Source organism: Rhinolophus sinicus, linkage group LG11 (genome assembly GCF_036562045.2).
Source record: "Rhinolophus sinicus isolate RSC01 linkage group LG11, ASM3656204v1, whole genome shotgun sequence".
NCBI classification, from domain to species: Eukaryota; Metazoa; Chordata; class Mammalia; order Chiroptera; family Rhinolophidae; genus Rhinolophus; species Rhinolophus sinicus.
This window is the reverse complement of record NC_133760.1, coordinates 20,879,492-21,019,949: the sequence shown is the minus strand read 5'-3', so window position 1 is coordinate 21,019,949 and position 140,458 is coordinate 20,879,492. Positions and strand designations below refer to the sequence as shown.

General features: G+C 51.2%; 4 protein-coding genes and 3 long non-coding RNA genes across 11 annotated transcripts; 4 read left to right on the top strand and 3 right to left on the bottom strand.

The window, feature by feature from the left end:
- The first annotated feature begins 21,283 nt into the window (after positions 1-21,283).
- On the top strand, positions 21,284-37,115 carry MLYCD (malonyl-CoA decarboxylase). Its single transcript, XM_019743709.2, has 5 exons — positions 21,284-22,077; positions 29,567-29,679; positions 30,682-30,838; positions 33,673-33,822; positions 35,887-37,115. Exons 1-5 carry the CDS (start codon positions 21,538-21,540, stop codon positions 36,418-36,420), a joined length of 1,494 nt encoding a protein of 497 aa, XP_019599268.1. The 5' UTR covers positions 21,284-21,537; the 3' UTR covers positions 36,421-37,115.
- Positions 37,116-42,361: 5,246 nt separating this feature from the next.
- LOC141567480 (uncharacterized) lies at positions 42,362-63,237 on the top strand. Its single transcript, XR_012490120.1, has 3 exons — positions 42,362-42,468; positions 49,110-49,236; positions 62,234-63,237. It is a non-coding gene; the product is annotated as an uncharacterized LOC141567480 (long non-coding RNA).
- On the bottom strand, positions 42,508-44,566 carry LOC141567479 (uncharacterized). Its single transcript, XR_012490119.1, has 2 exons — positions 44,351-44,566; positions 42,508-42,808 (listed from the first exon to the last, which is right to left on the bottom strand). It is a non-coding gene; the product is annotated as an uncharacterized LOC141567479 (long non-coding RNA).
- LOC141567478 (uncharacterized) lies at positions 58,589-61,654 on the bottom strand. Its single transcript, XR_012490118.1, has 2 exons — positions 59,795-61,654; positions 58,589-59,245 (listed from the first exon to the last, which is right to left on the bottom strand). It is a non-coding gene; the product is annotated as an uncharacterized LOC141567478 (long non-coding RNA).
- Positions 63,238-64,327: 1,090 nt separating the features above from the next.
- Positions 64,328-74,973, top strand: OSGIN1 (oxidative stress induced growth inhibitor 1). Its single transcript, XM_019743710.2, has 6 exons — positions 64,328-64,479; positions 68,444-68,551; positions 69,803-69,939; positions 70,806-70,997; positions 71,170-71,261; positions 73,649-74,973. The coding sequence occupies exons 2-6, from the start codon at positions 68,482-68,484 to the stop codon at positions 74,595-74,597; spliced, it is 1,440 nt and encodes a 479-aa protein (XP_019599269.2). The 5' UTR covers positions 64,328-64,479; positions 68,444-68,481; the 3' UTR covers positions 74,598-74,973.
- A 922-nt stretch (positions 74,974-75,895) lies between these two features.
- NECAB2 (N-terminal EF-hand calcium binding protein 2) lies at positions 75,896-108,005 on the top strand. Of its 5 annotated transcripts, none has more exons than XM_019743715.2 (13): positions 75,896-76,039; positions 79,175-79,199; positions 85,194-85,302; positions 87,521-87,546; positions 87,687-87,784; positions 95,161-95,297; positions 97,789-97,907; positions 98,118-98,197; positions 101,920-101,973; positions 103,016-103,128; positions 105,915-105,992; positions 106,627-106,718; positions 107,423-108,005. In XM_019743715.2, exons 1-13 carry the CDS (start codon positions 75,911-75,913, stop codon positions 107,449-107,451), a joined length of 1,089 nt encoding a protein of 362 aa, XP_019599274.2. In that variant the 5' UTR covers positions 75,896-75,910; the 3' UTR covers positions 107,452-108,005. The 5 variants fall into 5 exon arrangements, with proteins under 5 accessions (XP_019599274.2, XP_074170621.1, XP_074170620.1 ...); XM_074314520.1 differs by lacking the exon at positions 75,896-76,039 and adding an exon at positions 76,390-76,691; XM_074314519.1 differs by lacking the exon at positions 75,896-76,039 and adding an exon at positions 76,397-76,691 and having other exon boundaries at positions 98,127-98,197; positions 101,941-101,973; positions 107,423-107,593.
- Positions 108,006-113,903: 5,898 nt separating this feature from the next.
- SLC38A8 (solute carrier family 38 member 8) lies at positions 113,904-132,665 on the bottom strand. Its single transcript, XM_019743705.2, has 10 exons — positions 132,477-132,665; positions 128,643-128,841; positions 125,345-125,486; positions 124,574-124,675; positions 123,172-123,229; positions 119,024-119,138; positions 117,569-117,716; positions 116,956-117,164; positions 115,664-115,715; positions 113,904-114,175 (listed from the first exon to the last, which is right to left on the bottom strand). The coding sequence occupies exons 1-10, from the start codon at positions 132,657-132,659 to the stop codon at positions 114,082-114,084; spliced, it is 1,302 nt and encodes a 433-aa protein (XP_019599264.2). The 5' UTR covers positions 132,660-132,665; the 3' UTR covers positions 113,904-114,081.
- Between the last annotated feature and the right edge of the window lie 7,793 nt (positions 132,666-140,458).

Genomic DNA, 140,458 nt, shown 5'->3' with positions numbered 1-140,458 from the left:
AGAACAAGACAAACAAATGAGAAACAAAAACTCATAGACAGACAATAGTTTAGTTTAGTGGTTACCAGAAGGTAAGGGGGGTGGGGGATGGGAGATGAGGGTAAAGGAGATCAAATATACGGTGATGGAAGGAGAACTGACTCTGGGTGGTGAACACACAATGGGATTTATAGATGATGTAATACAGAATTGTACACCTGAAATCTATGTAATTTTACTAACAGTTGTCACCCCAATAAATTTAAAAAAAAAACTACTAAACCTTAAAATCAGGTCCTTAAATTGTGGTATCAAAAAGTGATATAGAGTTTTAAATGTCATGAAGCCTATTCAATCCTTCAATCTGATTAAAAATATCAATATTATAATAGAAATAATTTTAATGATAACCAAAAGAGTTTTTGTACTGTTTGTCCATTTAAATTTAAAAACGCATCTTGAAATATTTCTTATGTCCTCTTTATTTTATCCTTTTTAATGTCTGTGTTTTTGTTTGCCTAATATGTGATGTATCTGTGCAATACAATTTTTTTTTTTTACTACTGAGTATGTGTGATAAAAAACATTGGGAGGCTATGTCAGTTTCCCACGGCTGCTGTAACAAATTACGATAACCTTAGTGGCTTAAAACAACATATTGTTATTGTTTTATAATTCTGGAGCTCAGAAGTCCAATGGGTCTCACTGGGCTAAAATCAAAGTGTCAGCAGGGCTGTGTTCCTTCTGGAGGCTCCAGGGGAGAATTACTTCCTTTCCCTTTTCAGCTTCTGGAGGTACCTGCATCCTTGGCTCCTGACCCTGCTTCCATCATCACATCTCCTTTTCTGACTCTGACCCTCCTTCCTCGCTTGTACACGGACTCTGTGATGACATTGGACCCAGCCAGATAATCCAGAATAATCTCCCCCCTTTCAAGGTCCTTAATTCAACCACATCTGCAAAGTCCCCTTTGCCAAGTAAGGAAACAGTCACAGGTTCTGGGGATTAGCATGTGAACATCTTTAGAAGCCATCATACTGCCTTCCACAAAGGCCTTGGATAGAAACACTAACAGTGACCCAAGAAAGACAGAAACTGTGATGGTCAGGGACAGACTGGGTGTGAAAACTCCCCAGCAGGGCAGCCCCTGGAGCTTACTTTCTGGGATAGGCTTTGAAGGGGACTGGACCTCGTCTTCAGCTAATGCACGTACGTAGTATTTCTTTTGTCACATTTCCGTCCTTTTGGCTAAAAGTAATACACCCCCCTCTTGTTTAGGTAACAGGAAGTTGCAATGATGATTTCTTCTGCTTTCTACTGAGTTCGCTAGACCAAGGTTCACATCTTGATTCAGACACTTGCGCACTGCCCGAATGATCTGGACAGTATTCCTAGCCCCTTTGATTCTGGGCTACCCTCTTTAAAACTCAGAAACTAATCCAGGCTTTACAGAGCTTCTGGGAGGACTAAGCCTGTGATGTATAAATTGTAGGCCCAGGGCAGCTACTGCCAATATGTCAGTTTCTCTCCCTCCTCCAGTTAGAATTTCCATCTGTGCAATTGTTCATGCAGGGAGTAAGCCTCTCAGGTAAAGCTGCAGAAACATGAGAGCAATCTGAGTCCAAGAGTGAACACCACTTTGCAACGATCTCTCACTTGATATAGGAATTTAAAAACATACAGCTTCATTCAGAGCTTCCTGAAAACAGTGCCAGGCATGACAATGAAAGTCAACCAACTTAAAATGAAACGCACACGTGACATGGCAATGGTTGTCAAAATAATTGCCTTAAAAACAAAGATCTTACTAATTTAACAGCGGTGTGGTTTGACAATTTCCTGAATTCTCAGAACGTGAACAAAATCAGCAGTGTTTGTCCTACAAAGTGCCTCGGTTATCCTCTGAGATCTCTTAAGAGGGTGGGTGGTGGAGAAACCCATTCACAGGTGGACATCCCTTCAAAGGAAATGTCTTCATTTTCTTGCTCTGCAAAGTGGGACTTGTGAAATCCCATTTTCCTGCCAAAGACCTTTTCTTTCATGTAGTAACATCCCCCTCTGCTGGAACTTGTAGATTGTGCAACAATATTTATTAAAAAATAAAAATTGAATTCAGGATGAATTTTGCATCCAAACGGTGGTTCTTAAACTTTCACATAAGAATATTCCGAGGTGCTGTTTGTTTGTTTTTAATGGAGATTGTTATATCCTGTGCCCATCTCCTAAGATTTAGAATGAGTAAATCTAAAGTGGGACCCAGATCTACCTTTAAAGCCCCCTCAGCCCTCACTGCTTCCCCCTACCCCCACGTGTTCCACAGTCCCTGGGAGTCTGATACCCACGGCCCCAGGAGAATTTCGCTGACTTCTAAACGAAGCAGGGTGGGTGGTGGGAAATGGAGGTGTGCAGGCATGGGAGTTCTCCCGTCTAAGAAGATTCAGCAGAAAAAGGGGGAGATTTTCAGGCTCAAGAAATCTGCATCTTCTTTTTTCCCCCCAGTTTTATTGAGGTATAATTGCTATATTTAAAAAACTACATATTGAATGCATACAAGCTGATGCGTTTGGACTTATGCATACACCAATGAAACCATCACCACAATCACGGCAGTAAATGTATCCATCGCCTCAAATGCTTCCTTGTGTCCGGTGTTTTTTGGGGGGGTTTTTTTTTTTGCTTGCTTGTTTTTGTTTTGTTTCTCATCATTTGCTTTTTGTGATAAGCAGAATTAACCTGAGGTCTACCCTCTTAAGAAATTTCAAAGTGCACGATCCAGCAGATCTCCACAACTTACTCTCTCGCAAGTCAGCTCCCCATTTCTACCTCCGCTCAGCCCCTGGTGACCATCAGGCTGTTATCTGCTTCTATGAGTTGGATGGTTTTAAATACTTCATATAGTGGAATCACGAAGTATTTGTTCTTCTGTGTGTCTGGTTTAACTTAGCATAATGTCATTCAGGCCCTTTCCTGTTGTCACACAGGGCAGGAATGCCTTCTCTTTTAAGGTGGAAAAATACTCCATTGTATGCATATACCACATTTTCTTTATCCATTCATCTGTCCATGGGCATTTGGGTTGGTTCCATCTCTTGGCTATTGTGAATAATGCTGCAATTAACGTAGGAGTGCAAATATCTCTTTGAGATCCTAATTTCAATTCTTTTGGAAATATACCCAGAATTGAAATTGTATGGTAGTTCTATTTTTGATTTTTTGAGGAAATTTCCATCCTGCTTTCCATAGTGGCTGCATTCCCACCAACAGTGCGAAAAGTTTCCAATTTCTCCACGTTCTCCCCAATGCTCATCTCGCGTCTTTTTGATCATAGGCATCCTAATTGATGTGAGGTGATATCTCATTGTGCCTTTGATTTGAATGTCCCTGATGATCAGTGATGTGAAGCACATTTTCATATATGTGTTGGCCTTTTGTATGTCTTTGGAGAAATGTGTATTCAAGTCCTTTAACTATTTTTTAATCAGGTTATTTGGGATTTTTTTGTGCTATTGAGTTGTAGGAGTTTCTTATATATTTTGGATGTTAACCCCTTACCAGATATATGGTTTGCAAATATTTTCTCCCATTCGTATATAGGCTAAGTTTTCACACTATTGATTGTTCCTTTGCTGTGCAGCAGCTTTTTAGTTTGATGTAGTCCCATTTGTCCATTTTTGCTTTTGTTGCCTATGGTTTTGTTATATCCAAGAAATCATTGCCAAGATCAATGTCAAGAAGCTTTTCCCATATGTTTTTTTCTGGGAGATTACAGTTTCAGGTCTTACATTCAAGTGTTTAATCCATTTTTAGTTGATTTTTGTGTGCAGATATCTTCTTGAAGGCAGCCAGAAAAAAAGGGAAGGAAGAGATATGGAAAATAGTAACAGGAATAATCATAATAATCGTATTAGTTTCCTATGGCTGCTATAACAAATTACTACAAGCTTAGTGATTTAAAACAGCCGCAGTTTACTCTCTTATAGTTCCAGAAGTCATAAACCACAGGGAGTGTTTGGGGAGCTGAAAGTGACAGAATTGTGGAAGTAAAGGGGCCAGATCACACGGGGCTTTGTGACGAGCCACTGTTGTTTTCCTAGATTGAGGATTCCAACTGTTTAAAAGAGGGATGGACAGTATTTCCTTCGTTGAGAGCACAGCCTCCATGGACACTCCACTTGTGTGCAATTCCAAACACATTAAGTTCACCCCTCTTATCCCCCCAACAGTTTTTCACAATTCAGCTGAGTGTGATGTGATGGTTACCATGTGGATAACTTCAAACCCACTGTTTTTATGGGGCAACAGTGCACAAATCTTAAGGGTACAATTCTATGATTGTTACATAGACATACTTAGTAATCCACTCAGCTAAAAGTACAGAATTTTCCTGATACCCCAGGAGGGCCCCTTCCCAGTGAATGCACACAGCCCCCACAGATGTAACTCCTGTTCTGACTTTTGTTGCCGCTGATTGGTTTTCCCTGGTCTGTCATTTAATACATATGGAACATACAGTGCACAGTCATCGTGTCTGAGTTCCTTTGCTTTTTATTTATGAGATTCCTCCATGCTATCGTGTATCTCAGTAACTTGTTCATTTTTAAGGCTGAATAGTATTCCATTGTGTGACTATACCACAATTTATGAATCATTCTGTTGGTGTGGACATTTGGGCTGTTTACAGTTTATGCTATTATAAATATATATATGTCTAATTTAAAAAATTATAAGTCATCTGCAAGCAGCCACATTTTAACTTTTAAGAGTACCAAGTTATTTGGGACATAACTCACAATGGCTCCAAACCCAGAATGCTGTAGCTTCAAACCACCTGAAAAATCTGTTCTGGGTGACAGGGGGTGTTGACAAGCTCCCAGGAAGAGAGTGAGTGATATAGTGGTTTAGAATTTCAGAACGGTCTCTCCGGTGGCCGAACACCACCATTTGTGCGACTGACCTGATGCCCTTGTTTAAGGCCGCCCTGTGCTTGGCAGTTGAAAATGCAGAGGGTGTAATCAAGAAAACAGAATGCCCACTATGGTGCGTTTGCTTGTTTAGCTCTTTACTCCTGCCATTTCTCACTCCATTTTGGAAAAGCCTACAGCCTTCAGCTCAAGGAGCCCATCTGTTTCTCCCTGCCCCGTGTCTGTCAGAAATGACATCGATTCAGCTGTCTATTATCTCGTCCTGTGGTGACAGCACTTCCCCTCCATCTTTACAGCCGGGCTCTGGAGAGAGCATGGAGCAGAGAGCTCTTGTGGCCTGCAGCCTGTGCAAAGGACTTGGGGACCGGCCACCTGTCACCGCCTCCTGGGAAGAAAATAACTACAGAACAGTGTTGGTTTCACCAAAGAAATGCAGCGTGAAGAGGTAGGCAAGGAGTTGGGTAGGCTGGCAGGATGAAGAAATGTGTAACAGGAACTTGTGGAGGATGTTACTGGAGTCATTTCTACAGCCCCTCCCACCGCATTCAGGAGGAACTGCCTCCGAGCTCAGCTCCTCTGGCCGTCGCTGGTCAGATCCGGGCTACACAGCTACTTCAGAATCTGAAAACGGTTCAGAGAGGCTTCTCAGCCCCCCGCTGGTCCCTCTGTTGCAGGACATGTGAACTGGGAGATGTAACAGGACAAGCTGTCCACCCAATGAATACCACGGGCGGGGCACTGCTGTAGACCCTGGGATAGGATGGAGAGCAAGGCACGTGGGGTCCCCGCTTTCCTGGAGCTTACACCTTAGTGGGGAAGAAAGAAGCCAATCAAATGTAAAGTAAATCAATAAAATAATTACTTATTTCTGATAGGTGCTATGATGGAAAGAAAGGGCTTGGACAGAGGAAAGAAGGAACCAGCAAGGAAGTGGTTGGTGAGGGTAAGAGAGAGAGTTTGGGGAAGGCTTGACCTCTCTGAGAGGTAGGTAACAACGTGATGGAGCCGGCCAGCTGAAGAATGTGGTGGACACGTGTTCCAAGCAGAGAGAGCAGCATGTGCAAATGCCCGAGGTGGAAAAGAGCCTGGCACACTAGAGGAACTGAAAGATGCCAGGTGTGACGGGGCCTCAGAGCAATAAGGGAGTGGCAGGAGACGAGATGGCGAAACTAGATGGGTTGGAACACAAAGGGTCATGTGGGCCATGGCTTGGAGTGCAAATTTAATTTTGAGTGCAGTGCAAAACTATCAGCTAGCGTTAAGCTGGGGGAAGAATTATGGGTCTCATGATGATTTTGGTAGAACTGAGTCATACACATGTGTGACTTAGTCCAAGGTGCCCTTGGGGGGGGGGGTACCATTAGGGAACAGTCATAGCTCCTTCATTATTTCAATGTCATCCATGGTTGTTCAGGTTTCCCACTTCTTCTTGGTCCATTTTTTTTTCAACTTTTGATGCATAACATACATACATACATACAGAGAAGTGAACTTATCCTGATGAGTTTTTGGTAAATGAACACACCCCTCTAGCCAGCATCCAGATCAAGAAACACAACACGACTACCACCCCTAAACCCCCCTCGACTCTTATCCCCCATCCGAGTAACCACCAACCTGACTTCTAACAGCAGAGGTTGGTTTGGACAATTATTGAACTTGATATAACGGAATCACACGGCATGAACTCATTTGTGTCTGGCTTCGTTCACGTCCTACTGTTTGGAGATGCGACCATATTGTTGCCCAAGGTTGAGATTGCTCGTTCTCATTACTGCAGAGCAGTCCGCTGTGTGATACTCCACACCTCATTTATCCATTCCACTGTCGACGGGTGTGGTGGGCGGACGCTCAGGTGGCCGTGACGATGCCCACCTCCTGGTGATCATGCCTCTGTGTGGTCCCACCCTGTGACAGACAGTGCGCAGGTGTGTGACTTGATTCTAAATAACAGAATACAGCAAGGCGGATGGAATTCACTTCCGTGATTATGTTTTCGGAGGATGAAGACCTCCATCTTGCAAGCAGCTTTCCCCCTTGCTGGCTTTGAGGAGGCCCAGGTGACAAGGAACTGCGGGCAGCCCCTAGGAGCTGACAACACCTCCAGCTGACATCCAGCAAGAAACCAAGGCCCTGAGTGTTACAGCCACAGAGACCTAAATTCTGCCAGCAACCACAGAGCTTGGAGGTGGAGCCTTCCCCAGGTGAGATTTGAAATGAGACCGCTGCCCGGCCGGCCGACACCTGGATTGCAGCTTTTGGAGATTCTGAAGCAAAGTCAATGCCCAAAGTCCCAGCTCACAGAAACTGGGATTAAAAATGTGTTGTTTGAAGCCACTAACTTCGTGGCAATTTGTTGTGCAACAATAGAAAAACTGATGTAATGGACATTTAGGTACTATCCAGATCTGGGTTTTTAAAACCCTGGGCTGCTTTGAACATTCTAGTTCATGCCTTGTGATGAACATGTGTAAGCACTTCTGTTTGGTCTGTACCCAGGAGGGAACTGCTGGGTCTTGGGGAATGCATATATTCTGCTTTAATACATTCTGCCAGTAGTTTTTCCAACCAAGTTACATTTACCTTGGTAGAGATGGGATTCAAACCCAGGTACGCCCAGCTCAAAAAGTTTTGTTTCAAAGATTATATTTACTTCCTAAGCTATACAATAAGTGACCCTTAACAATAAAAAAAATGCTTCTTCTTAATCATTTTAAATTAGCAAAGCTTCCATGGGTAAAGTACCTTAAGGCAATAAAACTCTCTCATATACATAGCTCATTGAATTCCCACAACAATCCACTAAGGGGGGTGCTATCATTAGTATTCCCCATTTATAGATTAGAAAACTGAGCTCAGCAAAGAGACAACCCACAAGTGTCTGAGACTGGCTGCATATCAGGTCTCATTGCTGGGCCCCAAACTTTCTACTGCACCGTGCCTCTTTTTCTCTCTTCCTTTTTTTTCTCTTTCTTTTTGTCCCTTCCTTTTTAAGGACATCATAGCCTGTGTCAAGATTTGGGGTGGGCCAAGGAGATGAAAGGACAACTTTTCTTTCCTTACTACCAATTGCGTGCATCTTTCTAGCTATGTAAGACATTGATTAGGAGCCAATGCCTCATGATAGCCATTTCTACATATTTGACATTGGGAGTTTCATAATTTTGAGGTTCATAGCTCATAATGTTAATCCCATGTCTCAGAAGCACCTTCTGTTTCTCTAATCAACAAATATTTGAAGGGTATCTTAGAATGGCTCCTCATCAGAATGTAATGAAGAAATGTTTTTAATCGTACGCATTTATTTCTAGGCAGTTCCGAACTGGTCCCTATTTATAATCTTACTGAGCATACAAAGCAGTTATTGGACACCTACTATGTGCCAAGCTCTCAGAAAGCAGCAGTGACGCTTTAACATTGTGAAGAATGACAGGCCCCAGGCTCACGTGCTTCTCTGTCCACAGAGGAGCAGTGCTACATATCTATTGCTGAGTAACACAGCAGCCCAAAATTATGTGACTTGAAACAACCAACAATAATTTGTCTCTCACCGTCTCAGTGAGGCAGGAATTGGGGCACTTCTGGCTTAGGGTCCTTCACGTGGTTTCAGTCCAATGATGGCTGGAACTGGAGCAGCAGGGGATTGGAGTAGGTGGTGGCTGACCTAGCGTCTCTCTCTCTCTCTCTCTCTCTCTCTCTCTCTCTCTCTCTTCCTCTTCCTCACTCCCTCCTCCCTCTCCTTTTATGTGGTCTCAGGGCCTTTCCATGTGGGCTAGTTTGGGCTTCCTCACAACATGGCTGCCCCAGGGGTGTTGATCTGTTTACCTGGCAGCTGAAGGCTTCAAGAACAAGTATTCCAGTGAAAAATGTAAATGCTGCTTCGCCTTTTATGCCCCAGCCTCGGAAGTCATGTAGTGACACTTCCACTTCGTTCTGTTGATTACAAGGCAGCAGTAGGCTGTGTCAGCTGAGTCCCTGGGAAGCAGATGCTGAAACAGAGTTAGGAGTACAAGAGGTTTATTAGGGGTAATACCTGAGAGAGGACAGTGGGAGGAAGCCGGATGGTGCAGGAAAAGCCTTCCGACCACAGTGTGGCTCTGACACCTGTGAAGGGAAAGGAGGGGGTGCAGGAAGGGGCAGAAAGAGCCTCAGATGGCAATGCAGGTTGGATAGTTGTGGCCAACCCAACTTCACCTTCTGGAACAAAGATTGTGCACTAGAGGATTCCCATATTGGACAGAAATAGCCCGGCCTTAGACCCCTGCCCTGCTGAGTTATTGGGGGGCTGCCCAGGAAGGGCATAGCCTTGGGCTTGAGAGCTGAGGTGCATGCCGCAGGTACTCACAGTTGCTGGCAGCAGCTAACCGCATTCTTTGCAGCTAACAGTTCTTTCTAGAAGGGAGATCTGAGCAGCAGACTCCCTGGCTGCTACACAAGCCCACTCAGATACAAGAGGAGGAGAATTAGGCTTTACCCCTTGATGGAGAATCAGTGAGATTCCACAAGAACATGGGGGACAGGAGTTATTGTAGCCATCTTTGGAACATACAGTCTGCTGCAGCCCATAAAACATGTCATGCACATAGGAAAGTGGTATGGTCTAGGGATGAGCATCTAATGCCTTGAAATCAGCCCGAAATGGGTTCAAATCTTGGCACTTTACTGACTGTGTGACCTTGGGCAGATTACATAATCTTTCTGAGCCTCAGTTTTCTCATCAGTAAAGTGGGGATATAATAAAGACCCTCCTTTGTGGGGTTATCTGAGAATTAAGTGGTATCAAACACGTGGAAGGCTTAGCACATTTCCTAGCATGTGGTCGGTGCTCAGAAGTTACAAATACCATCATTCTTATTACTGAGTGGCAAGAAAATCCTAAGTCTAAGGCCACTTCGTCCAAAGAGTTGTGTTGCAGAAGCCCCCAACGACATGATGAAAATGCCATAAAAAACCCCGAATCTGTCCTCCAAGTATTTCACAATAACTTGGGTCTTGGTGAGAACACTGAATTATCAAGAAGAGATTGAATTATATTTATTATAGTTATTATGGCAGAAAACGTGAGCTATTTACCCACACCAGAAGTGATGGTTTGGGCACTCTGCATTTTCTGGAAGCAGGAGTTGTGCTTTCTTCGTCTTTGTCACGCCGTGGCCCAGAGCTGGCACAAAGTAGATGCTCTCCAAATGTTCACGGCATCGCATCGTATCAAGTAGGATGCAGCGTCGCTTTCTGGAGGAGGCACAGATTATGAAGCTAGATAAATATAGGTTCTCTTTTGCCATCCAAAATGGAAATGGGGGAAGTACAGCTTTTTCTAATTATTAAAAGTCACGCATACTCATTTTAATTTAAAAAAATCAGACAACTCAAAAATATACCTAAAAGGCAGTTTTTTTAAAAAAATAAATACCATCACTCAGAAATAACTATTAACATTTTGGTGAACTTTTTTCCAGAATGCTTTTTAAAAAAATAAAACCAGAATCATGGCATAATAGTGTTTTGTACCTGGATATATTTCACACGGTAACATATGACCACCAGATGAGTGAGGGCTGCCATATGTACCCACAGGGAGTTGAAGCCGGGGGGACAGGACCAGAGAGGGGGCTCTGAGCAGGCACCCTTCTCTCACCCTTTGCACACCCACCACTGTGTAAGCCGTGCAAGGTCCTTGCAGGCTTGGCCGGAGCTCTGTCCTTAGAAATGCCTGGTTGGTTGGCCCCAAGCCCACCTCTGTCCCACCCAGCGCTTCCCTCTGGGTTCCTGTCAGCGTTGCTTCTCACAGGGTCTCTTTTTGCCCCTCCATACCTGCCAGCATCGCAGGCCTTTGTCCCTTCCTCAGCTGAAGGGTGCCTTCAAATTGGGGCTCCTCCTCCCTCCTCAGGCAAACAGAAGGACTGACACCCCAAGTTCCTTGAGTCCCCAGCACTGTGCCAAGTACTTTGCACACAATATCCCAGTCTGCTCTATGAGGGACCTGTCACCACCACACCCGTTTTACAAATGGTGAAGTTGAGGCTGGAGAGGTTGTCACTTGCCTACCATAACAGTAAGCAAGTCGTGGCTCTAGGATTTGAACACAGGAACTAAGACTGTGTCTCTCTCTCTCTCTCAACCACTTACCTACCATCCTGCATTATAGCACCAGGTAGAGGTAAGAAATGGAAACACATTTATTCAGCGCTTTCTCATACTTTCCCTCATGTCACTGAAATGCCAACCCTTGAAAGTAGAGGTGTGTTGCTTTGTTTCCGGTGAGGAAACTAAAGCTCAGAGAAGTTAAGTCACTTTCCTGGAGTCTCGCAGCTAATAGGCCACAGAACCATCATTTGAACCCTCACTTGCCTGATGCAGAAAGTTGCTTGCTCCACGGTAACACAAGCTTGCTCCTCTCAACACAGCTGCCCCCACGGCTATGCTTCACCTCATAACTAGAAAGAAACTGACCTTTGGAGTAACCAGTCACAAGCGTGCCCGTGTGTTATGTATGTGGGCTCTGGAGCCAGATTGCCTGGGCAACCTTGGACAGTTTTTTTCTTAACCTTTCTGTGCCTCAGTTTACCTTACCAGTAGAAATGCCGATAAAAATAGAACCTGTTTTAAGGGTTAAATTGATGCATTTATGTGACGTATATAGGATAATGTCCAGTGCCTAACAAGCTCAATATCAAGCTTTAGCTGTTGTTACTATTAACGGAGGTCAGAGGTTGATACAAAACATACTTTTCCCATTGCATTTCCTTTTGGAGCAAGCAAAGCAAACCTTGGAAGGTATATAAGTGTCCTGTGGCTGCTGTAACAAATGACCACACATTTAGTGGCTTAAAACAACACAGATTTATTCTCTTATGCTCCAGAGGTAGAAGTCCACCCCAAGTCTCACTGGGCTAAAATCAGTGTCAACACTGAAGCTCCAAAGGAAAATCTGTTTCCTTGTGTTTTCCAGCATCGAGAGGTGCCTGCATTCCTCAGCCTGTGGCCCCTTCCTCCACCTTCCTCAGCAGCACAGCATCTCAGTCTCTCTCTGATTCTCACTCTTCTGCCTCCCTCTTCCACCCAGATAATCCAGGATGATCACCCCATCTAAAGGTCAGCCGACTGGCAACCTTCATTCCACCTGCAAACTTAACTCTACTTTGCCATGTAACCTAACATGTCACAGGTTCTGGGGATCACCCCAAGGACATAGTGGGGGGACCTCATTCTGCCGTCCACAGAATGGTACCTAGGAGTCCTTCACGCTGGTCTCTATTGGACTTCTCTTTGCTCAGGCCTCCCCATCACAGCCCCGACTCCTTTCTCCCAGCACTCCCATGGCCCCTCATTCCTGGCACCCCCTTCTGACAGCAGGGAGGCCCCTGATGGCTGTGTACAGTTCTTAGAGGCATCAGGATGAAGCATCTCCGAGTCCTCACACTTGCTGATATTGACACTTGTTAAAGACCGCATGGGGGTGCTGACCCCCACCTCCGGTCACTGTGATTCTCCGTCTCTTCCTACTGGCTCCAACAACAAGGAGTTTTTCAATTGCAGCAATATTATAACCCACTGCCAATCATTCCACAACAAATATACACTAGGCAGATACTACGTACTAACTACTGGGTTAGGCAACAGGAAACTCAAGATAAATGAAGCCGACCCTGGCTTCCTGGCGCTCAGTGTTGGAAGATGGATGGAAGAGGCAGGCAGACATGAGTAAAAGACAAAGTGATGGGGAACAGTTTGCCATTACTTAGTAAAGTGGAGCCCTGCAGCCCAGCAATTCTGCTCACAGGCCGTGACTACACATTAGACTCACCCAAGGCTTTGCTTTGAAAAATCCCAGTGCCCAGGCCCCACTCCACATAAGTTATATCAGAACCTCTGTGTGGGTGGCCTGGACATCATTATTTTTTTAAAGCTTCCAGGTGATTCCAATATGCAGGCAATGTGAGAACCGGTGCTACCGTGTTTCCCCGAAAATAAGACCTAACCGGAAAATAAGCCCTAGCATGATTTTTCAGGAGGACTTCCCCTGAACATAAGCCCTAATGCGTCTTTTGGAGCAAAAATTAATGTGAGACCCGGTCTTATTTTCTGGGAAACACCGTAGCAGTGTGTGCCAGGGGCTCTGATTTAATTGGACTGGGTGTAGTCTGGGCATGGAATATTTTTAAAGCTCCCCCATGTGATTCTAAAGTGCAGCAAAGCTCAAGAAACACCAGTCTAGAGCAGTGGTTCTGAACAGTGGGAGGGCAGTTTTGTCCCCAGGACTTGGCAATGTCCAGAGACATTTTTGGTTGTTGCAAGTGGGATATGTTACTGGCATCTAGTGGGTCGGGGCCGGGGATGCTGCTAAACATCCCATGATGCACAGAACGGTCCCACCACAAACAGTGATCCACCCCAAAATGTCTAGTGTGTCAAGGTCGAGAAACCAGTCTAGAGAAACCCTTGCCTGTGTGCCCTAGGACTGGGAGGCATGTCTAAGGATGTTCCGAGGCGCGTTGTAACAGCCAAAACAAACCAACCTGAATGGGACCCTGCTGAAGAGAGAGATTCATATTCATATATATTCGTATATATTCATAGCACTTCAGGGAACTATTGGTGGGGAGCGAGGCATAAACACACCAGTGAGAATAGAGGCTTCCCTGAGGGGAGGAGAGTCTCCAGGACTTGGGACTGCATTCCCAGCTGGCTCAGTAAGTTTACAAGCCTCCTTTCTTGCTAGGCTTCTTGGTTAGTTTGACATTTCATGGGCAAATTTATCCTATTTGGTCTTTTTAAGTAGTTGGGGCAACTGCAGTAAAGAAAAAAACTCAGTATGCACGAAAGTATTTCCTGCACTATGAGATAGATAGATATAGATATCTCCAAAAAATTAGAAACCATGTAAATATCCAGATATGGCAAAGTGATTAAGAGATTATGGTACATCAGCTCAATTGAATGTTATGCAGCCATTAAAAAGGATAATTATGAAGGTGATTTAGAAACATGGGAAATGTTTGTGAGATGATGGGAAGTGAGGAAAACAGGAAATAAACAGCACAAACACAGTGATTACAACTTGGAAAAATATGTTGGCCTGTGGACAAATACTGGAAAGATTTGCAGAAATAAAAATTGTCGTAATTAAGATGCTAGAATTATGGGTGATTTTTTTTTCCCCCAAGATTTTCTTTAACGCTATTTTTTTATACTTAAAGTAGACATCTTTCGGAACAACTGCCCAGCCTATACCCCTTTCCTCTGAACATTATGTCCCCACCCAAAAGGGTGACTCCCCCTCAGCCCTGCTGGGTCCACATGACCCTGTACCCCATGCTGGCACCTGACCCAAGCTGAATCAATTGGATTTTCTCTACTGAATGGCTAGAGAGATACTAATCCCTCTAGTGCAGTCTCTTTCTCTCTCTCTTTCTCTCTCTCTCTCTCTCTCTCTCTCTCTCTGAGATAATATTCACATAACATAAAATTCACCATTTAAAAGTGTGCAATTCAGCAGTTTTTAGCACATTCACAGTGGTGTGCAGTCTTCACCACTACCTAATTCCAGAACATTTTTATCACTGAAAAGAAGTGCTATAGCCCGTATCAGTCACTCCCAGTTCTCCTCTCCCGGGTGGTAGGCAACCATTAATCTATTTTCTGTCTCTATAGATTTGCCTTTTATGGATATTGCATACAAATGGAATCGTACAGTATGTGGACTTTTGTATCTGGCTTATTTCACTTAGTATAATGTTTTCAAGGTTCATTCATGTTGTAACATGTATCAGTATTTCACTCTTTTTATGGCTGAGTAATATTCCATTGTATACATATGCAGCATTTGGTTTATCCCTTTCGTCAGTTCATGGATATTTGGGTCCATTCTTGGCTATTGTGAGTAATGCTGCTATGAAAATTCATGTACAAGTTTTTCTGTAAATACATGTTTACAGTTCTCTTGAGTATCTAGGAGTGGAATTGCTGGGCCTTATGGTAACTTTATACTTAACCTTTTGGGGTACAGCTAAACTGATTTCCAGAATGGCTGCACCATTTTACATGCCCGCCAACAGTGTATGAGAGTTACAATTTCTCAACATCTTTGCCCACATTTATTTATCCCTTTTCAGAAATTATTATTTTTTTATTATTATTGCCCTACTAGTAGATGTGAAGTGATAGCTCAGTGTGGCCGTGGTTTGCATTTCCCTAATGACTAATGATGCTGAGAATCTTTTCATGTATTTATTGGTTATTTGCATATCTTCTTTGGAGATGTGTTTATTCAAATTACTTTGCCCATTTTTTAAGTGGGTAGTTTGTCTTTTTATTGTTGAGCTGTCGGAATTCCTTTTTTTTTAAAGATCTGTATTAAAATATAGCTAACATCAGAATTCTTTGTATATACTGGATACTATATCTTTATCAGGTATATGATTTGCAAATATTTCTCCCATTCTGTGAGTGGTCTTTTCACATTCTTAACAGTGTCCTTTGATACATGAAAGTTTTTAATTTTGATTTTTCTTTTGTTGTTTGTGCTTTTGATGTCATATTTGAGAAGCCATTGCCTAATCCAACCTAATCAGGAAGACTTACACCTATTTTCCCTCCTAAGAGTTTTATAATTCCATATTTCCCTGAAAATAAGACCGAACCAGAAAATAAGCCCTAGCATGATTTTTCAGGATGACATCCCCTGAACATAAGCCCTCATTTGTCTTTTGGAGCAAAACTTAATATAAGACCCGGTCTTATTTTGGGGCAAACACGATCTTAGCTTTTACATTTGGGTTTTTTGATCCATTTTGAGTTCATTTTTGCATATGGTGTGAGGTAGATGTCCAAATGCATTATTTTGCATGTGGCTATCCTATTGTTCCAGCACCATTTGTTAAAAAGTCTATTCTTTCCCCTGTTGAATGATTTTAGAGCCCTTATTGACCATGGATGAAGGGGTTTATTACTAGATCTCAATTTTATTCCATTGATCTATATATCTACCTTTTTGCCAGTATCACATTGTTTTGTTTACTGTAGCTTTGTAGTAAGTTTGGGAGTCAGGAAGCGTTAGTCCTCCAAGTTTGTTCTTATTCTTAAAGACTGTTTTGCCTATTCAGGGCCCTGGCATTTCCATGTGAGTTTTAGGTTAAGCTTTCCCATTTCTGCAAATTGGAATTTTGATCGGGATTGTGTTGAATCTGTAGATTAATTTGGAGGAGTGTTGCCATTTTAATAACATTAGATCTTCCAATCTGTGAACAAGGGATGTCTTTCCATTTCCTTAGAGCTTCTTGAATGTCAATGCTGAGTCGTTTTCAGTGTCCTAGTCTTAAACGTCCTTGATTGAATTTATTTCTAAGTATTTTTTTCATTTTGATACTATTGTAAGTGGAATTGTTTTCTTAATTTCATTTTTGGATTAGGGCAGTTGAACCAAGGGTGTGAGCAGGGAGGATCAGAGAATAGCATTTGACACCTAGAGGAAAACGAATATGAACACACAGAAAAGGCAGGAACAGAAATTATGTGAGGGAGTTGGAACAGAGCTTGAGAACTGTCCTTGGAACAAATGCTTAAGCAAAATAGGCAAGGTTCCTGCAGGAACGCAGGAGTACCCTGGGGTAGATAAGAGCAGGTGGGACAAGGAAAATGTGCACGACCACTAAAGGAGCCCATCAGGACCAGACTGACTCCTTCCTCCAGCAGGCGATGAGTTGTCACTCCATCCTTAGTAGAGAGAAACTGGAGCTTGCTCAGAAGCCACTGTCAGGCCTTCAGAATGCTTTGGGTGTCTATGTCTTTGCAGAATGAGCCAGATCTCGTTCCCTCATGCCCTGTGAGATCAGACATGCTCAATAAAGGCTGGCCTTGTCAAGAACTACCTCTCAGTATTTTCCTGCTGCAATACTCGGACCAGAGGGTTCTACCTATAGAAATTCTGGCTGCTAGAGATAGTCATCAGCCAGGTCCACACCCTTGAACTCTCACCCTTGAATACATGAAACCTACCATATTTCCATCTGAGTGGCACAAAATCCCTCTGTGTTCCTAATGCCTCCTTCAGTTTTGCTCTGTGGGAGATCTGCTTGGTGTGTGATATTCTCTTCCACAAATGGAGTGGATTGGGGGAGAGGGGAAGGAGGGGGAAATGGAGGGGAGTTTAGAGCCTATCTTCCTAGAGGATAAAACAAATATTTCTTGATAATTAACTATTTGAAAACCGTTTCAAACAAAAAATCTCTTTTTGTCATCCAGGCAATTGCTCCAGGATATGGCTTTCCATCAGAGTGCGTCTCCAGCACTAGCCCCTCTCTCCACTCTCTTTTCTCATCCGCAGCTGCCTCTTACCTCCCCAGTTTCAGAATTCCAGGAAGACGCTGCACATGAATCACAGTGTCTCAGAGCAATGCGGAAATAATCCTGCCCTGGGTCAACAGGCTGCTTCGTTTTGGATGCTTACAAATATATGCACACCCCAAATATTTCCATTTTATGACACAGTAATTTAGCTAAAATGTCATGAAATCTTTGCTCCTTGCCATGTGCTGTACTCAAACCATTTCATTTCATCCTCACAAGCCCGTGAGATAGATACTACCATCATTGACATCTCCCAGATGTGGAGACAGCCTTTAAAAGGTGGAAACCTACTCAAGGTCATTGAACTGGTAAGTGGCAGGTCCAGGATGCATCCTTGGGGCCCTCTGCTGACTTTGGAGCCGAGGGCGTTTATTAGGATGCTATCTTGCCTCCCTGTGCTTGCCCCTGCAGATGTAGCTTGCCCAAGCAAGTCGCTTTCCCCTCCGTTTTCTGTTTCTTGTTGGCCGAGAGACTCCAAAGGATTTTTGAACCTGAGTCCTGGTCATCACCAGAGGTAGCTGTTCCACCCTCACCTGCATTTCCTTGTAAGGACCCTCCTGTTATCCTGCTCTCTGTGCCTGACTTCCGGTCCTCCTGATGGAGTGCCGTAGGTCTGATTCAACCAGCCATTAACCCACTCAGCAGATTGAGTATGTATCTGTAAAACTTGCTGGGCCAATGTGTAATCTTGACAGATTTTGCAAAGGCGTCCCGCACGGGGATTGTTCCAACTTATACTCCCACCAGCAATGTAAGAAGATGCTTGTTTCCCTACAGACTCACACGCACAGGGTGTCATCCGACTTTTTGATCCTTACAATCCAATAAACGAAAACTGATAATTCCTTGGAGTTTTAATTTGCATTTTCTTACTATGAGTGAAGTGAAGCACTTTTCATATTTTTAAGAGCCATTTCGATTTCCTATTCTATGAACTCTCTGGTCATATCCTTTCTCTATTTTTCTTTGGAGTGACAGTCTTTTCCTATATTGCTTTGTAGTTCTTTATATACAGAGGGTGCCAAAAAAAAAATGTATACACATTTTAAGAAAGGAAAAAACTGTATTAAAATTGTAATACTCAATATATACTGATAACAAGATGAATACAAGTCATGTGTATACATTTTTTTTGCCCTTTCCCCCCGGTATTAGGGAAATTAGCCATTTGGATGTGATATAATTTGCAAATATTTCCCCAAGGTAGTTTTGTCTCTCGATTTTTTATGTGCTTAAATTTACCAATCTTCTCTTTACGGATTCTGAGTTTGTGCTATACTTCAAAAGACCCGTCTTGCCCTGAGATCATTTTCTTTTGATATTTTTGATTCATTTTGTGTAAAAATTTAAATGCTTTAGCCATCTAGAATTTATTTTGTACAGTCTGAGGTTAGGACCCCCCTTTGCTCTTTTTCCTGAGAACCTCTCTAAGTTAGCCATTGTTTCCCCAGGCAACGGGGAATGCTACATGTATCACATAGAAATTCCCAAGCACTTCTGTGGCCCTCTCAGGACTTCCTGTGATGTTTCATAGATGTTTCTTTAGTCATTCAGTTTTAATTATTGGTGCTTCATAAATTTTAGTATCTCTTAGGGCTGGCCTCCCTTTGAGTCCTGCCCTCCCCATAATAAAATAATTATCTGTTTGTTTCCATCATCACTGGGACTGAACTGGGGAGCAAATGGATGATTACTGTATGGCCTCTGAGGAAGGAAAACCTTTCTAGAAACCTAACTCAGAAGAGAACAAAAAGCAAAAAAAAGAAAGATTAATCAAAAAAAAAAAAAAGTAGGAAAAGGAAAAGCTTTGCAGTTGGTTGACAAGGGTCAAACCTGGGCTTTGCCTCTCACTAACAGGATGACCTTGGTAAGTCATGTGACCTCTCAAGCCTGGGACTTATCTGTAGTTGGGGACAACTAACTGACAGAGGGACATGAGGATTAACTATAGTAAACTACCTGCCATGTGGGAGGGATTTGGTATTGATTTCTGTCTCTTCTGTATTTTTCTCAACATTTCAGCACCAAAACAAACTCAACTGTAGATAACATAGGAATCCTCGTTTTAGCAAGGACAGGATGCTAGAGTAGAAAGAGCATAGACTTTGGAGTAAGGCCAGCCTGTGTCCAAATAGTTCTTGCACACTCCAGTCTCGGAGAGAGCTAGGAACCACCACTGCTATTTACTAGTTGCAAGGCTTTGTACAAGTCCCTATATCTTTCTGTGCCTCATGTCCACCTTTATGAAATGGGAATAATAGTTCTTGCCCTACAGGGTTATTATAAGGATTAAATGAGATAATGCATTTAAGGGCTAATAACAGTGGATGGCATTTTGTAAGTGCTAAATCAAGTGTTGGTAATGTTAGAGGTGGGTACAGGACTTAGCTAGTGCCTGCACACGTCTCTCTCCTCACAGTCCTGTCAGGGGGATGTCTGAGGGACTTGCATGAGAATCAGTTACCAGCATAAGATAAAGAAAGGGAGGGGTTCACCCTCCGGTACCCACTGATTGTCAGGTGCCCTGTACATCCCCAAATAAATAAGAAAGCCCCTGCCCCAGAGCCCACTTGGGCACACTGTCCACCATCTGTCCTCAGCAGACTCTTTGATCCTCTCTTTCATCCTTTGTATCTAGATGAGGCTTCTCTTTTTCAAATTGGGCTGCTGGCTGAGTTTTCTTTTGGACATCAAGCCCTGCCAACTCCCTCTGCTCTCTCACTAACCATGATAGAAATCTCACTCCTGTAAGGAGAGACTCTCTGAAACCGGTGTGTGTTTGGAGGCGACAGACTGAGTGCGATTCCAGCCACCGTTAACACCCACACCACCACCAACCACCACCTCTCTCTACTGCCGCCCAGTTCTGTTTCCGTCCTCCCAGTGTTTTAAAAATGGATCCCCAAATCTAAACGTCTGGGAATCACCAGGCCAAAGAGTAAGGGACATGAGGTGGGAAGAGACAGAAGGCGGGGCTAGACATGGGAGCAGAGATCGTTGGTGCAGGGCTCTGCCTGTTATGCGAAAGCATTTGGTTGTTGAGCAAGTGAATGACATGGTTAGATGGATAATTTAGAAAGTTCACTTAGCTGATGCAGAATGGATTGGAAGGATCAAGCCTGGAGGCAAAGAGGTTACTGCAGTGGTGAGAAGTGACATGGGCCATTTGGAGCAGTAGGCCAGAGAGAAGAGATGAATTCAGGAGACCTTTTAAAGTAGAAATCAATAAAATTTAGATCTTAGGACAAAGGGCAGGGCAGAGGTTATAAAGACTGTGCTTTTGAACTTGGAAGAATGGATAGGTCAGTTTCTCCCCCGCTTCCTCCCCCCATTCCCCAACCCCATGACTAGCTTCTGGTCTCAACTTCAGTGTCACTTCCTCAGATAGGCCTTCCCTGATGACCCTGCCCACAGTGAAAAGTCCAACCTGGCCCTGCTGTATTATAGCATTCCATCCTGTTTATTCCTTTTATGGCACTTGTCACAATTTGTAGTTGTGTTATCCTCTGCCTCCTGCATTAGACTGTAAATTCCATGGGGCAGGATCATGTCTGTCTGGTTCATTATCTTATCCCCGGACCTGGCACGTACTAGGCGGTTAGTAAACACTGTTGAATGAATGAATGAATGAATGAATGAATGAATGAATGAATACCAACCAAGGAGGGACAGGTTGGGAACAAGGCGCTCAGGAGAGCCCTGTGTGCCCCATCCATGAAAAGCTCTCCAGCAGGCATCTGGAAGCTGGGTCTGGAGCTCAGGAGAGAGAAGGGCTGCAGCTCTGGGAGTCACGTGTATAATCAGACCCAGACAAGGAATTGAGAGCACTTAGGCTACTCGGCCAGAGAGTAACCACCACAAAACTTAGTAAGCACGCAGATTCCTTTGCTCCTCCCCAAACATACCGAGTCAGAATCTCTGGGAAAGGGGCCCAGGAATCTGCATGCGTAACACGTTCCCCAGGTGACTTTGAATCACCTTGAGCTTGGAGAGTTCGGCTCTAGGGATTAAGAGGCGCGTACGCGGTGGGGAGAGGGGCTGAGACGGTGACTTTGGGTGGCTAGGTGACAGGGCAGGGGCGGGCGTGACGCCACCGGCGGGGACCTTTGGCGCACTTGGCCTCAGGCCACGCTCCGCCCCGTCCCCACCCCGCACCAGTCCCGCGGCCGCGCCCTCCCATTGGCCTCCGCCCCGCCAGTCCCCCTGCCTCGGCCAATGGGGCGGGCGCACGCCGGAAGTCGGAAGCACAGCGGTGGTGGCGTTTTCTAGGCAGCTGTCCCCTGGCGCCATGCGAGGCCTCGGGCCGAGTCTGACGGTGCGGTGCTTCCTCCCGCTGCGGCTACTTCGGCGGCCGCAGCGGCCGCCCGGACCCCGGCTGTCGAGTGGGCCGGCAGCGGCGGGCGCCCTGGAGCGGGCCATGGACGAGCTGCTGCGCCGCTCCGTGCCCGCGATGCCGGCCTACGAGCTGCGCGAGAAGTCTCCGGCTGCGGTCGAGAGCCAGTGCGCGGACTTCGTGAGCTTCTACGGCGGCTTGGCCGAGGTGGCCGAGCGCGCCGAGCTGCTGGGTCGCCTGGCGGGGGGCTTCGGCGTGGACCACAGCCAGGTGGCGGAGCAGAGCGCTGGCGTGCTTCAGCTGCGCCAGGAGCCGCGGGAGACGGCCGTGCTGCTGCAGGCGGAGGACCGGCTGCGCTACGCCCTGGTGCCGCGCTACCGCGGCCTCTTCCACCACATCAGCAAGTTGGACGGCGGCGTGCGCTTCCTCGTGCAGCTGCGGGCCGACCTGCTCGAGGCGCAGGCCCTCAAGCTGGTGGAGGGGCCGCACGTCCGGGTAAGGCCCCGCCCGGGCCTCCCCTACCCCCTGGCAGGGGGGACAGTCCGGGTTGCGCCCCCGCCTTGCGCCCAGGTCCGCGGGCTCTTGGTAGTCTTCCCAGTGGAGTCCTCAGCTGCCGGTCAAGCCCCAAACACTCCGCCTTCCCTTCCTGAAGCGCTGCACACCTCGTCATGAGTTACAGACGCCTGAGCCCCGTCCCCTTCCCATACGTCCTGAGTCCTTAGCTCCCCCTAGGCATGTGTTGCTCCAGGCCTTACTAGGTAGCGCTTACCAGAAGTGACACTCGCCTACTTTTAAGGTGACTGTCAGGTCTCATTCATGGTGAGTGCGCTCCATAAAGTCTGGTTTTTTTTATTACTTTAGCTGACAGGTTTCATCTCTATGTAGGATACTTGAATGAGTCCCAAACTGGGCATTAGGCAGCCTTTCTGAAAACCTGGATGGTGTCAGCAAAAATAAGCCACCGTCCTAAGAAGTCCTGTGAAACAGCACAAAGACGGCTAGAACTTGAGGTCGCCGCTGTCTAGGAGTGTGGGTGCCTTCTGGACTTCTCTTTGCTGCGTAACGTTGGGCAGGCTTTTCACCTCCCTGAGATGAGCCCTAACACACGAGTCAGGTTGACTGCTGGAGATAATCAGATGCTCAGCTCCGTGAGCTCATGGTAGATGCGAATAAATACTTTAAGATTTAAATAAGGATGAGTTGAAAGATGGCTGGTGGTTGAATGTAGTCCTTTTATACTATTGGTGTGAAATGTGGTGAGACCACTAACTTGCTCTTTGAGTAAACGAAGGATGTAAACGTTTCAGGAAGTTCTGACATTCAGAATTTTAGTAGGTCCAATTGGCTCTAAAAACCTGAACAATTGAATGATACGCCCTAATTCCTGTAACAACTCTTAACACTGGTGTGATAGTTGTAGTGTTTATTGCCTCACTCTAGAGAGGTGATAGGCCCGTCCACTTGCACAGTTTAGGGAACATACAGTGAGGTGATGTGACTTGACCAAGAATTGAAAGCACATAGATAATTCACATCTGAGGTTCTTTGTACTACACTTCACACCCTTATCATGAGTTACGGTGTTATCAAAAACTTTCTTGGCTCCTTAACTTTAAATGTGCAAAAATTGGGTGTAGTTAAGGATGGGCTTAATCGCAGTGGTAATAGTGACTATGATTTGATTTCTCAGGAAGCTGGTTGATTTACAGTATTGTTACGTAGGGCCACAAACCTTCACAGACAGAGAACCTACAGTTCATTGCACCAGCACCAAATCAGTCATGGAGTCCTGTCCTGAACTGACCATGTTCCTGGCTCAAGCCCAGTCTGATTCAGTTCCACTCACTGCATTTCCACCCGATTCCTCTTGAGGGAGGCGTGGGTATAGTCTGCCATCCAAGCAGGCTTTTTTTCTTGAAGCAGGGGCCAGTATTTTATGCTGATCCTTCTGGAACTTGATTCTTAACCACACAGGAGGCTAGAGAATTAGGTAGAATGTTATCTGTCTCAAAATGAAATCATCCACCCATCCATCCGACATGCAGCCATCTGGTATTTATCTTGTGTGAGACATGCTCTAGACTCCAGGGTTGCTTGGTCCAGGAGCTTCCATTCTAGAATGGGAAGAGTTAGTAGGAGGCCTGGTGGGTGCTAAGTGCTTTTCATGAACTTGCTCGTTGCATCTTCAGCAAGCCATAGGGAGCTATGTTACCGATCAGGTGATTGATGCTTGTCGAAGGCAAGTGCAGTGCCCAGAGCACAGAGCTGGTGGAAGTGGCAACTCAAGTCGTCAACTTGCTCCTCCACAGTTGGGTACTTTGTCACACTACACGGTGACTCTCGGAGTTGACTATTTAACTAGATCTCAAATAGATGTGTTCCCTGAGAATTTTGTCTTTTTTTTTCCCTATGAAATGGGGGTCAAGATAAACCAACCCAGTTAATTGATGGCTTGGTTTTATTTAGTTTCACTGAATGAGTTCAGCATTCTCTAGTTGTGACTGTATTTACTTCTCCCAAGAATTTGTGCAAGCTTCCATCTTATCAGCAGTCCCAGTGCCCATCTTTCTCTAAAACCACAGGTCAGTCTTGACTCCCTTGTTGAAAAATCATTAAGCCTCACGTGCCAGAAGGATTGCATTTAGTCTTTCCTTTGCCATTTTTGATCTACACCAAACCATCCTGGACGACACGTCCAGCTTTACTCTCCATTCCTTGTTCCTCTCCATAGACTCTCCTCTCTCGCCAACCCGGCTCTTGGATGGAAAGTTCCCGAGCCCCTGTGTGATTCCTGCTTGGGAGGCCTGGTAGAATAAGGGCTTCCTCCACCTCCAGCTCATTCACTCAGCTTTGCCAACTACTCCGGCTCCAAGTGGTCTCACCCAGTTTTGAGCTTCATGGCATATAGCTGCCCCCCTCACTTGCATTTTATACATTAACCACAGAATTTAGTGTTTGAAATGTATTATTCCCCCCACCCCAACTAGATGATCAGCTCCTTAAAAACTGGGCAACTTGTCTTTAATTTCTTGCATAGCCAAGTGATGACTGAAGCGTTAAGGTAGACTCCTGGGTTCCTTGCTATAAGCAGAATCAGCGCAGTAATCATCCCCATCTGTCTTGATGTCAGACTGCTCCACTCACAGAGCTCTGAGCCTGAAAGGAAGCCGGGAGGGCTTGGAGGTTTCTGCACAACCAAGAGAGACACATCAGCCATTTGGACTGCCCCCGGCCCAGTTAATCATGCGTTGGCACTGGGTGATTTCTAGTATCCCATCCAGTGGTAAATTCTCTCATACTCTGACACATTACTGAATGTGCCCCCTTGCGCTTGCCCACACAAGAAAACTTGGTTATTGTGCAGTTGAGAAGGAACGTCGTGGCAGCTGAAAGCTGTGACATTGAACCCTGACTTGATAGGAGAGAGGAGCCGGCCCTGGGGAAATCCAGAGCTGCCAGCAACACCCCGTCCTCGGATGTTCAGGGTTCCCTTGGTTTTTAACCCGGTCCACACCCGTGAGGGAAAAAGATGTTGCGTACCACAAGCAAAAAGCCACACGGAATCAAGGTGTTTCTTAACAAAGGATAAATGTGATATGCTTGACCTGGGCCTCTGCACGGGGTCTGGACACATTGGGTGCAGAAGCCTCTTCCATTTCTTTACCTAGAAATTTCATCTTTCTCTTTAGTGCATCTGATTGTTATGGGCGAATCTGGTGAGCCCCTTCTTTGCTCTACATAGTTACATAAAACTTAAAAAAAAAAATCCCTGCCATTGAAATCAAAGAGTAGTGGGTTTTTTTAGTCCATAGACATGGTCACTGCACTCTGATACTGTAATCTATCACGAGAACCACTTACTATCCATCTTGATTCCCTTCTACCTCATTCTGGATTTTACATCCCATGTTAAAGAGGCAATACAGCTCAAACTGTGTTTTTTTTTTGGAATTCAGTGTTAGAATCCACCAGAAGCTTAGCACGTGAAGCTTTAGGGCAAGAGTCCCAGACCTCCAGGAGCCTGTGATGCCCGTGAGGCTGGGGGAGTGGCAGCTCCCTCCGCAGCTGCCCCAGATGTCAGCACCCCTTACTGTGTGCATACAGCAGGCACCCTGTCACGGGCATGCTGCTCACCTGGCCCTTGCTGATACTAGGACTTGCTAGGTAAGGTCAAGTGAACGCGTACTGGTTTACTTGAGAAGTGCTGTGGGCTTGGCCCCGAGCATTTATTGACCCTGGAATGGATTTGATCTACTGCGTGCCCGGCTTAGGTTGTTTACTCGATCCCATAGGGTGCGAAGGCACTTGAGAATAACCGGTGATGTGAGGCCAGAAAGAATGCTGATTTGGTGTCTCCTGCGGGAAGTGGGTTATAGTAGAAGAAGCATGATGTGTAGAGGGGAGAGGCCGGTTCCCAGTCCTGTCGTTGCCATCCACTGGTTAAGGGCATGATTTTAGGTGATCTTAGACAAGTCACTTAACTCCCTGGGCTAGTTGGCTCTGCACGGAGGTGAGCGCCTCAGCTGGTGGGGGGGTATGGTCAAGGTCAGCCTGCTGCTCCTCTAAGAAATGCCCTGCAGGTATGGTGGAGCTTTGGTAACTATCTGGCTTACAGACGAGGGCACAATTTGTCCAGACAGTGGTCTCTGACCAAGGGTTGTGATAACTGGAAATACAGGAAGAATCGCAAGACGGACACTTCCGTTTGGAGAGTGTGAAGACCAATCTGGTCGTGAGGCCCGGTGGGGGTGTCTCTCCCAGGATATTTTATATCAGCACGGTGTCTTTTCTCTCCCATGGGGAGTCTTAGTCCTTTTAGATTTGAAGTTCAGATTCAGTTTCAAGTCTCTGCCTGGAAAGATATAAGTGCTATTTTGAAGAAAGTTTTTATAACCTGGCAAAGGTCAACTCTCTGTTGTGTTTTTATGAGAGAGCAGATCCGATAATGCGAATGCCGTGTCCTGGTGCCTCCTAAACAAAATCCCTGTGAACCTGTGGGTGCATGTCCAGCTCCGCTTACAGGGTGTATGTACGGGAGGGTGATTGTGTGGGAGTGTGTGTGTGTTCTGTGTGCAGTTTACAGGCGTTTGTCTTTCTCCAAAGACATTCATTTCCAAAGGCCCACTTGGGTTGAAGAGTTAGGGTTCTTACAGACAAAATCCCAATGAAACCAAACCGAACCCCATTATAGCAGAAGGTCTAAGCAGCTGAGCACTGTGCAGTGATTTGTAGGCACTAGAGCGAAGTTGGCCTTTAAAAAATGGGAGGGGTTTTTCACGGGCAGTTTAAACATAGACATGGTGAAATGAGAGGTATGTGGGCCTTAACAGAAGCAGAGGCGGACCCTAAGAGCAGGGATTAAACATCTGTCAGACGTGGCCGCATCCCCACCGCTGCCATGCCCAGCTGTGCTAGACGCTTGTGCACAACCTCTTCTGGTGGCTTGTCTTTTAAGGTAGTAGAGTGGTCTTTATTGGTCCTCCTAAACTCTGCGCTTAGCTAGACTAGAAAAGAACTTAGCAGTAGGTAGGAAAGCGTGCCCTAGCCACGTGGTGGGTAGCAGCTGGCATGAGTTGGAGTTGTACCCAAAATGTTTTAGCTTCAGTTCTGCGACCCTCACCAATTGCTTTCAGCTCCCCTCCCCAGCTCAGGGCCTCTGAGCTATGGGTCTTCTTCACATACCCAAAATGCAAAGATCTTGATAGCCAAAAACTTCAGAAGAGAGTGTAGGAGACAGCTTTTTCTCTGCTGAAAGGGAGAGTTGACTGGCCTTCTACACGATGTCATCCAAGAAAACTGGAATTAGCAGTACAGAAAAAACGGAAACCTAGCACTGACTGTGGCATCGCCACAATATTCCTAGCAGGTGTACTTCTCAGTCTTGGATTGTTGATAAATGATTGCAGAATTAATGCGCAGAAAGTATAAGCGATTTCTTTCCCTCCTGTTCTCTGTGATCCAGTAACCTTGCTGCATGGGGTGATTAATTCCAGCCTGAACAGCTGTCCCCGTGTCAGAACTAAGCAGCAGAGACTTGTAACCTTTAGCATAGATTCCCAGTTCTCGTGTACCAGTGTCACATTTTGTAGTTGTCAGTAGCCCAAAATAGAATGAAGAAACTTTTAGGCAGGGAGCTTTCATCGGCCAAACCATTTCTTTCATAATTAATACTGAATTAATGCTGAAACTAGATATTTCTGGCTTTCTTTCTGTTATAAATGTAGTAGAGATGCCAGTACGTCTTACGTGGGACTCGGCTGATCCATTTCTAACCATACAATACAGAGGTTGTAACCTGGGGTCCATGACCCCTGGGAATGATCCATCGATGGGTTTCGAAGGGTCCATGAACCCCAGGAGGTTGTATGCAAAACTTAATATGTTTGCATTTTTCTGGGGCGAGGGTCCCTGGTTTTTACCCTGTTTCCCCGAAAATAAGACCTACCCAGACAATCAGCTCTAATGTGTCTTTGGAGCAAAAATTAATATAAGACCCGGTCTTCTTTTACTATAATATAAAACCAGGTCTTATATTAATTTTTGCTCCAAAAGGCGCATTAGAGCTGATTGTCCGGCTAGGACTTATTTTCGGGGAAACACGGTAGCACGCACTCAGGGAGATTAAGAAGCAGTGTAGTCCTGCGCAGTAAGTGCAGGTGATGAGGAGCCGTTCTGTGTTGCCCAGCAAATGGCATCGCATATCCTCCTTTCCTGCCACTTCCTACTCACCGTTCTCCAGCTTTTCTTCTCTTTTTGGTTTGATATCATCTAAACGGGGGAATGCTTTGGGAACTAGAGGAATGAATCAGAAATGACCTCTGCCCTTACAGAGCTCAGAGCCCAGTAAAGGAGACTGGGTTATGGAATGAATGGAGAGGTCAAAGGAATTGCAGAGGGCATCTGGTCCAGCTGCCTGTGTGGTTCGTAAATCCTTTTAAAAACAGCCTCATCAAGTTCTCGTCAACCCTGTGCTCTGTCACCTCCCATGGGGAGGTTCCCACTGTCCCAAGATGACATCTGTGGACAGCCCTAGCTTTTCCAAAGCTCGTCTTTACATTACATTCAGTCCTAGTCTGACTGTCTGTCTTCCCCCCAGTTAGCCCTAGATTTGCCCCCCTCTCCTCGTCACTCTAGCTGTTGGACAGCTCACCGCTGGTACTTGTGAAGTGGTGGTCACAGCAGGCTGAGCTGAGATGGTTCTGCCCCTCTCGCTTCTTCACACGCTTCTTGTTCTATTCTTGCTTGAAGGGTTTCCGTGCAAGTGTATCTTTTATGGGAAAGTTGACTCAAATAATTTTTGGAAATAGATCAGATATAAACAAGTGGAATTAGAATAATTTCATCAAACCGAAATGCACTGATTGCTAGATACTATTATTTTGTGTCCCACTAAGGGAGAAAAAAATGCTACCAGTTAAACTGTGGCCCTGCCATCATTTGAAAGATGCATCCTGACTTCAGAGGTGTTAAAATATGAAAATGCGCATCTCAGAGTTGACAAATTCTGGTCCCTGGGCCCAGTACTTGCTTCTCTTAGGAAAGAGGAATGCTGTTTTGGCGCATCACAAACTATTCCTGGGGATGAGGGTTTGAGCTCCGTGCTGCCTGTGCTGGCATTTCCTTTATGATAAAAACACCAGTTATTACATGAACTTTACATTTTCAGTGTGTTTGCGACGGTGAATGAATTGGAATATATTATTTGATTTGGGAAACGCTCAAATTGAAGACTCCCATTCAGGTATCTTCCAGCTTGAAGAAGTAAAGTCTAAATGGAGCGCTGCAGTCCATCTAGCTTGGTTGAGATAAGGAGAGTGCAGCAGAGCTCCCTCAGAACAGGCCGTCTGGAGATGTCATCTTCTTGCACAGCCTCGTTTGGTATCGCGTCTTGGTGTTTTAATTAATTCATTGTGCTGGCGGCGATGCAGAGATGGGCTTGATCTCGTCTCCTTGGAAGGCTGACGCTTTCGCTTCTCCTTTTCAGGAAATGAATGGAGTGCTGAAAGGCATGCTCTCAGAGTGGTTTTCGTCAGGGTTCCTGAACCTAGAACGGGTGACCTGGCATTCACCCTGCGAGGTGCTTCAGAAAGTCAGTGAGTAAGTATTCACGTCTTCGTGTTTCTTACATTTTAGCTGAAAGCCAGTCTCCTTCCATGTGCACATTTTGTTCCAAGCCTAAGCAAACCCAAACCCAGCACTCACGATGTGTGGCTGTCCTAGCAGGTGATGTCGTGGGCGTGGAGGAGGAAAGGGCACGGATGGAACTGGTCCCTCTGCCAGCAAACCTCCCCGCAGGGTCTCACCTAAGTCCTCATATTTAAAGCACATGGGCCCCCTTCTCCCCAAGACCCTATTGTCAGAGCTGTATGAATTCCCTGGACCAGGTGTTTTCAGGTAGTACTCCAAACAGCATCTATTGCATCTAGTTATTAAAATCTCTCCTTGGCTAAAATGTCTGAATTAACTCTATGGGTGCTTAATTCCAGCATGTCCCAGACACAGGGAAATGCAGGCTAGCGTGTCTTGGCTGTTCTTACAGACAGGAAAAGCTCCTCACGTTCCATGTTGTCTTACAGAATCTGAGGTTTGGAAAATGTTGTACTATGTGAAGTGTAACAGACTGGAGGGGCCGGTAGTGAGTGCCTGCTGCCGTTTCATGTGTTGAAAACAAAATAGGGGTTGGACCAGGTTGCTGGCCAAATGGAACCGAGAGCTGTGTGTGTGCAACATTGACTTCAAACTGCAGAGATTCAAAGGAAATAAAACATAAAATGTTCACCGAGAGAGCATCTGGTTAGGTTTCTGCGTTAAAATCTTCTGCATAACTGCTTCCCAATGGCCTCACAAACTAATCTTAAGACCAGGTATTAAAAATTAGAGCATAATTTTGTGTGTAAAAATGGTCGTTAATTATATAGTTCCTCTCAGTCAGTGCTGTTTCGCGTTAAAATTATTTTCTTTGAATATTCCTGAAGCGTCCATTGAAGCTGTATTTAAGGATTTATTTGACTTTAGTGACTAATGTGAATCAGAGTCAGGATTGGTTATTTAACTTGTAAATTGTACATTTGTCTTACGTCTTTACAATCTTCTCATCAGGTCTGAGGCTGTGCACCCTGTGAAAAACTGGATGGATATGAAGCGGCGCGTGGGACCTTACAGGAGGTGTTGCTTCTTCTCTCACTGCACAACCCCAGGGGAGCCCCTGGTGGTTTTGCACGTGGCTCTGACCAGTGAGATCTCCAGCAACATTCAGGTACCTGGGGACAGGCGGTCAGCTGAGGGCAAAGCAGGCATCCCGCAGTCCCTGAAGCTTTGCTAAACTTGCTCTTAACCCCTTTGTAAAAAGAAACCGCTTTAGGCTTTTGTGGATTTTTGAATAGGCTAGATAAACTCTCCAAGTTTGTAGCTCCAGAACGTAGGTGTGTAGTTTATAGACAGGAAATGCAGAGAGCATTCATCTAGCTCTGCTGACTTTGAGTTAGACGTGGTTAAAGAATATTTTATTCTTATTATTTTTAAACCTTATTACAGAATATTTTTGTGAAGCACAAAAGAGTTGTGAAGGGAGAAGAAGGGCGCATGGTTCAACTTTTCAGCATTTGTAAAGTGCCAGTGGGCCGTTTTAAAAGACATGTGATTGAAAAGTAGTCCCCGTGCTCTGGGCCTGATGCAGCCCAGAGCCCTGCCCAGTGAGTAGAGGTGCTGGGGGCCGGGTTTGGTAGGTGCTGTCGGCGGCAGGCTGGGCTTCTCCTTATGGAGTCAGCGAGAATGTTTGAAACATTCCTGCAGGCGCATGGGGGCAGAAGGAGAACAGGTCCCGGGACTGGGAATAGGAGAGCAGATGTCAGTGAACGTAAAGACAGGTCAGGGGGACACCCAGGGCACCGCGGGTTTGCCAGACCAGGAGGCACGGTGGGCGAGGGGTTTGGGATGGGAATAGCCTGTGCAGAAGCTGGAGAGATGATAGCAGGCCACAGGACAGGCACGCAGGGCGGCATTCCTAGTATCGAAGGTAGAGCGATCGAGCGGGCCAAAGAGCAGAGATTCTTGATCGCAGGGAGAAATCCCTCACGGTTTCTGTTTGAAGGAGCCTGCACACTCTCGCACTAGAAGTATTCCAAGCTCTCTGAGGACTGTTTGGTGATAGCTGTTAAAATATAAAACGTGCATTCCTTGGACCTAAAAATTTCACTCAGGAATTTATCCTGGGGAGGTACTCAGACCTAAGCGTGCAGACAGTTGCTGGAAATGATAACCTAACTGTCCTCAGTAGAGGACGCGTTAAAGGAATGGTGGCCTGTACGTCTGGTACATGCTCAGATGCGCTGGATTTCTGGAGTGTATTTAAGTGTTGATTTAGTTTTATGTTTTTGACATGGAAAGCCAACCTTGACGTACTATTGCATAAAAAATCAGGTTACAGAATATCGTGAATAGTGTGACCTTATTTATAGTATCAATAATATCCATGGAGCATTTGTCCTGTGCCCGGCAGCCGCGAAGCACATACCATGTGTTACTGCCCACAGCGCCCGGAGTGTGAGCTGTTAGTGGCAGTGGTATGATTGTCCTCATTTTAGACATAAGGAAACTGAGGCTTAGGGAGCGTCAGTGATTTCCCCACGATGATAGATGAGGTGAGACCTGGATGCCCACCCAGCCCACATCTTAGCCCTGAGGGCATCCGCCTTCCGGGTGTGGAGAACTGAGCATCTGGGCATGTGAGAGAATGTGTGCGCACACAGTGTGTGTGTGTGTGTGTGTGTGTACGTGTGTGTGTGCGCGCGTGCGCATACTTATTGCCACTGAGACACCTGGAAAGGTGTGCATCAGACGGTTGGCAGCAGGACTCGGTGTTGGGGTTTGAAGTAATTTGTGATCCTTTTCTGTGCATTGACTTTCTGCCTCTCGGACGTTATGCACATCTCATTCGTGTAAACAAAGAATGATTTGTTTTTATTTTGAAAACTTTAAAATAAGATTTGCTGGAAATGTTTCAATAAGGAACCCCAAGGTAACCTACCGACTTCTTGAAAAACACAGGAAATAATTCCCCAAGACGGAGACTAGGAATGATGGGAGGTGAGCCCCGTTCTTTGAAGCATAGAGTTCCTCCGTCAGAGGAGAGGAGACAGGGCCTGGCGTTAGCCCAGGAGGCGCCGCTGCCTCGTTTCACCATCTGCCCCACTTTCCTTTTGAGAATCACAGAAAAGTCCCTTTGAGTATCTGAAGGGATGACTTCAAGAACTAAACATAGCTGGTAGAAGATAGACTAGCATAAATGTCCTCAGGAGTAAGACGGTGTGCCTGCATCAAAGCAAACTACAAGTAGCCACCTCTCCTCCACTGTTGTCACGTGATCCGCGGGAAGGATGAAGGTTCAAAAACCCTGCAGTCAAGCCTCAGAGCTAATAAAATCAGACTTGGCTAAGGGCCTTTCTGGTACAAGCCAGATCTTAGGCTGTTTCATGTATGTATCTGTGGATGTGTGTTTTCACTGAGCAAAAACAAGAACGGGGCACAAAATCAAAACAGTACATAGAAAAGTCAGGAAAAGGTAAATTTCCTAAAGGAAAAGTTACACGGAACTCACTGGCCTATTGAGAAATCTAAAACACTAGATAGAGTTCAGAGAGAAGGAATGAAAATAACTATAGGTTGGAGCAAACAGGCCTTGACAGGAAAGCTTCAGAAAGTGGAACCCCGTGACCTAGACAGCAGATCGACGTGTTATGTCTGGGTGTTGAAGGGGAGCAGATTAACCAAGTTTCAGTTTGACAAAGGTCTGAAAAAGACAAAAGGGACATAAATTGCTATTCAACAAAGTTTGCACGAGAATTTCAAACAGAAAGAAATAATACAGTATTGAGTAAACAACCCAGGGAAGTTGTGCAGTTGCCGCCTTCAGAGAGATTTCAGACTAGAACAGACGGTATTTCATCTTCATAGCTGGCCCTTGAATAGCGGGGACACTGAGGTCTCTCTCAGCTCCCACCTTACGAGGATTTCTGATGCCCCAAAGTGAAAGGGTGACAAGCGGGGTCTGAGAGCATCCAAGCCTTCACCACCTTCGTTCATGTTTTCCAGGGGATCGTGAAGGAGTGCCCTCCATCAGAAACAGAGGAGAAGAACAAAATCGCCGCCGCCATCTTTTATTCCATCAGTCTGACCCAGCAAGGACTGCAAGGGGTGGAGCTGGGGACCTTCCTCATAAAGCGAGTGGTGAAGGAGCTGCAGGTGAGTGAGGTGCTGTTTGTAGAACTCTTACCCTGCTGCGGTGCAGTGGCTTCCCAGGTGATGGGCACGGGCTGAATAGGAGCCCGGGGGAGGCCGGAGGGGGGAGAAAAGTGCCGGAGGAACTTCCAGGAGCCCTGAAACCACTGAGGGATGGAGATAGGGCTGAGGAAAAGGAATCTGGAGACGAGCTTCTCAGGACCTTACGTTCTGATTTGCATGTGTTGTAGGATCATAGTTATGAGGAGTGCCACCTTCCGCTGTCATGTGTCCCAGTTTGAATGATACGTTTTCTGGTCGTTCTAGCCACACCTGGCTGTTCCCCACACACCCTCACCCACACTCTCCAGGCTTCTGGTCCCTGACACTTCATCACCTTGGGCTTTCTCATCGTTTGAGGGAGTGTGAAGGTTAGACCAGGCAGCTTAAAAAACACTGGCTTTTTGTTTCCATACGTACATGAAAAACTTCCTTCTGTTTATTGCCCTGGGAAGAACACGCGCACCATCCTACCTGCAATCTTCAGGTTCACTCTGGTTGAGGCTTTTTAAAATTATGTCATAAGGGGCTTGGGTAAACTTGAATGAGTAGAATTTAATTATTAGGTAAAATAATTAGATTGTTAATAATTGGCTCTGAGAGTAGTGTTCTCTGCTTTGAGTGGTTTCAACACAGTAGCAGAAGTTCTTCCTTAGAGAATGACAGAATGGAATGAAAATATTTACGTGCTTCGTATTAAATTCATAATCAATTTCAAACCTGAGAACTCAGGGTTCAGTTGGATTCCAACTTTATTAGAATTACTCTCTGGCATTTTTCCCGAGGGGATAAGAAGCCACATCTAATTAATATCAGTGTCTTATTTCCTTCTTCTTTGCTGAAGGTGTAAATGAATAGGGTGGGAGAAGGGGGACCGTAGGAGGGTAGGAAAGGCAGTCGAAGGAGAGCAGTGTCCGGGGTCCTGGATCGCTGTTTCTGAGTCAGTCAGAGTTGGCCCCTCAGCCCAGTAGCATCCTGACGGTGGGCGGCTCATCCCGCACTCAGCTGCGAGCCAGAAAGTCATCAGAGAATCCCGAAGGAAGCGTCCTCGTCTCCTGCACAAAAGTGTTCACGGGGCTTTGTGAAAACCCATCACAAAGAACCAGTGTAAATGCCCGATGAAGAGAGTGTGGTTAGGAAAATCGTGGTGCAGTCTTGTCTTTTGATAAGACTATCGTTAAAATTAAGTTTTTGAATTTTGATGCCAATGAGAAAATGCTCGTAAGTTCGCAGGATCCAAAATAAATGCCTCACCCATTTGAAAACTGCCTGGAGAAAGACCAGGAGTTGGCCTTTCCCAACTATTGAGGGTAGTTATCTCAGACTAGTAGAGAAGTGTTGTGCTTTTCTTGGCTTCTGTCGGAAATTTTTTTTTTAATTTCTATAGTGAGCATATGTTACATTTATAATCAGAAAATACGGGGTTTTTAAAAATGATCAGTGAGCTCCCTGTGTAATTTGAACAATAATGATTGATCCATACTGTCTGATGTGGGAAGATCCCCACTGCCTCCCCGTTACCCCATGCCCTGCATCCACTGGGGCACAGCTGGGCAATCCTATTCATTCAGCCTCGTTGGGTACTTGTGTGCCAAGCACCAAACCAGAGTCTGTGGTTGCAAAGAAGTCCATGGGAGGGACGTGGTGTGGCAGGAAGGCAAGATCTGTAGTCGGAAGACCGCACACCGAGGCCTACTTCTGGGCAGCCGCCCGGCTCTGATTTCAGGCAAGTCACCCAACTTGCCACCATGATCAGTGGTGCAGACGGAGACGCCACCATAAAGGCGGGAGGACTGAAGCTGCCTCCAGGGCCGGGCACGCGTCCTAAGTCTTAATAAACGTTCCCTGAAAGAGGAAAAGGAATGCACGTGAGACACCACTTTGTAAGCTATACAACAGCACACAGAGGCTAATGAAACCTAAATGTTAACTGCAGAGGGGTTTCTGTACGTGACGCGCCTGCTGAACTTGCTTTATATGTGTGTGTTTTCTCCACCTTCCTTTCCCCACCCCAACCATGCCGTACAGAGAGAGTTTCCTCACCTTGAGACGTTTTCAAGTCTGTCACCTATACCTGGTTTCACCAAATGGCTTCTGGGGCTCCTGAATTCACAAGCCAAGGAGCACGGGAGGAATGAACTATTTACAGATTCTGAATGTAAGGAAATCGCGGAGATCACCGGCGGTCCCATCACTGAGACCCTCAAGGTCTTTCTCAGCAGCAACGAATGGGTGAAGTCTGAAAAGCTGGTCAGGGCGCTCCAGGCCCCCCTGATGAGGCTCTGTGCCTGGTACCTGTACGGAGAGAAGCACCGGGGCTACGCCCTGAACCCCGTGGCCAACTTCCACCTGCAAAACGGGGCTGTGCTGTGGCGTATCAACTGGATGGCCGACGTCAGCCTCAAGGGCATCACCAGCTCGTGCGGCCTGATGGTCAACTACCGGTATTACCTGGAGGACACGGCCACCAACAGCATCGCCTACCTCAGCTCAAAGAACATCAAAGCTTCTGAGCAGGTCCTCAGCCTGGTGACCCAGTTCCAGAAGAACAGCAAACTCTAAACTTTCCTAAAGCAGACGTCCCGGCCCGGAAAAGGATAATGTTCTGGAAGGGTCAGGGGGGTTATGTATCTAAAAGGAGCTCTTGTAGTAAAGCGAAGTTACGCAGTGTTCTGTCACCCGCAGCAGGGTCCCTTGGGAGGCCGGGCCCTAACTTCCATTCGCAATTAAAAGTGCAATACCTGATCACAAGCCGGTGATGGGTACCGGTGGATATGGTCTGGGTGGGGATGCTGTGCTCTCCAGAAGATTCCGTCGTTGCCTTTGGCCTGGCTCCCTGCCCCAGGGTCGGTGCTGTGGTAACTCATCTTCAGAAAGACCAAGAGTCTCTGCCAGCTGTTGTCCCAGGTGGATCAGTCAGCATCCCAAGGACCCGGGCAGACGGCCCAGGTGAGAACAGATTTTCCTTCCAGCTTAGAACATAATTCAGCCATGGTGGCTTTTGCCATGGCTCTCCGCTCATTGCAAAGGGATAGAGGGCTATGCTTTATTTCACTAGTTACATTTGGGAGATCACAAAAGTATGAAAAGGTTCATGACTTTGTACGTTTACTAAGTCAAATCACTGAACACAAAAGCTGTTGCTTAGGGTTTAAATGTGATTATAGACTTTAAATTTTCAGTGATTCAAGTTCATAATGAACTTAATAGTATAGAACAAGTTTCTTCTGTGAAACATTAAAAACATGGTTATTTAAGATTGTGTGGTAGTTGTCTCTGAGATCCGAGACCACATACGCTGGAATCGGCCCTGAAATGTCAGCTGTGCCTCTGGGCCCCAGCCAGCCTGTTGGCATGTTTGGGTGCTCTGTGAAGAGGGCCTGGCGTGTGTGGCACGAGAACAGAGATGAAGGGAGAAGCAATGCCATGTTGTGGGAGGAGCAGGGTAGGTGTGTGTCTGTGCGTCTGCGTGCACAGTGTTTGTGCTGTTCTCAGTCCGGCCGACAGCTTGCCTTGCTTGCCATCTTCCAGCCCCACTCCCCTGGTCCTTCTTTGTCGTCTTCTGCATGTGACTCGTTGCCTGATCACAGCTAGCACGGCGGTGTCACTGCCAGAATTTTGGCTTCTGAATACGAGTGGAAGGGTCTCATGCTGCTTTGCGAGGCTTTGAGCTGCTTCTGAAAGCCCTCGGGCTCCAGAGTTACTTGCAGGCATCCTGGCGTCCTGTTTGTCGCCCCGTTTAGAGACAGAGGTCGTCATGGCGGGTCGTGGGGCCTGCCGATGCCCCAGGCCGTCGGGTGTCTGTTATAACCACTGCTAGGCCAGGGTCTCCACCCGTGCTAGTTACCTCCCAGGCTCCGAGATCAACTGCTTCTCTGTGGCCGGCGTGCCATGGAGAAGGTGTGTGGATGTGCATGGTGCTGTGGTCTGAATGTTTGTGACTCCCCAAAATTCCCATGTTGAAATTCTAACCCCCAAAGGTAGTGGTATTAACAGGTGGTACTTTTAGGAGGTGATGTGGGCATGAGGGTGGAGCCCTCATAACTGGGATTAGTGCCCTTAGAAAAGGGGCCCCACAGAGCTCCCTCACCCTTTCCGTGAGGATACAGTGGGAAACCTGCAAACCCGGGACAGGGCCCTCACCAACCATGCTGGCACCTTGATCTCCAATTTCCAGCCTCCAGAACGATAAGCAATAAATTTCTGCTATTTATAAGCCACCCAGTCTGTGGTATTTGATTATAGCAGCTCAAGCACACCAAAACTGATGGATATGGATGGATGGATAAAGCGGGATGGGTCTCCATTTCTCATGCCTCAGTCCAAATCACTGAAGGTGAAGCGCTTAGGAGGCTTCCTTTATACGGCACCGAGCCGAAATTCCCCTCACGTCATGAATGTTGCAGGAAACCCCTCGTTGCTCCCTTCTCACACTTACCCTACTCCACCTCCTAGGAGGCAGAAGGTGGCTGAAATGGCCTGGCTTCCCACTTCCTCAAGGGATGATCTGACTGCCCAGTCGTATGTATGTTGTCCTTCACACAAGGACTATGGCAGAGCAGGACGCAAAACCAGACAGCAGCTGGGTTTAGAGGCGACAAAAGGTTACAGGATCCTAGCGTTGCGCATTTATATCCTCCAGGAGAGCACTCCCCACTGCCCAGGTGATGTCATCGCGAGGGGAACGCAGTAGCTTCAGGCTTAGGCACTGCCTCGCAGGCCTGGTTTCCATCCCACTTGCTCTTAGGGGGCCCCGGCAGCCACTCTGACCACAGGATCCTCCTCTGGACAGTGCCCAGCAGAGTGGCAGGCTCACAGTAGGTGCTCAGTAAATGGTCAGTAGTAGGCAATTTCCATACACTCCAGGTTCAAGGCTGAAGCCATCCCCACCTCCACCCCCCTTGGACCCTGCTCCTCCTCGGTGCCCCCCAGCCACCTCCACAACAGTCCTCGTCACACTGCGTGGCATAAATGGTTGGGGCTGCCAGCTTTGGCTCCAGCCAGTGTCCAGTTCACATCCCAGCCCTGCCACTTCCCAGCTGGGGAGCCTGGAGCAAGCCACCTCTCTGCCTCAGTTTTCCCTTCTGTACATGAGTGTAATCACAGCCCCTGCCTCCGTCCGCTGAGAGGCTCACAGGAGAAGATGTATGTGAAGCACGTAAAGCGTACCAGTTACTGCCTGGATTACAAGTGTTCACGCATCTGGACTTTGACTAGACACCCCTGTTGAGCTCACCTTAATGTAGGTTCTGGAATCTGTCATCGCCTTGTTTGGCCATTAGAGTGTCTGGCAGTTTTCTGGCTTCTGTTCACAATTTCTACAAGGTAGCTAAGTGGGGTAATTCGTTCCCAGGAATTTCTGCTCTGAGCGCAGTATGAGTGTTTGAGTCATCCTCATCGTCCCTTGAAAACTAAGCAGCACCCCACTTTCAGTTGAGGGGCCCCAGGCTCAGCAGCACGGCCCAATCTCTCCCAGTTGGTCCCTCGTCCCACAAGCCTCTAACCAGCTCTGCCGTGCTGGCTGGAGTCCCTCTGACGCCTGCTTTCTCCTTTCCCTGCTCCCTTTCTTGCTGAGGGCTCAATCTCCAGATCTAGAGCTCCTAAAGATTGCATAGTTCTGCCCTCTTTTGGTCATCTGAGGACATAACACTCCAGCAAGAGGAGGCCACTTTTTCCTTGGTCTGTATATGGCTTAAAAAGTGGGGTGGAGGGTTGTCTTAACATTTTGCAAGGCATTAGCTTATTCTGGGCTTTGTTTGAAATTAAGCATAAGGTTCATTTAAGACTTAAATGGAGCAAACATCTCTCTGATTTTTAATTGGATTCTAAGACATTCATTGGAATATGAAATCCATTTTGATTGATTGTTAGATAGAAACAAAAGCAGCCCAATGGTTTCTATTCACCACAGAAAGTTTCTGCATCGTTTGCAATTTAGCAAAATCAACAGAGGTGAAATCAGGTCTCTTTCTCGACTTTGGTTTTATTTTTCTCTTTTTTCCCCCAAATTATATTTGCATTTCTCGAATAGCTAATAAATACTTAATCATGAAGGAAAGGAGAAAGAAACAGTATCTCTCTCTAGTCTGGGCCAGATGTTCTCCACACTGAAGCCTGATGAGACAGGCTCAGAAGGCTGAACACCTGGTGAGGGTGGAGCCAGAGTCGGCTTTTCCCTGGTACTGACCTGCCTCCCACCAGGCAGCCCAACCAAGCTGCAGAGAAGAGGAGCCCAGAGGGCTTGGCTCAGGAGCTCTTGCTCTTACAGCACTGCTATGCGACCTAAGACCTCTCAGGGGGGAAGCTCCTTTGAAACCCAAAAAAAGGGAATTGGAAAAGCCACATTTCTCCTACCCCCACTTCCACCTCCCCTGAGCTAGACAGTGTCCCCTAGTCCCCCCAGTGGGGCTCTCCCCCTGGCTGTGAATGCAGATCCGTTTGTCACCACCCTACACGAAATGCTGGTGTTAGTGGCTCCCTCGCGGGGCTGTAGGTATTTGAGGAGAAAGGCAGGTTTTCAGTCCAGCACCGTACCCACGGCAAGGTATTAGAGGTGGTGGCTCCTTGGCTGGTGACAGTGCCGTGGCCGGAGAGGCAAGGAGCCCAGGAATCCTCTTGTTGCCTCAGGCAACTGTCACATGGGGTCAGGGACTCATTCTGATGCTAAAAAATAATTCTGAAACTGAAACGGATCTGAATCAGAGGCCATGTTGGGCGCTGTTCACCCCATTTGCCACTAGGTGGCAGTATTGCCTCTTCCTTTCCTGAACTTGGAGCTTATCCTAAATTCTTAACGGGTAATAAACCAAACCCTGTACCCAGCTCCTGCCCATCAGGTTCCCCTCCCATCACTAAATAACAAAGGCTAAATAACAATTCTCGGAGCCGCTGCAGGGATCTGGGGCTGCCCAAGCCTGCTGCTCCCCTAGTTTCCCATAACTTCCCTGCAGGCTCTTGAGAGACCCCCCCCCCCAGCCAGAGCCCACAGACTCAAAAGGTCCTCAAAAGTCTTTCAAAAGAACAAGAATTGGAAAAGGATGAAATGAAATGATCGCTTTGTCCAAGAACCACCAGATTAGTACACATCTCATGTGGGAAACGCTTTGATGACTCCTGTCTCTGGACACACAAAGTGAACTTTTCCCTTGGGTTCCTAAGGCAGGCTCTTCAGAGATGTCCCCGGGAACCCCGCAGTGAGTACAAGGACCCAAACGAAAGCCACGTTCAGGCAGAACTCAGAACCCAGCTTCCTGGAGAGGAACTGCCTGCCCTATGTGGGCAAGAGATAGCGGCTCCTCGGTGACCTGGTGACAGCTGGGCTGTGACATGGGGGGACGGCCAGGCTCTGTGGGCCTTTTGGAGCGCCCCAAATCCTTCATTCAGTTTTCATTTATACATCGTATTTGTAATTATTTTTAATTGCAGTGAAAACAGCCTATTCATAAATGTGATGTGTCAGATATTGGCGCCACCAACCTGTCAGCTTGTGGTACAAACTCATCTCAACTTCCCTGAGCCCTCAGCACACCCCGGTTTCTCCCGCAGTCTGTTGAGTTGGTGCACACCCTGAGAGAACTATCTAACGCTGTGGTAATTGGCAGCTCTGTCTCAAACTTTGATCATTTGCGTGACTCAGAGCGCTCTGTCAGTACTGTGCAACCACAAGACAGATCCGCTTGTTGAAACAAGCACCAGACATGCCAAACCCCTCGTTTCCAATTTCCCCAAAACAGCCTTGTTGCAGAAAGTGAAGATTTTTACCCAATCATGCAGCCACTACCCTCCAAGGAGGTAGCTGAGAGCTGAACTTCTGAAGGGACTGTGGTATATTCAAAACAACAGTGATAATTGCACTGGCCTTAGACCTAGGCAGAAGGGGCCTGCCAGGAGCCCACACTTTAGAGGGCCTCACACACCACACACACACACACACACACACACACACACACACACACGAGACAGAGAGAGAGAGAGAGAGATTAACTGACACATGCCCATGGGGCCTCCCTCCCTCCAAACTAAACTCCACTCCTCTGCACTGACATCAGTGGAGCCCAGAGAAGCACTCTCTCCACATCTTTCACTTTCCATCCTTCAATCAAAGGTCAGTGTGCCTGAACGCAGGGGGAGGAGGTGGGTTATGCTGACGCCATCATACACCATCAGACAGGAACATGGCTGCAGAGCAGCGGGAGGATTAAAACGGAGGAAGAGATTAGGTGAGAAGGAAGACACATCCATTCAGCTGTCAGGTCCTTCCTTTCTGAGAGCAGAAACCCAGACAGGTTCTTGCAGGACAAAGCATAGCTTCCCACGGAGCCCGTGCAGCTTATGAATTACGTATGAACTTTATTACTCGTCCAAACTCACCAGCCCATCCACAGAGCCCCCAGACATGTCTGTAGTCAGTGGTCTTTGTTATATTGATGACCTTCAGATATATAGGACCCATAGCTTTTACACAGTCGTCTTCCTTACACTTCTGTCATTACAGAGGACGACTCCTTGTGACGGACGATAGAGGTGAGGACATGTTTTATTTAAACCCACATACGGGTCTTAACCCTGGCATCATCACTTAGGAGCTGTGTGGCCGTTGCTGAATTTACAGTAAGTAAATGTATCCATTTTAATTGAGAAAACAGATAAACCAGTAAAATAATATTTTTTAATTTAGAATTTTTCATACTGGTATTCCAAATGAGATTTTGTTAGTTGTTGTTTACTACAAGCCTCTGTGGCTGTTGGGGGGAAAGTCTGGAAATGATGGACAAGACGATGTGCGGGTCCTTCTGAATGGCAGTGGCGACTCTGGAGTCTGGGCGGCCTCCACCCTGAGCCCCGTCCATTCTCCCTTCTGCCCTTGGGAACAGCTGCTTGGTGGTGGCGATGCTTCCGGGTTCTGCTGGCTCCCGCCTCTTTCCGGAATGCACTGTGATCTTTTGCAGCTCTGTCCAGAAAGCTCCAGTTAATAGAGAAGGGTACCCACAGGTGTGGAGGGCTACCTGTCTGGGACACCCAGGATGCCACAGTCTTGGCATGCTGGGTGCGCGCCCACAGGACAGATGGGGAGACTGAGTCTTGCAGAGGTTCAAACCTTAGCCCCAGGCCACACCACATGCATGTAGGTAGTGGCTCTGCCTGACATGGTAGCACTTGCCCTAGAACCAGGGTTCTAAAGCATCCAATTACAGGGCTGTTCACCCAGCAACCTCTAGCCTCAGGCTCACCTGGGCAATGTGTGGGGACAGAGTCCCAGAGAGCAGTTTCCAGGCTCTTGGCCTCACGTGGAAAGGTGCTGGCTCGGTTATTAGATGGCCATCAGCTGTAATCAGATGGCCATCCACTGTGGCTGGGTGGCCATCAGCTGTTACCGGTTAGCCATTAGCCACTAATATAACAGCCATGACTGAGCTAGTAAGCGCAGGTTGCAGTTAGCAAGGGCTTGGTTGGTCGGTTGGCAGAGAAGTAGCAGCAGATTGCGGATCGTGTGGCTCCTGCTCCCTGTGTCTCCAGCCCAGCCGCCAGCAAGACTGTAGTGGAATGAATCCCCCATCTGTGGCATCATTGGTGTTCCTTTTTGGCCTCGCCATATCCTGCATTCTTATCTGGGGAGCGGACCCCTCATGACACAAGGTGTGCCCATTTTCAGAGCGCCCCCACTGAGGCTGCGGGTGTTTGTGGTGGAGCCACTGCAGAGGGAGGGGGCTGGGCCTGGCCAGGCTCCTCAGGCAGAGCCTCTCTAACCCTCTCCCCAACTGAACCCCCAGCCAGCCCAGGGTAGGACTTTGTGATGCGACAAACAGGCCAGCCTAGCCTCTTATCACCCCCACTTTTCTGTTGCTACATCCAAGTGGGGAGGCAGGTCCTCCGGGGGAGGGCCAGCTGTACTGTGCCTGCCCCCCTCCACCTAGCACTGGTCACCTGTCAGCCCTGCAGCACCCAGCCTGTTTGTCATCAGGTAAGGAAGGGGGCTGGAGGCTTGGAGGGGCAGGGCCTTCTCCAGGGAAGACATGGGTTCTGCTGTGTTTGCTTGACCACGCCAGAGAGGAGGAAGGTCTCCAAAGAGGAGGCCCTCTGGCTCTGGAGCAAGGAGGGTTCGGCACATGGGCTGTGGTGTCAAGGGCCAGAGAAGTGGATGGCACCCCACTTGCCATCCTGAGATCTTGGGAAAGTGCCATGACCCCTAAGCCTCAGTCTCCCCATCAGTAAAATGGGCTAACTCTGGTCCCTCCCGTGCAGAGCTGCTGGGAAGGCAAAGGGAGCTCCTCTGTGGGCGGCCCAAGCACATACCCCACGTACAGAAGGTGCTCACACCGTGGGCCATTGTCATCAGGCCACGTGAATGGTGCCACTCACTCCCATCTCAGCTAAGAGTGGGGGCTTTCAGAGGACCAGGCCCAACACCACACCCCCTCAAGGAGCAGCCGTGTTACCTGTGTCCCCACCCACCTGCAACACTGAGGCCAGGCAGGGAAGGTGTGGTACTCACCTTGGCTGTGTGTCAGGCTGACCAAGACAGACCTTTGGTTGTCTGACTCGGAGTCTCTGGGAGTCAGGCCAGAGCCTGACATCCCAGTGAACGAGCCCCCATCCAAAACCATGTGCTTCACAGTGGTTTTGGCAAAGGAACCGCAGACCTGGCACAGACGCCCAAGGCCCCCATCCCTCTTCCCCACCCTGCCCCACAAGGGAAAACACTGCAGCCTTGCTGAGCTTCCTCCAGTTCTCGAAGGTTCGAAGGTTTGTGACTGACCTTCGCTCACAGTTTCCCCAGCCTGGGTTTCTCCGTCCAGCTCACCTCATTCCAGGCTTGACCCAGGCAGCGCCTCCCCCTCCTGCAGGGAAGACAGGGCTGTGGTTTGAGGCCGGATGTCTCTGGATTTACCACAAGCCTTGGCTGCCCTGAGAATCCCCTGGGGAGCATTGTCAACCTAGTTCCACCCCAGAGAACACATCAATGGGCTGTGCAGTGTTCAGACCTGGATTAGCCTTGTCCCGGGTGGGGAGTTACGCCAGCCCCACTCCCGCCCCTCCTAACCTTTGACCTCTGCTCTCCCTGAGCCCCTGGCCTCTGATCTCCCTGAACCCTTGACCTCTGGCCCCCCACCCCGGGCCCTTGGCTTGGTCAGGAGCCCCTTTTATACCTTCTCAGCTGCTCTGCCAAGACTAGGCTCCCCTGGTTCTGAGCCCAGCCCTGCCAGTTGCTGGTGGGGTGATTTGGGGAAGGTTGGATTGCCTCAGTTTCCTCCCTGGGAGGGAAGCTGAGACGCCCCGTGATGTAATGTAGGTGACGTGCTAAGCTACGTGGGCAGGGTGAATGGTCCATAAATGGTGCCCCTGATTTCCCATCGCTGGCCTTGCAGTGTCCTCCCACCACCTTCCTAGGGAGCAGCACGCCTCCTGTACGCTTGGATTCACGGGGAGCGGGGTGGGGGGAGACTTGCCATGATTAGTAGACAGTCTGTTTTTGTGCTTTAAATGGCCTCGAGGTTGACAGCAAAGTTCCTGGGTCTTCCAGGCCACAGCTGCAGACAAATAAGGTCAGGCAGGACCAGGCTGTCCTGTGTCCCCAGGACTGCGTGACTCCACCTCGGGCAAACTCAAAGCCCAGACTCTGGGAGGGAAGAGGCGCCAGCTGCCACACCCCACGGAGCCACATTCTCTGCCTCCAACTCCCAGGACAGGGAGCGGGGTGCAGAGCTGGGCGGGAACTGCACCTAAAGCCCAAAACTGAAACTTGGAAGGACAGGTAATCCTAAACAAAATCACCTTTCAGTCAGGTTTTAATCCCGCTGCAGTCCTTCCTGCAGAGTTTCCTGGAGGCTGCTATAACAAAGGACCACAAACTGGGTGGCTTACAACAACCAAATGTATTCTCTCACGGTCTAAAGGCCCTAAATCAAGATGTGGGCAGGGCTGCGCTCCCTCCAGAGGCTCTAGGAGAGGTTCCTTCCTGCCTCTTCCAGCTCCTAATGGGGTTGGAAGAGGCAGGAAGAAAGCTTGGGCCCCAGGCTTCCTTGGCTTGTTAATGCATCACTCCAGGCCCTGCCTCCTTCCACACGTATCTCAAAGCTCCCTCTCTTATAAGGACCCTTAACTTGATTGTATCTGCAAAGACCCTTTGCACCAATAAGGTCGCATTCACAGGTTCCTGGGGTCAGGACTTCCACATAACTTTGGGGGCCACCATTCAGCCCACTACTCCCCCTCCTCTCTCTCTCTCTCTAAGAGCTGAGGGTGCATGGTGCAACTGGCAAGTGCACGGGGTCTACATTGTGACCAGTCACGTGGATAAGCTTACAGTCTTGACCTACAATTCCTATTACATGCCCCCACCACTCCCCCAACCACTTGATATTAGAAATGGGGAAGGGGTAGAAGAGCAGACTTCGGGGTACCTGAGCTAGAAAGTCCTGTGGGGAGGACCCAGGCCGGCTCTGCCATCACTGCCTCTCCCAGGAGCTTCCTGTGGCTAATGCCTTGCAGTCTTTACTCTTGCTTTTGCAGAAAGTCTACCAACTCTGCTCCTCAGGGTCAGAGCCTTCCTCATGGGTTTTACCGCTGTCCCCTCCCCTAATCTATGAGCTCTCCAGGCTTGGCGCCGTGGTCTGACCCCCGGGCCCCTGCCTGCACAGAGCACCAGTACCAGGCTGGGGAATGAATGAAATAGGACCTGCCCCAATCCCGTGACCAGAAAGCAGCCCAGCTGTGGCCTCCTGGCTCCCACTCTCGCATTCTCCTGGGCCCCTGTTGGATGGAAAGCCGGCGGTTTGAAGGTGCCCTCAGACATTGTGTCACCAGGGACAAAAAGGTCAATCCCAGAGGAAGGAGCTCAGGTGATCGGCGTAGTGGTCTTTTGCTTAAGGAATGCTCAGTTGATGCAGGGATATTTAGTGAGCCCCTGCTTTGTGCCAGGCCCTATACGAGGCTTGAGATCGACCAGGTAACAGAACAGAAAACATCAGCCTGCCCTCTGGGAGCTTGCATCCCAGTGTGGGGATGCAGACAAGCAAATGAACAATTGAGCATGCAGTCTATAAAGTGGTGCTGAGGGTCATGTGAAAACACAGCTGGCTAAGGGGGTCAGAGTTACTGTTTTATACACGGTGCTCTAGCCACTGAGAAGACATTTCAGCAAAGACCTAAATGAATTGAGGGAATGAGTCACGTGGCCGTCTGAGGGAAGGCCAACTAGTCTCAGGGAACAGCACATGCAACAGCCCTATGGTGGACATGTGTGGGGGCAGCAAGGCGCCCCGGAGGGCCAAGGCGGAAGGGTCAGGTAGAATGGTTTACTCGCTGGATGAAAGGGAGGTCGCCCCTGGGCCAGGGACACCACCTCGCTTCATGTGGTGTAATTACCCCAGCTGCTGTGTGGCAGGTGGGCCACGGTTAGCAGGCTTTGCAGCAACCTGGGCCCATCATGGGGCAGCGGGCGTGGTGCCGAATGGTCACCTCTAAATACGTTTGCAGGTAAAATAGGTGGGGTCTGCTGACGGGCTGGGGTGTGAACGCTGAGCCGCTGGCAGGAAGGAAGAGCGATTTCAGGGTATGGGGGAGGGGGCAGCTTTTTTGGCGCCCAGGCAGGAGCAGGCTTCCTGGTGCAGGAGTGGAGGCGCCAGGCGGGTCCTGCCTAGAAGTCGGCCCTTCTCCACCTGGCTGCACCTTCCCTCTGCCAGTCGCTGCCTGCCCTGAGCCAGCAGGTCAGGCCAAGGAGTCAGGCACCACCCAGAGCCCGGAGGGTCACGCACACAGGTGCCATGTCCCTGAGCACCTGGGCTCCCTCCCCACCGCCCAGACTCCCAGCCAGGCCTCCGGGGCCATCACCCCATCGCCGCACAGCTAGGGCCGCTCTCCAGCTCATTTCCACTCGGAGCAGGAAGCACAGGCCTGCCAGGGTACCCACCACTGAGCCTTCTTTCCAGGAATGTGGTCACAGTGTGAGACACACAGAAGCTCCTAATTAGAGGCCTGGGGAGGATCCAGACCCTGCCTGGGCCTCTGCCAGCTGCAGACTCTTCCAGGTTGGGGCGTGTGCAGGGAGAGGTGGGAGGGAGCAGGCTGAATGGAAAAGACCCAGAACCCCGAGCCAGTTGACTTGGTTTCTAGGCCTGGCTCTGCCTCCTGGGATCCTCCACTCCTAGTGGTAGCTGGCGGCAGCGCTTACCATGTGCCAGGCACCGTTTTCAGTGCGATGCCTCATTCATAATCCTATGTGGCGGTTCCTATTTTTGTCTCCACTTCACCCATGAGCAAACGGAGGCCTAGACAGGGTAAGGCACTTGCCTCAAGTCACACAGCTGAGAAGTGGCCCCTGAGGGAAGTTCCTCCCCACGCTGCCCCGCAAAGCCCTGTGTCATTGGCCCTCTGCCCACATCTCCTGCATCCCACCTTTCTCACCCCAGAGTTGACAACCTTCGGTCCTGCTGCCATCCTCACTTACACCAGCCCTTCCAGCCCCAGGGCCTTTGCCCACACTGTCTGTCCTCTCTGCCTGGAATGCTCTTCCCATGGCTGACTCCTCACACATGCTTCAGGTCTCAGTGGCAATATCACTTCTCTAGGGAGGCCTTCCCTGACCACCCCAGACCCAAATCCAGGCGTCTTCCCGCTCCTCCTATACCCCGTTCATCCAGGAAAGCCCTTCTGCGGCCAGGAATGCAACAGTGACCGGAACAGGTCTCTCCCACACTGCCTGCCCAGGAAAGCAAATTCTACCCTTGACATCCCGTTTTCACACGTGATCATGGAGCACCTTTCACGTCATCACATAAAGAATGGCTGCAAAATAGTCCATTGTAAGAATGTGCCAGAACCGATTTAACAAGTCACTTAACGATTCTCCCTGGTTGCCTCCATTTCAGCTCTTTTAAACAACGCTGTAATGAATAACTTTACACAGACATCATCTCGCATGGGTGTGAGTCTGCCTCTAAGTCAAATATCTCACAAGGCATTGCCGGGTCCAAGGTCATGTGCATTGTCATGACAGGCAGCCACATTGCTTCCCAAGAGAGCATTCCAGCTGCCACACCCACCAGCCATGACTAAGAGATTTTCAGTCACTTACACTGAGTACCTTTCTGTCCTCGAGATCTCACCACGTCCCCATGGATTTCTGGTTTCTGGTCGTAGAATCATTTCTTCCAGTGACATCTTAACGCAGAAGGTTGATACATAAAAGCAATAGAGGTGGGGTTGGGGTTCAAGCAGGAGTTGGCATCTGCTCTGTTGTCTCCCACCCCCAGGACGCCACCTTTGGGGTACTCAACAAAGGAACAAGGAGAGCCATTGAGGCACCGTGGGATAGCAGAGCAGGAAGCCAGTTCTGCTCCAGGCAGAAGGGACAAGGGGCGAGCGTGTCACTGGAGCCAGGTGAGAGTCAGACCAGGAGTGGGCCACAGAGCTCCGCCCGACAGGCGTGACCGAGGGGGCTGCCTGGCCCTGCGCACAGTGTGCTCACACAGGCTCAGGCCCGCTTGTGGAAGCTGACAAGGTTTCAGGAATTTTGTGAGCCAGTTGTTAAAAATTATGTAATACAATTAATAACATATTCAAAACAAAGATAATACATACTCAAAACTCAGCAGTGCCTAATGACTTTGCTACATTTTCCTACTAGCTATGGTCATGAGGTTCTCTGCATCTATGCATCTGGGCGTTAGAAATATTCCTGTATCTCTGCTTAGACCACAGAATGGGGCAAACACCCCAGACTGGGGGTTTCTACAACACCCTCCTGAAGCTGGTTGTTAACCGTTTGCCAGCACACGACTGCCCCGGTCACTCTGTCCCCCTGCCCTGTGACTTCCCACCACTGTCTACCATTGATCAAACCCAACCAGAAGCCAGCTGGCTAGGGCGCCAGCCTCCCTGGGCTCAGAGAAGGGCAGAGAAGGTAGGAGCAGATCTGGGAGAAGCCAGTGGAAGCTAATCAGCACGCCAGGCTTCTACTCTCGGGGACACAAGAGACAGACCCCTTGTGCTCCCCATCTCCCTCTGGTGGGACATTTGTGCCAGATCTAAACTCGCATCAGCATTGACCAGGCAGCCAGCTGGGAGCCAGCTGGTCCACGGAGGGGGCTCGGGCTGTGCTCTGGCTGGTCTCTGATGATGTATCAGGTCACATCGCCCCATGTAACAGGATGCCTTTGCATTTCTTAGAAGCATACTTCTACTCAAAGAAAGTGACGTTTCTGTTTTGATTGATTCATTGCCAGCACATTCCCCTGCTATGAGTCAATGGTTCTCACACTGGAGCTACTTCAGAACCCCTGGGGGGTTTGTGGGAACACAGATGGCCGGGTCCCTGCCCCCAAGTTTCTGACTCAGTGAGTGTGATATTGTGATATAACAAGACCCATATGTTGTGGTCACCATCCCCTCCTCCTGGTCAGAGCTTGAGGAGCTTGGAACATAAAGCTCCAAAAATTGGTGCCTGGAACATTTCTTATTCTAACCGTTGGTCTTTGACCCCAGTTCCAGCTCCTAAACCCCTTAGACTTTCCTATGTGATAGGAGAGTCCTTTATTCTCATGACGTGACTGTTGGTGAGGTCCAGGACCGCTTCCAGATGGCGGCCGGTCACCAGAAAGACTGTGATCAGAAGCTTAGATGTTTCAGCCCCATCCCCCACCCTCCAGGGCAGGCAGAGGGACTGAGTAATAATCCATCATACCTACATGAAGAACCCTCCACAAAAATCCTTTAAGTATCAGGTTTGCAGAGCTTCCAGATTGAACACATGGAGGGACTGGGCAAGTGACGCAGCCCAACTCCATGGGGACAGAAGCTCCTGCAGTCAGGACGTGCTCAGACCTCATCCTGTGTATCTCTTCCTCTGGCTGTTCATTTCTATCTGTTAAACTATCCTTTGTAATGAATCAGCAATAGTTTGTGAATTCTTTTTCCTGGGTTCTGTGAGCTGCTCTAGCAAATCAGTGAACCTGAAGAGGGGGTTGTGGGAACCTTGGCTTGGAAGCCAAGTTGGACAGAAGAGGGGTAACCTGAGGAGCCACTGCTGTGATTGGCATCCACAGTGGGGGCCGTCTTGTGGGACTGAACCCTTAACCTGAGGGATCTGTGCCAACTCCAGTTAGTGTCAGAATTGAATTGCCTTGTAAGACACCCGGCTAGTGTCTGAGAATTGGTTGGTGTGGAAAAACACTCACAGACCTGCTGTCCGAAGTGCTGAGAGTGTGACAGTAAAGAGAAGAAACAGTGAGTTTTTCCTAGACAGTGAGTCTGGGGTGGAGCCCAAGCACTTGCATTTCTAAGTTCCTGGGTGGTACTGATGCTGCTGGTGGAGGACCCCACTTTGAGAATTCACTGCTGGGAGTGGGCTGGCCGATGAGATTCTCCTCTGACAAACACGAAGTGTCACTGTGTTATCATGCCAATAAGCCCGAGGTGTGGCCACGAGGACCCAGGTGACCTGTGGACCAGACTTTGCAGTGATTGAAAGGTCAGTGTTTGTAAAGAGGGCATGCAGCCAGGCCCAGGAAACGGAAGCCTGAACAACGTGCTGGAGAGTCCTCCGGGAGTGGGACCAGGGCAACGTCGCAGCTCGGGTCCCCTGAATTTCAAGAACAAAAACAGGAAGAAGTGGCCTCCGCTGCTCAGGAACCAGGAACTTGCCTACAAAGCCTATACCCGGGCTGAGGACGGCTGAGGATGGAAACGAGAAGTGGGAAGAGAAATCATGGGAGAGAGGGGATAACGCTCATGTAGGGGTGACAGACATCGGCCATCAAGGCAGAAGGGGTTCGAGCAGGAGTCGGGAACAAGCAAAGGAAGGCAGGCCCACGAGAGACCATCTGTGTGAGGCCTTTTACATCAAGTTTACGAACAGGCAGCACTAATCTATGGGGGCAAAACTCAGAGAGCTGGGCGTGTGCCACGTCTGGACCTGGTCGTGGTCACACAGGTGTGCACACCCCCAAACATTCACCAGGCCGCACATGTCACATGCGTGTGCTTTACTGTATGGAAGTCACACCTCTACATGTGTCCACCCCGCCTCGGCCTCACCGATTCGTTTACTGCACATCTACCAACGTGACCTGTGTACCAGGCGTGCTGCCAGGTTGTGAGGACGTGGCTGGGAGAAAAAGCCCACCATTCCTTCTGTGCGGCTATGACATCTCCACACAGTGCAAACCTGCAAAGGTGGCTTAGAGGAGGGCGGTGGATGTGGGCCGAAGGATGTAGGCCAGGGCCTGAGAGACATCAGCAAGTCACCAAGACGCTCCAGTGATATCGTAGAGGACAAGCAGGCTGTCCCCTGGAGGGCATGGAGGGACCTGTGCACCAGGCAGAATGGACAGTTTGTGCAGAAGGACAGAAATGAGTTGTGTGCGGTCGTGGGCCTTCAACATGGCTGGAATGTGAGGTTCAAGGTGGAAGGAAGCCAGAGATGTTTGGGAGATAATCAGGGCCGGCAGTGGACGGCCGTGCGTTGCTGCTGGCTTTCAACCTCTCCTCTAAACCCTAGAGGGGCCAGCCGGAAGAAGGCAGCTGCAGAAGCCCAGACAAGGGGTGCACCCCTCTGGAAAACCGTGCATAGTTTCTCGTAAACTCACAGACTTGCCTTCCCTGGGACCTGGCAGTCCTAGACATTTACCCCAAATAAATGATAGCAGATGTCCGCACAAAGCAACAAGCTGCAAACAGCCAAATGTGCAGGAAACATAAACAAGCTATGGTGCCAGCAGACAGTGGAACTCTGTTCAGTAAGAAGAGGGAGGGAACCACACCTCAGTGTGGGTGATCCCAGAGCCCACGGTGTCCAGCAAAAGATTCCGACATGAGAGGACATTCTGAGTGATTGCACTGACGTCGAGATCAAGAGCAGGCAACATGAATGTATAGGGACAAAAGTGAGAAAGGGGGGCCCTCCAGGGGCTGGCGCATTCCACATCTCCGTATGGGTCCCACGGCATGCACCTCTGCGAGCTTAAGAAGTGTGCGCTGTACTGGGCATAAGTTACAAGTTCTACCTCATTTATCAAACGCTGATGTTAATACAGGCAAGAGATGAAGGGACCGCAGGGAGGGGACAGATGGAGCAACATGAAGAGTGAGGAAACAGTAGGACTTCACGCCCTGTTGTGTGGGAGCCCCTTCCCAGGAACAACGTGTTCTGCCATCGAGCCCCAGGCCCTCCCGCCCGGCCCGTGCTAGGGAAGGTGCCCACAGAACACTCTGGGCTGGGTGGGTGTGGGGAGGCCAGGTGAGGAGGGGTCAGGGAAACCTGCGGTGTGGGTGCTGGTGCAAGGCCAGCACACGGGCAGGACTGGTGCATCTCTAATCTCCAGGCCTCAGGGGATCTCAGTGCCCAGCAGGAGCTCAGAACCTGATGCTGACATGAATGGATAAGCACATAAGCAAATGAATGAATGACAGAAGGAGGTCGGGGCCAGACTCCTAGAATATTCTTTTGCTGTGAGGCATTTCTCACCCTGAAAACAACTGGCTGGCGGCCCCACTCCTGGGTCTCTGAATGGATTCCAACCAGGGCGGCTTCGTGGTGTGAACCCTCAAAAGGGCACCACGCTGGGTTTAACTCTCGCTGTCTCCGTCTTGACATTCTTAATCATTGTTGGCCCAGGGGTAACATGTTTTCATTTTGCACTGGGCCTGCATATTCTGTAGCCTGTCCTGGTTCTGGTCCAGGGAGAGGGGCCTCTGGGCAGCTTAGGGTAGAAAGCGCCAAGACTGAACCAGAACAGCCGTGGGCAGGGAGGTGGGGGGGATTGGGGGCTCCCCGACACACACGGGCAGTGGGGAGGTGCAGGGTATGCGTATGTTAGTAGCAGGGGGGCAGACCCAAAGGACCAGATTCTGCCAGGACCCAGTCTCCTCTCCTCCCCATGAGGTCTCCAAGGAAGTGACAGCACAGGGGGCAAAGGGACATTTGATATCAGTGGGCACTGTGGCCCACAGCTTCCTGCAGAGTGCGAGGCTGGAGCTCAGCCTGTTTCACCCCAGCCAGAGACCCAGACCTTACGCTCCTGAAGCCACACATACCAGTTCCAGAAGAAGGAAGAGGAAGCTCGTGGGGGTGGCTGCCCCTGCCCAGAACAGGCCACACAGACTCAGGGAAGAGAGAGAGACACTGGGCAGTTCTGGACCCTGGAGAAGGAGGAGAGACCACACCCATGGACCCTTGACTTTTATCCCCACAGCAAGCTCCACCCACTGGCATTGTGACCTCCCCTGCCTGCCCCTCACACACACACACACACACACACACACACACACAGACTCACACACACATGACCACAAACATACAGATATACACATACCCCACACACACACGCACACACACGCAGAGCAGCCTGGAATCTGACCTGTCCCAGATGGAGCATCTTCCTGGGGATAAGAAATGGCCGTGGCCTTGATGCTTTCTTGGGACAACTGCCACAGCCCCTAACCCATGCTTGCCCTTATCCTCTCCACCATCTTCTCAAACTGCAGGTCTGATCCTATCACCTTCCTCTGACGTCTTCCCTTAGCTCTTGGGAGAAAGACCAAAATCCTTCCGCAGCCATCAAAGCCCTACGTGATCTGGCTGCTGTCAGCTTCTCCAGCCGCAACTGATAGCTTCGCTCAGACACATGTCCCTTTCCATTTCTCAGGCTCCTTCCAACCTCAGGGCCTTTGCACCTGCTGTTGGTCTTGCCTGGAAGGCCTTTTCTAGGTGAGTCCATTCTTATCTACCCTCCATTCCCAGTCCAGTTGTCTCTCTCAGGGTGGCTTTTCCCAACATGGCCAGACTGGTGAGTTAGTGACAGTACATTCTTCATACGTTTGTTTGCTCATCTTCCCCCTGGATCATCATCTCCTTGAGGGCAAGACCTGTGTCTTTTCCCACCATCGTATGCCCACCGCTTAGCACAGTGCTCGGTACATAAATTCCTGCTGATTGAGTCACTGGCAGAGGAGCTGTGACCCCTCCCCAGAAGTCAAAGCCACTTCACAGGGAGAGCAGGAGGGGGCTGAATTCCAAGGCTTGTTCCTTTGCGTGACCCTGGATGAACCACTTCCTTTCGCTGGACCTCAGCTTCTCCACCTGAGAAATGGGACACTGGGCTCCTGGGACAGCTCCCTCCTGGCCATTGAGGAAACGTCTAGGCTCCCAGTGGGCCACGGAGATCCCAGGATGAGGAGGGCACAGGAGCAGGGGAAGATCTGATCCTGCCCCCTGACGGGGGAGACAGGGATTGCCCACCCTGATCAAATGGCGGGGGGAGATTGGCGTACCAGAAAGAGGAAGAAAACCACAGTGGCCTGGAGTCCTGGAACCCTTAACGGCCAGAGGTGGACAAGTCCATCCTTGTACCGACTCGTGAGGAGAATGGAGCAAGGCCCAGCCCGAGGATGTTTGGGCCTCACATTCCATCATTCAAACGTCATTGCCTGTAGTGCAGGAGGTGTCCTGAGAAGGGGGTGGCTGGGGACCCCTGCTCGTGCAGCACACATCTCAACCACTCTTCTCTCCGTGCCCAGACAGCCAGGCTGCTCCTGCCCCAAACACGCAGAGCCTCCACGGCCCTGCCCGGGCCTGACCATGCCCGCTGGTGACGCCCCTGCAGAGAGCAGGCCCCAGTGAGGGTCAGATGGCAGGCGGCCCAGCATGCCAGAGAGAAGTCAGCCCCAGGGGCCCAGGGCCTGTCAGGTCCTGCTTGGTGCAGCCCTGGGAGCAAGGCGGCGCTCATGTCTATTCAGACAGGCATCCCCCTGTCCCACTGCCTCCTTTGCCAGTGCTTATCATGGCATCTCAGTGCCACCATCAAACTGCCCCTCTCTACCAGCCAGTGGTGCTGTTGATGAAGATGATGGTAGTAATGATGATGAAGATGATGGTGATGGTGAAGATGACACGGGCGACTAACCAGAAGCCAATGTGGTTCCCTTTGGTCTCAACTCAGGGTGGTATCAAAGGGCACCAAGTAGGCCCTCATTTCCTCAGAAACCAAAAGAAAGAAGGCTCTGGGGAAGGGATTAGGCGAAATCAGGAAGATAGGCGCGTGGTGGGGTGGGGGTGGGGGTTGCCATCGCGCTGCCTGGCTCTGCCCCTTGTCTTGTTGTCTCTTCGTTTGCTTGTCTGTAAATGTGCTAACAATACTACCTGCCTCAGAGGGTGATGTAAAGATTAATTGTATACAAAGCCCTGAGCACCGGCCTGGCATCTGGTTAGGATGCCACGGCTTTTATGGTTATCACTTTATGCCTGTCCCTCCGTTCTGTCTGGCTTGCCCTCTCTCTGCCGGCGGTCCCAGCCCTCCCTCCCTCCCTGGGTTGCTCTGTCACCTTGGCCCCCAGCCAGTGGGGCATCTAAGCTGCTTTGCAAGGTCCTCACGGGATCTGCCTGTGGTCTGGGCAGCTCCGGAGTCACAAGCAAAAGGGGGAAGTCAGCAGCCCTGTAAGACCCACCCAGTCAGCATTGCTGGGCTCCAAGGAGGAAACGCGGACCAGGACGGCTTCCTCACAGGTCTGGGGGGCGGGGGAGGGGGGGTTGCAAGCACCTAAACAGGCTGCTGGGATGACGCCATTTCTCTTGGCTCCATCCTGGCTTCTTCCTGCTTTTCCTCCTCCTTCTCCTCCTCTTCCTCCTCTTATCCCCAGGCTTTCGACATCATCTCTTTACCAACAGCACCCACACGTACACCCCAGCTAACACTCCTTGGTCTTCAGTCTCCAACCTCTGTACCCAGCTGGAGAGCTCTGCAGGCATCTCAGCCTGGAAGGACAATGCTAGATCCCCACACCACACTCCCTCCCCCCCAGTCTACTCCACCCAGTAAATGCGCCCCCATCATCCATTGTACTGCTCAAACCAGAAAAATGGCTGGCGTTCTTGACCCCGCCCTCCCCTCTTGCTCACCCCCGTGGTGGCTGCAGCAGGCTCACACAGTGCCAGCCAGCTGTGCCCATCTCTTCCCAACCCTGCACATCACATCAGTGGCTTGAAATCCCCCCGGGCAGGAAAATATACACCACAGGAATTGGCAGATGCTACAAACCAGGGCTCTTCTTTTTGGGGGAGTCGGCTGTTTCACATTTAGCAGGCCACCACTGCTCACTCTCCAATTTCAGTCACAGAGTCCCATTGACGCCTGCTCCAAAATGGGTCAAGAAGCCACCATTCTCCACCTAAACTGCCAGCTCTCGCTGAACAGCCACGGTGCCTGCCACCTGCTTTCTGCTTCACTCTGCCCAGTCCCAACCCTCCCCGGCTCATGTGCAGGGCTCCCCCTACAGCCTCTATAATGCCCACGGTTGTCTCTCGTCCTCCAGGCTCTGCATGGCCTGGCCTTGGCCAGCTCCTCAGGATCCTCCGCACCCCTTCCCACCTTCCTCCAGTTCGTGAAGGAAGCAACCCCATTATCCTGGGGCTTCTGCACGTGAGGTCTCTGCCCTGTCTTCCCTCACCTCCCCAGCCCAAGTCTCCAGGGACCAAGCCCACCTCAGCTAAAGTGCCACCCTCCAGAGGGGTTTCCGTGACACCCACTGACCCTACTCCTCTCTTACGTTCTTCAGTCTAACTCGGGACCCTTGGGTGTCAAGCATTTGTTGGCTTGTCTTGTCTGGTTCATAGGGGCAGGCGTCCCATTGGTTCACTGAGCACTTCATTATAAAGCCCTTAGTATAAACCCTGCGCACAGTAGGACTCGGGAAATGCAAGCTCCAGGTACCCCCGCTTCATCTGAATAGCAGAGAATCAGAGATGGATCTAAAGAGGTCTGGCCAGAACCAGAGGAAAGCAAGGCAGGGCATCACGGGCAGAGCAGGGAGGCAGCAGGTGAGGATGGTGTTGTGTGCTCGGGTACCTGGAGGAGGCCGACGGCAAGCTGCAGGCTGACGGCCAGCCGCCGGTCCATGAGGCCTGGGGGGTGGGTGGGGGGGAGCCTGAGAGAAGCAGGGAGCCCCTGGAGGTGGTCTAGCAGGGCACGCAGGATCTACTTTGCAATTTGTAAGATACTCTGGAGGTGTGTGGAGCCTCAGGAGAAAGGAACAGAGTTCTGGAATCCTGCTGCCCACATTGAAGGGCCAGAAGCCCTTCCCAAGCCCTCGGGGGTCTTCCAGGACTTCACTGCTGCACACAAGTGCTCTTCCTGTCACTGGGGAAAGGGCTAGTTCACATGACACCAAATTAACTCACTGAGGCCTTGACCCCACCTGCCCGGAAAAGCGAGGCCTGGGGGTTTGTGAAACCTGATAATAATGGTAAACAGGGCTTTTTATAGCAGCATGTGGGGCAAAAGAAACAAAGAAATGCCTTTGCTCCCAGGGCAAAGGGGCAACAGCCATGATGCCAGAGAGAAAACAGGCCAGCAGCCCCAGAGCTGCTTCTGGCGGCTCTGTTGAGGGTAATGACCTTGGGACTAGAATGACCCCCATGCCTCTTAGGAGGTTCCTGGAAACAGGGGTTGATCAGACAGCCCCTGTCAGCCCAGAGTCTGCAGACCTTCTCATGCTATGAAACCACCTTTCAAAATGCTGGGGGGTCTGGCACAAGCCTTTACAGGTATCAGAAGTCCAGGAAAGGTCTCCAGGGCTATGCCACAGGGCTCTGTCTTCAACCTTGCTTAATTCAAAATGATCATGAAAGATGTAACATACGGAAGGCATGCTAATCAGTATGCGTGTGATTAAAACAAAGAGGGGGCCGTTCATGCTCAAAAGTGTGTTACGAGTCTGTGAGGAAATCTGAAAGCAAAGAGTCATTCACTCACTCAGTGAATATTTATTGAACTACTACTATGTCCCCGGCCCTGGGGTAGGCATTTGCAATACATCAGTGAACACAACACAACACAGAAAATCCTTGTCTCAAATTGCTTTTACTTATGATTATTACTGTTTTCTATACAAGGATTTGAATTAGAATTTTAGAATTTTAGAAATTAGAATTTTAAAAAGCCATCTAAGGTTCCTTGACCCCAGCAATCATTCCAGCTTCCTTCCCCCACCCCCACCCCACCCCGATTGCTTTCTGGTCCCTGCCCACGGGCACAGCATCCCTATGATTTCGTAGCCTACTTCCCTCATTTCTGCCATAAAGAGTTTCCACACTGCCTCCCGGCTCTGTAACTGCCATTTCCAAAGGCTGCAGGAGCGTCCTCTCTGAGCATTCGCCACCACTCACTGCACAGTTCTCAGTAGTGGGCACGGAAGTGGCAGAGGTCATAGGACCAAGTCGCAGTGGATGAGCAAGGTGACCTCGAGGTTCGGCCAGTTGGTCCAGTCGATGGTTCTTTGGGCTTCTCAGAAGGCCCCTGCCATCCCGGTGCTCTGGCTCTTCTGCAGACGTATGTCTCTTGTAGCCCTCATGCCTGTTCCCGCAACAGCATCAAGATGTGGTTGACAAAAAGATGGGCTGGTAGGATAGAAGGGATTCTAATGTCCTGGCCGCCTCCACAGGCCACGTGGTTTCCACGCTGCGTCTCAGCTCATCCTCCAACAGCAGCAGGGACAGGGACGTCCAGCCCCACCGCACAACAGAATCTCCCGTGAAAATCCCTCCGTGTCCCCCAAACCCCAGCCCAGTGACGTCAGAACCTCTGAGACTGTATCCTCAAATTCTCTCCCAAGTGATTCTGATGTGCAGCGGGGATGAGAAGCACTGCTCTGCCATTATTTATACCTTGTGTACAAGAAAATGGAAGCTCAGAGAGGTTAAGTAGTTGCCCAGAGTCACACAGCTGAAGGGGATGATAGAGTTAAAATCCCAGTTTGTCTGATTTTAAAATAGAAGCCTTTTACACCCCCGGGCTGGACTCCCTGTCCACCCTGACTGTGGGACAGGCACATTCACTGTCAGCCAAAACTTCCCCCCTGGTTTTTAAGGAAAAGATGGGGAAATCCAAACAGAAAATGAACCCCACCCTCAGCTTCACCCCGTGCAGCTGCTCCTCCCAGGGCCTACCCCACACTTCCGGTCTAACTTCCGAACTCCCTGGTTCTCTCCCTGAGGAGCAGCATTGACACTGATCCCAGAGGTCTCTGGTGACTCCCTGAGGCATGGACCCAGGCCGTGCCCTGCTGGCAGCTCCCATCATTATCCTGGAGCATGCCTGGGCTCTGAAGTCTGAGTCCCCTCTCCCACTTCACTGCCGTGTGACCTTGGACAAGTCCCTCAGGGTTTCTTCATCTGTAAACTAAACATGTTATTGAAAATATTTGCTCACCTCCCTGGTTGTCTGGAAGATCAATGAGATCAGGCGAATGGCCAGGCTCTGTAAACGGCGAGGCACCGAGCAAATATTGGTTTTCCTGTCATGCACTGGAAGGGCCTGATCTTACTTGTCATGCCAGGGCGCTGGGCAGAACCTGGTAACAGTCCCAGCTCAGGCACCTACCCTAACTTGGGGGCCTCTTGCATTCTCAGGGCCTCAGTTTGCTCATCTGTAGCATGGGACGATAGTAACACCGTGCCGTCCTCACCAGACTGGTGTACGGATGCTGTGTACAGGTCCCTGAAACACTTTACAGTGAGTGCAGGCACCTCGTAAAGAGGGTGGACACGGGGACAGGCGGGCCGTTCAGAAGAGTCCCGGACCATGCCTTTGCACCTGAGACAGGAAGGAGCTTTGTTCCTTCATTAGTTCCTTGTCTGCCTTTTTCTTGGAGGTTCCCAGACTCTGCAATAGCGGCCCTGGGTTTGAGCTCTAGCTCATGCTGAGTGACCTCAGGCTCAAGATGGGTCTCTCTGAGCCTTCGTTGTGTGTAAAGAACGTTCTGTCCATGGTGCCCAGCTCCCGGAGGTGACCAGCAAATGGCCGAGCTCTGAGAGCCGCCACAAAGGGGAAGGGATGAGGAGGAACAGAAGGGAGGGGGAGGAAGAGAAGCCAGGAGCGGGTCCTATGAATGCTTCCGGGATTTCTTGGGGAGAGAGGAGTGGTGGTTTTGATATGAGGGCAGAGGGGATCCATTCCAGTACCAGAACCCCCAAAGAAGCACCATGAGGCTACCCTACCCTCTCTTCCATGGGTTCCCCAGCTCTGGGGCACCTGTGGGAGGCCTGTGGGAGGCCTAGTGGGTGGGGATGGGGGGGGCCCATACGAAACAGAACAGAGTGCTGCATTTGAGCTCCCCCATCACATGCCAGGCCCCTTCCCTCAGATGCACTGATCAGCTGTCATCACCCTGCAGGCCCCACATTGGCAACACCAGTGCACAGATGGGGAAACTGAGGTTCAGCAGGAGAGCGTCTCTCCCCAGTCACACTGTCCAGCCCCTTGCAATGCTTCTGGGTGACCAACTGTCATGGCTTACTCAGGACTGAGGGGGTTCCTGAAACGCTGGGAGCCTTTCAGTGCTAGGCCTTGGAATGTGCCAGTTTGCAGGAGCAGCACGCAATGGGTGCCAAACTCCAGTAGAAACCGAATGAGAGTGGAATGTGTAAATAAATGTTCCAGTAGTCACGTTAAACAAATAAAAAGAAACAGGTGACATTAATTTTAGTAATAGATCTTATTTAACCCAAGATGTCCAAAATATTTTCATTTCAATATGTAATCCATGTAAAAATCGTTAGACATTTCACTTTTCTTTTGGTACTAACTTATAGAATCTAGTGTATATTTAATACTTAGAGCGACGTAGCTATGCTGAATAAAATACAGGCTGCCGAGGTAACCTGGAATTTCAGATAAACAATGAAAAAGAAATTTAGTGTAAGTGTATCCCAAATGTTGCGTGGGACATACACTAAAAGTTTATTTCTTGTTTACCTGAAATTCCAAGTTACCTGGGCAGCCTGCACCTTTATTGGCTTCATCCGTTGCCCTACTTTCAGCTCATTTAAGCGCTGAGGCTCACGTGTCAGGTACTTAATAGCCGCTTGAACTTGCAGAGGAGAGGGGAACAGGGCAGGTCTAGAGGAATCGGGGCTCCCAGTGGAGTCCAAAAGCACAGGTCCCCCAAAATCAACCTGCAAAGGATTCATCTTGCTCCTCCCCTCCCTGTGGCCCCCTCTAACCACTGCCCTCTGTCTGCCTGTGACATTGTCTGTCTGCATCTTAGTAGAGCTTTCTGGAAGCAACTCAACACATTCTATTTCCAATAATCTCCTGGCAGATAAACAGATGACAGGGAAGAAAGTCCACATCTCTCCCATAATTCTCTGCATCAGCATACTTTCAAAATCCGGAAAAGGGGTCAGGGCCAGTGGAGGCGGGGGTGGGGTGTGGGGTGGGGGAACAGGTTAGAGAGGAAGAACAGGCCAGACCCAGGAGATGGGGATCCCAGGAGCCCCCTCCTCCCTGGTTCTCCCCTCTGGGCCCCCATCCTCAGGCCTCCCTGAACCTCAGCCTTGCCCTCCAGATGGGCGTCTCTGACCTTGGGGTATTTCTCTCTTTCTCAGTTTACACATCAAAAGCACTGGGAAGTTGCAGACTAGAGCCCTGGGATGGGGAAGTGGAGCCAGCGAGGCAGCTGCTGAGGAAATATGCAGCCTGCACAAGAGGTATGTCCCTGGAAGCTGCACTCCCCGGCTCTCACAGGGCTCCCTGTGTGGTCAAAACCCCTGCTAGGTTCTGGTCTGTGAGTGGGGTGCAGGTTTACAGTGTCAAAGAATGTTGGTAAGAAGGCCACGTCTGAAGTAGACAGAGGCCCAGAGAAGTAGACCATCAACCCAAGGTCACATAGCACACCTGTAGCAGAGCTAAGACCTGGAGCATTGGGTGTCCCTCTAACCCCACCTCCCACATGCTATATGACCCCAGGGGTCACTGCTGCTGAAGACCCCAGGAGGAAAGGACTATGAGTGCCATTTTCCCTGGGTAACAAGAGGCTCCAAGGGGGCAGTGCCTTGCCTGAGCTCACCCAGCCCGTAGTACTGAGCCCAGGGATCAGCTCTCACCCACCACACCCCAACACACGCCTGGTGCTGCCCATCCCAGACCCGTCATATGATTTGTGGGGCCCAGGACCAAATGAAAATGTGGGATCCCTTGTCCAAAAATGATTAAGAATTTTAAGGTGGTGACAACAGAGCAGTAAACCAAGTGCCAGGGCCCTTTTGATGGTGGTGTCCTGGGCACAAGGTACACACCCAGGAGCCCCCAGGGAACAGCGCAGGCCTGGCTCTGTCCCCAGCTCATCTCCCCAGCCCCCAAGGCCGTTATCTGTGGACCCACCTGTGCCTGAAGAGCCCTGTGATCAGACCGGGTCCCCTGTGACCATCAGGGCCAGGACTAGGAGAGAAACCACCTCTGGCACAAAATACAAGATGGTGGTGGGGTGGGGCGCCAAAGCACTCCAATAATCAGGGCACACAGTGGGTTTGTGCAATGTTTTTAAAAATTGAAAGTAATGCCAAAATCCAGGCTGCATAAAATAACATCAGTATTCTTATTTTTTGCATCACGCTTCATTCAGTATGGCTCAGCACGGCGCTGTTACCAATTCTGTCTTTATTTGAAATTTTAATATTTTGTTTATCCTGGATTTTTTTTCCATTCATTTAGATTTTCTTAAATTGCATTACGATATTGTCTTGATCTCTTAGTGTTTTGGGCACCCCCTTAAGTTTTCCGTGCACAGGGTGGGGCTGGCAAGGAAGTATCCAGGCAAGAGAGGACACACAACAGGGGACAACTGCATCAAAAACGAAAATAACAGCTAATACACACACTGAGGTCTATAGGCCAAATACGGTCCCAGCTCCATCCCTTCTTCCCTTCCTTCTGGAGCACCAACTATGCTCGGAGCACTATTCGAGACGGGATAAAGTAGACACAGTTAACACTGCCCTACCCACACAGCACCCACATCCTGGTTTGGGTAGAGTGACAATAAAATAATAAAATAAATAAGAACCAGCAAAATGTGAGGTGTGCAGCGCTCCATGCTAAGGAGAAATACTAACGAAGGAAAAAAGATAGGAATCAGGAGGAAGGCTTCATGTTTTTGGTATGGTAACCAAGAATGAGGTCATTTAAATGCCACCCCCACCCCAAGAGGGAGAGTCTGTTACTTGGCCCCATTTTTCAGATGAGGAAACTGAGGCAGCTTATCCAGGAGGTGGCAGAGCTGGGTTCTCAGCCTGGACTTCTTATGGGGGAGTGGCAGAGGGGAGAGGGGCTATAGAGTGGAGACACCAAGTGGAACCAGGTGGAATGTGGGAATGGAACGGGATTCTTTCTCCACTTAAAGGGGCCACCTCTTACGCTGGGCAGAGCTGTCGTCTCCTCCCTAAGGGAAAAGGCCAGGGTGGCTCAGACAGGGGTCCCAGTTCCTCTATTCACTGACTGAACCCCAGGGGTGGCCGCCAGCCTGGTTACCCCCAGTTCGTCTACCACAGTGACTGCCTTGCAGTGGGGCCCCTTTAAGGCAGGCCCTGGGGCAAGCAGCATGACTGCCAAGTTCATTCATCCAGAGGTCCCTGCTGACTCACGCTTATGAAAGTGATTTTCCTGGCTCCGCCTGCCGCCCGCCCTTCTCTTCCCAACCCTTGAAATACCCTCGCTTGCCCTGGCCTCTCACAGCCTCTTGGATCCCCACGGGGTAATGGGTGTGCTGCTCCCTTGGCTGGCACCGTGATCTACTGGCCCTCATAGTGTGGGACGAGTCCAGACTCACGGTCTCCCTTGACCCCCTGCTGGTCAGGTGAGTGGCCTGGGCAAGGCATGGGGGTTGGGGGGGACATCCTGGGCACATCCTGGGCACATCCTGGGCAGGGGTGGCCAACAGGGCCTGGAGCCAGGCAGGGGGACCCCCACATGGTCCTGAGAGGAAGCCCACCATGGCTTCCCTGGGGCCAGCATGACTCTCCCCATACTTCCAGCTTCCCCCTCCACCCCTCCAGGCCATGCCCATCTCCAGGTGCCTGGCACCCTTAGCCCGACAGCTGCCCTGCTGCCTGCAGCCGGAGCTCACCCTGGTCATGTGACGCCATTCTTGGCAGGAAAGAAAGAGAGGTGTGGCCAGCCCTGACACACTCCCTGGAATCCCAAGGCCACTGGGTCCCACAGCCAGGCTGGTGCTTCCCTTAGGGTCCCTGCCGCTACTGTTCGAGTGGGGCAGAGCCCCCAGGGTCCCAGGGACTTATTTGGCTTCTCACAGAAGGCTGGGGGGCTGAGAATCAGGGATTCTGGGGAACCTCAGAGCTCTCAGGGGCTCTAGGTGGGGGAGATTCAGATGACAGAACACCTCTTCATCCTTGCCCTGCCACAGCCTCATGTCACTTTCTTGGTGGCACTGTTATCACGCTATTTTACTCAGAGGCGACTCACCCATCCTCAGACAGGGATCAAGGGGCAGGATTTGCGCTCATGGGCATCGTCTCAGACATTCCTGGGCTACCCCATCAAACCACCTCCTCCCTCCTCACCTCCGCCCTCCCTCCGTGCAAAGGGGATAACCCACCTCCAGGGTTTGCTGCTGTCAGTCTAAGCCACTGAGCAAAGGCCCCCCCCCCCAGAGGTGCTCAATAAATGCAGGTGTCCCAGAGACTTAGAGCTGTTTGAAGCTTAAAGCACCAATGCTGCAAATGGAAAAGGAACAGCATTTGAAGGTGTAATGATTTCTATTTTTATGCTTTAGTGAATTTGAATCTGTTTTTAGTGTTAACTTTTTTCAGCTGACATTTGCCTCTTCAACCACAGGGACACAAACAAAAAGTGAATGTGTTTCACCTCTAGGAAATTAAAAATAGCATAAAAGAAATGGAAATCTTGAACTTTCAAATGATCTGTTGTTAAGTTGGCACTGTGCGTTCTTCCCGAGAGCTTTAGGCTGCTCAGGACTTTGGGATGTCCGTATCGCTGCACAGGAAGTGACCTCTCTGGTCGGCCCTGGGTGGTGACCTCATGTGTGAGGCATTCAAAAGCTTCTGGGAGCAAGCACCGGACTTGGAGTCCAAAAGCCCTGGTGGTAAATGGGACCCCTGCACCTCCTGTGAAGCATTATAAGGGGCCATCAGTTCTGATTCCTCATCTTTCTTTCAGGGAGGGCTCTTGAAAGTACCTTCCTACCAGGAAGTAGGAGGATTCAAAGGTGGTCACGCTGTGGGTGCTCGGAGCAAGTTTGCATTCTCATTTGGGGAAGGTTATGGGGTGTCTAGGTGGTCTCAACCCATGGGAATCACACTGTAGCTCCATCACCAACTAGTTCTGTGACCTTGGGGGCACGGCCACACCTCTCCAAGCCTCAGTTTTCCTGTCTGTAAGATGGGTTACCATGAGGATTAAAGGAGTTAATACATAGGGAGCATTTAGCAAGGACATCACATGTATCCCCTTGGCTGTTGTTCCTGGGGACAGTGAAGACAAGGAGTGGGCACCCCTATTGGAAGGAACCAGCACAAAGTGGGAGAAACAGCTCTAGGAACTACAGGCCTATTCTCCAGGGCTGCCAAGCACACCCAGTGCCCGGTGTAATGAGAAAGCAGCCCCTCCCAGCTGGGAACATCGGCCCCCTGGCCTCCCTCCCTCACCAGCACTGGGACGAGCAGGAACGGATGTGTGGGCTACACTTTCAGCCAGGAAGGACCTCTGGCAGGAGCTAATACACTCTGCCCCACAGAGTTCTGGAGTAAGGTGGCCTGGGCTCAATCCAGCTCGGCCCGTGCAAGCTGGGGCAAACTCCTTGCACACTGTACGGGACTGTGAGAAGCTCGCTGGGCCTCATTTTCCCCACCTGTGATATGGGAGTGATTGTAAGAATACGTGTAACAACCCAATTAAATAAGGACTAAGTGACTTAATGTACACAAAGTATTTAGAATATGCTTGGCACCTAGCCAACTCCACAGAAGTGCAAAAATATTAGCCAGCTGTTGTTATGAGGGGGTAGTGGGGTCACCCCAAAATCCTCCCCGCAGGCAGACAGCACAGGCCCCGCTCCATGCAGGGAACCATGCATGGAGCACACAATGCACCCCGATGTCATCTGGATGTCAGTGTTTGTCTCCCCAGGGAGATGCCGGGGGACACGGGGCTCACCCAGACAGGAGCGGGAGGCTGTCCTGGGCCCCAGGCCCCAGCTGAGGCAAGGAGCCTCGGGTCTTACCTGGGAATAGGCCGTGTGGCACAGTCGTAGGCAAAGCTTTGGCACCAGGGAGCCCTGGGTTTCAGAGTCTGTTGCATGACAATGAGCAACTTGTGTGGCCTCTCTGAGCCCCAGTTTACACATCTGTAAAATGGGAGACTCTCACTGATAGTACTTTGTGCGTAGGGTCAGTGTGAGAAGGACGTGAGAAAAAGTATGTAAAATGCCCAGTAGAAAGCAAGGGCTAAATGCCCACCCACTCTGCAGGCACTCACATGGACGTGTCCCTCAGGGCGGCCGGGCTGCTGGACAGCGGGTGAGGCGGGGGTCCTGTTAGCAGGCTTGGGGGATATGGGAAGGTGGACTCTTTTATTAGACCGAAGATCTACTCAGGGCTGATGTTAATAAAATTAATATGTTTTACTGCTTCATCAAGAACACGCTAGTGAAACACTCTGGCGTTATCTTAACCTCAAGTCCTTGTCAATATACCAATATAATGACTGCTAGTGAAGTTTGGGGCAACTGCCTTGCTTGGTGCGAAGGTACCAGTACTTTTACCCACCACTGCTTTTACATGTTTAGTGCAAATGTCAACACAGTGAAAAAAGCAAATCATATCTTGGTGTCATATGAAAATAGTTTTGATCTCATGGATTTCTTGCATTTGTGAACCATACTTGGAGAATTTCTAGGAGGAGTGGACACTCACACTGTTAAATTTCTGTGGCAGCTCTTCTTCCCCCTTCCCGGACTCCAGGAGAGAGAGAGAGAGAGAATCAAACCCTAAGAACTGGGGGTTTGGGTCACTTCGAGTGATTTAGGCCTGTAGCCAGAAGGGGGTGCTGGTGCTCCAGAAATTAGCAGGTTTACAGGCATTTTCCCCAAATCAAATTACTTCAGGCTTCCCAAGTTTCCCCAAGTCCATGTGTTCCAGCCCAGCCCCTGGAGCAGGTAATGAGTTCTGGTTTTTTCCCAGTGACAGATTTGCTGCAGGCAGGTGCTTCACAGATATGACTGTGCTGTTCCCCATAGCCCTACCGGTTAGGGATATTATTCCCATTTTATAGATGAGGAAACTGAGACCCAGAGAGGTCCGGGACCATGCCATGGTCACCAGCTAGGAAGTACTTCCCTAGAGCCAGGTGATGGCTCCAAAGTCCACCAGACTCCACCCAATTCGTGAGGGTTGGATTTCAGGCTGGGGGCTGTGGCCGGCACAGAAGTGCTGGGCAGGGCTTTGCCTTTCAGGATGGACAGAAGAGCCTTATGAAGGATGGATAGCAGGTGCTGGGTCTTGTTACAGCCTCATTGGTGCAATGGGGACAGGGGAGGGAAGCTCAGAGAGATGGAGGTAACCAGGCTGGGGAAGGGACCCTGCATAACTAGGAGGAGAGAGAACCCAACTGGGATGGAAGTGCGAGGAGGGGAGAATGAAGAGCAGGGTGGCATTCTGATATGCCTCAGGGAAGACCTTGGCTTTGACCCTGAGTGCCGCAGGAGGACACCCTACAAGTGGGAAGGGACCGACCACATGATACCCACGGCTCACACAGTGGCCCTTCCTCCTCTGTGCCCCCAGGTCAGCTGCCAGTCCCAAGCCCCCCACCAGCTGCAGCCATGAACAGCTGCAGGAAGGACCAGCAGCTCGGTGCCAGCAGCTCGGAGCCCCTCAAGGTCATCATCATCGGTGAGTGCCTCCCTGGGCCGGGGAGGGGCTGCACTGAGCCCTCCAGGGTGCCCCCAGCATCAGAGGTCAGGAACCAGGCGGGGCCAGGCCCGGCCTTTCTTTACAATTAATTGTGTTTAACGTTGGCCACGGAGCATTCACTGTGTGCCCAGTGCTACGCTTGGCAATTTATGTGCCATCACTCCACGTAGTCCTTCTAAGAGCCTGCAAGGCGGGAACAGCAAAGGCGTGGGGGCCCGGTCCTGTGCTCGCCCTGTCCCTGGCACCACGCTGGGTACCCACATGAGGGGGGACACAGCCCAACACGTGGGCCTGTCCCCAGGTCTGCAAAAATGGGGGACAGATGGCCTTTCCCCCGTGCAAGCATGAAGTTGAACCATGTGAAATGGCCAATTGTGTTAAGTCGAAAATAGTTGAACATCCGCAGTTTCCTGTGGCTCCCCCTAATAATAGTTTAGATCTGGGTAATAGTCTGAACAACAAAAGATAAAGAGTGGAAAGACAGATAAGGATAGAAGCGATGGCACCGAGTTAATTGCCCAAGAAATGCCACAGATATGTGGTGCGATTTGTTCAGACTTGGAGACAAGGGGGCCCCAAGTGGCCTAGCACCCCTCCTGAGTACCCAAGACCCCAAGCTCACCCCTCAGAGCACATAGCAATCTGTACTATAATATTTTACGTGTCCATCTGACCCACCAGACCTTAGCTCTGGGAGGACAGGACTAGTTCTTAGGGAACTCAGAATCTCGGTCGTGTTGCTGTGTGACTACAGGCTAGTTATTTAACCTCTCTGTGCCCCAGCTTCCTTGAATATAAAAGGAGGAAAGAGTAGCATGTACCTCGTTAAAGTCATTGGGAGAGCTCAGTGGGATAATGCAGGCACTTCAGGGCTTCGTATGGGGTCTGGTACAGCAGCAGCGTCTGTCAGTTTATTATTACTTTGTTATTATCAAAATCCCTTGACACATAGTAAGCATTCAACAAACGTCAGCAATTATTACCACAACTCTATTGTTGTCCAAGTAGTACAGTACCTAGCACCTAGTAGGTCCTCAACAATTGTTCATTACTTTGTTAGTGATTGTTATTTTGCACAGTGCCTGGCACCTACTAAGGACTTAATAAATGTTTTGTTTTTACGAATGAAGAGAAAATCAATGAATGAGTCAGATCAAGACCAAAGCCCTCAGTGGGGGTGGTCTCTTGAACACAACAGTGCCGCCCTCTGACCCCACCCTCTCTCCCCAGGCAATGGTCCCTCGGGCATCTGCTTGTCCTACCTGCTCTCTGGCTACACCCCCTACGTGAAGCCAGATGCCATCCACCCACACCCCCTGCTGCAGAGGAAGCTCGCAGAGGCACCAGGGGTCTCCATCCTAGACCAGGTGGGCAAGAGTTGTGGTTGGGAGTGGGGGGCTGGGACACACACCCCTCTGGGGAAAACTCTCCCAGCTTTCCCAGGGCAAAAACCAAAGTATGTGTTTTTCAGACACAAGACCAAACCCAGAAAAAGAAAGGCCACGAATTCAGCCACAGAAACTGTGAGAGAGAAACCAGGGCTGTCTTTTGAGACCTGCAAATGCCCCAGCAGCTTGTCTCACCTCTCCGAGACCACTGGCTCTAAACGGGGAGATGACTTTGCTCTCCAGGGCAATCCCTGGCGACAATGTCGGGTGTCACAATCAGAGGGGTAGTACTCCTGGCTTAGAGGGTTGAGGTTGGGGTTACTGATAAACATCCTGCAATGCACAGAATAGCGCCCGCCACAAAGACGTCCAGCCCAAATGTCAGGAGAGCAAAGTCGCAAACCCTGCCCTAGGTATCGCAGTGCCACTGCTTCCTGCCCGTGAAGGCTTACAGATCTCTCCTCTATGCCTCTTCAGGCAATATCCATCCTCCTAATCACCAGTCCCCACTCCCCCCACCCTCGAGTTGGTGGATGAGGAACTAAGTGGTGTTTGGTCTAGATCAGCGTTTTTCAAAATCCCTTCTACAGGACACTAGTTCCTCAGAACGATATGCAGAGAATATGTGCTTACTCCAGTAAGTCTGAGAGACACTGGGTTTGGCAAAATGAAACCTGTAAATAACAGCTGCAGGACTTGTCAGAGCCTTTAATATACCATTGGCCATTATCTCCTTCGGAGGGGCAGCATTTCCCAGCTTATCTGAGCACCCTGATATTAGGGTGGGAAGGCAAGAGCAGGCGGCCTTCCTCCGGTGGCCCCTCTGACCTGTGCTCCCCCTCCAGGACCTGGATTACCTCTCTGAAGGCCTCGAAGGCCGGTGCCAAAGCCCTGTGGCCTTGCTCTTCGATGCCCTCCTGCGCCCAGACACAGACTTCGGGGGAAGCATGGAGTCTGTCCTCACCTGGAAGCACCAGAAGGAACGAGCCATCTCCCACGTGGTCCTGGGTCGGAACCTGCCTGGGGGAGCCTGGCATGTAAGTAGGGCCAGGAGGGGTGCATGAGGTCTTCAGGATTAGTACTGTTCCATTTCCTACCCTTCCCTATATGCCAGCCTCCCCTCGTCTCACTCCCCCTCCCCCTCCCAGACCCTCTAGCCCAAATGAGTTAGAGCACAGGCCTGAACCAAAGGACCCTTTTTCCATGCAGTCAATTGAAGGCTCCATGGTGACCCTGAGCCAAGGCCAGTGGATGGGGCTCCCAGACCTGGAGGTCAAGGATTGGATGCGCAGGAAGAGAAGGTACGAGAGCCCTGGAAAGCCCAGGTGGGCGGGGAAGGCCCAGGCCCACCCCTGACACTGAGCCCAGGAGCCAGAGCTAAAGGGATCATCTGGTCTGCCTTCCTCTTCCTCAGGGTGGGGGTGGGGGTACAGGACTGAGCCTTAGATGGGGAAGGGACTCGCAGGACCACATAGGGCGTGAACGGCAAAGCTGGGCTCACCCCCGGCCTCCTTGCCCAGTGTCCCTCGCCCTGTCACGTGACAGACCCTCTGACTTGGCTTCCATAGCAACCCTGCCTCCAAGGAGGGGGTAACAGCTACCCCCTATACCCCACACCCTACCCCCGGCTCTGAAGTCCTCTGGCCTCCCTGCTGCCCCTCCCACAATTCTGAGCCTGGCCTGGAACAATCTCTGTCCTTCTAAGTCAGCTAAACAGGATGCACTTCCGTTATTTTTCCTTTTTAATGTTCTTGCATTAGAAAGACAACCACACTATAGAAAACTGAAAATTGAGAAAAGAAAGACAACTCACCCCAACCCCATACGTCTACCTATCGCTGTCACATCTTGGGGTATTTTCTCTCCACCTTGGTTTCTAGCACCTTCCTAAATGACCACACTGCACACCTCTGACCACCCTGGAAAAATAGGTAAATCACTGAATAAACAAATGCCAGTCCCTGTTCATCTTGGAGCTTGAGGCTAAAGTGGCCCAGTGCTCTAGGCAGGGAATAGGCCCTGTTTCCTCTGCCCTCAGGAGCTGTGACAGGGGCACATCACTCCCACCCAGCAGGCAGTCAGCCTCTCAGGGCAACTCAGTTTCCACCTCTCAAGGAATCACTGTCTATCTCTTTGACACAAAGACTTCTGTCCCTGCACATTTGGTAGGAAAACATCCAACACGTAGTGATGCATTACCAGACAGACAGGAAATTAAATTTCACTTGTAGACATGCCCTTTCATATCCTACTTTTAATACGCAACATTATGTCATAGCATTTCACTTGGTGATTACGCAGGGTTTGCAACCATCCTTTTACACGGCCACGTAATATTCCCCAGGGAGGGTGAGCATCTGCGTTGCAGGTCTTTGTGCTTAGATGTTGGAACCAAAAACTAGACAGATGTGCGCCCTGCCCCTGAGGGGCTGCCACAGTCCCTAAGCCTCTGCCCAGGCCTGGAGCTTTCATTCTTTCCAATGCACCGTTTCTAGGAGTAACCCCATGTGTAACATCTTAGGACAATCCTTTAAAACAATTTGTACTAAAACAGAGAAGGTGACATGAGAAACCCACAGAAATAAATTCCAGAGTTCCAGTTTCAGTAGCAGACTAATGAGTTGGGCAGGCTGGGGGATGTGATCTGAGCTCACCCTACCGTTGGCCGATGGGTCGTGCTGGCGTGTCACTTAGGATTCCCTTTCAGTGAGTTCAGCTCTAACAATATGTTCACCGTTAGGAAAAGTGACTCACCTAAGTTCACACAGGTAGATACAGGGAGGAGCTTGAAGGGGGCCACAGCTTGCACCTCCGTCATCAGCTGCACTCGCCCACAGTCACTGCCTCAGAAAGGGTGGTGAAAATATTAATATTAATAATAGTAATCATCATCAAATAGTTCCTGCTATTACTGTGTGTGCTGGGACTGTGCTAAGTGCTTTACATGGGTTCTTTCTTATCAACTTGTTTACTGAAATATATCATACGTATGGATAAGTCATATGTGTACGGGTGGATGAAATTTCTCAAAGTGAACCCATCTGCCTCCAGCCACCCAGACTCAAGAAATCCATCACCTCTCCTCAGGAGCCCCTCAGACCCCTCCTAATCCCCACCCCCTTCTCCTCCCAAGAGGTAACCACTTTCTTGACCTCTAATTCCACAGATTAGTTTTGCCTGTTTCTGAACGTTATAAAAATACGATCCCACCATAGTGATGTATGTTATTATTGAATCCTTTGGGGTAATAGTGGCCGGGCCCATACGGCCTATCAGGTCCTATTCTAAGCGTCATTTATATCATCACCTAGGTCTCTCAGCAACCACACAGCATAGGTACATCACCATCGTCATCCTCATTTTGCAAGTGAGGAAACTGAGGCAGAGAGTTTCAGGAAACAGCTCACCAGTGGCAGAGTCAGGATTTGAACCCAGGCCATCGGCCTCTGGAGGCCCCACTCTCAACACCCCCTCCCCCCTAAGATACCATGATCAGCTCCATTTTACAGCAGAGAAGACTTAACCTTCTGAGAAGGTTAAACCACTTGGCCAACTCTTACGGCTGCTGGGTGGCACAGTCATCGTGGGCTCTAGGGCCTGACTCTGGCCTGGTCATCCCCTGTCCCCCCTGATTGACCCGCCACCCCAGCCGCTATCTGACACCTGCCCTTTCGCATCCTTCCCCCAGAGGTCTCCGAAACAGCCGGGCCACAGCTGGAGACATCGCTCATTACTACAGGGATTATGTGACCAAGAAGGGCCTGGGCCACAACTTCGTGTCCGGCGCAGTGGTCACGGCCGTGGAATGGGGGACGCCCGAGCCCAGCAGCTCTGGGGCCCAGGACCCCAGGCCGCTCTTCCAGGTGAGCGGTTTCCTGACCACCGAGGACCAGTGCCAGCAGCCCTTTTCCCTGTATGCCCACAATGTGGTCCTGGCCACCGGCACATCCGACAGCCCGGCCCGGCTGGGCATCCCTGGGGAGACCCTGCCCTTCATCCACCATGAGCTGTCAGCCCTGGAGGTGGCCACAAGAGCAGGCACAGTGAGCCCGGCCTCGGACCCCGTCCTCATTATCGGCGCGGGGCTGTCAGCGGCAGATGCCGTCCTCTACGCCCGCCATTACAACATCCCCGTGATCCACGCCTTCCGCCGGACCGTGGATGACCCCGGCCTGGTCTTCAACCAGCTGCCCAAGATGCTGTACCCCGAGTACCACAAGGTCCACCAGATGATGCGGGAGCAGTCCATCCTGTCGCCCAGCCCCTACGAGGGCTACCGCAGCCTCCCGGAGCACCAGCCTGTCCTCTTCAAGGAGGACCGCCAGGTCATGTTCCGGGACCCCACGGGCCTCCAGAAGGTCTTTGGCGTCTCCCTGGTGCTAGTCCTCATCGGCTCCCACCCGGACCTCTCCTTCCTCCCGGGGGCAGGCGCTGACCTCGCCATGGACCCCAGCCAGCCACTGAGCGCCAAGAGGAACCCCATTGACGTAGAACCCTTCACCTACCAGAGCACACAGCAGGAGGACCTGTACGCAGTGGGGCCACTGGCTGGCGACAACTTTGTGCGGTTCGTGCAGGGCGGGGCCCTCGCTGTGGCCAGCTCCCTGCTGAGGAAGGAGGCTCGGAAGCCGCCCTAGCCCTTGGCCTGGCATCCTCGTACCCAGACCCTAAAGAGAGGGGGAGATCACCACAGCCCTGCTGGACACAAGATGCCCCAGTGAGGGAAGAGAGCCTCTCCTGGCAGGAGACAGGAGTGGCCGTGAGCCCATGCAACAGGCTTCTCGGATAAAGAGGAGTGGGGAACCAAGGCTACCCAGACTCAGACCAGTGCCCAGGGTGGGAACAGTGGCTGCAGGTCAGCAAAGGCCCAGACCTGCGATTTGGGGTGAAAGCTGCCAGTGTGAGCAGGGATGACCAGGGCCAGCTCAGCAGGACTGGAGGACTGAGCCAGGAGGACTCCAGGCCCCATTCCTTCTAGAATCAGGTCCCAAATAAAATCAGTGCCTGCCTCCACTCATGTGTCTGAGGATTCTGTGCTTGGGGAGGGGCCGACTGCCCAGGAGCCTATTCTGGGAGCCAGGCAGAAGCACAGGGCCAGGTGGGAAGAGGTCCTTGGGGTGGGGTTTGGGGGACAACCAATGATGCTCCACGTGTGGCTAATGAGAGGGCAGCTACCCTGTTTCCCTGAAAATAAGACCTAGCCAGACAATCAGCTCTAATGTGTCTTTTGGAGTAAAAATTAATATAAGATCCAGTATTATATTATTTATATTATATAAGAGCCGGTCTTATAGTAAAATAAGACCGGCTCTTATATTAATTTTTGCTCCACAAGACGCATTAGAGCTGATTGTCCAGCTAGGTCTTATTTTCCAGGAAACACGGTATGCTAGAGAGGTGAGGGAAGGGTATGTATGAGGCATGAAGTGCTGAGGGGGCTTCCCAAGCCCCCTCCCATTCTCCCTAGCAGCACATTGTCTTGGCCCCTCATGCTCATGCTTCACCTGCCACAGGGCCTTTGCACAATCAGGTCTCTGGCCCACTTTTCCCTCCTCTCTTTAACTCTTCCCCTTCCTTCCACTCTCTCAGCATAAGAGTTACATCCACCAGAAAGCATCTTCTGACACAAACCCCTCCTTAGGCACCACAGCAAGTTACCAGCTCATGGCCCAAGGTGTCACCTCTTCATAGCAGTTCGGTTTTAATGATTCATTTATTTGTGGAATCTGTGCAGTATCTAGCTCTACCCATTGGGCTGTAAGCTCCAGGAGGCCAAGGACCCTGTCTGTTCTGCCCATTATCGGGACCCAGAGCCCAGCACCTAACTGCGCTCCTTAACGAATCTGTTGGAGTGTGCGGAGAAGGGGGAGTTCTGGGGCGAAGACTGGTTCTGGGCGTTGTGTAATGGGAGGGAAGGTCTGAGGGGGCGTAACGCCCGCAGGAGGGAAGGATGGGTGCCCATGGGAATTGTGGTGGAAGCCCATCGCATGGGCACGGATCACCCGAGCTGGGCCTGCAGAGGGCGCTCCGAGCTCGCTGGACACTGCGCTCCGGCCCCTGCGGCGGTGCCGCGGGTCAGGTGGGGTGATTTTAGGTGGGGGCAGCGGGAGACTTTCGTGGGGGAAGCCCCCAGGGACGCCCCCTGGCAGCCAGACCCCCCCACCAACCCTGTGCCTACCGAGCAGCCCCTCCCTGGCCGGGGTCTAGACCCCAAATCTGCGCCCCCGCGGGCAGCCTCCTGCAGCCGCTCTCAGCCGCGGTAGGGGGCGGGGGAGGGGTGCGGTGGACACGGGGCACGTGGCTCGGGGTCCGGGCGGAGCGCACCCCCCCTCCCCCGCGACCGGTCCCCCGGCGCCGGCCCGTCTCCTCCGTGGCCGCGGCCGCGGGGGCAGAGGGAGGGAGGGCGGGGCGGCGCGGGCAGCGGCGCCGGGGAGGGGTCGCGCGGGGGCGGACGGGCGGGGGTCGGCGGGCTTCCGGGCGGCGGTGGCGGTGGCGGGTGCGGCGCGATGTGCGAGCGGGCGGCGCGCCTGTGCAGGGCCGGCGCGCACAGGCTGCTCCGGGAGCCGCCGCCGCAGGGCCGGGCGCTGGGCGGGCTGCTGCGCTGGGTAGGCGCCAGAATGGGGGAGCCCCGGGCGCCGCTGGCCCCCGACGTCCCCGCCGCCCCCGCCGTGGACCCCGGCCCCTGTCCCGGCCCCGCCTCGCTGCGCGGGGGCACTGCTGTTATCCTGGACGTGAGTACGCGCCCGCCGGGACCCCAAGCCCCCTCCTCCCACGGGGAACCCCGACGCCGCCCTACCTCGTTCCTGCCGGATCCAGTGAGGACCCCACCCACCCCGAGTAGGGGACCCCTGGCCCATCCCCCTTGGCAGCTCGGAGCTGGACCCGCACCCGGCTTCTCTTAAGTCTCAGAACGCGAGCCCCAAGCCTTCCCACGTCCCGGCCAGTCTCATTCCCGGACCAAGACGACCCCCACTCCTTCCGACCCCTCCCTCAACTTCCCGGGATCCTCCACCTTCTCGAAGCCGGGATTCTGGAGACCCCTAGGCCGGCCACTGCCCCCTACTTTTGTCCTGGTCAGACCCTCATCTTGCCCCAGCCCTGCACCTCACCCTTTTCCCCTCATCCCTTCCCAGGTCCCTGCCCGAGTTGCTACTTTTCCAAGACCACCGTTCTCTTCCTCGCTAGACTCTGAGCCCTTGTATTCTCATCCCTAATCAAAGACCCATTCTCCCTACCCCCCCTCTTTGAAAGTGAAGTCCCCTCCCCACCTCTGTCTTTCCTTCTCCTTTCCAGAGTGTTGGAACTACCCCCATCCGCCCTGAGCCTGGACCCCTCTAGGCTCCCCCATCACCACCCCCACTCCATTCTGAGCCCCCTCTGTGCTCCATTCCCTTCCCCACCTCCACCCTCTCTACTCACCCCCTCCCTCATCCTCTCTGGAAACCAAACTGCCCACCCCTGGGAAGCCCACCTCACCCTCCCACCCACTCCCCAAATGGGAGGGAGATTTCACTGGTGGATGGCAGGGTGTGGGGGACTCCTGTGGAGTGCTAGGAAGTGGAGGGGCTTTCTCTCCGCTCCCCTCCCCATGACAGCATGGTGGTGGGATGTGCGTGTCCCAGGGTGGTGGGTGGCAAGGAGATGGGGGTGCCTAGAATGTTCATGATGGGTTTCTGGGAGGGGTGTGTGTGTGTGTGTGTGCAGCACATACCTGTGAGTGTGGGGGAGCATGGATTACCTCTCTCTCCTTCCCTTCTCTCCTGGAACCCATAGCTGGCTTTGGGCAGAGAGCAATGGGTAGAGAAGGTGAAGCTGTGCTGGGTGTGTTTCAGGTTCTGGTGCCTCCAAACACAGACTCGTACATACACAGCCCAACACACAATGGACTCTCTCTCTCAAGACCCCAGCAGTTCACTGCTGAAAGCCCTGGGCCCATGGGGTCTGCAGACCTAGGCCTGCCCTTGTAGGGAACCCCTATCCAGACCCCTCCTGATTCTCTCCTCTAACAGTATAGGAGGTGGGTTTCAGGTTCCTAGCGTGCTGTGTGAGGCCTCTGAGCCTCCATTTCCTCATCTGTGAAATGGGGTGATGAGCCGAGATGGTGACTTGCAGTGCTCATGCAGACTCCTAGAGCCATACATGTGGTCATGTCATTCACAGGCCCAGAGTACACACCTGAGGGTGGGGTGCCTAGACGGGGGCTTTGAGGAGGTCCTAGGGTGCTCTGATAACTGCTCCCCTTTCTGCCCCAGCCACAGAGGCTCCTGCCTAGTACCCCAACCCCCGGGTTCAGCTAAGGAAGGGGGTGATGTCTAAGAAGGCCTCCTGAGCTGCTGCTTTGGTTTGTCACAGCCCCAGGTGCCTGATAATGGATGCCCGCACCATTGCTTGAAGGGATGGGGGGGGGGGTATCTGTCCTTTACCCCAGGGAAAGATCAAAGGTGGGATGGTCAGAGGTGGTGGTGTCTCCCCCTCCTCTCCTATCAGCAAGGCTTACAGAGTCCCAGAATACCAGGAGGGGGAGTTATCTGGTCTCTAAGCTCAGGATAGCGTTGGGGAGTAGGGGCAGTGGCTGTCCTTCCCCCATCCCTGCCTGGTTTTCTGAGCTCCTGGAGACCTGCTTCTTCCCATTCCCCCACCCCCTAAAAATCTAATCCTGCCCATGGCTGGTCCAGTTGCCAAACCTCCAGATTCCCTTAGCAGACACGTCCATTCAGACTTAACCCGATCTCCCTACAGAAAACCAGGGCCTTCAAGGGGTTCTGGGAGGGGTGCAGTGGTGTAAGGTATATGGCTGTGTCCATGGGACACAAATTCAGAGTGCGTAACTGAGCCGATGGCTCTGGGAGCGTGTGGAACCAATGATTCTGGGAGCAAGCGTGTGGATGGATGTGAGCGAGTGTCCACGCGTGTGCATGTGTCTGTCAGCGTGGCTGTGGGCAGGCTGGCGGCACAGAAGGGAGAGTGGGCGGCTGTTTCCGTGAGGATGGCTGTTTCCGTGAGGGTGGCTAGGAAGGCCTCTGCCTGAAACATCCCTTCCTCACCCCTGGATCCCAGCCAGATGGGGGTCTCCTCCCTGGGAAGGAAAAAAGAGGGAGCTCTGCTTCCCACGCCCCCCTGGGGAGGAGTGGGATCTCAGTATCAGGTCAGGAGCTGCTGGAGGGTGCCTGCTCCCTGGCCCAGGGCCGCCCTGACCGACTTCTCTTCTCTGCAGATTTTCCGTCGTGCGGACAAAAATGGTGAGTTTCCCTCCCACACTGTCCCCTGAATGAGAAGCTGGTTCTTTCTGTCCTGAGCCTTCAGGGGAACAGATCAGGGGTAGGGACTGGACAGCCTTGAACCTAAAGGTTTAGAGTGCAGATCTCTGAAGTCTGAAGGCCAAATCCTGGCTCTGCTCCATGCCTTAGTGTCCTCTCTGTACAATGGGACTCCCAGAGTTCCTACCTAGTGACAATGCCATGAGGATTCAGTGAGTTGATGTCTGTGATGCCAAGATGTCTTGCCCACGGTAAGTGCTTGGTGTGCTTTAATCCTTATGCAGCTGGGCTGGACCAGCCCCGCCTCACTCTAGGCCCTTCACAGGCCCTGGCACACTTGCTCACCGTAGCCACCTGATGCAGTCAACTCCGAAGTGGCCCAGAGAGGTTAACTGACTTGCCCAGGGTAGCCCAGCTGCGAGAAGGAAATTGAGGCTGTGCCTCAGACCCCAGCCCTTTTCCCCACGTCACGCAGCCTCCCCAACAACGTGAGCGGCACATTATTTTGCCATGAATTCATGACACTCCACTTCTCACTGCTTGGAAAGTCTCCGTCTTGCACAAGGAAGAACGGAGTCCTGCAGATAACCAAATTTACCGAGGCCCACCTGAGCCTTGCAAGTGTAACAGAGCAGTACAACTTCCTGTACATACCGTAGTCATTATCCTCGGGCCCACAATGTCTCTACATGGCCTTTAACCAAGGCCCATTTCCTTTCCAGGCCTTGGTTTCCCTGTCTGTAAAGTGGGGCGATAACACTTAACCTGTCTACTTCCCTGGGTTGTTGGGAAAATACAGAGAGGAGATGTGGGGTTAGATGTTTTCAGAGAGAATTAAGCAGTGCTCAGTATTGATTTTCTCATTCATTGAAAAAATGCTCATTGTCCATCAAGGCCCATGCTGGGGGGAAAGTGGGAAACGATAGTGCCTGCCTTCCAGGCCCCTCACGTTCCCCGAAGCATCAGGTCCCAGCACCCCCTCCCTCCCTGTCCCTGGGAGTTACTGCTGAACTTCACCCCTATGGTGTTGGGGGGTGGAATGTAAGGCCTTGCGGGATGGGAGGGGATACACAGACCTGGGCTGAAAGTCAGTGCCCAGGGTTCTCTACCTCTTGACCCCCATTCTTGGAGATGACGATGGCCTCTCCCAGGCCTTTTGAGACAAAGGCCCATCAGAGCAATTGCATATGGAGCAAGGAGGAAGGAGATTGTGGGGGCGGGGGGGCGGGGACTTCAGTGAGAGGGAAGAAGTGGTGGTGATATCATGGCCTGAACAGTGTTAGAGATTAGAGAAGGGGTTACAGGGTTTGTCCCCTTTCTAGCATCTTCAGCATGCAGCCAGCCTGGGGTTGCATGGCTATCGCTGGGCCCCTCCAGCAGATTGTGAGGTCTTTACAGGTGGAAATCGGGGCTTGTCCCTATCATGGGCCCAATACCCAGCACACAGTAGGTCCTCGATAAATGCCTGTAGACTTCAGGTAATGGATTTATTCATGGATGAGAGTGGACTCTGCGGCACCGGGGTGCAGCCGTGCGCGTCTGGCTGTGGTCTTCATGCTGCAGGGAATGTGTGCACCCACAGAGGTGGTGTGTGAGGGTGTCGTGAGCCCACGCACACGCACATGTGCATGAATTTGTGGGTCTGAGTGATGTGTCTGTAACTGTTGCTGTACGTACCCAAGTCTGTGAGTGCGTATGTGTTTCTGATCGTGCACTCTGTAGGGACTTCTGCAGTGTGTGTGTGTTCGCACACGCCTGTGTGGGTGGTGGGTGGTGCCCTCGTCTCCATTCAGGCACAAATGGGCTTTTGTCTCCCTTCTTGTTCCCTGTCAGAGGCCATGTTTCCACCCCCTGAGCACAGCTGCAGGGCCCTCAACTTCACTCCTGCGGTCCCCACAAAGGCAGAGGCCAGTCCACCTCTTGGGGCCTTAAGTCTTACTGGCCACCGAATGGCTATGGGGGGTTGGTCACCAGGGTTAATGTGTGTGTGGGATGCAGAGCCCTTGGAGGGAGGTGAGGCCCCTCCTCTATTGCAGAGACTGCCTGGGTTCAAGTCCTGGCTCAGCCACTTCCCAGCTTTGTGAGCTCAGGCCAGTCACCAGACTCTCGGACCTCAGTTTCCTCATCTGTAAGTGAGGATAACGAAACCAGTACCCAGCTCAGAGGGCTATCATGAGGATGGAAAGTGGAGCTCCAGGCTGGCATTCTGTGACAGATCAGTGAGTCCTGTAGCAGCTGATGAGTATCGAGCGCCTTGGAAATTGGCCTTGGTTTGTCAACAGATATTTGGTTCCCTCCCCATGCTGCACGGGGAGCCTGCCGGCTGGTGGAGGCTGCCGGTGGCCACTGGGCATCCATTAGGCACCAGGACTTTCATGGACCTTCTCACTTGGTCTTCAGTCTGCTCCTACTGGGATAGGAAACACCGTCCCCTTATTACAGACAACAAAAGCAAGGCTCAGAGACAGCGAGTGACAGACTGCACATGTGCAGTTGAGGAGGGGGCAGGTGGGCTCGGATTCAGCCTATCACAGTTTGGAAACATTGAATAGGAGGAGTATGGGCGAGCGATGAGTGTGGGTGTTACACATAGACACACACAAAGGCACACACATACACAAGCACTTCTTGAGCACCAGCGGATGCTGGCCTTGCCCCAGGCTTCTGTGGGAGTGAGATGAGGGGGAGTGGAAGACGGGAGTGTGGTCTCAAGCAAGAGCCTGGGCTGAGAGTTGGCCCGCAGGAGTACAGGAGCAAGGGCTGGCCTGTCTGCGTGGCTCCTTAGAACCTTCACAGAGGTGGAGACAGGGCATGGCTCCCATGGGGCTGCCAAGGGAGGGGTCTGCCTGGCAGCCTGAGTTAGAAATCCACAGGGTGGTGGCTGGTGGAGGGGTGACAGACTGCATTTCTCTCTGGGGATGCAGACACTAGCAGACTTCTGGCATTTGAAAGGTCACTGCAACAGAGGTGAGCTCATGCTAATTAGAGAAGACACTTGCAAATGGCCCACTCAGGGTCCTTGAGGGAAGTGGAGGTACCATGCCCTCTGGTCTAATTGGGCAGGGGCCTGGGTGGAGCGGTTGCTTCCCTCATTAGCTGCTCTGGGTTCATTAGGTCTGTGGTGGGACAGTCAAGGTAAATGTCAGCCAGGGAGGCTTTGTGCTCAGGAAGCCTGGTGGGCGCCTCCCTGCCTGCTCTCCTGAGTGCAGACTGGACAGAGAAACCCAAGCAGGTAGGAGGAAGTGGGAGCAGGGAGACTTCCTAGCCGTGCCCATGGTAGACATGACTAATCAATCAAGCACGCTTCCACTGGGTCTGGACTTGGCCCCAGCTTTTCCTTGTAGCCCTGTGGCTGGCGGTCTCGACACACGGCCTTGCCCCAGGTTGGGTTGAGAGCATGGACTAGGGAACCCGATGGCCTGGGTTCACGCGCCAGCTGTGGCGCGTGGGCAAATCCTTTAACCACTCTGTGCCTCAGTTTACTGCTGTGTAAAATGTGGGTGAGGGTAATACCTGTACCATAGGGTGTGGTGAACTTGTGTCTGCCCTGATTCTGCACTGTGGTTCCTGGTTTTTATCACCAGTCTTGCCAAAGGGAACTTGGAAAGTCTCTTGCACAGAGTACAGAGCCACAACTTAAGAGTTGACGTATTTCACAGCTGGTATCACATACTTTTCAGGGTTTGTTTCTGGGTCTTTTGTGTGTATGTACTGGGAGGACTTTTGTTCTTGAAATTTATAAATTTATTCCCCATCTGTGACACTGAAATCTGGGCCAGGATGTTGGAGGCATCCTGGGATGTTGCCCCTAGCCCCCAGGTATATACCTGCACTTACAGGTCCGATTCTTCCTCTCTCCCAGCCTCTGGTACTTTATGCCTGAAGGGGCCCTATAGAAGACAGGTGGAGATGTGAGGGTCTCCCTCTCCTGAGCTTGTCCCTTTGCCCTCCTTTGAGTTCCCGCAGAGCTGCTGGGAGCAGAGATAGAAGCTCCAGGGCCTTTAAAATATGAGTGACTTTGACTCGGGGCTCCAGTAGATCCGCCATGAAAGGTTGGGCGAATTGTGCCCTGCACAAGGGCACCTACCTGAGGGAATGGAGAGCCTCAGATCCAGTGTGCACTCTGCTCCGAGCCCATGTGCACTAACACTGGGCGACACCCCCCACCACCACCACCACCAGGAAGGGGCATCTCTTTCTATTCCACGCAGAGGTGCCATGTGGGCTCACAGGGGTTTTGATTACAGACTGGCTGGAAGTAATGGAAGAGGGTCTGCGTAGAGAGGATGGGGGGCCCTGAAGTGTCCTGGGCTGGAGCTTCTCCCAGACCTCCACTGCCTCCCACCCTCTTCCCTGCCTTTAAGGAGGAGCAGGAAACTAAGATCTTTGAGGGGGGCAGTGGCTGCAGGGGGTTGGAGATCAGCTTTCATGAGTTTGCTCCACAGGTGGGAGGAACTGAGTGTGGGAGCTTGAGAACTGAGCCCCTCCCTCAGGGCCCCTGTGCCCCCAGCCAGTGAGAGCTTTCTCCAGCAGTGCTGCTGCCAGGGCGACTGCAAGTAGAGGGAGAAGAGGCAAGACAAAGGGAGGGAAGGTGGGTGGGACAGGTGACATGCATCCGCTGTGGGGGCCCCTCTTCCAGAGCCACACCCCCTCCCCATCCCAGAACCATAGCCCCCAGACCTGAGGAGGGCTGGCCACTTTTGGCCCAGGACAGGCACCTCCTTTTCTCATGGTTTGGCATCTTGATGGCCACATCTGTGGCATGGTGAGAACTCTGTGCTAATGATTGGCAGCTGTCATGTCAGCCATGCAAAGGTTTGGGCCCAAAGTTTCCCAAGTGGATGGGACAGAGTAGAGAGGGGTCACTCCCTGTGGGGACAGAGTCCCAGAGAGCAGTTTCCAGGCTCTCAACCTCACGTGGAAAGGTGCTGGCTCGGGTAGAAGATGGCTGTCAACTGTAACCAGTTAGCCATTAGCCACTGATGTAACTGCCAGGGCTGTGTTGGAGGGTTGGTTGGTTGGCAGAGAAGCAGACAGTGGGTTGTGCATCGTGTGGAACCTGCCTCCTGTGTCTCCAACCCAGCCGCCAGGGGGAATATAGTGGTATGACTCTCCTATCCATGGCTCCGTGGGTGTTCCTTTTTGGCCTCACCATGTGCTGCGTTCTTATGTGGGGAGCGGGAGCTGAGACCCTGCATGACACTCCCTCTTCCAAAGTCGGGACCTGGGTACTGGCTTTGGAGATGATTCAAGAGTGAGGAGATGATCTGGGCATTTGGAAGCAAGAGAGAATGGTCACCAGACTGCCCTGCTTTGGCCCTACCTCTTACAGGGGTGGTACCGTGTTTCCCTGAAAATAAGACCTAGCTGCACCATCAGCTCTAATGCGTCTTTTGGAGCAAAAATTAATATAAGACCTGGTTTTATTTCACTATAATATAAGACCGGGTCTTATTTTACTATAAGACCGGGTATAATATATCATAATTAATATAGTATAATTAATTTACTATAATTAATATAAAATAATACTCAGTCTTATATTAATTTTTGCTCCAAAAGACGCATTAGAGCTGATGGTGCAGCTAGGTCTTATTTTCGGGGAAACACGGTACTACCATAAATAGTGCCTACCCCCAGGTGGTCAGGCAAATCAGATGGGAGAAGATAGCCTGGCGGGGCAGGTGCTCTCCGCTTGTTAACTGTATGCAGAGTGAGCCCCAGCAGACTAGCTACTTCTTGTATTTGTGGATTTGGGGATTATCTCTAAATAGGTATTTATATGTTGGTTTGGGAATTTGCTGGATGAGTTAGTGATTCTCTATGAACTGGAGTTTACTGGTTAATTTGGGAATTAGCGGAGCGGGCAGGGGTTAGATGACCGGACTTTATCTGTGAGTTTGGGCCCTGTCTGGTTTGGGGATGTCCTGTCGCTCAGACACCAGCTGCTCTCCCTCCTGCCTCCCTTCCTCGCAGATGATGGGAAGTTGTCCTTGGAGGAATTCCAGCTCTTCTTTGCAGATGGTGTCCTCAATGAGAAAGAACTGGAGGATCTCTTCCACACAATCGACTCGGACAACACCAAGTGAGCTGAGTCCTGCTTGCTCGAGCACCTGGGGCGCCCAGTGGGTCTGGGAGGAGGCACCTTCCTTCTCCCCCAGGCCAGTGTCTGTTGTCCACTGCCTTGGAGGGCAGGGTCCCTGAAATCCCCCAACTCGCTAATCTCAAAGTCAGAGGCCCACTGTCTGGGGTGATTCGGGAGTGGGTAGGTGGACACTGCATTGGCAAGTTGGTCTTTTCTGCGCACACGTGGCTAAGCAGACCTAGATTTTGCAGGGTATACATAGGAGAGTGAAAGGAGAAGTTGGCGGGGAGGTCACCCTTCTGCTCTTTCAGCCCAGTTCTGACCCAGCACGCTGTGCTTGTTCCTGGTCCCCACATGAACTCTGCCATCTTGGTCTTCACTGGCTCTCATCTAAAACTATAAACTGTAACCAAATACTAATCCCAGCTCTACCTCTTAACCTTAGCCCTTCTTCTAACAATGTACCTAATTAAACCTTTTCTTCAACCCCATCATAACCCTAACCTGCCTCTAAGAATCAACCAGAAACTCTGGACCCAACTCATCCCTAAGTCAAGTGCAAATTCTACTCACACTTGCCCCAACCTTAACTCCACCCTCTCCCTTTCCCCAGGGTTCCCCAAGCAGGATGAGCCCCCTTCTCCAGCCCACTCCTGGTCACCTTCCTCAGGCCCGCTCTGGTGTTGAGGGGCACAGTTCCTGGGGGGCTGCTTGGGGCAGATTTGATAAGCTGGGGTCCCCTGAGACAGGCTAGAGATGGTCTAGATAAGGAGCTGCCACCAGGCCCATTTGCAAGGGACCCAGTGCCATGGCGGCCTGGACCAGAGGTCGGGGCTGAGAGTGTCCTAGGAGGTGTGGTCTGGGGACCAGGGTGGGGCAGGTGGAACAGGTCTCCTGTCCCTGGAAGGCCACTTGAAAGAAACAGCTTCCTGCTGCAGACTCCAGTGAAGGGCTTTGTATCTGGAGTCAGATGGAGGTTTCTGAGAGGTCCCTGCAGCCCCGGGGGTTCTTTGAAAGGGCTGAGGCAGGTGCCCATTGATTATTCATTCTCTTTTGGTGCCTTTTGTGTCAGGCCAGCTGGGTGGAGGGAGAAGGAGGTGCTGGTTTGAGAGTTTAACCATGAGAGTATGTAAGTGGGGAGCAGGGTGGACCCACCATTGCAGAAAGTCAAAATTAAACTCTTTTAGAATTTTTTTTCTCCAACATTCCCCAGAATGGGAGCTATAAACGTTCACTCCTAGGTGTGCTAAAGAGGCTTTCTGCCCAAAACAATTCACACAAGTCAGAAAGACTGGTGAAAGGCTAGTTTAAGCTCAGGGAAACAGCTTCCTTTCCGCAAGACTTTTCAGAACTTTTACTGTGTGATGCAAGTTAGGGGAATCTCCAAGACAGCTTGCAAAGCCTCTGAACCCAGATTTAATCGGCCACGGCCACGGGAGTCTTTCCCCAGAAGCATGTTGTTGAACCTGGGTAGCACAGAGCACACTATGTAGGCTAGTCTCCTCTTCTCTCAGCGAGGGAACTGGGGCCCAGAAAGGGAAGGTTTCAGCACCTCACAAACGCTCAGGTCCCCTGGCACACCTCACCATTGCGTCTCTGTTCTGAGGCTGCTATGTCCACCTTCACCTGCATGGCTGGGATTCTCGGGCTTAGCCTCCTCCAAGGAAGGACGGGGTCCTTCTCCACCCACGCTGTAGGAATGGGGATGCAGACCTTTGGGCTGGGGTGAAAACGAGGAGGGCTGTCCCAGGGCCTGGGTCCCAGGACCCAATGGGCAAGAATGCCCTGGGGCAGCAGCCTGTCACCGTGAGTGTTTTGTTTCAGCCTGCAATAGCCCTGCCCCGGCCCCCAGCCCCCAGCCCCCAGCCCTTTCCCCTCCGTTCTCCCGGGCCCTGCCTCAGCCCCGTATTTGGTCCCATCTGCTCATGCAGTCAGTAGACTTTGGGCAAGGAAATGGAGCAGGTGCCGTGGTGATGGGATCAGACAGATGCAGACATGGATGCCTCCTTGGTTCTTCAGAGGGCACAGTGCCATTTACCTGTTGCAATCTCACCTGTAAAGTGGGGCCATGGTGTCAGCATAGGATGAAGAGAGAAGGCATGGCAGGTGTTTTACCAGCTGCATGGCACGGTGCATGCTGTGGGAGGGAGGGCGGGCGGGAGTGGGGGGATGGCACAGGCTGGCTTCTGAGTCCCCCTCTCCCTCGTTCTCTCTGCAGCCATGTGGACACCAAGGAGCTGTGTGGTAGGTGCCCAGCTATGCAGGGACCAAGAGTGGGGTGTGGGGGGAGGGCGGAGATGGGACTGGGGAAAGGCAATGGGGGACATGGGTGGGAGGGCCCAGAATCCTCCTATGACCCTGACCTTTGCCTCCCTTCCCCCCAGATTACTTTGTGGATCACATGGGAGACTATGAGGACGTGTTGGCCTCCCTGGAAACCTTGAATCACTCTGTCCTGAAGGCGATGGGCTACACCAAGAAGGTCAGTGGGTGTAGGTGGCCCATGGGGGTGCGAGGCCTGAGTGCTGGTTTGGTTCCAGATGTTCTCCGGGGCGTCCTTCACCAAGGGTGCCTGGATTTGTGATGATGAGTGTTGGCTGTGCCTGGCTCTGGGGTGGGCTTTGCTTGGGGCTCTTACAGGGAGCTGAGGTAAACTGTGACATGAGTAAGCAGCTCCATGAATGGCCCTGCCACCCAGTGTCTGGTGCCTGGTTTGGAGGGTGCCCTTTCCCAGAACTGGGCATGGTCCTGGGATGGAGTCTTGGAAAGGGAGCGTCAGGCACCCCAAGGCCTCCGGGGTCCTTGGACCCGTGTGTACCTGATGCTCGCATGCCCTTCGGCAGCAGGATTACGAAACAGGAAGGGATTACGAAACAGGAAGGGGAGAGTTCACACGTCTGACCTTGACCCGGGATCGGGTGGTGTCTGGTATGAGAACACGTGTCCAGGCAGGGAGCCCTGAGCTGGGCATTGGAACCATCAGGAATGCTGGGAGGGGCAGAGTACAGGGACTCACTTCATGTCCTGGAGAGAGGTCTCTGATGTGGCTCCAAAGTCTGCCTGCAGCCCTGTCACCATCTTGTTTGCATTTCTGGCCTGAAGGAGGACAGAAGGCAGGGAGACGGGGCCAGGTCGTGGGCTGGGTATCATTGTGCCTTCTCCACGATGGCTTGGATGGGCATAAGCAGCCCATCCCCGAAGCTTTGTTTCCTGCCTCTGAGTCTGTACTCCCACTGGGCTGGCAGAAAGGGTAGGCAGGGTGTGTTCCTTCTCTGCATCCATGGAGAAGAGACACAAGAAATTTCCTGAGGACCTATGATGGCTAGTTTCTCACAACAGTCCCATGGGTGGCTACTCTCAGTTCCCCCATTTCATAGATATGAAAACAGAGGCTCAAAAGGGTGAACCTGCAGAGTCATAGCCAGACAGCCATACCTGCTGGTTGAAATGAGAGGGGAAATTGAATCAGGGACCTGCCAGGAAGTAAGGAGCCCAGCGTGGGACTCCAAGCCTTCCCAGGGGTGACTGCAGTGTCTGTCAATCAGCGAGGAGTAGGGGCCGTTGCTTGGGCACAGTGACCAAGGCCCTCAGGGAGGGAGCTGGCAGCAGGCCACACTGTGAGGGGCACCTAGACATCCAAGGACTTACAGCCTACCAGCCACCTTGAGCAACCAGTGGGAGCTCAGAAAGGCCAGCCCCATCTGCTGGGTGTGAGGCCAGGAAGCTTAGCCAGTAAAGTCAGTCTGACCTGGCTGAAGGACCCCAAGCCTATCACTTCCCTTTCTTAGCCTCAGTTTCTCCGTCTGTGGAATGGGAGCATTCACCTTGCAGGGTGTTTATGAGGACTGAATGAAGTAAGGTCTCTAAACTGCTTAGCACAGGGCCTGGCACAGAGCAAACGTGACTACTAGTTCTTATCATTAAATTCTGTTGTATGCTCAGGCATAGGTAAGACCAATTCTGTACGTTTTTTCAAATGCTACTCAGTTACTGCAACGTGGTATATTAGAGCATCCCTTTCTTCCTATACCCAGAAATAGCTGGGCCTAACCCTGAGCCCCCACTGCCCACATTCCCATTTCTGTCCCAGCATCATGCTATTTTGAGTCTTGTTAGGTTAAAGTCTATTTTAATAACATATAAAACCAGCTCCCTTTCATGGTGCATCCTTGTAGACAATGTGATATTTGGAAGTATCAAGGCGGGTGGGGGATTAGAAGGGAGCATGGAAAGACCCCAGGCTCTAGAACTCCAGTCACCCAGACAAGGGTGTCAGCCCTGGCTCCGCTCCTGACAGGCTGTGTGAGGCTTACCATACGTCCACATGGGACTCCTCACGATTGAAACTCTCTCCATGAGCCTCAGTTTTCTCATCTGCGAATGGGGCCACTTCTCAGCAGTGTTGTCTTGAGCTGTTGATAACATCCATAGTGGCTCCTTGGTCTTTGGTTCTAACTGTTCAGAGATGTGACCTAATTCTCCATCCAGGAGAGGATTTTAACTTCTACCAGTTCTGGAGATTTTGCTCTCAGAAATCATGCACATGTGACGTTCAGTGAGTGCAGCCATTGGTGCATTTTTAGTGGTGGAGGTGATGGTAGGTTGCTGCAGACGGACATCTCTTTTTCTCGCGTATTTTCTAACCACCTTTGCTTTGTAGAAATGCAGCTCATTGATTATTTCAAATCTATCTCTTACATCCATTGCTACTAGTTGACTCGTTTGCTGTTGTTGACATTTAGTCATAGCATCAGTTGTGACTGACTGTAGTTCTCGTCTTTATTTCTGATATGTGATCCCTCTATTTCTCTGCTGTGTCCTCTTGCATCTCCCCCAAATCCTAAAACATTAAAATGGTGCTAAGTCAGGCATCTTTGCTTTGCTCCTGATTTTCAACTGTTTCTCTCTACTATTTTTCCACTAATTATAACATTAATACCAGCTCTTACTTTAGAATCCTCTTCAGCCTGTTAAAAAAATTATTTTTGCATTCCTGTTGTTCAATTTTGTCTTCGGAGGTGGTAGCGAATTTTTTTCAAATGCCTTTTTGGTCATTTAAAAATGATCATAAGATTCTTCTTAAGCTATTGATGGAGTCTATTATTAGCTTCCTGTGATAAACCCGAATTGGTGCATTTTTCTTGCACCGCATTGCTGAATCCTTGTCACTAGCTGAGCTTTTTACCTCTATCTTTATCAGGAGTTGAGAAGTAATGATAGTTTGGTAATGAATTATAGGTGGTTTTGAATATTTTCTGTGTGTGAACCACTGAGGCTTGGGTCAAGGTACTAAATAGATGGGGATTATCTTAATAGTTACTTTAAGGTCAATCCTAGTTTTACTTAAGTGTTTTACTTTTTGTGTCCATTTTTAATATAGTTTTAAATGTAACTATCATGGACATGGTCAGTTGTATGATCAATTATGCATAGTATGTTCTTACGATTTTTTTTAAAAATCTAAGACATTAACACAAACCAGGCACTTAATGCAGATTAAGTTCAAGAAAACATCTGCTTTATAGCTCGGTTCTTGTTTTAATTTTCATCCTGTTTTGCTACATTTTAAAAACTTATATTTGACTGAGTTGTACCCATTCCAATTAGATGTTTTTAATAACCTGCCCCGACACATTTATTTAAATTTCACAATGTTTTTTTCAGTTTTTCACAATGTATTTATAATTTTTATCATTATTATTTTCTTCCTCCTATTTCCTTAGGTTTGTTGTTGCTATTCTTTTTCATATGTGAAATAGAATGCTCAGATGTTTTTGATCATACATTTTGAAATTTTAAAACATTTACCTTTGAATGATATTTTCACTACAACCATAGATTTTAATATATAGTAGTTTCACTCTCGGTTTTTCTAATAGCCTATGTCCTCACTCATTTCTCATGTTGTGATGTTTGGATGAAACAGAATGACCAGTGAGGTTTCCACTGTATATTTTTGAATGTGTTGCAATTTCTTCATTACATATTATTTGATTTGTTTTTATACCTATCTCATGGATGCTTGAGAAGATGGCGATCTTACTTTCCAAGAGTAAAATTTTAAAATAGCTATCCTTTCTTTGTTATGAAATCTATGCTGTTGAAAGACAACTTTGTAAAACGGTAAAATCATGTCTTGTGTAGAAAAGTATAAAATGCACACATGTCAAAGGCCATACTTAACTCAATTCATTAATGTGAGAACAGGAGGATGTGACAACTGGAAAATTCAAAGAACACACTCCAGGTATAGGCAACCAGGAATTTTGAAATGAATTTGTGAGTAAATGCAAAATTGGTCACTGTCCATTGAATTCTGCCAGACAAAATTCATATGCATTTCTGTAGATGAGAATTATTTGCATTATTGTCAGTTTTTGGGTTTTTTTTACAACTTAGAGTTTTAAAAGTAGCTCCAACACAAGGAAAGACATACCGTAGATGAACCAGAAGGGTATACTAGACAAATCCAGTAATCATTTTTGCCCATTTTAAAGACTTCCACACTTTTTCCTGACAGTGCCTGTGGTATCCCTGTGTGTACGTCCTGGTGCCCACTGCCCTATGGGGCAATGATGAGCTAATTTCTCACATTAAATTGTTTTGTCATTTTATCTTTGTATCTTAATGTTTTTTTCCTTTCTATATTTTTAACCATGTTGTTTGATACCTATAGAGCCTTTCTTATAATATTTTTATTATATAAATGGTACATGTTCACTATGTAAAATTTAGGAAGAGAAAAGTATAAAGAAAAATGTCAAATCGCTTCTAATTCACACTCTCCCTAACTACTATCAACATTTTAGTTTATTACCTTCGAACCTTTTTTATGTGTATTTCTTTACTATATTTAATATTGTGCTGTGTACAAAAATGTATTGTCTGCTTCACCCCCCCCCCTAAGATTTCAACAGATACCTTCCCCATGTTATTAAAACAGTTTGGAAGCATCAGTTTAAGTATTCTTATTTAAATTTACTTACTATCTGTGTTCTGGGGGCATATTAGATTAGATTTCCAGGTTTTTGCTATTCTGAATAATATTGGGACATAAATATCTGTCCGCATTTTGCGTGATTTCTTAAGGATAGATTATCAAAAGTGGAGAATTACTGGGTCAAAGAATAAGAGCAGCGTGACGCTCATGATAGAAGGGGAAATTGCTTTCCGGGGTTGCTTGTATCCATCTGAATCCCTATAGCCGTGTTTCGTAATGTCTTCTCCCACTGCACGGAGATTTAATAATGTTATGTCCTTACGCATTATGCCTTTCGTCATTATGTTCTTCCCCTTCTTGTGTGATACTTTCACATTTATATTCTACCGTGATAGGGATATTGCAGTTTGTCCTTGATCAAATTTGGTTGCGGAATCTTTGCACAGACTTTTCTTTGTCAGTCCTTTGGCGCTGCCTTGGTTTAGATGTGCCTCCAGCTGGGTCTCCTTTAATCAAATCTGGGATTGCATCTTTACGTGGGGGAATATAGGCTGCTCTTCTTTATTGTTATGATCTATTTGGTCTGACTGCTGTCAGCATCTTTTATGCTCCCTGTGTTTTTACGCTTCTTCGTCTCTGACATTTTATCTTCTGATGGGTCTTTGTCTATAGCACTGAGAGTGATTTCAAAGGTGAACATTCTAATTTTCATTTCGCTAGTGACTTCTAAAACATATGCTGTTAACATTTGTAATCCTATTTTTAGACCTAGCTAATAAAAACACTTCCTAGTCCCTTCTGTGGAATTAAAGGAATTTTTAGATGTTGGGCCATTTCCCCCATACTTTCACACTCCTTAGGAACTTAATCCAATGTAATTAAATGTTGAGGATTAGTGGTTAATGTTTTTGTTTCCTGACTTCTGTAGCCTTAATGCTTAATTTTCAGGGTGATCACCAGCTCATTCACTACTTCCCTATTCAAGAAGTCTCTCTCTGATTCAGCCCTAGATGATTTGGGAGACATTCCTAGGCATTCTTTGCAAGAAAGGTGATCATCTGGTAAAATGTCGTAGATTTGCCGATTTCTGAGTGTCTCCCTGTTGTCCTGCAGATGAGTAATTTGTCCACGTGATGCAAAATTCCTAGACCTGAACCTCTTCCTCTGGAATCTGTGTAGCTGGTCTCTCAGCTAAAGCATTGACTCTGGCAGAGGAGAAATCTGTAAAAGCTGCATTCTCACTCCTTTGAAAATAACTTGTCTTTTTGGAATTCAAGTAATAAGTTACACTTATTGACCCGTGACCAGACACACCCTCAAATTACTGATCTGAGTGCTCTTTAACAAACTCACTTCAGCTCATTTTTCTGCTTGATGGCTTCTAGCAGCCTTTCTCTTTGTGTTTACATTTTTTACCAGGTTATGTCTTCTTGTTCATTTTTGGCCATTCATTTGTCCAGAGCCCATTGACCACCAGATTGTGTGTTAGTTTGGTTGTCTGCTAGGGAGGATAATCGATAATTACAGTACATTAGGCTACCAGAAACTCACATCCTCTCTGCCACAAATTCAATCTCTGTCGGGGCCGCTTTCCAGTGTGCCTGGTAGTCGGCACAGGATGGTGACACCTGCCCGTCTGTGTGTGCCTCTCCTTTTGGCCTCTCTTCACCCCTGTCCCTCTTTCCCTGCTCCCCACCCCTGCCTCCATTTCTCCGTCTGTCTCTAGCCATGTTTCCCATTGTGCAATTATTGTTAATTAATTCCCAGTCAGAAGTGATGGATGGTTTAATTTGCTTTCCTTGAGAGAGCCCTGTGTTCCCTTGCCTTGCCAGAAACTAGGCAGAATTCCAAGGTTCTCTGGGGCAGGTGGCTCTGGAAAGTCAGCTCTTGGCAGAAGAGGCCAGGAGACCAGCACAGGGTTTGCAGGACCTGCCTCTCCCAACACAGTGTCGTTTTGCTCTCATCCTCAAGTGACCTGGCCACACCAGAGCCTTCTCCCTTCCAATGTAAAGTTTTTTGCAACCAAAAGGAATTCAGTTGGATCCAGAAACCCTAAGAAATCTCTTTGCTGCGGTATCTTGACAAAAGGGGAAATTCTGTCTCACATCACAGAGCGAAACTCGTAGAAAACCCTCTTCATCCGTCTTTTCTCTGGAGTTTCTCTCTTCATGGTCTGTAAGTCTCCCTCCCTCAGTTTCCCCCCAGATTCCCCTCTCGCCCTTTCCTATGAGGCCTGAGTCTCAAGCACTCTCCTTGGGGAGCCAGTTTAAGCTCTCTGGCTGCTTTTGATTCTCTTTTATCATTTCTCTGAGTAGCAGCGTGAAGGCCCAGGGGCCCAAAGAATCCTCCTTGGAGGAGGAATGGGGCAAAAGAGGTGAACTCTTCTCCCCTAATACTTTATCCCTGTCAACAACAACACCAAGAACACCACCACTAATTACCATCATCACCACCATCGTATCACCACCATCATCGTCACTGTCACCATCACCACTGTCATCACCATCTTTACCACCACCTTTGTTATCGTCATCACCACCACCACCACCATCATCTTTATCACAACAGCTACTGTGTATTGAGTATTTGCTATGTGACAGGCACTGTGGGAGTGTTTTATATACATTTTGTCATTTAATCCTCACTATGACCTTATGCGATAGATACTGCAGTAACTCCTAGTATAGCCACAGAGATCATAGAGCTAGTAAGTGGTAAAGCCAGGCTTCGAACCTTGGGCTCTGAGTCCACAGCCCCTGCCTAGCCTCTAAGATACAGAAGGCAGTGGAGTGGGGTCCCCCTTCCCATAGCAAGGCAAAGACACCGACTCCAGTGTCCCCCCAAACCCTGTGCCAGACGCTACCCCAAGTTCCCTCCCCAACCCCTTCCCTCTTTGTGCCCTTCTCTTCTCTTCACAGGTCTATGAGGGCGGGAGCAACGTGGACCAGTTTGTGACCCGCTTCCTCCTGAAGGAGACAGCCAATCAGATCCAGTCACTGCTGAGCTCTGTCGAGAGTGCCGTGGAGGCCATTGAACAGCAGACCAGCCAGATCCGGTGTGTCTGGAGGACTTTGTAGGGTCACATGGGGGTATGCCACACACGCACATGTGCCAACTTACTGCTTGGTAGGGACGTTTGTGAACTTGAGAGCTGGGCGACCTAGGGCAAGTTGCTGCACCTCTCTGTGCCCCTGTTTCCTCAACTGCACAATGGGGACAATTATATACCTACCTCCTCAGTGATTGTGCAGATTGAATGAGATCATCTATGCCTAGAAGAATGCCCGGTGTGCGTGCACTACACACATACAATACATCCATCCATACAGTTACGATTGATTATCTCCTAGACGTTCATCAGTGTTGCCCCATCCCCATACTGCTCACTCATTTTTGGAAGCTGGAAGTAAATTTTGGAAGCTGCATGTGGTTACCACAATGGGAAAACAAGCCTCCTGTGCCATCATGAAGTAGCTGTAAAACTAAGCACCTGCGGTTGCCTGCAGGCTGCTCCCTCTTTGCTAGAAAGAGACTGGGAGATCATAGAGAGGCATTGAAGACAGAGTAGCACCAAATCCGACTCCCTCGGGATTGAAAGAGAAGTGCAATGGAGTGATTGTCTCACAGGCTTAGTTAGTGTTATTTAACGCCTTGTTTGCGTGTCCTCAAAGCCATGGAAAAGCACCTCGGGTCCCCCACCCTTTGCTGGGGGGTGCTGTGTGGGGGCAGCAAGACTGGTGTCTAGAGGGGAGTACTTCTCTGGCTCAGTAGTGCCAGTTCTGGGGGGCCACGAGCCCTCGCATTTACTGCCCCAAGTTGAGACAAACTTCTCTTGGCCTGTTCTTTCCAGAACAGCCGATGTGCCTGGCATAAGGGGATATAAAGAAATACAGATAGATGGGAGCAAGATTCAGGTGTCTGGGCCCAAGCGTTACTGAGCCTTGAATTTCTGTGTGTGGCTGCGGGTTCCCCAGGCAGAGGTCTGGCATGTCATGATGTCGGTTGCTATGGGGGTGGGGGTTTGAGTGCATGTGATTTGGTTGAGGGGCTGGTCCCAGTTCGATGTGATTGCAAAGCTGCTCAATGATACTGTTCCCGGAATGTGTTTGCTCTGAGCACCTGCAGCCAAATCACCTGGGAAATGAAAAATATAGACCCCTGGACCCCAGGCCATGTCCACTGGGTTAGGGTCCCTGGGAGCTGAGCCTTGCATCCGTGACCAGTCTTGTAATTCTCAGCGTCCGCCAAGTTAACAGCCACAGTTCTAGAAGCGGACCCTGAGATTTCCTTCCTTTTTGTCACTATTTTAAGTAAAAACTTGCCATTCTTAGCCTGCCATAGACTAAGATAAGACAGAGATAAGACTGCTGCATGATTTTCGTAGCTGATTTCCTGCACTTGGCCCGTTCCATTACATGTTAGCTGTTACACCACCCACCCCCACCCCGGGACCTGACTTTGGAACATTGGTGGCAGGGGTGGCACGTCGCAGAGGAGAAACATGTCTGCTCCACACACACTCCCACCTCAAACCGCCTCAGACCTCAACTATGTTGGCTCCTGGCTTCGAGTCCCCTTAGGACATCCTGTTTCCTAGTCACAAGGATGTCGTGTTCCAGGCACCAACAGCTGGTTCAAACCCTGCTGCCCAAGGGACTCCTGTTGCTTCCCGCCAGGATTGACACCTCAGAGACTCTGACAGCCTTTCCAGTACGGTGGGGGCGTCGTGCTTGCCCTTCTGCACAGGGGGAAGGCTTATGAGCTTTCAGATGCACAAAAGCAGTGCTGCCCAAAGGGCTGGGCACAGGGCGTGCTGGCCATGCACACGGGAGCGTGCGTGTGCGGTATGTGGACACACGTGTTAGTTCACAGTGGAGTGCCTGTGGTGAGTTTTCCAGCATCCCTTTGTACTTGTGGTCACACATTCACCAAGCATTGGTAGAGTCCCTACTATGGTGCCAGGCATAGTGCTTGGTGACCTGTGAGTGCGTCTCAGGGCATGTCAGTATGCAGGGCAGGGGGGCAGTACGGGGACAGGAGATGGCACCTGGCCCCTCTCTCTAGGGCCTGGCTGAGGTCAGGATCACAGATTTCACTGTCCTGTTACATGCCTCCTCTCAACCATGTCTCAGGGATCCATTTTTCAGGGAGAGGACAAACCCAGCGCCCCCCACCCCGCAAACAGCAAACTGGCTCCTAGTGCGGCCGGCAGGGAGTGGGGAGGGAAGCTGTGAGCCACTGGGTTGGGGGCAGGGACCTGGACATGAACCTCCAGGGAACTGGCCCTGGGTTGTGGAGTTCTAGAATGCGGTTGAGTTCCCATCCTGACTCAGCCCCACTAGCTCCGTGGTCTTGGCCAAGTGGCCTGCCTGTGGGCCTTGTTTCCTACTCTGGGAAACAAAGGCCGCAAGGCTCCCTTCACAGGGATGGTCTCCACCTCCGTTTCAGCCCACAGTCAGTGCTTAATGTTTGTCAAAGCTGCTGAAAGTGGTCAGGGTTCTACAGCCTCCCTCATAGTGTGTGGGTTCCCCCCACTCATGTTGTAGACAGAACCACAGCACACCCGGCCACGGCATGGTGGAGACCTGGTATGGAAGCCCCACTCCCCCGTACGCCCCCAACCACAAGCTCATGACCACAGAACAAGAGAAGAGCCTACCTTCTGGTGAGAGAGTGGGGTGGCCCAGGGTGAGGGGCAGGGGTGGGCACTGGGTTGGGGTCCTGGGAGGAATCTGCCAGTGGCCCAGATGGGGCCTCTGAGTGGGACTGGAACTAGGAGGGCTGGGGGCAGATCTGGGCCCCTGGGGAGGTTGGGAGCTCCCCTCCCCCAGGCCTGGCCCTGCCCACCACAGGCATCTCTGTCGCTCTTTCCAAGTCATTTCAGACCCCAAGGAGGAGGGCCTGGAAGCCCAGATCAGCCGTTTGGCAGAGCTGATAGGACGGCTGGAAAACAAGGTAAGGTCACTGAGCCCTCACCTCTATCCCTCCACTCTCCCCAGATCCCCAGGGAGGGCAGAGTTAGGACAGGAGTTTGGGACAGAAGTCAGGGAGCCTTGGGAAGTCATCGCCCAGTGGATTGTGGAAATGCAGAACACGATAGGGACAGACCCTGGAAATACGTCCATTGTTCATGCCCAAGGAGAGGTCCCTGGGGTAAGGAGGAGCTGTGGCGGGGTTAACGGGCAGTGAGGAGGGGCGTCTCAAGTAGATAGTAGTCAGCAGAGCCACGGATGGCAAGGGGACAGAGCTTCAAGGAGGCTTTAAGGCAGCTTGGGCAGGTGGAGCCGAGACAGCATGGAGGAGGGATGGTGACATCCCAGGAAAGGTCAGTAACAATCTGAGTGACCAGCGGTGTACAATCTTTTACATACAATATGGTGCCTCCACAGGTGATAGGAAGTGACTCAGCTTTTACAAAATCACATTGTCAGAGAACGTGTCATGACTCAGTAGGTACAGCACAGCTGTATCAGTCTCCCAGGGTTGCCATGACCACATACTACAGGCTGGGGCTTAAACAACAGGTGTTTATTGTCTCACAGCTGAAGGCTACTGTGTTTCCCTGAAAATAAGACCTAGCTGTACCATCAGCTCTAATGCGTCTTTTGGAGCAAACATTAATATAAAGCCAGTCTTATTTTACTATAAGATTGGGTCTTATATAATGTTATATAATATAATATATAATATATAATACCGGGTCTTATATTAGTTTTTGCTCCCAAAGACTCATTAGAGCTGATGGTCCGGCTAGGTCTTATTTTCAGGGAAACAGAAGTCTAAAATCAGGACATGGGTGGGGCTGCTTTCTTCTGCGGCCTGTCTCCTTGGCTTGTAGGCTGTCTTCTCCCTGTGTCCTCATAGGGTGTTCCCTCTATGTCCTGATCGTCTCTTACAAGGACACCAGTCATTGGATCAGGGGGCACCTATGTGACCTTATTTTAACTAAAATATCTCTTCAAAGGCTCTATCCCCAAATATAGTCACATTCTGAGGTACTGGGGATTGGACCTTCCACTAAGGGTTAGTCCTTCAATTTGGGGAAGACACAGTTCAGCCCACAACAATGACCATTTCTTGGAAGAAATGCAGGTTGCCTTAAAGTTTACCAATGGGCTCCGGTATCAGACTACCCTATTGGAATCCTGGCTGATCCACTTCACAGCAGTGTGACCTTGGGCCAGTAACTTACCGTCTCTGAGCCTCAGATTCCTCCTCTAACACAGAGAAAATAATCAGAATCACCCCTCACAGGGTTGTTGTGAGGAGTAAATAAAACGATGTCTTAATGGCTTAGCACAGAGTCTGCTATGTAGTTAGCATTTAATTAGCAATGTTAGCAATTAGTGTTAGACAGTCTGGTGCCCAGACCTACAGATGCGCACATCCTAGCCATCTCCCTAAGTAAACTAAGACAGCAGGTAGCACAGAGCCCTGAGTGGCAGCGATTTTACATTTCCCCAACTTTTCTGAATTTCTTACATCTTTTGCTAAAGGGCAAAAATAAAAAGTACTTTGTGATGGGTTTTGGGTTTAGTTCTTAGGGATTCGTGGGGGCAGGGGAAGACCAAGGCAGCGAATTGGAGGGGAGTTACAGGGAGGCGACAGCAATCTCATCTGCAGGGCTGAGGCCAAGGTGGGTTTCCCCATACCCCCCCCCCCCCACCCCTGTTTAGAGCCGGCTGCTGAGTAGGAGCGGCTCTCTGGACCCTGTGGCCCGGTTGTCATAACAACTCCACAGGCGCCTCCAGAGGGAGGCTCTTTGAAGTTTATTTTTAGTGCCCCAGTCGCCTTAACAACCAGCTGGCTAGAAACTGGAGTACCTGGGCGTCCTGGAAACAGGGCGGATCCCTTCTTGCCAGCCTCTGATTGGCCCAGGGCGCGAGCAGGGGCCAATCCAGGTCTAGCTCCGGGCCCTGCCCTCCGTGGGCCCACCTGAGCCCTTCCTGGGCCTAGAACCTGGAAAGCTGGGTCCGCCAGGCTGGGAGAGGGTAGAGCAGACATAGGTGCCACCGTGCCTCCCTTTCCCACCCGTCCCCTCATCCTCAAGTGTCCCTGCCAGCCAGGAGAAGATGGGAACCAGTTGCAGCCCCTGCCCTCCGGTAGCCTACCTACCCCTTGTAAAACAATGGAAAGAGACTTGCCTCTAGTAGGCACACCTTGGCCACCTACAAAGCACGTTTATACCATGGGCACCTTGTATCCCCAAAATGTCAGTACCTTCCCTAAGATCGGCTGTTTAATGTACAGGGTCCCGCGCAAAATGAGCCTGCAGGGCCCCTTGTTTAAACATTAAGAATTTCAAGGTGGAGACAGCACAGGTCACCGATGCACACACCTGCTGCTGTTTTCCTTAAAAAACAGCTGATGTGCTTGCGTGAGGAAGACCTGGGTGTGCAATTTCGCCAGACACACAGGCTGTCCTCAGGGATGGTGGATGGGGGGGGGGGGGTGCCCAAGTTGAAGGAAGAACACTCATGATTCTGTGTGTCAGGAGGAGAGAGGCCCCAGGTTCAAACCCAGGCTCAACACTTAACCAGCTTTTGTGGCCTTTGGAGCCCAGGATCCTTTGCTATGAGTGTCGTGTGGGAGACCCTGCTCGCTGCGCCATTTGTCATGCAGGGCATCCGGCGGGGTCTCTGCTCCCGCTCCCCACAAGAGAACGCAGGACATGGTGAGGCCAAAAAGGAACACCCACGGAGCCATAAGTAGGGGAGTTATATCACTATATTCTCGTTGGCGGCATCCGCCTCTCTGCAATCCGCTCTTGTTAGCTCAGCCACCATCTTCTTGCTAGCACCCATTTGCTGCTAGCGTAGCCACAGCAGTTATATTAGTGGCCAATGGCTCACTGGTTACAGCTGACGGCCAACTAGCCACAGCTGATGGCCATCCAATCACAGTTGATGGCCATTTACTACCTGAGCCAGCACCTTTCTATGTGAGGCCGAGAGCCTGGAAACTGCTTTCTGGTTCTCTGTCCCCACAATGAGACAGTGCCCACTGAGCATCTGTGAGATTCTGGGCCCTGTTCTAGTTACCAGCATGTGGTCGCAAGCAGCATGCACAGGGGTCCTGCTTTCCTGGAACTTAACAGTGGGGTAGCCTCCACCTCAGGTTTCTGGAAAGTTAATGTATTTGTAAAGCTTTAGCCCAGGGCCTATGGAAGGCCAGTGAGAACAGACCACCCTATTCAAACCATTTGATTTATGGGCACCAGGGGTTGAGATTGGGGGTGATTTGTAAGTTGATGGGGAATCGCAGGGTTGTTAGCAGTTGTGGCAAAAAAATAGCATGCTGGATTCAGGATTCATGAGTCCTCATTGCTGCCTTTCCCCAAACCTCCAACCCCCAGCAACATGGAGCTTCCTTTGTACCCTCTGCAGTAGGTTTGCTTGGTCTCTGTGGCTTCCAGTGCCCCCAGATGTCAGGGCCAGGAGGGATCTCTGCCACTTCCTATGGTTGGTCTCCCAGCCTGGCTTCCTGGGTCCCCTGGGAGCCAGCACTGGGCATGGAGGGTGGACTGAGCCCTGTCCAGGAAGGCCTGGCCCCTGGAAGCCCCCAGAGCCCCTGGGACCTTGGGGTGGAGGGGCCGGAGCTCTGTGGCAGTCCCAGAGGTCTCCCTGGCAGAGGTAGCCTTTGTCCCCAGCATCACGTTGTGTGCCTTGCCGTTTCAGACCCTCTGGTTTGACTTGCAGCAACGCCTCTCAGATGAAGAAGGAACCAACGTGGTGAGGACCCCTCCCCTGAGGCCTCCTTTTCCCTCTTCTGCGGGCCCATCCCTGCCTGAGCCAGGCCTCGGGATGCAGGTGGCTCAGTGGCCCTGCGACCCTGCTCCCAGGGACCACCGGGAGGGGATATGCAGCCCCAGCACTCAGTCACCTGCCTCTCCCAGGGGTGTTCTTTGAGACATCAGGGCTTTGATCACAAAGTTTGGCCTGGAGCAAAGTAATTAACAGGATGGTGACGTTAAAACACTGGTTTGATCAGAAACTAATGTTTGTTTTTTGATTTTTTTATTGGGGAATATTGGGGAACAGTGTGTTTCTCCAGGGCCCATCAGCTCCAAGTTGTTGTCCTTCAATCGAGTTGTAGAGGGCGCAGCTCAGCTCCAAGTCCAGTAGCCGTTTTCAATCTTTAGTTGGAGGGGGTGCAGCCCACCATCCCATGCGGGAATTGAACTGGCAACCTTGTTGTTGAGATTCGTGCTCTAACCAACTGAGCCATCCGGCCGCCCCTCCAGCAGCTCAGCAGCAGCTCGTTGTCTTCAATCTAGTTGTGGAGGGCGCAGCTTACTGGCCCATGTGGGAATCGAACCGGCAACCCTGTTTTTCAGAGCTCACACTCTAACCAACTGAGCCATCCGGCCGCCCCATCAGAAACTAATTTTGCAGATCACTGTTTTGTTGTATCTTGAACCTGGAGGCCTTGCATACAGCTCCGGACGCCTGTAGAGCCTCTTTAAACACCCTTGTCTGTTTTTCAGCATTTGTGGGACTACTTCCTGCATTTGGCTTTTTAACTTTTAGTTCTTTTTTAGCCAGTTTTTATGTGTAAGAACAAAATGTTTTTGTGCATGTGGGCTTTTTGGGATTTTATTTTGACCAAATTATTGTGTCCTCTCTGAAGGGAGGTCTGGGGATGCTGGGTCTTGAGCTGTGCCCCTGGGGCTGAGTGGGGTCCTGCAGGAGGAGAAGGCTGTCAGGGCCCCCGAGGTGTGGCTGGATGCTAGGATTGCCGGCACCCCTGCTCACTCGCCCTGTGGCCCCACAGCATCTGCAGCTGGTCCGGCAGGAGATGGTTGTGTATCCTGAGCAGCTGAGTGAGTTCCTGGATTCCCTGCGACAGTACCTGCGGGGCACTGCCGGAGCCAGGAACTGCTTCCAGTGAGTAAGCTTCTGGGCTGGGTGGGGTGGTGGCAGGGAGCTCTGTCTGGGGGTGGAGGACAGGGTAGGACCAGTCTCACCCCTGAGCACGACCTACACCCCAGGGAAGCACCTAGAAAGACAATTAGGAGAGTGGGGTTCCAGTCCTAGCTCAGGCTCTTCTCCACTGTGCAAATAGGGCGAGTGACTTCCTGTCTCCAACCTCAGCTTACTCATCTGTAGAGTGGGACCACGGACTGGACCCATTCCCTGGGGTTGTTGGAGGCATAGACAGAATAATGAATGTGAATGGCTTACTTAGGCCAGTGCCTGGTGCTTAGTCAGTGCTTGCTCAGTGTCAGCCACCACTCTTACTGTGTGGCTGCCCCTGGGGGCCTCACCCCTGGTCCGTGCTGCACAGGTCCCTTGGCAGAGCTGAGCTAGATGGCCATGGCCACGACTGAGTGAGCCACAAAAAATGACAGCCCTCACCCTTGCTGGGGTGGCACCAGAGGCCTGATGACATAAGCAGCCAGACCCTCTCCCCTCCCCGTTTCAGGCCTGCCCATCCATGCCCAGGACAGTAGCTACAGCCTCTGGCTCACTTTTTCCACCTTGAGAGCACTGTGCCGTCACCCTGTTCCCAGGGCCTGCTGGGGGCCAGGCCCCAGGGATACAGCCATGAATTAGGTGGCTGTTCTTGCTGGACGTTTATTCTAGGTGGCTTAGACAGGTAGCCAAAGAAGGGGGATTCTGAATGGTGATGGGTGCTGTGGAGGCCAGGAAGCAGGGTCCTCCACGGATGGGGCTTTGGGGAGGGGCTCCATGTGCACTGAGGCCTGAGTGCTGAGCCCCTAGACTGCAGAGTCTGAGCAAGAGCAGTCTGGGTGGGGATCAGCTGGTGCCGAGACCTGGGGTGGTAGCCAGGGTGCCATGTTTGAGAAAAAGCACGTTGCTGGTGTGTCTGGACAAAGTGACCAGGGAGGCGAGGGCCAGGGGTGGCAGGCAGGACCCACTCACCTCTGCCCTGCTCATTTGGAGTACGATGGACTGTGTTAGAGATGTATAAGCAGGCGGAGACACGGTGTGGTCTCCTTTGTGTGCAGAAGGGTGACCAGGGAGAAGCCCTGCAGTCACCCAGGGAGGGGGTGTGGCTTTGGTGCAACCTGGGCAGAGCTGGGAGCCGTTCTGGAGTACAGTTGATGGAATTTGCCAGTGTTTGGGAGAAGGGGTGTGGAAAGGGGAGGCAAGGCAGAATCTGAGATTCTCTGGCTTCAGAAACTTGCTAGAAGCTAGAGGAGTCAGGGAGGTCAGGTGTTTTGGTATGGGGGAGTCACGCAGGCCATTTGGGTCACATGAAATTTGAGGTGCCCGTTGAAGTGCCATTGTAGGAGTGAGGAGATGCTGGGAGAGGGCGGGCTGGGAGTGGTGGGCATGCAGATGGCACCTCAAGCCTCAGAAGCAGCGTGCTCACTGCAGGAGGGAAGGTGGCAGGAGAAGGCGGCCCAGGGCTGGGTAGGGCGGAGTGGGGTAGAGCAGTGAGGCCTAACCGCCCCTCCTGTGCACACAGGTGGCACATAGTAGGGCCTGACACTCTGTGTCCTCCCTATACCCCCAGCCTGCCTGCCTGCATCTTCCTGCCCATCCAGAGGCACCCCTCCAAATAAAACCATCAGTGCATCGTCAGCTAAACACATGCAATCACCATGATTGCTCTCATCTTGCTGCAGTAGCCAAACTTAGATGCACCAAATTGCTCTCATGATCTCTGTAACAGAGAGGGAGGCCCAGAGGCAGCACCTCTGAATCTGATGAAGGGCCGTGGTTCTCTCTGATTAGTGGGCCACCCGTGTCCCCAGTCCTCTCTTTGAATTACAGACCTATAGCTCCACGTGTAATTTTAGCTGGAGCATAATGAACTAATGATACTATTAGCAGCCTTGTTTCCCCACTTCTATCCTGGGTGGCAAAACCTGGAATTGCCTGTAATTATACAGCAGATGCCACCCATGACAGAATTCTCCTCCTCGAAGAATGTTCGGGGATTCTGTTCTGCTGAACATCTGAAAAAGAGAAGCAGCCAGGAGATCAGGCAGGAGGCCAGAACGGGCAGTGTTAGAAATAATGTAATCTTGGAGGTCAGCCCGCCGTCCGCCCAGGCCGGCCACATGCTTGGAAGCCTCCCCTTGCATCCTCCCCATCCAGGTAGCACTAGTCCTATTTAAAACGAGGTGAGTGGTCTGCCGCTGTCACACAGGTAATGCAGGAGTGACGTGGTACCTGGCCTGCAGGACCACTGACCCAGGGCAGGGCCCTCCCTCAGCCTCGGTTGGGCTAATTCTGACTCACAGGATTGTTTTAAGGGTTAAATGAGGTGATGGTCATGAAAGAGAGTGTGGCCGGAAGAAATAAATATTAAGCCTTCAAAATGACATTTCATTATAATTCATTCAACAAACACGTTTTGGCCACTCTGTGGGGCCAGGTCTTACTCTGGGTGGTGGGAATCAATCAGACTAGATGGCTGGTCCTGAAGGCTCTGGGTTGTTCCAGTCAGAAAGGCAGCAGCATTATGGAGAGCGGCCTCAGGGTGGTGACAAGCTGGCTGCCTGTCTTGGAACACCCCTCGATGCCCCAGCTTCTGCCAGTCTCGCATTTCCAGAGTCTTAGGGTATCCTGTAGCCTAGCTCTGGGGACACCCAGTCCGGGCTCGTTTGAGGGCAAGGGGAGGACATGGTTCCAGAGGGGCCAGGCCCGTGGAGGCCCAGGCAAGTCCACTGACTCTGGCTTCTCCTCACGCCTTGCAGCATCGCCGCCGTGAGGCTGTCGGATGGCTTCACCTTCGTGGTCTACGAGTTCTGGGAGACGGAGGAGGCATGGAAGAGGTAAGCATGACCATGCCCTCTGGCAGCAGGCCCGCAGCAGTTGGTTAGGTGAGGGGATGCGGAGAGGTAGAGCCGCCCTGGCCCCCCAGCACGTGTCCCAGATATCCTGGGAAGGGGGGCTGAAGGGGAAAGACAGGGGAAGGTAATAATGAGCCCAGTTTCCAGCAGCATCCACCCCCCAGAATGCGGGTCTCATTGGCTGATGCGTGCCCGTAAGCCAGTGGGAGACAGCATTTCTCAGCATGGGGTGTGACCCCCTTATCCCACTCAGCTGGGCTCTGAATCCAGGTTCCTGGCCCTGAGAGCTGAGGCCAAGGCCCCTTCTGTTTGAAAACTGCTGTCCCGAGGGATAAAAATCCAGAAAGTAAGTTACTTCATTAAGGACGCTCCCTGGGAGGCAAGAAACAGGCGGTTCTGCCCCCAAACCTGCCATTCACTCTCCAGAGCCCCCGCTTTCTTACGTTCAAGTGGTGGCTCTGAGCCCCAAGGTTGGCTGGCTGGTGTTTAAGCCTCCCCCCGACTCCCCATTCCCGGGCAGAGCCGGAATTAGAATTGGACCACAGCCCGAGCTCCTGTCCCAAAGGTTCCCGTGACCCCAGCCCCAAGGACTCACCGGTGTCCCCCTGGGTTGCAGGCACCTGCAGAGCCCCGTGTGCAAGGCGTTCCGGCACGTCAAGGTGGACACGTTGAGCCAGCCTGAGGCCCTCTCCAGGATCTCGGTGCCAGGTAGAGGGCAGGGCAGGCAGAGGGCCTGGCACAGCAGTGGGGGATGGCATGGGCCCCTGGTTCCCACGGGAGCAGCACCCGTCTCCAGCAGAGGTGGCTGAGTCGAAGGAAGGGCAAGACCCAGATCTTCCAACGACCTTTTATTCTGCTCCCTTAGCTGCCAGGAATTACAGTTCACAAATGAGTGCCCCATGGTGATGCCAGGTGTGCAAAGAGGGTCCTGGAAGTGGGGAGACCAAAGGCAAGAGTATCAGGCTTGCCCCAAGATAGAAGGACAGGGCCAGAGATAGAAGGTAGCCATACAACCTTAGAACAACCGGAGAGGCCGCAGGTACAGGGCCTCAGATGAACTGGTGGGCCTGTACCAGAGGCCTAGAAAATGCCCCCAGGGCAGGCCTGCCATGGGTGCCCCTACCCACATTCACAGCCTACTGACATCACCTCCACACCCCTCAAAAGGGCCCAAAGCCTTCCTTCATGCCCCTTCACCCCTCTACCACTTGCAGGCTAGCCCCCAGCCTGGCAGCCACAGAGTTGGCACCGGATGAACGAGGGGGTGTGCTTGCAGGTGGTGCTGTCCTGCCCTGAGCAGATGTGTCCAAGGGTGCAGGAGCGGGAAGCCTCCCTTGGCCACAGGGAAGGGGCGGCCCATCCCCAACAATCTCGTCTGCTTAACGTGTCTCTCTCCCCCACCCCCTCACTAGCTGCCTGGTGCACTGTGGGCCGAGACTGACAGCTCCCCGATGCCCTGTGGATGAGCCTGGCACCCTGCCCTCTCCTTATAAAGGACGTCCTCTCTTTTCTAGAAACTTTGGTATATGAGCTGTCTTTTCAATATAGTTCCAGACAAGAATGTATGTTCCCGCTGTTTGAAGTGAAGGTGAACCCCCTTCCCTGGCATTCCCCCCCTCCTACCCACCCCTACCACCCTGTGTTGGTAGAGCAGCATCTGAGCTGCTGGGACCCTGCTGAAACCAGAGGCCTGTGGTGACGGGGAGGCTTCCTGGAGCCAGCACCCCTACCCCTCACCCCAACCAAATGGCCACGCATGCCCAGTGCCCCACCACATGGCCTACTCTGGCCTCAGCAAGACTCACCTCTCCGCCAGCCACCACTTCACCCACCCTCTCTTCCACTCCTGGCCGACATTGCTCTACCTGGTAGGAGCCTGTAGTACCCGACCTAGGCCTGTGCCGAGTCTGCACGCGGCAGTAGAGCCCACGTAGCCAGTGCCATATTAGGCAGCCGCCGCTGGGACAGGCACCAAATAAACTCCAGTTGGAAATAGCTGTGTGTTGTATTCATTTCCCACTTTCTAGTTGGTAACAGCTGGAGGAGTAAAGCCGGCAGGATGCATGGGGCCCTGAACCCCTTATTAGCCATGAAACCTGGACCCCGACCCCCAGAACTTCCATTTTCTCATCTGGAAAATGGAGGTGCTAACCATGAGATACATATTTTGACAAATAAGTTCATGCCCATTGCAGAGTTCGCGGATCCCCAAGACCAGCCTCAGGTTCAGTAAGTCACTAGACGGCTTCACAGAACTCAGCAAAGCCTTTATACGCACGGTCACAGATTATGGCAGCAAAAGGATCCAGACTAAAAGCAAAAGAAAGAGATGTGTGGGGCAGGAGAGACCAAACGCAGCACTTCACTGTCTCCTCCCAGTGGAGGCATGTAGACAGCACCCATTTCTCCTGGCACTAATGGGTGACATTATGCAGAGTATTGCCACCCAGGGACGCTTACCAGAGCCTCGGTGATCAGAGTTTTCACGGGGGATCAGTGGTGTAGACATGGCTACCTTGACCTCCAGCCCCTCTGAAGGTCAGGCTGATGCTATGTGGCCCAAGGCCCCAGGTAAACAGACACTCATATCAGGACATCTAAGGTCCTAGAGGTCACCTTCTGAGAGGTGAGTGCAAAGGCCGGACCTCAGGGCATAGTTCATCCTTTCCTGCACACCTGTCCATGAGGTCTGCCTGTAAGACAGGAGACGGAGACCCTGGACTGGACATAATGTTTAAATCCTGTTCTAGAACCTTTGTGACATCCCTGCTTCCATTTCCCTGTTCTGGTTAACAGGAAAGACACTGTACACAAAAATCTCAAGGGACAAAGAAGGAAAGAGCCATGGGTCCCTCACTTAAGGCAGTAAGGCAGATGGGGGACAGCTTCCAGGAGCAGCCAAGGCCTAGGGAGGAGGGAAGGAGAAAGGGAGGGAGGAGACATGCCCTAAAATGGCAGCAGTGGGTGGGGCCAGTGGGAGCCCTGGGGAGGCAGGACCAAGGATGTACATCTCTTTCCCCTTGCTCTGAGCCTGGAGCAGCCAGCCTGTGGAATGGGGTTTGTTACTAAAGCATCACATTGGCCGAGGTCTCTGCCCACACTGTCCTGCCTCCTGCGGGTGCCTGGAACCTTGACACCCCTGTTCCCCAAGGCAGGTCCCACCCTCCTGCCTTGGGTCCTGCCACCTCCCAGCCACCTCCTCACTGGGTTTGATTCCGGCTGCTCATGCAAAACCAGTGAAACACAACGTGGGCTTGTAGGAGAGTAAAACACAGATTCAAGTTCCAGCTGTGTATCTCTGAGCTGAATCTCCTTGCAACCACCCTCTCAGAGACTATTTCTCATCTGTAAAGTGGGCAGAAGACCCCTACTTTGAAGATCAGGAACTGTTTGGCTCCTGAGAATGCCACTGAACTGGGTCCTGCTGGCGGCAGCAGCAAGCATAAGAGCTGCCCCCGCCTCACCCCACCCCACACCACTGCTGGTACTGTTCCAATCAGTTCAGCAACTTAAAAATAATATTCTCAGGGGGCTGAGGCTCTTTGGGGTGCAACTGAAGAACCCCATCAGCTGGGCATGTTACATTTCTGCCACACCTCACACCCAAGCTCTCCCCACGCTGTAACATCTCTGCTGATGGTGGCCCACGAACACTTAGAGCCTGTTAGATTCTGAGTGGGTGGAAGCAGGCTCTGAAGCAAACGAATTTCAACCCTAAAAGGTATGAGAGCTCCCATTTAATTTACACTTCAGTGCCAGGCACTTGGCAGGCACCATCTCCCTCAATGCAACCTGTGCCATACTGTGATCAGCAGGTGGGGCGATGGAGACACAGAGAGGGCAAGTAACTCACCAGAGGTCACACAGCAAGTGGTACCACTTATATCCAAGCCCAGAGCTACCTGCCCCCAATCCTGTGCCCTAACCACCACACCACACAGCATAGACACATGAGGAAGAGCAGCTCCACATTAATACGTTAAGATCCCAGTGAGGTTCCTCAAACAGTTAAAGACAGAATTAATGTGTGGCCCATCAATTCCACTCCTGGGTCTATCCATGTGTAGTATGCCCCAAAGAACTGAAAAGATGCATTTAAGCAAATACTTATGCACAAATGTTCGTAGCAGCACTATTCACAACAGCCAAACTCTGGAAACCAACCCAAATGTCCATCAGTGGATGAATGGACAAATAAAACGTGTTCTATCTATACAAGGGAATATTTATTCAGCCATAGAAAGGAATGAAGCCCTGACACATGCTATAACATAGGTGACCCTTGAAAACACTATTCTAAGTGAAAAGTTAGTCACAAAGGACCACATGAGTGATTCCATTCATACAAAATGTCTCGAATAGTTTGTAGAAACAGAAAGCAGATTCTTGGTTGCCAGGGGCTGGCGGGGAGCGGGAGTGACAGCTAATGGGCACGTGGCTCCTTTCTGGGGTGATGAAAATGTTTTGGAACTAGACGAAGGTGGTGGCTACATACACTGCGAATGTACTAGATGCCACTGAATGGTACACCTCTAAGTGGATAATTTTAATGTTACATGAATTTCACCTCAATTAACAACAAGAAATAATCTCAACTCACCTGCATTCAACAGTCTGCATCCTTGCCATGTCCAGGTCCAAACCCAAACCATCCCCGGGAGGCATTCAGAGGCAGTCCTGTGTGGGAGGTGGGCAGCTCCTTAGGCACTGGGGGCCGGCAGCACCCTGGGCTGGTGTCCGGGAGCAGTAACTTGGAGGCACCGGAGCCAGCAGGGAGGTGCTTCCCCAGGATACACAAAGCCCCCTGCAGCCCATGTCACTCAGAGCAGAAGAGGTCACTGATAATACAAAGTGACACTTGGCCACATTTGCAGCTGTTACATGAGACGTACAGGTCTCTACCCTCAAGCACAATTGTCGTCACTGACGAGGAACGTGCGACAGGCCAGCTCATCCTTGTGGCTATCTTGGGAAGGAGGGGCCGTCCTTAGCTTTGTGCTAGAGGAGCACGTAGAGGACCTAAACCAGGTTCCAGAAGGAGGAAGGGAAGAGGGTGGCTCAGACCTAGGACTGAGAAAAGATACCAAGATTCAGAAAAGCACTGAGTTTGTCCTGTGTTAGCAACCTGAGGACCGTGAGATGTGCAGATGTCACACAGCTGGTAAGTGGCAGGCAGAGTCAGCTCAGACCCAGGGCCCGCGCTTGAAGTTCAAGGATGCCACTTCAGCCCTCCTTTCATTTAGCTGCTGTCAAAAACTTGAGGGAGCTACTTAGGACTGAAGCAGGACAGTCCAAGGGACAGCTCCAAAGGATACCTTCCTTTACTAGGTCACACACCAGAGGGTGACATCCCAGCCTGCATTTCTTTGACTGCATTATGTCCATGGTTGCTTTGAGGCTCAGTTCTATGCAGATCACATCTGTACCCGTCACAGATCAAGATGGAAACTACTGTCCCCAGGGGTGATATTTGTCACCCCTTAAAGAGCCCCACCCTCATCTCTTCTTAGCATTTAGTGCTATTCTACTTCCTTCCTGATGTGCTTTCCTGCTTTGGGGTGGGCCCTAGCATCTTATTTCTCTTTTTCCCTTGGCTTCCAGGAAGCTCAGTATACCCCTGCTAATGTCAACCTAGGTATTCTGGAAAGAAAACCATTGCATGGGTCCTCCACTGGCTGCTACAGATACATGATCACCTTTAAGCCTCACAGTTAGCCCACATCGCATCATACACAATAAGCCTCCTGCATTTTTCTGGTAGAGAAACCAATTCTTAGAAGAGGTTCATAAACTTCCCAAACCTTGAGATAGCAAATGTCAGAGCCAGTGTTCAAAAGTAATAATCTGACTCCAAAGCCAGTTCATACACTGCCTGTTTCTTCGCACCCCACTTACGCCATCATGCTTTGTTCTTACCCATGACTCTCTGTGAATGGTCCCAGCACAGCCCCAACCTTCCTGGCCAGTGCCCCAACACTTTTAGGAAACACACAGGGTACAGCTAATAAACGACTGACTAGCCATTCTCGCTGCTGGCTCTGGGGTGATAAATGCTCCATTAAAGCAGTTCTGCCCCAGCACATGTCCTTGCCTGGGAGGACACGTGACCACTGCACACAGAGTGTGGCAGGTCGAGATGGGGGCTGGTCAGAACACTTGGATAAGGGTCCTATGTCACCCTCACTGGGCCAGAGTCTACACTTGCAGCCATAACTTCCTGCCTCCACCAGCAGCCAGGAGGAGGGCAGAGGGCCCATCCCTGCCCTCAAGGTTGGGCACCCCAGTTCCCACACCCTGGGCCACGTAAGGACTGGAGTGTAGAGTAGAAAGGAAATAGATGAGAGAATTTAACCCAAAAATCAGTCCCTACCTCAACTCTGAACCTCTCAGGACAGGCATCCTTGACTTTTGCAAGCCTCAGTTGCCTCACCTGTAAAATGCACAAGTTTGAAAACATGCTAAGTTATGTGAACTGTTAAGAAGAGGCAAATCCATAGAGACAGAAAGTAGATTTGGGGCGGGGAGGCAGGGCGACGGGGGAAAGAGGAGTGACTGCCAGTGAGCACAGGGTTTCTTTGGGGGTGATGGACTGGAATTAGATATGGGTGATGTCTACACAAACCTGTACATCGACTAACACCCACTGAATTATACACTTTAAAAGGGTGAATTTTATGGTATGTGAATTATATCTAAAAACAAATGCAGGTGGACAGGCTAGAGAAAACAAGCAAACAAACAAAAACAGTTGTATCACCACCGACCTCACAGTCATGTACACATTACACGACATGACAAATAGAACCTACCCGGAAGGAGTTGTCCTCGAATGTCAGCCCATGGCTCTGGCGCCGTTGGCTTCTATCAGATGTCCCAAGGCGGAGAAGAGTGGCCTGAATCCAGCAACACCCACGACGTCCACTGGCCTGAGCGGGGTCGGTGCCGGCGAGCACAACAACTTGGAGAAGCAACTGGCCCCTGTCTGCCTCCCCCATCTCCTCCCCACCCCCTCCCCACCCCCACCTCCTCTCCTTTCCCTACCCCGGCCCCAATGCAGACCCTCGGTCCCTCACCCTCAGCTGCAGGTATCACTCCTCACCCCAACATTGGAGGGGGTTGGGAGGGAAACACCAGAGCAAACATTCCACTTGGCTCCCAGGCTCTTCGGGTCCAGCCAGTAGAAGGGGAAGGGGGCTCTCTTTGGGGGTCCCTCCCTTGGAAGTGGGCCAAGTACAAGGTTGTGGGTCTGGTTCTGGGCATCTCTTTGGCCATCTGGTCAAGGGCAGGATTTTGGCCCAAGGACCAGCCTGAATCCACCTCCATCCCCAATGGACATCACCTGAAATTCCCTTTTGGGGTCTCATCCACTGCCCTCACCCCATTTCTTTGATCCCAGTGCCCCAAAACAGGGTTCTCTGGGCTTCAGCCCGTACTTTTCTCTTAAGTGGAACTGTGTCCCTAAGAAATAGTAAGTTGAAGGTCTAACCCCTGGAACCTGTGAATGTGACCTTATTTGGAAATGGATCTTTGCCAACCCTAATTAAGTAATTTAAGATGAGGTCATACTGAATGAAGGTGGGCCCTAATCCAGTGACTGACATCCTTTTAAGAGGGAAATGTGGACACAGACACACAGAGAAGATGGCCATGCAGAGAGGAAAGTAGAGATGGGAGTGACGGGTCTACAAGCCAGGGTGCGCCAACGATTGCCAGCAACCGCAGGAGCTGGAAGAGGCAGGAAGGAACCTCCCCGACAGGCTTCCGAGTGAGCGTGGCCCTGCTCACACCGCGACCTCTGACTCCTAGCCTCCAGGACTGTGAGAGAATAAATTTCTGCTGGTTGAAACCACCAGTCTGTGGTTGTTTCTTAGGGCAGCCCCAGGACACGAATGTACTCGCCTCCCCATTGCACCAGAAACCCTTTGAAGCGGCAGAGGCCCCAATGAGCAGCCTGAGAAGGCAGAAGGTATCAGTTTCTCCAGCATCTTTATGATGGAATTACACTGGTCTCACAGCTCGACCCAAGCAGCCGCACCGCACCAGGGTGGCCTATGGAGGCCCCACCTGCGCCTCAGAAGAGCTCGAAGATGGCCGCCACCGTGCTCTGCCCGAAGATGAAGGTGCCGATGAGCACAGACACCACTCCCCAGACCTCCAGGCAGCACCTGCCAAGTCAGCAAATCCACATCAGCACGTACTTCTCTGGGGTTTTGCACAGACAAGCCAAGCACAGGCAGAAAACTTATTATTAGGTTGGTATAAAAGTAATTGCTGTTTAAAAGGTTAAAAATAATTGCAAAAACCACAATTACTTTTGCACCAACCTAATCATTGATGCCCAGTTGTGGCATCAATTTGGAAAAATTCAGAATATTCTCCCCTACCTGTAGGGATGGGTTTCTGAAACAACAGGAAATAAAGTATCCAAGGCAATTTAAAAAAACCTTTCACTCCATCTATTTCACAGCCCCATTCCTCCCCAATATTTTATCAAAGCCCAAAAAAAGGGGGGAGCGAGACCCTAGTTTCAAACCCCCTTCCTCTTCACTCCTCTCCCTTTTTGGGGGTGGGAGGATGAAGCCCCCTGAACATGAGAAAGGAGAAGAAAGCTCTAAGTCACACACAATCGGGATAGCGAGGAGGGGAGGAGCTCGCAGGAGGCAGAGGTGGCAGGAACTGGCGGCCCCCCAGGCCATGTCTGCGAGCTTCATAATGTAACTAGAAAAGAGAGCGTAGACAGTGAGATGAGAGTGACGATAATAAAATTCCCACAAAAAGGCAGGGCCGCCAGAGATATTTCCGGCCCCATTAATAAGGGCAACAAGGATCCGTTGTCATAGAAAGACCATCTCTAGCCAAGCTGCATCTCAGAGCGGCAACTCGGTGCCATAAACATCCGCCCATCTGAAGCGGGAGAGAGCGGTGACTATGACCAGGGGCTGAAGGGCTCCTCAGAGCAGCTCTGATGGATCAGAAGGCCCTAAGGTGGTTTTAGAATTAATATCTTGAAAGCCCATCACTAAAACTGTTGTGAGTGTGGACCAATGCACAAAACAAAAACAGCAGGACTTCAAAGAGTGCTAGAGAGATTGAACCAGGTTGGGGGTCCCCAATCGGGGGCCAGATCTAAGCCCAAGGCAGGTGTAGAGACATCCAGAAAAACCCAGCAGGGAACCAAGCCCAGGCTGCTGCTTTGGGAAAACCCAGCTTGGTCTTGATGTGACCAAGAGGAAAGGGGAGACAGGCACAGGCTTGCAGGTGGGACCCATGGCTGCTATAGCTTAAGAGCATCTGTCCTGGGCTGAATGATGGTGCCCAGAATTCATGTCCACCCCAAACCTGTGAACGTGACCTTATTTGGAAATAGCGTCTTTGCCAGGAAGACCCCAAATCTCCCTAGAGCTCTAACCACAAAACACAACCATCAGAGTGGAAGGGAGGGCCGTGCTTGAAATGAAAGGTCTCAGGCCCTGGTGTCACTGGCCGGAGTTCACGTCCTGCCTCAGACACCCTCTCCTTGTGCGGACACGGCCCTGACCCCACGGCCAGCAGTTTTCTCATCTGTAGGATGACAGGACCTCCACGGGCCACTGCAGCTTTCACATTCTCCTCACTCTGAGCCCAAGTTGCCACACTCATTTGGAGACACTTACTTAACCCGTGGTCCTATGGGCTCAGCATTGATGGCACAGATGAGACACAGACCTGCAAAGGAGACAGGGGGTCGCCCCAGCTCTTCATCATCAAACCCAAAGCAGCCCTGAGCTCGAGAGAGCTTAGTCAACACTCAGTAGTTCCCAGGGACCCAAGAGGCCAGCAAGACCTTTGCCTAAAGTGGTCCCGTGGCTCACCCTGCTTATGGCAAGGGGGCATAGTGTGGTGACAAAGGATCCTGCAGTGGGGTCCCAGCTCAACATCCCCCTAACGCCTTGGCCTCTCCAAGCCTCAGTCTTTCAGATGACAATGACACCACACCTCCCCACCAGGGTCTCTGATGAGATGTGCAGGGCCAGACTCGGGCCTGCATGCAACAACGGGCAAATGCCGTTGTTCTCTTCTCCTTTCTTTCCATCTTTCTTCTTTCTCTATTTTTTAATAGTTCTGCCAGACAGCTTTGCCTAAAACCGCATGGCATTTCCCCCATTCCAAACCTGTCCCAGGACATGGGCACTGAGCCCAACTTACTGTATGTTTGTTTCAGACCCCAAGAAGCATGACTGAACCAGCAGCCCTGGACCGGGAGGCCCAGGGAGGAGGTCATCTGACCTCGGTGCTGTCATCTGAAAGCGCATCAGAGCCAGGGGCAGCATGGAGCTGTGGTGTCTGCCCTAAGCACTAGTGGCCCCTCCAATGCTCCTGGTCCGGAAGCACCCTCTAACCTTGGCCTCTGGGTTTCCCAGTCTGGGACGATCCTCAGAATGCTGGTACTGGAACATCTCATCGCGCATTAACATTGGAAAGGTTTCCTAACAAACCACCCATCAGAGGACCGTGTTTGCCTCCCAGGCCAGGGGGTAAAGCGGGAGGAAGACCCTCATGAGGTGCCTCTGAATGATATGAATTTCATGGAATTGAAAATGTTTTTTAAGAAACAAAACAAAATCTTGCAGCGAACAGCAGCAGAGGAAAGTGGGCAATGCTGTGAGGTTGGTTCTGCACTTGCTGTGCCAGCCGGGAGGCCACTGGGCCTCGGTCTTCCCATCTGCAGGATGGGATGCCAATGGTGCTCCCATCAGGTATGTCCATCAAGGGCCGCTGAGCTGCTTAATCAGGGAAGGTCTAGAAAGGCCCCAGTCCATGCCTGGCTCATTCACAGGGTTGGGAGCCATCCTACCTACACAGGGGCTCCCACCCTCCAGACTCTTGCCCCCCAGTACAGGTACTCCCCAAAAAGAGGGTGGGGGAAAGATGAGCAGGCAGGAGGCCCAGAAAGCGGGAGCCTCACCTGGGAAGGTGAAGATGAAGAAGGAACTGATGCCGCCGATAATGCCGATGATCTCGCTGAGGTCTGGCAGGAACAGGGCCATGGCAAGTGTCACAGTGACCCACAGGATGGTCATTGGCAAGCGGACCCCCAGCCCAGATGGGTCAGCCAGGGCCCTGCGCCCGCACACCTGGCAGCAGGTTCTCCTCCAGAAATCCTGCATCACCGACCTGGAGGCACACACAGGCTCTCAGAGGCTCCAGCCCTGAGCTCACCTGCCTGCCACTGGACTCCCTCGAGTCTCCTCCCTGCACACCTGGCAGGGCTCCCATTCCACACCAGGGGCTTATCCCCAGGGATCGAGCCAGCGCTTGGGGGAGTCAGTCCACATCAGGCAGCTGACAGCGAGGGGCCACTTGGTGAGAAGTCAAGGACAGCTTGGGACTAAGCTCCAGTCCTAACACTACCAGGTGATGCTGGGCCAATTACCTAATTCTCTGCCCCGTTTCCTCTTCTACGAAACAGAGATGATGGCAGTCCCTACAATACACCAGCTGGCAGTGCCTGTATGTGCTAAATCTCAGTACAGGGCAGTGCCCTGTGCTGAATGCTGTCCCCATTGAGCCAGGCTCACCTCCCCAGGAAGAGCACGATGGGATAGACAGTCACGATAGAGACAGCAAAGAGGACTCGGGCGACAATGATGACCCCATCGTTGCCTGGGTAGGACATCAGGATGTCAGCAGAAACTTCTGTCTGGAAAGTCAGGAAGCCATACACACCTGGGAGGTAGGAAGGATGGAAGCCGGGAGAGCTGATTAGAAAATGCTGTGTCCCACCCCCAACTCCCACACACCAACAGTAACCGGCTTCTACCATCTGTACGGTTTCCCTAGGAGTTGGTGGAAGGTTCTAGAAGAGTTCCCCATTCTGCCATTTCCCAAGGCTTTCCTGTCCTCAGTCTACATGATACTGTATTCTTCTGACTCAAAAAAACTCCTGCTGGGCAAAATTATTGTTTATCCTTTCAAATAGCTCACTGTGCTGGCGGAGGGGGCCTGTTCACAGAGTGCACATTCACTGGAAGCACGCAGCACTCTGAAAACTATATCAAATTCTTCCATGCCCTGGCCATCCCACACCTATAGAACCAAAGAAAGCAGCTGGCAGTGCACCCATCTTCCTGATGGGGAAAACAAAGGCCCAGGGCATCAACAATTGCCAGAACCACCCAGACAGCTAGTTACCACAGAACCAGGTCCAGTGCGCCTGGCCGCTTCCCTACCACCCAATGCTCTCTCGGCATCCTGGTCACCTGCTCTGTCCTGAGACACCCACCTCTGGCCAAGAACTGTGGCTCATTTTGGTCCCATGATACTGCTGGCCCTGGACCTCAGCCGTCTGGAGGTAAATCTCAATCACCAGGTCGCTCTCCGATCCAGGGGCCACAAACTGACAGGGACCTCCCCTGTCACCCAACAAGTTTCTTAGGTAACCATGGCACCTGACACATTCACTGTAGCCCAAGGGCTTCCGGACTCAGAGGCTCCAATGGGCAGACAACAGAGTGAGGGGGCCATGAAAGTGGGTGGTCAAGGGCATGCTGTGTGACCTTAGGCATGTCACAGCCCCCCGCTGAGCCACACTTCCACCACCTTTGAGGACCCTTCTGCCTACAGCACAGGGTTGTGAACACCCGAATCCACTGAATCCACAAGAGTTTTTTGTAAATGGCTACTCAAATGTAACGCTACGATGACCATCATTATTGCCGTCCCATCAGAGAGTGGCAGGCAGGGGGCACAATGTGTAAGCGTGGGGGCTTCAGACACAGCCGGGCCAGGGTTGGGGTCTCAGCTTTGCCATGTCTAGTTGGGAGACCTTCAACAAGCAATGGAAGCCCTCTGAGCCTCAGTTTCCTCATCTGTGAAATGGGGGCTTTCCCATGGGGTGTTAAGGATTAAACAAGAGAAGGCACTCTATGCAGCACTGCACCTAGCGTACCCTAAGCTCTCTATAAACACCTGAGTATTCACGTTTCTCCTGCCACTCCCTACCCAGCTCCTGGGCGCCCTAGGCAGGGCCTTACCCGTCAGTGAGTAGACGAGGCAGCAGGCCAGCAAGGACAGCACGGAGACCAGGACCCAATGGGACAGGTTCTGGTTGCGCATGCTGCAGTAGATGGAGACCGCAGCTTCGTGACACTGCAAGACAGAGGTGGCACGCCGTGGGGCTCGGGCCAGCTAGGCTTTAGAAGCACTTGGAGCAACCTAAAAAGTATCACTGTCCCAAAATACAGGCAAAAATCCATAGGTCCTCTCATCGTAGCAGGCATAAGCACATCACCAGATAGTATTCGCATGGTGGAATATTACGTGGCACTGAAAAAAAGATGCGTACACTATATACCCCAACACAGAAGAACCTCGTAGCTCTAATGCTGAACAAAAGAAGCCAGACACAAAAGAATGCTTCCATGCATGTGAAGTTCAAGTTACAGCCAAACAAGCCAGAACGGGGTTCTCAATCACAGCCTTCCTGGTAGTTGGGGGCTGTCCTGTGCATTGTAGGATGCTGAGCAGTGTCTTGGGCTTGACCCACTAGATGTCAGGAATACCTGGCCCCAGTTGTCACAACCGAAAATGTCTCCAGACATTGCCCAGTGTCCCCTGGGGGGCAAAGTCACCACCCAGCTGAGAACCACCATTTATGGTGCCAGAAGGTAAAATAGTGGTGTAGGTGGGGTGCATGCCACTCAGTGGAAAATAGCATGAGGGGGCTGATGATGTTCTATATCTTAACTGGGGTGATGGTTACATGGAGGTACATACACTTATGATTTATATACAATATATGCATTTATTATATTGCCATAAAACTTTTAAATATAAAGTATATCTCGCCACCTGTGATGGGACCTGTACCTATCAGGGGCGGGCCCTGGGTAGTGATGTTTTACAAGTGGCCCAGGAGAGGCTGATGCCCATGTTCAGAGATGCTGCTGCATCTGAAAGGTACCCTGTGGGTTCTGGGATCTTCCCAGGCCCCTGGGCTGGGTTCCCACCATCACGTCCACTTACTCACTTCTGATCAGAAACCGAACGTGCTGATCTACCCCTACCCACTCTCCAGGTTCCCCAAACGTCACAGTCCCTTCACTCACGGAACTCAGTCTCCGTCTGTCCCTCTGTGCTGCCTCGGGGCCTTTGCTCGAGCTGTTTCCTCTACCTGGGATTCTCTCCTGGTCTGGCCAGCTCCTACTCATCCTTTAGGAAAGGCTTCCACAACTGGGCCAAGCTCCTCTCTCATGTGTGCCCATGTCCCCCCCATGTGAGCAAGTTGGGGTTTGCTTGTTCAGCATCTGACCATCAGCTACGTCACGGCAAGGACCACATCTGCCTCACTTATGCCAAGCACAGAGCCTGGCCCACAGCTAAAGAACACTCTGGGGTTTAGTCATTTACCCATCTCTTTAACCCACCCGGCAGCCACAGGCTACCCTCCACCCAACCCCAGCTCTCTGGCACTCAAATGCTTACCGGTCCAACTCAGCGCAAGTCTGGGATCCCACATACGCTAGCCCAGCATGGCTCCTGCCCTCGTGGAGTACACATTCTCCTGATGCCAGCTGCCATGGTGGCAGCAGCCAGCCCAGGGGGAGAGGACAGACCAGCCTCGGGGCACCAGTGCACCTTCGAACTTCCTCCCCGAGACTTCTCTGACCTCACAGGGGCCCGCTGGTCTGCAGGCCGGCTCAGCCAGGCAGTGAGGGCCTAGTGCCCCTAGGGACCCTCAAGCACTGGGCAGTGCAACTTCACAGATCGATGCCCCTGCCTCCCAAATTCAGAAATGGAAAAAATGCTTGGCGGCGGCTGGATGGAGCCCTGCCCTTCGCCCTCAGTTGGTCCTAAGACTCCTGGGTCATGTTTCTCTTGGTTTCATAGGGGAAATAAAGCACATCTCCGGAGGCCAGGGCTCCCCTGCTGGGAGAGCATCTGTGAGGGTGGCTGGCTGTGGGCAGGCTCACTACTCAGGCAGGGACGGAATGCAGGGCAGAGGTGCACATCCTGGCTGAGAAGTGGAAAGAGCCCGATGTCCACCAGCTAAGGAATTGGATCAACTGTGATCCATCCACGCAGTGGACTATGATTCGGCCATGAAAAGGAACAAAGCCCTGACACATGCAACAGTATGGGTGAAGCTCAGAAACCTGATGCTGCGTGAAAGACACCCGACAGAAAGCACCACGTATTGTGGGATTCCATTTATAGGAAATGTCCAGAACAGGCAAATCCTCAGAGACAGAAAGAAGATTCGTGTTTGCCAGGCGCTAGGGAAAGGCTGAGGGGGGCGGGGAGTGACTGGTAATAGGTACAGGTTTCTAAATGTTCTAAATATTCTAAAATGTTCTAAAATTGACTGTGGTGCCGGTTGCATAACTCTGTGAACATACTAAACACCACTGAATTAGACCCTTCCAATGGGTGAAACGTGTGCTATGAGTTATACGTCAATAACGCTGTTTAATGCACCAACCACAGAGAAGTCCCGAGTGTGGCCAGGGCTGGAAGCAGAGCTCACACCCCTCTCTGCTCCCCGCAGACCCCTTTTAGCAACTCTGCAGGCTGGAGGGGGTGCCCAGGTGCTGAATGTGGTGGGAGGGGGAGTTTGAACCCCAGCTCCTGAGGACAGCAGGTAACCTCTTGCCCCCGCACAGCCCCTCCAGCCTGTCCCACTGCCCACTCAACTTATCATCTTCATCTGTATCTGCTCTGCCCCGACTCCCAGACCCTGAGATCCCTGACGCTCCAAGCCGGATCCTGGCAGCCCCTGCTCTGACCTCAGTGCCTCCTGCACCCCACCATTCACATCTTTTTCCAACTCCCCATCGCTGCATCCCATGTCTCTGGAAACGGCAGCCCAGGCCTCGGTTGCTAGGAGAATCAAATGAGGCAGCTGAGGCAAAGGTGAGGGAGGTACCTCCTTGTAAGCATCTGGAAAGCAGCCCCCCCTTCCCGCGTGAGCCTGTCACACCATCTGGTGCTCAGGCACAGAAGAGAGGGATGGTTAAATGACATCCGAACAGTAGACAGCAAAATCATTGCTTTACATCTTCCAAAATATTGGGTGTGCAAGAAGAAATGTGAGACATGTCCTGTAAGCGACGTGGCAAGCCCCAGAAGTGATATCATCGACTCATTTATAAGGAAGAAAAATGGAAGCATTTCAGAGTTTTTTTCAAAGGTGTTTCTCCAAGAAAACGCAAGATGAAGAACAGAATCTGGAGCTACTTGATGAACACGGGAAGACACAACTCAGGCTAGGAAGCTGAGCGATTGTCAATCCTGAACCACTTTCCCCTGCAAACTTGATTTTGCTTTGGGGTGGTTTTGTGGTTTTTGTGGTGGGTGGGTTTTTTAGGAGAGAGGCAAATCTTTCCTAAAATAAACAATGAAAGAATGAAGTCAGCTGCCATCTGCTAGGAACCTGGAAAAGCCCAAGAAAGATGGAGGTACCACTCCATGGAGCGCCCACTTAGCCGAGACCTTTATGGTTCTCCAGCCCACCTGGGACACCCCCCCGCTTTGTGGCTCACCGGTGCTGTCCTCTCTGGCTGGAATGCCCTCCCCTTCACCTGCCCGCCTCCCACCGTCTTCAAGATGAAAGGCATCAGTGCCTGAAAAAGGGTGTCTCTGCATCTGCCCCACCCAGGGCTATGTCAGAAGCCCCTCTGCTAGATTACACGTACAAAACCCACTCTCATTCCATGACACTTTGTCAGAAATTCTGTATATTCTGCCCTGTACCCCCGTCCTGCAGCCACCTGCACACCCTCCAGCCCTCCTAGTCTGTCAGCTTCCCAAGGCAGGCTCTTTCCTCTCCAAGGGCCCTGGGGCAGAACCCACCTGGCATTCTGTATGAGGAAGTGGGTGGCGCTAGGTCGCCAGGTGTGGTGACAGTCTGTGAGGATTTTGCAGAGTAAGGGACAGGTGCCACATCCCCACCCTCCACCCTGGACCCAACAATGTGCTGTGGCTTTTGGCTCTCAGTGGGGGCTGGGCTCCCAAGTTCAGTGGCAATACCAGCTTCCCTGAGCCCACGGGTCAAGCCCCATAGACAGTCCTAGAACAAGTTTTCAAACTTCTCTCCTGGTGGGGAGGCCACACTCTCCCAAGGGAGCTGGGAGTCACCACAGCCTGCAAATGCCACACTCGTCAACACAGATATTAAGCTTACCTGAAATCCAAAGCAGATGGTTGGGAAGACGCTAAATACAGAGGTCCAGGAGGAAGGACTGCAAAGAGATGTATTGATTACAAAAAGTTAAACTCAAAACCACTTTCAACTTGAAGATGAGTTTTAAACAATACCAGGAAGGTGTAAGTAAGCATGACTGCAAAATATATTTTTAATGACCGCATCTACTACTCGGTTTGGGGAAATGGAAAAGGATTCATGTTCAATGCCACACTTTCGAAATACATCTGTGCTCCCATTTGGTAAATTCACGTGCTCTGTGCAGGCAGAGCTCGGGTAGGGCATGGCCAGCACGGACTCCCAACCTCCCTCTGAGGCTGCCTGTGCCCAGTGAGCACAGGCGGCACCCATCAAACAGACCCCCAACAGTGCAAGGATAGTTTGACCTCTGTGCAAGCTTCCTGAAAGGACTGAGGTGAGCACAGGGCAGAATTTTCAGAATGGTGGCGCTCCAGCTTCCTTTGACAAGCAGTTCTAGGCGCCACCCTCTGGCCCCTTTGGGGATATAGAATGGAGTGGGGAATAAACCACACTCTCTATAGAATCAGGGTTTCCTGGTTATACCAGAATAATGCCCCCCAAAGACGTCCACATCCTAATCCCAGGAACCTGTGAACATGTGGCCTGACATGACAAAAGGGACTCTGCAGATGTGATTAAGGGTCAGGATTTTCAGATGAGGAGATCACCCTGGATTATCTAGGCCCAACATATCACATGCATCCTTGAAATCAGAGAACCTTTCCTGGCTGTGGTCAGAGGGAGCTGTGGCTACGGAGGTAGCGTCAGAGAGGGGGAATGTTGCCGACTTGGAAGATGGAGGAAGGGGCCATGAGTCAATGAATGTGGGTGTCCTCTAGCAACTGGAATAGGCAAGGAAACGGATTCTCCCCTCAAGCTTCCAAAAGGAATCATCCCTGCCGATGCCTGGATTTTGTCCCAGGGAGACTTATTTTGGACTTCCGACCCCCAGAAGTGTCGGACAATCAGTGTGTGTTGTGTTAGGCCGCCAAGTTGGTGGTCATTTGTTACAGCAGCCATCGGACACTAACCCAGAGCTGTCTCCTGCGCTGTGCTATGTATTTGCTGATTCTTAACTCTTAATTCTTAACTTCTGCAACAGCCTAGGAGCCCTCGGCTGGTGTGGCGTTGACTGCTTTTGTGTCCTTGGCCGATCCCTGGTCCTCACTAGCAACAACGGTGCCCATTGTGAAGAAGGAAAGGGGCCCTCACTGGGCCCTGTGGCATCAAAAACACGAAGGTTTTCACAGAGAGAAGCCAGGGCTCTGTGCAAACCATGGGGGGAGGAGACGTGCCCTTCCTTCCAGGGTCCCCTTGCAGTATCCCAGGAAGCCAGGAAAGGTCCTCCCCTCGGACTCACCTCAATGCAGGGCGGGGCTCACGTATGAGGCCCTGGGGCCCGAGGTAATACTGCACCATGACAACCAGGGCCAGGTAGCAGGCGGCCAGCGTGCCTAGGATGCTAACACAGACGGTGAGTGACCACAAATGCACGGGGCTACCAGCCCTGCCAGGTAGGGCCTGGAAGCCACACAGAGTTGGGTCTGAACGTCAGCTCTGCGCACACTAGCAAGGTGTCAAGCAAAGGTCTCCTGCTCAGAGCCTCAGTTTCCTTATCTGCACAGTGGGGACAATAGGAAGACCACTTCTCCTGCTCCCTATGTCTCTATTTCCAAAGTGAAAAGTCCATTGTTGCTCTCAACACAACAGGGAAAGGCGGGTTGCAAACGTGTAGGAATACTTTGGTCAGGCTTTCTTTTTTTCAAAAGGATACGTAAAGCCACAGACCACAAAATGAAAAACAGTATGTGTAGGTCTGTGTGTGTGTCTCTGTCTGTCGGTCTCTGTGCCTGTGTGGGCATGTGAGTGTGTGCATCTAAAATCTGTAATAATTCAATAACAACATGTCATCAGCAGGCTATGTCATTATGGTATTTCCTTGCTTATCTCTATTTCCTATCATACACGTATATTGCTTGTGTAATTTTTCATCTTTTTCCGCTTCTCCACATGGGAAGGCCTTGCTGGCAGCTCCTCTATTCCAGGCAAACAGAAACCGTGCTACAAACGCCGGCCCGTGGGGACCCAGTCTGAGCCGCTTCCCTCCCAGGAAATGTCCACAGCCCTGTACCTTGTGTATTTCTGGAACCCGATCTCCCTCGGGGCGGACAGAGGAAGGATGACCAACACGGAGAGCAGGGTCAGGGAGAAGCGCTGGTCGGTGTACCAGGGCTGCAGGGCGGGCGGAGCACTGGGCAGGAGGAAGTCACACACTGGCGGGAAGGAGGGAAGCCGGGAAGAGCTACAGTGAGCCCTTCACCACCCTCACCCACCGCCAGTGCCCAGCCACGGTTCCCGGCTCTCCATCCCTGGGTGGGGTTCACCACCGGCACTAAGTCAGTCTAAAGTGAGTCAGACTAAGTGAGTCTAAAGGGACGAGATGAAAGAGTGATGGGGACCCCGTCAAGGGCCACCAGGAAGCAAGGAATCCGAATCCCACTGCAGGAATTCATTCAATAGGCGTTCAAATTCCTCCAGGCACTGCTTCAAGTGCTGGAATCCAGCAACAAGAGAAAAAACAGAAATGAAAACCAAAAAACCCGACCTACCCTTGAGGTATCTGGGCCTTTCTGTTCTTACAAAAGATCCGTTTTGTTTCTGCTCAGGAGTTCTGTGGGTGTTGGAGGTTGAGCTGGGGCCTGGAGCAGCTGTTTAGCGCTGGTGCTAGGGAGAGCCAAGCTGCCACCATTTGCTGCACAACAAACTACCCAAAACAGTGGCCTAGAGCAACGATTTTATTTTCTGCCTCCAATGGGAAGGTGACAAATTGGGGCAGGGCTGTGCTGGTCACTTCTGCTCCCCACATGGCCGGCTCAGGTCATTTTGAGGATATTTGGCTGGGGGGGAGGCTGGTCTGGAGGGTCCTCGATGTCTTCACCCACAGCAGGTGCCGGTGAGGACACCTGGGCTCAGGGGGGCCTTCCCTGCCGTCTCAGAGCCTCCCCACATGGACTGCCCCTCCCCCGCCCGCCCCCCAGGCTAGTCCATGGCAGTTGGGGGCTCCCAGAGATGAAGGCCAGGCCTGGAACTGGCACAGTGTCTCATCTGCCATATTCTGCTGGGCCAAGTCATCACAGAGTCCACCCTGATTCAGGGGAGGGGAAACAGACCCCACCAACCTCTCAGTGAAAGGAACACCAAGGAACTGGGACCGTTTTTATTCCTCCACAGTAAGATGGAGAATTTAGAGTTCATGTCAGAGGTAAGACAGAAGGGGGAGATGGCAAGATGGTTTGAGGCTGGAACCCGTGGGGTGAGATGGCCCCTACAACCTCACTGTGGGGTGGCTGAGAGCTGGGTCGTGGCCCATTTGAGGGGATCTGTACTGCCCTTCCTTGTTCTCACCAAATGCTCCATAAAGCCAGCCATGCAAAGAAATAAATGCCTTATGAGAATAGCGTGCTTCTACTGAAATGATGCAGGGGGCAGTTCCACATCACGGTCATTGTATGGAGGCACCCAGGCAGGAAGGTGAAGCAAGCATTCTGGACCAGAGATGCCAAGAGAGCGTACGCACCAAAGGTGTACAGAGATCTCAGTGAGTGTCAGACCCCATGTGGCATGGGATGGGGTACAAGCCCTTCTTATCCTTCTGGATCTTCTGTAGCCAGGAAAGCCCAGCTCTGACGTCAGGGCTACACCTGCTCCTTCCTGAACCAGTACATTCTCGGACATTCCTTGCTGTCCTCAGTACAAGTCACCTGTACCCCAATACATGTAGTGACTTCCCCAGCCTCTGTTTAGCCCTCCTCCCAAGAAGCCTGGACTTGCCAACAGAAAGACACATCCCCAAATACTTAACCAGAAACACACAAGCAATGCTTTCTCCACCCCAGTCAATCCACCCAGAGGTGACCTGTATCCTAGTCAGTGTTCTAACCCCTCCAGGTGCTCTACTGCGGAGTCTGAAAGCAGCCTCGGAATCTTTCTCAACACAGCAACACCACCACATGACCAGAGTTGAAAATTACGTGACCCTTACTTGCCACTGGAAAGCAGGACCTTTTTGTACCCATTTACACACTGCAAGGTTCAGATCTACCAATGCTTTTTGGGATAAGAGTGCTGCCCAAAATATGGAAGCCTTTAATTTCAATATCCCAGACCCAGGGGACTTTTCATTCATGGTTCAAGTGACAGAGAGAACAAACAAAAGAAATAGCAAAACGGTAGACCGCAATCTAACCATGTCAATAATTACATTCCAATTACACGTCTGAGATCATCAAAATGATAAAAAAGCAAGACCATATGCTGTCTACAAGAAACGCATTTTAAAATCCCAAGCCACAGCTAGATTCACGCTGAAAGACTGGGAAGAGAAATACTGCACAAACACTAATCTTAAGGCAGCTAGAGTGGTTTATATTCATAGCAAAGAAGGTTAATTTAATGACAAAGTATTACCAGAAACAAAAAGGAATATTTCACAATAACAAAAGGGTAATTCATGGGTGTGTACCTAACAATAGAGCTTCAAAAACCACGAGGCAAAAATGAACAGCATTAAAGAGAGAAATAGATAACTCTGCAATCACAGTTGGAGATTTTAACATCCTCTCTCTCACACTGCTAGAATAACTAGACCAGAAAACATCAGCAAGACTATGGAAGATATAATCTCCCAAAGCTGTGGACCACCTGGAGCTGATGGAGAATTCTAGAACACTGTATCCAACAACTGCAGCAGACACATCCTTTACGAGCATGTGGAATGCTCACCAAGACAGAACATGTCGGGGGGGGCCATAGAACAAATCTCAAACGCCAAAAAATTGAAATCACACAGCCTGTGTTCTCTGACCATGATGTAATTAAGGTAGAAACCAAAAAGGGATCTAGAAAATGCCCATGTAATTAGAAATCAAACCACACAATGCTAAACATCCTGGGAGTCAAAGAACAAATCACAGAAAAAATTTGGCAAATGTTTGAATGCAACAAAAATGAAATTAGCACATATCAAAACTGGCGGGATGCAGCCAAAGCAGTGCTTAGAGGGAAATTGTTAGTGGGAGACTAGAGGTCAACGTGCTTGAGGTTAGTGGGGTTGAGTCTTCAACAGCCCAAAATTCAAGATGTTACCTCTCATAGGTGCTTTTTTGCAGTTGGCTCCACTTCCTCATTTGTAAAAAGGTTAACCCCACTAGACATCCCAGCCATAGCCTCCCTCTCCCTCCATGATTCTCACTGTGCTGGTAATTACTAATTCCAAATCTCCCTCCCCCATGATGTTGGAAGCTCAGGGATGGTCTTGGTCTCTGCTGTCCCAAGGTCCAGCCCAGTGTCCATGTCCTGCTCACCAACCAGGAGCCCCAGGTGGCATAATGGGCTCCTGGGGCTACCCCCACTCCAGTGCAGGTACTTACACTTCTCCAGCTGGTCCCCGATCACCCTGAGGAAGGCCACAGATATCATGAGCAGGTTGACGATGAAGCAAGCCTCGCACAGCTTTCCGATGGTGGGGCCACACAGCCCTCCGACCACACCCTGGTAGGTGTCCTGGCCGCTGACGGAGGCGGCATAGCCCAGGATGACCAGCCCACTGACCAGGAAGACCAAGGAGACCTGCAGAGCAGGACCGTGGGCCAGGGCGTGCCCAGGACCCAAGCCAGCCGCCCCCTGAACTCCGATATGGTTCCCTCCATTGGGCCTCTCACCTGCAGACAGCATGGCTGCCGACCACCTGGGGGCCCCTCCCCTGCCCTAAAACCAGAGCTGCAAAGCAGGTGGATTGTGCAGGCCTCACTATCTGTCCCGCTGTGACTCTGGGATGATTCATACCATTCTGCCCAGATGAGCTATCAGAAACCCAGAGTCTAAATGACTGTTCTAAAATTGCGTGCACTGTGGGTTACATTGATAAGAATGACCATTGGACGAGGCACAACAAATGTACCTCTATCAAGACACCAAACATACTACCACATCCCTGACATTCCCTCCCGTTCCTTCCCGGTCATTTTGTGCCCCACTCCTGTCCCCAGAAGAAACCTCAGATCTAACATTTTCCCACTTTTACATGTTTTGTATCTGGCTTCTTCCACTCAGTGTAATGTCTGTGAGATCCAGCCACACTGGATGCCTCAGTCCTGTATTCCTTTTTTCTTGCCGAGTGCCATTCCATTATAGGGGTATCGTCACAATTGCTTCATCCAGTCCTCTGTTGACAGACACCTGGCTTGTTCTTAGTTTTTGGCTACTGTGAACAAAGTGTGGAGCAACCTAGAACAAATCACTTAGAGGATGTACATTTCGTCCTCTCGGACATACATCCAGGAGTCGGACGGCTGGGTCACAGGGTAGACATGCGTTTAACACTCTAAGAAGTTGCCAAACTGCTTTCCAAAGTGTCAGTGCCGCTAGACACCCCCATCGATGCATGGGAGCCCCACTTGCTGCACAGAGTTAAGTGATTTTGATCCACTCCAGGGCCGAAGGCGACCTGTCCCCAAGCTGAACTTGGTCCCCGGACCCAGTGCCCCTCCCATGTTTGTGGGAAGGAGAACAATGCAGAGCTGGGAAACGCTCAGCCAGAAGCCTGGGGGAAGCTAGGATGGCTGGTCTGCAGACACAGTTCATGCCACCGGACAAGCAGATTGGTTCTGCGTTAGTCCAGAAGCCACAACGAGAGCTGCTGAGGAGAAACGTCCAACTGAACTGTGTCAGAGGAACTTAAACTTCATGCTCCCTCTGGCCACCGGACCTTTGCTCACGCTAGTTCCTCGCCCTCCCGGCCTCCCTCACATCCCTCCACCTGGGGAACTCTTCCTCCTCTTCCTCCTCCTCTCTGAGGTTACTTCCTCTAGAAAGTCTCCCTGACCCGTCTCAGGCTCTGATACAACCACAGTGGGCCGAATCGGGGTCCCCCAGAAGGTTACGTCCACACCCTCACCTCCAGAACCCATGGAAGTGACTTACTGGGCACAGGCTTTGCAGAAGTACATGATGAAGATGGAATTACATTTTTTAAAAAGGGTCTTTACAGGGATAATTAAGGATTTTGAGATAAGGTCCTCCTGGCCCATCTAGGGGGGCCTAAGATCCAATGGCAAATGACCTTGGAAGAGACAGAAGAGAAGACAGAGAGGAGAAGGTAGTGTGATGATGGAACAGAGGTTAGAGAGATGTGGCCGTGAGCCAAGGGATGCCTGGAGCCCCCAGGAGCTAGAAGAGGCAGGAAGGACCCTCTCCTAGAGCCTCTGGAGGGAGCCTGGCCCTGCCGACACTTTGATTTCAGACTTCTACTGTCCAGGACTCTGAGAGGTTACATTTCTGTTGTTTTAAGTCCCCCAGTTTGTGGTGCTTTGGTCTAGCAGCCCAAGGACACGTGCTTACAACTATCCATGGATTGCAGGGCTCTCCAGCGTCTCTCACAGACTCTAAGCTCCATGCAGACTGGGATCGTGTCTTATTGCTCACCATTTCACTCCCACAGAAGTACCTGGCACATAGCAGGTACTAGGCAGATATTTGTGGATGAAGTGGGGGGAACAGAGGTGTGGTCAGAACACCTCTGCCAGAGAGATGTTCGCTAGAGGGACCCTGAACCTTTGCGCAGCACGACAGCCGTTACCACCCCGTGCCCAGGCACCGCCTTCTCTGCAGCTCCTAGAGAGGGTTTGGGTTCATTAAATTTCAGGAATCTTCCAGTCCTAACGGGGGAGTCATTAGAGACCTACAACCTCACGCTGCTGACCTCCCAGTGGTGGGGACGTTTAAACGTTTCTCCTGCCCAAACTGGGGCCTTGTAAAGGGGACAGGGGCAGAAGTCTCCCTGGCTAAGAGGGGAGAGGCAGAAGTGGGGGTGCCCATTGCCAGCCTAATTCCTTTCCTTGTCCTGAATGTCCATCTATTCATGTCTAGGTCCCGTCTCCGCCAGTCTGCTCAAGGCGGGGATCTTTAGACCATGCTGCACAATGGACAAGCCACCTCAGCAACAGCCGTGCCCCCCCCAGAGCGCGTCAGAAATGCACAGTCTCAGGCCCACCCAGCCCCCCTGAATCAGCATCTGCACTTCAGCAAGGTGCCCAGGAGATGCTGCAAGGGTGAGGAGTGGGGACCCTGGGCCCTGCCTGCCACCCTGGGACTGGCCACATGTGTGCCTGACCACACTCCTCCCCCCCCCCCCCAGTCCCACCTGCTTCATCATGAACCCTTTGTGGCTGGAGACAAAGCTTCTTCCTCGTGGTTCTAGAAGGGTGGCCTTTCTGCTGTATGCATCCAAACACAGGTATGTGTGCCCCTCACATGCACCTGGACAAGTTCTTCCATTTCCGCTGGGGCTCAGCTCAATGTCACCTCCTCCAAGAGGCCTTCTCTGACTACTCACCTCACGTCACTCCTCCCCTCTCTCACAGGACCTCCGAGCACTACCCACCATCTAAAGCTATCTTATTTGACTTCTTACATCTTGTCCAAGCTCCCATTAGAACAAGCCTCCTGAGGCCCGAGCCCACACAGCCAGTCATCTAACGCCATAGCAGGTTACAGCAGACACTGCACAGCCCGGGATTCCATAGTTTCCAAAAGGGCCCAAAGGCCCACACACAGTTACCACATGCCTGTTAGCCGCTGGCTGCCATAAAAAAAGTCATCTGAGATAAGCTCTTAGGCAGGCATTGCCACAACACACAGCGGCTTCTAGCAGCCAGGGAAAAGAATCTTTGCAAAATAAAATGAGGCTTTGCTCAGCGGTGGTTCTTCTCCACGAAGGACACTCGGCCCCTGGATCTTCTGGAAAGGGAATGCAGGCTAGGATGTTGCCAGCAGAAGTGGTTGAAGGCCTGACACTGGTGGCCGGGCCCAGCTCAGTGTGGGGGTGTCACAGACAGTCTGCACATGGACTGAAGCCCCGGTTAGTGGAGCTGAGACAGGCAGGCAAGAGAAGTCAATTGACCAGGCGGTTGCTCAGAGACCGCGTCTTCTCAGGGCCTTCCCGGCTGAAATGCCAGGATCATTCGATCTAGGTGTCGTGCCCACATCTTCCCAGCCCCGGGTTGGCGGCAGACCTCTGCCAACAGAAAATGTTCTCTGCCCTGGCCTGACCTGCACTGGGTTGTCTTCTCCCCTCATGAGCTGAGCAGGACAGAAAAATCAAAACCCACCGGTGTGGTTGCTAAGACAGGCAGCTCTGCAGAAGCACTGCTGAGGGGAATCCTGTCCCAGGAGACACCCCCCCCAAACACTTCCTAGGGGCTTACCAGCTCCACCAGGAAGGCGGGGCCCACCCCACCTGCCTTGTAGAAAGCCCAGGGGAAGTTGAGCAGGCCAGCCCCCAAGGCGGATTTCAGGAGAATGAAGACAGCGCCCAGGGAGGAGAGACTGGGGCTGGCGGCTGCGGGCTTTTCCGAAAGGCCTCTGCTTCCGGGGGTCTGTCCCTCCATGGTTAGAAGCAACTGAGGGGCAGAGAGAGGGGACGCTCTTTGCAGTTTCTCCCTGGTTCATGGTGTCATTCTCAACCTGTGACAGGTCATTGTCCCCAGTTCAGCCACAGCCACCTCTTGTGCCTCCGTGTCCCCAGGCCACCATCTCCCTCTTCCCGTGCCTCTGCTCCCCCTCCCCTTTACATTACACGCTCATTGGCCCCCAACTTACAGTCCTCACTGCTTTCCAGCTCAAGAAATGTCATCCCCTTCACCTCCCCCTCGTGCTTTCTAACCGTGTTTAGTGTCACTGCTGCTCTCCCACCCAACCCCACCCTTTTCGTCCTCCCAGCTTCTCTTCCAAACCTGCATCTCCTTCCTGCTGCCCATCACTGCCCTCACCCCTCCACCTCTCTGCCCCCAGCCAGACTCCTGCTCCGACTGTGCTGCAGCCTGCAGGCCTTACCACCAAATGCGAACTGCAAGGCAAGGGACACTCCTTGGCCACCACAGACGGGGACTCCGGGGACTCAGGCTTGCTCCAGGTGGTTCAGCTGCATTTCTTGGGCCAGAAGGGGTGGAAGAAGGAAGATTCTAGCTCTGCTAGGGGGATAATGAATCATGAAGGGACTTTCTCTCTCTAAGGGAGCCCTAGAGAGGTGTTGGGGTCATGTCCCCAAACCTGGAGGGACAGGCACAGGAGATCAGCGCCATCTGTCCCAAGAACTAACAGCTTCTGAGACGTCAGGCCTGAGAACGGGCATCTTAAAGACTCCCTCCCCTCCCCCACCCTAGACCCCTCCCTGGGGGCGGGGCTTCCCCTACAGCCTGAGGGTTAGAGGGAGCTTAGCTGGGAGAGATCAAGGGGGCACACCTGATCTCAGGCAGGGACCTGGGTCAGTTTCCCCCATGCCTCCTCCTTCGGATGCTTCTCTGAGGCCCCAGTCTGAGGGATGGGGCATGGAAAGAGCTTGGAGCTCAGTGTCTGTCACCTGCTAGCAGTGTGTGATCTCTGCAAGCCTCATTTCCCGTATACCCGCCTCACAGGGGGATGTGGGAAGCCATGGACTGAGGCACAGGAAGGCCCAGGCAGGCAGCGGGTACTTCATGGAGACGCTTCCCAATCACAAGGATGTACACAGGAATCAGCTGGGGGTCTTGGGCGATGCAGATTCCGATTCACTGTGCCGTGCCTGGGAGCTGGGCTTCCACCTCTCACAAGCATGTCCCGTTTAAGAGTAGAGATCACCTCTGAGACCCTACGCATTGTCAGTTAAGATGGCAAAGTATCCAAAACGATCCCGTTCCAGAAAATGTAGGCCCGTGGAGGTCAGAGCTTGAATTCAGATGTGACCCTGTTTATCCCAGGCTCAAAGCCCCTCGAGGGTGTGTTACCACACAGATTGCAGAGCCTCACCCCCAGCGTTTCTCATTCAGTGGGTCTGGGGTAGGTCTGAGAATCTGCTGTTCTAACCTGCTCCTACCGTGTGTCCCCGAAAATGAGACCTAGCCGGAAAGTCAGCTCTACTGTGTCTTTTGGAGCAAAAATTAATATAAGACCCGGTCTTGTATTATATATTATATTATATTAATCATATTATATTATATTATATTATATTATAATATTATATTATATTAATCATATTATTTTATTTTATTATGTTATATTATAATATTATATTTATATTATATTATGTTAAAGACCAAGTCTTACAGTAAAATAAGACCGGGTCTTATATAAATTTTTGCTCCAAAAGACACATTATCGCTGATGGTCCGGCTGGGTCTTATTTTCGGGGAAACTCGGTAGGTGGTGCCGATGCCGCTTGCCAGGGACCTCACTTTGAGAATAGCTGCTGTCAGTTAAACACCTTCAGTGCCGAGTGCCTCACCCAATTAGCCCTTATCTGTGGGGCATCAGATTGGCCCCACACTTTTCTTCCCATGTGTTTTCTAACGGTCTTCACCCCCTGACTGTGTCATGTTTTTGCCACAGACTGTTTGTACCTTTGCAGGCTCCACACAACAGGTGGTCAATAAGTGCTGGGCCTGCGGTGTGGACAGCATCCCAGCATGCACCGGTGAGAAGAGAGCGGGACTGGCCAGGAGCTCCGAGCTGGACCACACCTCCGGCAGCATGGTTGCTGCCACCACGGGAGCCGGGCTCAGTGTGACCGTGCACTCCCAGCAAGTGCTAGATGTCCTCACACTGAATCCCGAGAGGGGTGTCACCATCGCCACACTGCACTGAGCAGGAACTGGGCTCAGACAGGTGAAGCCAGTGGCTCACAAGGGCTGGGATTTAGCCCCGCGTGTGTGTCATCTCAAAGCCTGTGATGTTATGCTGTCTCCCACACCCCTCCCCCGCCCTCACTCTAATGGTACCCTGGACAGGAAGTGCTGAATGAGTGAATGAATGAATGAATGGTGAGATAAATACACAGACTGCAGAAAACACAGAAGAAAGGAAAGTGGCATGGTTTCTCCCCATGTATTAATCTCCTGAATCTGCTGTCACAAATTGCCACAAGCTGAGGGGCTCAACACAGCAGAAATGTATCTGCTCACCGTTCTGGAGGCCAGAGTCTGAAGCAAGGTGTGAGCAGGGCTGCTCCCTCCAAAGGCTCTAAGGGAGGATGCTTCCTGCCTCTTCCAGCTCCTGGAGGCTCCAGGTAATGCCTGGCTTGTGGCCGCCTCACTCCAATCTCTGCCTCCCTGTGTCTGTGTCCTCTCCTTTTCTTATAGGGACACTGGTCACTGGATTTAGGCCCTCTCAGATATTCCAGGCTGATCTCATCTTGAGATCCTTAATTTAATGAAGGATTAATTAATTACCTACTTGCAAAGACTCTTTTTCTAAAGAAGGTCACATCTACAGGCTCTGGGGCACAGACATCTTTCAGGGGCCACCATACACTACTCCTTATGTATCTGGGGCCTGATCGTATTCTCAATCATAGACAGTCATTTGACAAACACGGATTGACTGAGCACCTACTGCATGCCAGGCCCTGGGGATTCAGAGGCGGAAGAGAAGGTCTCTGTTCTGGAGGAGGGGATAGACCCTGGGGAGAGGATTAGATAACCACATGGTCCAATGGGAGAGGGAGTGGACCATGAGTTTCCGGGAGGGAGGGGAACCCGGAGGAGCTTCCTGGAGGAGGTGCAGGAGCTGATAAGTCTGTGCACCTATGGTGAAAGGTTGGGGAGAGGGGAGATATTCGGGGGAGCGGGGAGTCCCTGTGTGAAGGCTCAGCCGGGGAGACGAGCCAATGCTCCCAGGAAGGCCTAGGTTTTCTGGGGTTGGAGTCTCCTGGGTGGAGACTCAGGTCAGGGCACCAGAGAAAGGCCTTTCTTGCTGCACCACGGGCTGAGGCTGGCATGGGCACGGTGGGGAGGGGCTGGAATAGGGGGGCGTGCAGTGCAGCAGCTGGCAGATGTAGGCTCTCAGGCCTTCCAGTGCAGCCCGACCATCTACTTTCTTCCCCAAAGCCGCCCCTGAGGCAGGGAGACCAGCGGGCTGTGGCTTTGTACTCCTTAATCTCAGCTCCCTGTCCCTGCCCGGGTCCCTCATTAGCTGCCCATTAGTGTGCATGACTTAGAAATTGGCCACCAGGCTGTGAAATTCCACTCACTAGGAAAACCTCTTAATTCTGAGGGGCTTTGATATGCTCTCTCTGCAGGCATCCCAGGGCTGGGTGACCTTTCTTGGCAGCAGACAGGCACCCTGTGGGGCCCCATCTGTGTGGGCGGCGGGCACTCTGCTGCACAGGAAAGCCTGAGGTGGCACATCAGCACCCTTGAGGACGAGGCAGGCGGAGGCTTAGCCCGGTGCCTGCACTTGGGAGCCGTCTCCCTTCTCCCTTCTCCCACCAGGTGAGCGACCATCATCAAGGGTTGTTCCTGGGGGTCCCTCCTTTCCTTTTCCACAGAGTATGGGTCCCATGACAGGTGAGGAACTTCCAGGAGACGGTGACCTTGGCTTGTTTTCCTGGAGGTGTGATAGAAAGTTCTGGAAGACAGATGAGGGCAGGTCTCAGGAGCCAGTGTGGGACTGAATGGCGACCTGGTCACTCATGGGCTTTCATCGGGGCCTCGCTGGGGCACCTGAGAAATGGGGTTACAACATCCGTATTGTGTCGGGCTGTCACGAGGGTTCTGTGAGAATGTGCTCACAGAAGTAAGCAGTGCTTGTTACCTGTTGTTGAAACAAGTCCACATCAAACCCCATGACCGGCATTTATGTGTTTTTTCCCTCTGCCTGATGCTGAGCGTTCCGAACCTTGGCCAGACAAGAACACCCAATGCCAGACCCCCACCCCCACCCCCAGGGCTGCAGATGAAGTTGATCCGGCTGGGATAGCCAGGCTTTGGGATTTCTGTAAAGCTCCCCAGGAGATGCCAGCGTGTCCATCAAGTGGAAAACAGCAGGTCTGAGCGGGGAGGGACCCTGTCTGACCTGTGTCCCTGAGCCCACAGCCCCCTCTTTTCTCTGTAGTTTTCTGCCCCGGGGGCCTTAGGAAATGCTGGGTGGAGTGAGCCAGACTCCTGATGGTGCAAAGTCTCAAGGTCTTCAGATGACTGGAACGGTGGACTTTTTAAGGCAGCTCCACCTGTGGCAGTTACCCAGGGACCTAAGTCCTCCTGCAGGAAACGCATGTCAGCCCAGGGAGAGAGAAATCCAGCATGGTCAGCTGAATGATGGCCCCTACAGATGTCCCCATCCTAATCCCAGAACCTGTGAATACGAGGTCTGACAATTAAGTTCGTGAACTTGTTGCAACGATGTTGCTCACATTTTTTTTTTTTAATATCAGCGGGATTATTCATTATGAATTTGTACCAACTGGACAAACAGTGAACCAAGTTTACTATTTGGAGGTGCTGAAAAGGCTGCGTGAAAATGTTAGACGACCTGAACTTTTCGCCAACAATTCATGGCTCTTGCATCACGACAATGCACCAGCTCACACAGCACTGTCTGTGAGGGAGTTTTTAGCCAGTAAACAACTGTATTGGAACACCCTCCCTACTCACCTGATCTGGCCCCCAATGACTTCTTTCTTTACCCGAAGATACAGGAAATATTGAAAGGAAGACATTTTGATGACATTCAGGACATCAAGGGTAATACGATGACAGCTCTGATGGCCATTCCAGAAAAAGAGTTCCAAAATTGCTTTGAAGGGTGGACTAGGTTCTGGCGTCGGTGCAGAGCTCCCCAAGGGGAGAACTTCGAAGGTGACTGTAGTGATATTCAGCAAGGAGGTATGTAGCACTTTTTCTAGGATGAGTTCACGAACTTAATTTTCAGAACTTTGTATGTGAACTGGCATTGCAAAAAGGACTTTGCAGGTGAAAGTAAGAAGGATCTTAAGATGGGGTGAGGATCCTGGAAGATCTGAGTGGCCCTAAATGTGATCATAGTATCCTCAAAACAGGGACACAGAAGGTGTCAGAGGTCAGAGAGGTGATGTGATGACAGAGGCAGAGGTTGGAGCAAGGCACACACTGAAGATGGGGGAAGGGGCCATGGGCCGAGGAATTTGGGAAACCTCTAGAAACTGGACAAGGCAGGAAAGTGGATCTCCCCTGGGGCCTCCAGTGGGAACCAGCTCTGCTGACACCTGGTTTTTGCCCAGTGAGACTGATTTTGGACTTCCAACCTCTAGAACTGTAGGAGAATAAATGTGTTGTTTTAAGCCACACATTTGTGGTAACCTGTCTCAGCGGCAACAGGAAACCGATACACCAGCAGCCTGAGTTCTGATCGCTGGAGGCCCCCGTGCACCCCACTCCCCATGCTGGAGCTTCCAGGGGAGACACGGCCCAAGGCCACTGGCCATGCCAAGTTCTGCTGTCCCCTTCCCGCTGATGGGAGGCTGGAGCCAGAGTTCTGATGGAGTCCCACTCTGGGTGAAGAAGAGGGAAGGGAACCTGGAAGGGAAAGGAAGCGTCTTCCTACAGTCTGAACGCTCACCTCCCTGCTACTCCTGCGTCCTAAGGACACTCCATGGCGGTCTGAGCAGCCGGACCGGACGCTGAGGGCCAGCTCGGGGGCACGGAGCCCCTGCGGGCGCCTCATTCATCACCTGGTCCTGACCCCCAGAACCTCTCCCACTCTTCAAGCCAGGGGCTCCCACCTGGCCTATTTACAAGAATCCCCTGGGGAGATTGGGTGGTAAAACTCATAGAACATAGAAGTCACCATTTTGAAGCAGACAGTTCAGTGGCATCAAGCACGTTCGCAGTGTTTTGCAACCATCACCTCTATCTAGATCTAGTTCCAGAACATTTTCATCGCCCCCAAAGGAAACCCCGTCCCCATTAGCTCTCACTCCTCGTCTCCCCTCCCCAGCCCTCCGGAAGCACGAATCTGCTGTTCCTGGATTTGCCTGGACTCACACAGACGGACTCATATATTGTGTGGTCTTTAGTGTCTGGCTCCTCTGACTTAGTGTGATGTTTCCAGACTCGTCCATTTCACAGGTGAGCGCTCAGCAGACTCAGTGTGGCAGGTTCACCAACTGTAGGGCCATTCCTGTGTGTTCCTCAGGGTCATCGGGCACGGGGCCTGCTCCTGTAGGAGCACGAGATGGACAAGTGCACAGGCAGGGGGCCCGTGGGTAACACAGGGTGGGGCGGGGTACCCAGCGGTCCCCATTTCTGGCTCATCTCCATGCAGCACCTTCAAGCTCCCTTCCATCAGGGCCCCACCTGACTCTCGGGGGAGAGCATGGTGAGGGAGGGGTCCTGGGCCCGACCTTCATGTCTGGCTCTTCCTGGTCCCCCAGAGCCCTGTGGGCCCCCAAGTCTATCTGCAGTGGTGGTGGGTTGGTTGCTTATTTTCTCTGGTTCTTAAAAAAGATGTAACTGTTCCCTAGGACAATGAGAGTCCACACCAGAAGAAATGGTCCCCTCAAAGCAGAAAGCTGGCCTGACGCGGGCCTACAGCCTTCAGGTGCATCTGTCTCTGTGAGGGGCCACCTGACATAACTGGGCACGGGCTCTGTCAGGCACACGGCTGTATGACGGCACATGGCTCCATGCATTGTTCAGTTAAACCCCATGAGCAGGAAGTGGCCGGGCTGGAAGGAGACCCCAGGTTGTCTGAGTCTAGGGCCAGGGCAGGAGTTCCATACCTGTGCCCTGGCTGGTGACATCCTCTCTAGAACATTCCTCCCAGGGGGCCCGGGTATCCCATGGCCACCCCCCGACAAGGTCTCTCTCCTTGGACAGTGCATTGCACGCCGGACCCCATCGATCGGGTCTTCCCACAGATTTACTCCCCTGTCTGTGGAAGCTCTCCCCACCTGAGACTTCTCTCTCCCGCTAATCTCATCTGCTCCTTCCTCCCATGACTCTGTCCCAAGGCCCCCTTGTCCAGTCATCCTCCCAAGTGTGTCTCTGTCCCTGAAGTGAGGCAGACGTAGGATATCATGTGGACGCTGGCAGGAAGGACAGAGCTTAGGCACTGAGGCTTCGTTCCAATCCTGCCTGCACTGCTAGTTGCGTGATTCTGGCAGGTACTGAGCCCATCTCTCTGGGCTGCCATTTCCTCCGGGAAATGGGGCCAGCGATGCCTCCCCTCCAGTGTTTGTGCACAGATGCAAAGAATTCCGTGTTATGCTGAGCACGGTGGGCCTGGCACCCAGCTCCTAACAGTGCAATCCTGGCTGCAGACAGGAAGGCATCCACCTTCCTTTTCTGTGTTGCAGCCTAGTACCGCAGCGCCTTTAGCAGGCACGTCACACGGTTCCCAGCACCCCTGCCCATATGCCAGGGCTTCAGGACTGCACAAAGCTGCCCTTTAGTCAAAG

What these genes read in the sequence shown, in the direction of transcription:
- MLYCD (XM_019743709.2), top strand. Translation starts at nt 21,538, where the DNA reads ATGCGAGGCCTCGGGCCGAGTCTGACGGTGCGGTGCTTCCTCCCGCTG. An exon ending in TGGAGGGGCCGCACGTCCGG is followed by an intron (nt 22,078 to 29,566) that starts GTAAGGCCCCGC and finishes TCTCCTTTTCAG; the next exon opens with GAAATGAATGGAGTGCTGAA. An exon ending in GTGCTTCAGAAAGTCAGTGA is followed by an intron (nt 29,680 to 30,681) that starts GTAAGTATTCAC and finishes TCTTCTCATCAG; the next exon opens with GTCTGAGGCTGTGCACCCTG.
- OSGIN1 (XM_019743710.2), top strand. Translation starts at nt 68,482, where the DNA reads ATGAACAGCTGCAGGAAGGACCAGCAGCTCGGTGCCAGCAGCTCGGAG. An exon ending in TGCCTGGGGGAGCCTGGCAT is followed by an intron (nt 70,998 to 71,169) that starts GTAAGTAGGGCC and finishes TTTTCCATGCAG; the next exon opens with TCAATTGAAGGCTCCATGGT. An exon ending in TGGATGCGCAGGAAGAGAAG is followed by an intron (nt 71,262 to 73,648) that starts GTACGAGAGCCC and finishes TCCTTCCCCCAG; the next exon opens with AGGTCTCCGAAACAGCCGGG.
- NECAB2 (XM_074314520.1), top strand. Translation starts at nt 76,467, where the DNA reads ATGTGCGAGCGGGCGGCGCGCCTGTGCAGGGCCGGCGCGCACAGGCTG. An exon ending in GCACTGCTGTTATCCTGGAC is followed by an intron (nt 76,692 to 79,174) that starts GTGAGTACGCGC and finishes TCTTCTCTGCAG; the next exon opens with ATTTTCCGTCGTGCGGACAA. An exon ending in CAGCAGACCAGCCAGATCCG is followed by an intron (nt 95,298 to 97,788) that starts GTGTGTCTGGAG and finishes CTCATGTTGTAG; the next exon opens with ACAGAACCACAGCACACCCG.
- SLC38A8 (XM_019743705.2), bottom strand. Translation starts at nt 132,659, where the DNA reads ATGGAGGGACAGACCCCCGGAAGCAGAGGCCTTTCGGAAAAGCCCGCA. An exon ending in GGGTTCCAGAAATACACAAG is followed by an intron (nt 124,676 to 125,344) that starts GTACAGGGCTGT and finishes CGTCTGTGTTAG; the next exon opens with CATCCTAGGCACGCTGGCCG. An exon ending in CTTCATCTTCACCTTCCCAG is followed by an intron (nt 115,716 to 116,955) that starts GTGAGGCTCCCG and finishes TCTCCTTTGCAG; the next exon opens with GTCTGTGTCTCATCTGTGCC.